Below are 141988 nucleotides of genomic sequence, written 5' to 3' on the forward strand. Positions count from 1 at the left end.
GTGCAGGGGTTTGCAGATGGACACGTAGCGGTCGTAGCACATCACGGTCAGGAGGGAAAGCTCTGCTGAAATAAAAAAAACAAAGAAAAAGAGCTGAGCAGCACATCCAGTGTAGGAGATGTTGCTGGTGTCCCAGAGGGAATTGTGCATGGCTTTGGGGACAGTGGTGCAGATGAATCCCAGGTCAGTGAGGGCCAGGTTGAGCAGGAAGAAGAACATGGGCGTGTGCAGGCGGTGGCCGCAGGCTACGGCGCTGATGATGAGGCCGTTGCCCAGGAGGGCAGCCAGGGAGATGCCCAGCAAGAGGCAGAAGTGCAGGAGCTGCAGCTGCCGCGTGTCTGCCAATGCCAGCAGGAGGAAGTGCCTGATGGAGCTGCTGTTGGACATTTGCTGGGGCTGCACATGGGCACCTGTTCATGGAGAAAGGACAGTGACAAGTCAGGAGAGGCTGCTTGGAGTCAAACCTGGGCCATTCCCTGTAGACTGTCCCTACATTTGGGACACACCGCCCTTCTAGCTTCTGTGGGAAAGCCTTTGGCTGCAATCAGAGCCCAATCACACTCCCCGGGTACCCTGGGATAAACCAGGCCCTGCCCAGAGCAGAGGGATCCCTAAAGGTCTCACCCTCTCTCAAGGTCTCTGGGCAAGGTCTCAGCACCCCCTTGTGCCAAGGACACTCACGGCTCCCTGGGCAAACCCAGCAGCATTTCCTCAGCTGTGGCAGCTCTGCCCTTCCCCGTGGGACATTCAGGGAACTCCCAGAGGCTCTGGCACAGATTTGCACCCTGGAGGGCAGCTCAGAGCCTGGCAGGGCACAGCCAGGAGATCCCTGGCTGTGCCCATGATGGGATCTCAGGGAGGGGGCTCAGCTCATTCCCCTTTCCCATGGACTGCTTTGCCCACAGCCCCACAGGTGCCAGGGAAGCTTGGACACCCCATTCCCATTGACAGCCCTGCCTGGCAGGAATGCCAAGGGCAGTGCCTGACTCAGCTGCTGCAGATGCCAGAGCCTCCCTGAGAGCAGCAGGTAACAGTGCCAATGTCAGGGCAGTGCAGAACCAAGAGCAGATGTTGTGGTGCTGTGCCTGAGAGGGCAGGGCAGAGACAGCCGGGCACTCAGGACAGTGTTCCCGTGCCCAGCCGTGCCCGGCACCTCCCACACACCAACAGTGCCCTCCTGCCCCAGCCCTGCTCTCTTCAGCCCCCTCTCCTTCCCTGAGCATCTCCCTGGGCCTGGACATTCCCTCCTGAGAGGAGCCTTGTCCCTGCCAGCGCTCACAGAGCCCATGCCAGCCTGTGTGCCCTGGCTGGGGCCCTACAGAGACCTGCCTGTGTGCAGGGCCCTGGCTGGGGCAGGCTCTGTGTGCAGCTGGGCAAGGGCAGCTCAGGAGAGCCCTGCTGGGCCCTGCAAAGGTGATGCTGCTGCTGTGCAGGGCTGAGGAGTGGCTGAGGGCCCTTTGGGAGGCTCCCAGCAGAGACACTGACCACCCAAAGTTACAGTTCTGGACTCTCTGTAAATGTTCAGACATTCCTTTGATGATCCTGTCTGTCCCTTTAAACTCAGAATATTCTGTATCTGATTACAATTCGTGTTCTGCTTCTCTCATCCCCTTGTTGTCTATAATCAAACGAGAAAAAAATAAAAACCCTTGCAACAGTGTTAGAACAGTAAAGTAAAAACCAGACATAAAATGGAAGCTGTCAGGTGTCCCAGTGGGGATGGGGCACACCCAGCCCCTGATTTCAGCAATTTATCAAGGTTGATTAATTAGGATATTGAACAGGAACATCCAATAGGAGATTCACTTACCCCAGTTACACATCCCTGGCTCAAACCTTTGGAGTAGGTGCAAGGGCTTCTTTGCCTTCACTTTTTGTTGTGACTGCTCACATTCTGGTCAATAAAAAAGATGTTTTTGTAGGTTCTCTTCCTGATAATAGGACTATTTGATAATAAGACTGATAATAAGACAGTATTTCAGGAATGTATTTAGACAGTCAGCTTATTTTTCTAAAATCTAAGAGAAAGGTTAGGAAACGTACTAGTGTTAATTAAGGACTATAATTATATAAGTATATAATAGTAGTTTAATATAGTTAATTAACAATTTAGTAGTGTTAAGTAAGGATAGTAGATTTATAACTATATAATACTGATTTACAAAGCTATGAATTATATCAAAAATGTATAAAAAGCAATAATCTTTTTCCCATCACCCCAACTTTCCCATCCTTCTCCAAGTAGGAAATTGAAAACACTCTCAGGAAAGCTCATGATCTTTCCAGCAATCCCAGGCTTACCTTCTTTGGGAAGTGCCCTCCGGAGCTGTGCCCAGGCTGGTCTGGAGCTGGGAGCAGCCCTGCCCCACCCAGCCCCTCTCAGCAGCAGCCCCTGCCCTGCTCAGGGCGGCTCCTTCCCCCCAGAGCTTCTGCCCAGTGCTGGGAGCAGCTGCCAGGGCTGGCTGAGAGCTGTCCCTGGCAGGCAGCAGAGTCCCTGCCCCAGCACAGCGCCCTGGGCTGCAGGACCCTGCTCTGCAGGACAGCCCTGGGCACCCCTGGCTGCTCTGCACAAGAGACAAGCAGAGAATGGACTCACAGGCTCTGCAGGCATTGGCATGTTCCAGCTTGAGGAGATGGCTCCAGGAGCTGCAGCTGCATTGTCCTGCAGCCAGAGGTTCCTGTGCCAAGGGCTGGCAGTGATTGTGCCCCAGGCACTTCTCAACCCCTTCCCAGCCCTGACTGATTGAAGCTCTCTGTGCCTCTGGGCTGTGCCCACGCTGGCTGCAGGCAGTGCCCCAGCCCTGCTGGGCTGGCACAAGAGCTGCTCATCCAGAGAAATGTGCTTTTGAAGCTCTTCTTGGTCACCAGGAGCTGCCTCTGTGCCAGGAGCCCAGCCCAGCTCAGCAGCACAGACACAGCACAAGGACTTTAATCAGCCTCTGGGCCTTTGTGCTCAGGCCCTGAACATCAGTCCCTGAGAGGGAGCTGAAGAAACCTCTCCAGAACTCCAAGGCAGAATCCAACTCCAAAGTTTCTTGGACTTTTAATGGGTCCCAGTGAGGGACACGACTGAGCAAGTGTCCCCAGGCCCCAGGCAGAGCAGAGAACTGCAGGCAGTGATGACAGGTGGGGACAAAGAGAAGCCAAGTCTTGGTGCCCTGGGGCACAGCAGGGTCTGTGCCAGCAAGGGCTGGGAGGAGACACCTTGTCCTGAGGCCCTGGGGCCTCCTGGCACAGCCCCAGCCAGGCTGGGCACTGTCAGCCCCTTGTGCTGCCCTCAGCATCCCCCCCTAGCCCACATCCCAGTGGCCTCAAGGATCTGCTGCAAGGAGTCCCTGGGGAGCCTTGCTCAGCAATGGCCCTGGGGGCTCCTTCATGCTCCCTGCAGGGACTGCAGGTTTTTCAAAGGACTTTGGCTTTGGCTTTTGCCTTGCAGTCTCTGAGAGGTTTGTGCAATCATGGCCTCCAATTATCTGCTGTAATTAATCCCTGGAGAGGCTTTGTCAGTAACAACACTCAGTGGGGCTCATTAATACTTCAGGGTACTTCAGTTATTTGAAGGTACTTGGTGTTTCCCTTTTGATACAGACTCTGTGAGAGGTTTGTGCAATCATGGCCCCAATTATCTGCATTAATGAGTCCCTGGAGAGCTTTGTACTGACACTCAGTGGGGCTCTTTAATGCCTTGAGATACTCAAGGTTTTTCAGGTACTTTATGGATTTAAGAATACTTTTAGGTACTTTTAACGATTTTCCTTCCCACACTGAGTCTCTGAGAGGTTCTTGTGCCATCCTGGCCTCCAATTCTCTCCTCCAAGGAGTCCATGAGGAGCCTGTGTTGGGTATCTTCCCCCTTTCTGTTTTACAACAAAGATGGAACTGAAAGAATTTTGTAAGACTTTCTAAAAGCATCCAAACAAACATGGGACAATTAACAGTCCAACAACAACCACTTAGAGATTTAATAGTCCTGTTTTAGGTAGACATCATCAAACCCTTTAGTCCCTTGGATTAGAAGAGTTTATTGACCCAGTCTTTGTTTTCCACTTGAAGCTTCTTGAACCCTTCCTTCAGTACCTGAATGCTCTTGTGGATTGACTCGCTGTGGCTGGAGAGGTTCATGCAGCACATGCCCTCAGAGTCTACACAGCCATGCCCATGTGCCCAGAGTAAAAACTCTATCACTGTTCTGCAAGGTGGCGTGTCTGATGGTCTCTGTGTCTGAGAGCAGCCACTCAATGTGAGGGAGGCAGCATTGGTTTGCTTACTTAACAGGCACCCAGGATGTTCTGATTGTCCTAAAGCTTTGGCTGCAGCAACCCAAGGCAGTCCAAATTGGGGGTGCTACCATCCAATACCTGGACTAAAGCTTTCAATGCAATTTCTTTGATATCATCCAATACTTCTCTGGGGATACCTGCTGCTTGATCATCTGGTAGGCTGTGTTGTCCTTCTCCAGCTAGATGGTTGGTTGTCAATTCTGCCCTTGCCTCATTATTAGCATAGTCTGCTATTAATTGATTTAGTAAACACTTCCATCCCCCTTCTCACAGGGTGTATTCTGTTGGTAACAACAATGTGGTCATAATATATTTTAAATCATAGGGGGTTAAGACATGTGCTGTAAACATGGCCCTCATTAGGCCATTAAAACAAGGTAAGTCCTTCCTGTGGTCTTTATCTGCCCTGCACAGGTCCTTGATTTCCCCATAAACCAATGGCCAATAGCTGGGATTCTGCCCCCTTCTTTTATAACAAATGGGGGCAATGAGGAGTTTCAAGACTATTTGCCAGTCTCCTTCCTTAACTGCTTCCTTCCAGATCCTTTCCTAGGGATCTTCTGGGGTTGAGGGGCGAGGTGGCTCTGGGGAGTCCAAACTTTCTTCCTGGGAAGAAGAATAACTTGGAGCAAAAACATTCAGATTAGAAATAGTGTGACAGTTGGGCTTAGTATCTTTGATCATGGGGGTTATGTTGTTGCTGGAGGGTGAGGCAAAGGGCACTGCCATTTTGTCAGGTGTTGGGGTGGAAGGGCCTTGATTTAGGATGGCGGACTTCTGGGGTGGAGCTCTGGAGGCATGGCCCAGGGTGGAGGTGGAATGATTGACAGTGGGGGTGTGACCCACAGTTGTGTGGGGGTGGAGTCTGGAGGTTCGTTCAGGGCGGAAGAGAAGGCTGTGGTAGCAGGAAGTGGAGGAGCCAAGATGGAGGGAGGATGCTCCGGCTCCCGATCCACATTCAGGCTCCTTCTGTCTTGAGTCTCCAGGGCATCATGCTCCAAAACAGCGTGGCCATTGCCATCTTGGACCATTGTGGAAGGTCTGAGAAAGGCAGGTTTGAGGGGAGGTCCCAAGTTAGGAGTGACCAATGGATTGAGTTTTCAAGACACTGCTTGCTGGTGAAGGGTGGTGTGGAAGATGGGGAGCATGCGGGGTGCAATGGGGTCCCTTTGATGGAAAGTTTTACAGTTGAACTCTCATGAGTCCCAAAATTCTGTGGTATGGATTTCATCAGGAAAGGCCTCTGGAAAATTTTTAATGATCCACCTCATGATTGATTTTAATTTCTTCTTTGAAAATATTTTGCCGTTATCAGTGGGAATTACTTAAATCATCCATATATGCTTCTTTCTACTTTGGACATCTGGCTGCCCATTTTTCTCTTTCTCTGCCTTATGGGTAAGAGCCACCGGAACACCCCAAATCAGTTATGGGATGTGGGTGCATATCCCATAAAACACAGTGGCAAAATGGGCAATAAATGTCTTGCGTTTCCCCAAACCCACCTGCAATCCTACGCAGGTGAAACTGTCACTGTCCCTGTGGATCCTGGCCAAGGTCCCTCGAAGCAATGATGAATCTGCCGCCCCAGCACAATCCAAAATCCCGGGGAGCGCGGGCCTATCCATCAGCTAACCCCAGCTGACGTGACTGAATGTCAGGGCCCCTGTTCGGGCGCCAAAGGTCACAATGAGGGTGGCTGTGAAAAACCTTTCTGGTTCCCTGACTTCAGGGCAAGGGTGGTGAAAATGAAAAGGAGCAGATGCTGGGGAAGATGAAACAGGAAAGCCTTATAAATATGATTGCCTGGCAAAAATATTTGAGAATATGGAAACTATAAATGAGATTGAAATGAAAGCATGCTTTGAGATACCAAGCCTTAGTTACTGAACAACTGGAAAACAATGGTATGGTCAGCTTAAGGTAATCTTCTTTTGATGAAACAATACCCTCTGCTTGCAGACAGGTCCAAGGGGAAGAGCAGACCCTACTAGCTTGGCAGAAGGGGTCCAAAGAGGAGTTTTTAGGGTTTAAAATGTAACACAGTATGGTAATGTAATGATTCTTATAGGCTGTATGTAAATGCTATAAGATTTGTATCTTGTACTAGATTGGTTAGTGAAAATTAGAATATGCAGCACAGAAGATTTATTGTACTGTAATGGGAACTCCCCTCCTCTTTCGGGCATCCATTTTGGGCGCCTCTTTTGAGCTCCTCTCTCGGGCCTGCTCCGAGCTGTGGCTGGCAGCTCCAAACAAGGCCCCTGCACCCACACCCTTTGCAATAAACCACAAGTTCCAAGACCTGGCTTCAGAGATCTCTCGTCTCCGTCCATCCCAACTGTCCTACCCCCCGACACTCCTACAAGCAGGATCAATGGAGTTGCCCAAAAAGAACTTTAGTAACAGGGTGAAAAACAATAAACATGGAGAAGTCGAGCACAGTATGAGGGGTAGGATTCAAAGACCTGAGATAAAGGCGAAGCAACAACATCGACACTTGAGGGTAGAACACTGTAGAACAATAAACCTGTAGGGGAAACAAGTAACCAATAGGGGAGGAGAACTGGGACAAGTTAGCATAACAACACTAAAGGCTTATGGGGGAACTCTCAAACTCACCCTAAGTTAAACAAATGATTCCCAGGGCTTGAAACTCACGCCCAGTTCTTCGAGGGTAAAATCTGTCTGACTCTGAGTTACAGCTGGGCTAACTCCCACACCGCTGCTTTGCTCTGGCCCCTTGGGACCATGCGGCCCAACAGAGCCACAATGATGTCCTTGGTTCCACGAGGCCCCACAGTGTCACAATGGTCCCTTGGATCCATGGTGCTCTGCAGTGTCACAGTGGCCCCTTCATTTCACAAGGCTCCCAAGTGTCACATTGGTCTCCATAGGAAGGAAACCACGGAGCCCTCGTGTTTCAGGAGCTGATGAACAGCAACCACCAGAGGCCAAGGCAAGCCTGACCTGTCTGTCCTGGCAGGTTTGCTTGGAGCAACACTTGGATATTTGTAATTAAGAATGCAGAGTCCTAATTTCAAACATTTGTGCCTGGGATGTTTGGGTTTTTTTCATAAAAGGAAAGGCACAGAGCCCTCTCCAGTGTTTGGAAAACAGATGAGTGCTGCTCCTCAGGAGTCAAAGACCCATCAGACTTGTCTGTCCTGGCAACTTTTGTCTGGGAGCAATCCTTGGATACACAGAAATTTGGAGATGGAATCCTAATTTTGGCCATGGATGCCTGGAAAAAATGGACAGTTCTTTTCCATAAAAAGAAGAGCCCAGAGCCCCAGTGTTTCAGGGGCAGATGGGAGTGGCCTTCCACATTCCAAGGTCAGCCAGACCTGTCAGGTGACCCCTGGGAGGCCAAGGCAGCCACATCTGTTTCATGTTCCCTTGGTTCCACATGGCCCTGCAGTGTCACAATGGCTCCTTGCTTCCATGAGGCCCTCAGGTGTCATAATGGCCCCTTGATTACACAAGTCCTTAAGGATCCTAATGGTCTCCATGGTTCCACAAGGCTCCACAGTGTCACAATGGTCTATTGGTTCCATGAAGCCTGGCTGTGTCCAATGGCCCCTTGGTTCCATTGGGGCCCAGTAGTGCAACAATGATTCCCTTGGTTCCACAAGTTCCCATAGCGTCACAATGGCCCCTTCCTTCCATGAGGCCCTGCAGGGTCACAAGGGTCTCCATTATTCCATGGGGCCTTGCAACGCCCCAATGCTCTCCATGGATCCACAGTGCCCTGCAGGATCACAACGGCCCTTTGGCTCCATGAGGCCCTGAAATGCAGCAATGGCCTCTTGGTTCCACAAAGCCCTGCTGCTTCACACTGGCCCCTTGGGACCATGCGGCCCAGCAGAGCCACAAAGATGTCCTTGGTTCCACGAGGCCCCACAGTGTCACAGTGGCCCCTTGGATCCATGGTACCCTGCAGGGTCACAATGTTCCCCTTGGTTCCACAAGTTCCTACAGTGTCACAGGTTCCACAAGGGCCTGCAGTGTCACCATGGCCCATTGGTTCCACAATGCTCCACAGTGTCACAATGGTCTCCATAGGAAGGAAACAAGTGAGCCCCAGTGGTTCAAGGTCAGATGAGAGGCAGCCACCAGAGGCCAAGGCTGGCCAGACTTGACTGTACGGGCAGATTTTGTCTGGGAGTAACCCTTGGATATAGGGAATTTTACACAGAATCCCAGTTTCAGCCATGGGTGCCTAGACAAGAAAGACACTTCCCATAGGAATAAAAGCACAGAGCCCCAGTGCTTCACAGTCAGATGGGAAGTGGCCCCTGACATGTCAAATTCAGTGGGACCTGTCAGACAGCCCCCAGAAGGCAAAACCAGGCAGACCTGTTCCATGTTCCGTTGATTTCATGGGTGCCCACACTGTCACAATGGTCTCCTTGATTCCATGAGGTCTGGCAATGTCACAATGGCTTCTTGGTTTCATGAGCCCCAACAGAGTCACAAGGGTCCATTGGCCCCACGCAGCCCCGCTGTGAAACAATGGCTCCTTGTTTCTATTTTAAATCAATCACAATCAAACCACAGTTTGATCATTGATCCTTGCTTCCATAGGGCCCATGATTTGCACAATGGTCTCCTTGATTCCATGATTCCGGGATTCCACAGTCTCACCATCATTTCCTTGGATCTCCATTGTCACAACTGAGCCATGGCTCCATGAGGTTCTGTAGTGTCACCGTGGTCGCTGTCAGAGGCTGGATGAGATCCATGTCCCGAGACACCTTGGGATGCTCGGAATGCCCGTGTGGGGCCAGGGCTGGGTCAGGCCTTGGTTTGTGGTGGGACAGAGCCCCGCCCCCAGCCCTGGCCTAGCAGAGCTGTCAACCACACAGCAGGGGCAGTGCTAACCCAGCTCTGATTGGCTGAGCTGTCAATCAATCAATCACACACCAGCACCTGGTGCTACCCTGCCTGTGATTGGACAAGCAACTGGCAGTCCCACCCCAGGGGCGGGGCCATGGAGGCCCAGGGGGTTAAAAGCCCGAGCACGAGGCCAGCCCAGGGTGTGGATCCTGCCTTCTGCTGGGGTTCCTCTGTTGGTGATGCTGGAACCTGAGCAGTTGGTGCCCATGTGCGTGTCCTTCTATGGATCTTCTGTCTTTCTGTTGTTCTCTATTTCTTCTCCTTCTAATCCTACTTACCTGGAACATTTTTAGGTAACTTCACATGTTTCTGGGAACTCCCACATGTGTGGGAATCCAAGGCACAGGGAATATTTCTCTGTCTGCTCTGAGGGATCCTGAGCCCCAGAGAAACACTGCATTTAACCTTCACCCATGCAGTGGACTTCCAGGACTTTGAGACAGATTAGAATTTACCAAAGTGTGAAATAGATCAGAGGGTGGTATTGTATTTCACTAGGGTGAGAAATTTAGGTTTTGGAATTTTTAGTATGGTGTAGATAGGAAGCAAGATGGAGGAATTGGGGTGTAGTCCCTGTCTTCTTCTTTATCTGCTCCATTTCCTGTACTGTTGGTGGCACAGCGTGGTTGGTCAAGGAAAGCACAGTGCAGAGGTTATGTGGATAGTTAAGGGACAAGTTATTGGTAAATAAGTAGAAATAATGTACGTTTTAAGACTTAATTGGATGAGACAACTTTCAAAGACCTTGAAACTGTACATTGTGGGGCCATTTTGTGGTGTTTTCCCTGCTTGCTGAGCCTGGTGTGCACAGCATGCAAAACTTTAGAAAACATAACAATAAACAAGAAGCTGAAGACTGAAAAAGTCCCATGCATTTCCATTCACCTGGCACAGAACTGCTATAGGAGGGTTACCCCATCCAGGGTGCCCCCAGAAAGGCCCAACATTAAACAAGCATGAATAACTGCTGCCCCAAAAATGTCTGTAATAAGTTGGCTCTTTTCCATAAAGTTGTTTACTGAAGGGTGTTGTCTTAATTGGCCAATCATGTGAAATGTGCTGGATAAATGACCAGTGAGATCCACCTGTAGCAAACCAAGGCCTAAAAGAAGAGGATTAAAAAAACAGGTGGCTTTCTGCCCTTAGCCTTCTGATCTGAGTCTGTGTCATCTCTGACTCAATGGTGACATTTGGGGATCTGTGGGGGCTGTTGGGAATCCTTTCTGTGTTTTGACCCAACAGGAGCTACTCTAATATTAAACTTTGCCTGAAGCTCCCACTGTGCCCATGACAGGAACCCCTGTGAGTGTCTGGGCCATCCCGGCTCTTTGGCAGCCTGGGGACTCCTGGGATGTCACCGTGGAGCCCCCGTGAGTGCCTGCGACAGAACTGTCCCCCCGTCCAGAGGCTCCCGTACAAAATAGCAATTCCTCCTCCAAATTTCCATATGTGCAGAGATTGTTCCCAGATGAAATCTGCCAAGAGAGACAGCTCTGGCTGCCTTGGCCACCCAGGGGACTCCTCTCATCTGCCTTTGAAACACTTGGATGCCTTTGCAGCCCAAGGTCCCCCGGGGTGTCACCATGGAATGGCTGTGACTGCCTCTGACCACGGGGCTCTTTACCATCCCAGCAAGCCCTGGGAGGTCTCCATGGAGCCCCTGTCTCTGCCTGTGACATTGCAACTCTGGAACAGCCTGGAGACTCTTGGAACGTCCCCATGGAACCCCTCTGAGGGCCTGTGACAAATCTGATCCTTAGCAGGCAACCATCCCCAGCCCCCTGTTGCTATGGTCCGTTTCCATGGCAACCATCCCCAGCCCCCTGTTGCTATGGTCCATTTCCATGGCAACCATCACCAGCCCCCTGTTGCTATGGTCAGTTTCCATGGCAACCGTCACCAGCCCCCTGTTGCTATGGTCCATTTCCATGGCAACCATCCCCCGCCCCCTCTTGCTATGGTCAGTTTCCATGGCAACCATCCCCAGCCCCCTGTTGCTATGCTCAGTCCCTTGGCAGCTCCATGGAGACCCCATGCCAGGGGTGGTTGCCATGGACACCAGCTCAGGCCTGCAGCCAGAGCCCGTTGCCATGGCAACCATTGGCAGCCCCATCCCCAGGCTCGTGGGATCCCAGAAGCACAGAATTGGCTGAGCTGGGAGGGACCCATCAGGATCCTCCAGTCCAACTGCTGGCCCTGCACAGGACACCCCAACAATGCCAGCCTGGGCCTGGCAGCGCTGGCCAAACGCTGCTGCAGCTCAGAGAGCCCTGGAGCTGGGACCCTGCCCTGGGGAGCCTGGCCAGGGCCCCAGCAGCCTCTGGCCAAAAACCTTTTCCTGACATCCAACCTGAGCCTGCCCCGACTCAGCTGCAGCCGCTCCCTCCACTCCTGTCCCTGGACACCAGAGGGAAGAGGTTCCCATGGCCCCAGCCAGGGACCCGCTCCCAAGGCTGCTGCCATGGCCACCAGGGCTGCCACCAGCTGGGATGCTCGGTTTCCATGGGCCGGGCTTCAGGAATGGGATTCCCCAATTTCCTGCTCCTGCTAAAACTGCGCTGCCCTCGCTGCCCCCCTGCCTCCCATGGAAAGCACAAAAGGCAAAGATCCCGGGCTGAGAGAAGAACAATTTATTGGGAACAGCAATGAGATAAGGAAACAAATAGGAGCAGAAACGATATTGATAACACAAGGGATAAATATAACTGTTTACAGGGAAAATAAAAACACAGATCACTGGTTCTGCCTGGCCACAATTTCCCCTGCCTGGAAAGGACACCCTTCTCCTCAGGGAGAGAGAAAGAGAGAGACTCCCTTCCTTGCCCCTGGCAATTACCTGAGGTGGGAGTGAATGTAATGACAGGGCCATGGCCACACCCTCATGTTCTTCCATCCCACATCATGTCATTGGCAGGGGCAGGAAAAGGGACAGGTGTCTTCCCAGCATGGATCATGGGGAACATGGATCACCAGGGGTCTTCCCAATGTGGCTTCTCCCATGGGGGATGAAACTGGAGTGGTGCATGAAGCTGTTCCTGCAATCGAGGCATTTGCAGGGCTTCCCTTACTGGTGCCTCCGTTGGTGTTTTGTCAAATGAGAGCTTCTGGTGAAGCTCTTCCCACACTGGGGACACTCGTAGGGCCTCTACCCAGTGTGGATGCGCCGGTGGGTGACGAGGGTGGAGTTGTGCTTGAAGCCCTTCCCACAGTCGGGGCAGAGGAAGGGGCTCTCATCTGAGTGAATTCGCTCATGCAGGTGGAGACTGGAGCTGGTCTGAAACCTCTTCTGACACTGGGGACACTCGTAGGGCCTCTCCCCAGTGTGGATGCGCTGGTGCCTGATGAGGGCAGAGCTGCAGCTGAAGCCCTTCCCACACTCCCCACACTCGTAGGGCCATTCCCCAGTGTGGATCATCTGGTGGCTGATCAGGGTGCTGCTCGGCCTGAAGCTCTTCCCACACTCCAAGCACTTGTGGGGCTTCTCCCCATCATGAAGCTGCCCATGGACCACCAGCTCTGAGCTGTGGCTGAAGCTCTGTCCACCTTCCTGGCCCATTGTGGGTCTTTCCTCCTCAGAGCACACTGGGCTGGGTTTGCAGCCCCTCCTTCTGTGGGATCGCTGGGGATTTTCCTCCACGTTGGAATTCTGCACCGTGGAGCCATTTATAATGGCCTCTTCCACGTGGTTTGGCTGTGGGGATTTGGCCTCCCTGGTCTCCATCCTCAGCTTCTTCCCTGGGGGAGGAAGGACAAGGAGGGGATGGAATTTGCCTCCGTGCCAGAGGGAAGGGGAAGGAGATCCCCCCAGTGCATCCCCGGCAGGACGGGGTTGGCAGCAGGGTTGTCCTGCAGCTGGGGGCTGTGCTGGGCTGGGAGATGGAGCAGGAGAGAGGGGCAAAGGGGCACTGACTTCCTCCTCACCTGCCTGGGGCTCCTGGGGCACCTTCTTCTTCCTCACAGCCTCCTCCTCCATCCAGCAAAAGTTTGGGAATGGGAAATCCTGTTTTGGGGACCAAACAAAGGGTGCGCACATTGTCTTTTGGACTGGTTTCAAGCCAAACCTGGGGGAGAGTCTAAACCAGAATTACAATTTCATAAGAAAATGAAGATCAAGGCAATGGTACAGAAACACTGCCTTAAACTGACAGAGTCAGGATATAACCTGACACCCTGTTGGTCAGGGTGGTGGCTGCAGTCCCATTAAATGGTGGCTGCAGTCCTGTTGGAGGGATGAGCATGATTCTGTCCAAACAGTGATCCTGTAAAAGGGTCTGGTCTTCCTCTGGAGGTCCAGGGGTGGTTCTGGAGCTCTTGTCCTCTGGGAATCCAGTAGGCAAGCTGCTCCTGGTGTTGCAAGGCTCAGCTTATATGCAGGTAGGAATGCTTGGATCCTCCCCCTGGGCGGAGCATCCCACAATGGGAGGATGGAATTTGATCAGTCCTGCAGTGACACTCAATGGCCCATTCCCAGAAGATATCTCCCCTGGAGGGCGTTATCAGGGCTGAGTCATGGAAGAGATCAAGAACACTGCCCCGCCTGTTTATAGCAGTTGATGAAGATGGGGATTGAAAACATGGATTTGGTTCCATCTTACATTGCAGCCTGAAACAGTGGGGGAATCCCTGCTCAGGGGGTGAACACCACCCCCCTTACCCAAACTGGCTCAGGTGTAAAACCCCCACCCTGGGAAGGCCACACACACAGGGGACAATGTCACACTTGCCCTCCCCCAGGGGAGGTCTCTGTCCCTGTCACTCCCTTGCTGTGCCCCCTTTTCTCTTTCTTTCCATCTCTCTCTACCTCACATTTACCGTTCAATAAAATCCACCTTGGATTTGGTCTTGTTAGCACCTGAATTGAGGCAGAGGCATCTCTCTGGAAATTTTCTTATCCAGATTGCGAGACTATTTTTGCACAGTGAGTTTAGGCCACTCTTCTCTGACCCCAGGTGCCTTTGACAACAGCATGGTTCCCTCTGAGGAGGTTGTGGTTTTTTCTGGAGGAACTCTTGGAAACTTGGACACAGTCCCTCCTTCCTCCTGTGGAACTTATGGGAGAAATGATGAAGAAAATGGCTGTTGTTTGTGGCCAGCGAAAAAGAAAATATTTTGTTGTCCTTCCTTGAAAAGTTCGTTAAAATCACTGGAGGAAAGGGAGCAAATGATACCAGTGTGACTGATAATGTTCATTTACTCAGGGCTGTGGAACACAAGGCTGCTGCAAATCCTACAAGAAGCCCAGCTCAGGTAGCTCAATTCCCAAATAACTCCAGCCAGGGGTGTCCGGGAGGATTTTTTTGGAGCGTATTCGGAGCCGGCAGATCCCGGACTCGAGCCCCGGGTATCTCCGGGCTCCCTAAGAGGAGCTTTTTCGGGGGCAGAGGAGCCGCGATCGCCCCTCAGGAGGGTCCCGGGGGTCCACGTGGGGATGGCCCGGTACCGACGGGGCGGGACATTGGTTTTGGGGATCCCCGTGAGAGCCGGGGCTGTGGAACGGGGGACCCCCGGGGCGGGGAGAGGGGAAGGGGCGATACCGGAGCTGGGGCACCCCCGGCAGCCCGGAGATGAGGCGGGGACGGGACCCCCTGACCCTGACAGGGGCGCGTCCTTCGGTGACTTCATGATGCTCGTGCCCCATCGGTCCATTTAGCCCAGAAATGAGTTCTGCACCTTTAAGGCTGGTTCTGAGAGCCAAGGGGAGGAGGAAGAAGCTGCAGTTTGTTTTCAGGCACTGCACTCACTCCTCCACATTCTGGCTCCTGGATGGACAGAGGACAGGACTGAGCTCTCCTTTGCTTTTAGTTAGTTTTTAGCTCTCTGAGGCAGAGAAGTTCCCTGGACTGTGGTTTTTCTTTTTCTTTGGAGCTGTTTAAGCCTGCTCTGGACTGAACACGCAGAACACCACTGGCAGCTCCCACCTGTGGCCCACCTGGCCAGGCCTGGGCCACTGGAAGTGGCATTTCCAGCGCTGGAGGGACTGATAAGAGACTGATAAGACACCAAGTGAGCCGAGGTAGAGCCCAAGGAAGGACTATTTTGGAGCAGCTGGAGGTTTATTACCTAATATTGTTCAATTTTTGTGCTGGTGAATGCTTTGCCTGTTAATTAAAGCGGTTTTTTCCAGTTTTCTCCAAGGAAATATTTTCCTGAACTGGCTGAGAGTGGGGCTGCTGAATCTGCATTCTAGAGGAAACTCCTTTTGGAGGTTTTCAACCAAATTTGCCCTAAACCAGGACAGGGTGGTGGGAAGAGGGGGGAACCCCAAGTGGCTGGATTGAGGGGAGCCTGGAGAGGGAGACCCTGGGACCCCAAAACCCCCCAGCATCCCCAAGCAGGACCCTGTAGACGGGGGGATCCCCAGGACCCATGGGATCCCCAACAGCCCAGAGACAGGGGACCACCAGAACCCCAGAGGGATGAGACTGGAAATGGGGCACTCCTGGTGGCTTTTTTTTATTCACTCTTGGTTTTTGGAGGTTTTTATGGACATCAGGTGACTTCTAGAGATGGACTTGGGCAAGAGGAATCCCCAACCCAAGGCATTCACACCTTGTTTTTCCCCAATCCAGGATTTTCCCCAAACCTTCCAACAGTGACATCCCCTCCTGTCCTGCTCCGGGTGAGCTCAGACCCAAACCTGACCATGATCCTGGTCTCAATCTCACTCTACACTCACAGTTCTGTATTTATTCTCATCCCAGTCCCAGACTCATCTAGCCCCAGACCCAATCCCAACCCCAGCCCTAAAGCCAATCCCATGTCTAGCCTTAACCCCAATCCCAGCTCTAATCCAAATCTCAGCCCCAACTCTAAACCCAGCCCCAATTCCAGCCCTTTCCTAAATCCTCAGCCCCAAACCAAATCCCAGGCTCAGCCCTTCTGGGGCTTTGGGGGTGTCTCTGTCCCTGTGACCCCGATGATGTTTGGGTGGGGTCCCAGCAGGGCTGAGAGGGACAGAGACCCCCCCCGGCCTCCCCAGGGGTGAGAAGGTGGCAGAGCCCCCCCAGCCCCGAGCAGCCTCAGCGGTGAGAGGGACACAGAGCCCCTGGTGCCCAGCCCTGCACAGGCATTGCCTGAGGCCAGAGGGATGGAGACCCCCCGAGCATCCCCCAGGGCCAGGGGACAGAGAGCCCCGAGCATCCCCTGGGCTGAGAGGGACAGAGACTGCCCCGAGCACCCCCTGGCACAGGGGAGAGAGGGAGGGAGACCCCCCAGGCATTCCCTGGGTGAGAATGATGGAGACCCCTGGGGAATGGCCTGGGGTGACAGGGACAGGGACACCCTCTGGGGAATGGCCTGGGATGAGAGGGACAGGGACAACCCCCCCAAGCCCCTCTCAAGCATCCCCCAGGGTGAAGGCACAGAGACCCTTCAAGCATGCCCTGGACACTGCAGAAAATAAACTTGGCAGAAATCAAACTAAACTCTGCATAAAATACTTTGAAGAATATTTGATTTTCCCACAACTGACTTGTGATGAAAGCACAAACAAATCCCAAATATGAATAAACTGACAATCTAAGCAGTGATGTGGCAATTCCAAGTTTCATCAGTTCCTGCACTCCTCCAGCTCAGCTGCTGGCAGGTTCCAACAAAAGAAAAGTGCAAATTTGGCCCCATACAGATATTATTAAAAGGAAGGGAAAGCTCTGTGTAGCTGTCACAAAAGTGACAGGTATGAAGAGAAAAATTATTCTCAGATTTGACAAAGCCCCCAAGCCTGTGAATTTGGGATTTAATTGGGAAATTAGCTACTTGAGCTGGGCTTCCTGTGGGACTTTTTAGCAGCCTTGTGTTCCTCACCATGGGGTGAATGAACCTTGTCAGAGTCGCTGTAACATTTGCTCCCTTTCCTCCAGTGTTTTTAACAAACTTTTCAAGCAAGGACAACAAAATATTTTCTTTACACCCTGGACCCACAACAGCCATTTTCCTCATCAGTTCTCCCATAGGTTGCTCAGAGGAATCTGCGTCCAAGTTTCCAAGAGTTCCTCCAGAGAGAACCACAACCTCCTCAGAGGAGGGAACCATGCTGTTGTCAAAGGGCCTTGGGGTAAGAGAACAGTGCCTAAACCAACTCTGTCAAAATGATGTCACAATCTGGTTAAGAAAATCGTAAGAGAGATGCCTCTGCCCCAATTAAGGTGCTAATGAGACCAAATCCAAAGCAGGTTTTATTGAACAGTAAATGTGAGGTAGAGAGAGAGATGGAAAGAAAGAGAAAAAAGGGGAGAGCAAGGCAGTGACAGGGACAGAGACCTCCCCTGGGGCAGGGCAAGTGTGACATTGTCCCCTGTGTGTGTGGCCTTCCCGGGGTGGGGGTTTTACACCTGAGCCAGTTTGGGTAAGGGGGGTGGTGTTCACCCCCTGAGCAGGGATTCCCCCACTGTTTCAGGCTGCAGTGTAAGATGGAACCAAATGCATGTTTTCAATGCCCATCCCCATCAACTGCTATAAGCAGGTGGGGCAGTGTTCTTGATCTCTTCCATGACTCAGCCCTGATAACGCCCTCCAGGGGAGATATCTTCTGGGAATGGGCCACTGAGTGTCACTACAGGACTGATAAAATTCCATCATCCCATTGTGGGATGCTCCGCCCAGGGGGAGGATCCAAGCATTCCTGCCTGGATATAAGCTGAGCCTTGCAACACCAGGAGCAGCTTGCCTACTGGATTCCCAGAGGACAAGAGCTCCAGAACCACCCCTGGACCTCCAGAGGAAGACCAGACCCTTCTACAGGATCACTGTTTGGACAGAATCACGTTCATCCCTCCAACAGGACTGCAGCCACCATTTAATGGGACTGCAGCCACCAGCCTGACCAGCAGGGTGTCAGGTTATATCCTGACTCTGTCAGTTTAGGGCAGTGTTTCTGTATGATTGCCTTGATCTTCATTTTCTTATTAAATTGTAATTCTGGATAAGACTCTCCCCCAAGTTTCCCTTTAATCCTCTATAAAAGACAAGGCGTGCACTCTTTGTTTGGTCTCCGAGAGAGGATTTCCCAATCCCAAACCTTGACTCAATGGAGGAGGAGGCTGTGAGGAAGAGGAAGGAGCCCTGGGATACCCAGGCAGGTGAGGAGGCAGTCAGTGCCCCTTTGCCCCTCTCTCCTGCTCCATCTCCCAGCCCAGCACAGCCCCCGGCTCCAGGACAACCCTGCTGCCAACCCCGTCCTGCTGGGGATGCACTGGGGGGATCTCCTTCCCCTTCCCTCTGGCACGGAGGCAAATCCCATCCTCTCCTTGTCCTTCCTCCCCCAGGGAAGAAGCTGAGGATGGAGACCATGGAGGACAAATCCCTACAGCAGAACATCATGGAAGAGGCCATTTTGAGTGGCTTCACAGTGCAGAATTCCAACGTGGAGGACAAGTCCCAGAGATCCCACAGAAGGAGGGGCTCCAAACCCAGCCCAGGGTGCTGTGAGGAGGAAAGACCCACAATGGGCCAGGAAGGTGGACAGAGCTTCAGCCAGAGCTCAGAGCTGGTGGCCCATGGGCAGCTTCATGATGAGAAAAAGCCCCACAAGTGCTTGGAGTGTGGGAAGAGCTTCAGCAAGAGTAACCACCTGATCAGCCACCAGATGATCCACACTGGGGAATGGCCCTATGAGTGTGGGGAGTGTGGGAAGGGCTTCAGCTGCAGCTCCACCCTCATCATCCACCAACGCATCCACACTGGGGAGAGGCCCTACGAGTGTCCCCAGTGTGGGAAGAGCTTCACCAGCAGCTCTCACTTGACAAGACACCAACGGAGCCACCAGTAAATGAAGCCCTGCAAATGCCTCGATTGCAGGAACAGCTTCATGCACCACTCCAGCATCATCCCCCATGGGAGAACACACATTGGAAAGAGCCCTGGTGATCCATGTTCCCTGTGATCCATGCTGGGAAGTCACCTGTTTCTTTTCCTGCCCCTGCCAATGACCTGATGTGGGATGGAAGAACATGAGGGTCTGTCCATGGCCCTGTCATTACAGTCACTCCCACCTCAGGTCATTGCCAGGGGCAGGAAAGGGTCTCTCTCTCTCTCTCTCTCTCCCTGAGGAAAAGGGTGTCCTTTCCAGACAGGGAAAATTGTGGCTGGGAAGAGACAGTCAGTTGTGTTGTAGTTGTCCCTGTCAAAGTTTTATTTATCCCTTCTGTTATCAATATTGTTTCTGTCCCCTTTGTTCCTTATCTCGTTGCTGTTCCCAATAAATTGTTCTTATCCCAGCCCGGGATCTTTGCCTTTTGTGCTTTCCATGGGAGGCAGGAGGGCAGCGAGGGCAGCGCGGTTTTAGCGGGAGCAGGAAATTGGGGAATCCCATTCCTGTAGCCCGGCCCGTGGAAACTGAGCATCCCAGCTGATGGCAGCCCTGGTGGCCATGGCAGCAGCCTTGGGAGCGGGTCCCTGGCTGGGGCTGTGGGAACCTCTTCCCTCTGGTGCCCAGGGACAGGAGTGGAGGGAGCGGCTGCAGCTGAGTCGGGGCAGGCTCAGGTTGGATGTCAGGAAAAGGTTTTTGGCCAGAGGCTGCTGGGGCCCTGGCCAGGCTCCCCAGGGAAGGGTCCCAGCTCCAGGGCTCTCTGAGCTGCAGCAGCATTTGGCCAGTGCTGCCAGGCCCAGGCTGGCATTGTTGGGGTGTCCTGTGCAGGGCCAGCAGTTGGACTGGAGGATCCTGATGGGTCCCTCCCAGCTCAGCCAATTCTGTGCTTCTGGGATCCCATCAGCCTGGGGATGGGGCTGCCAATGGTTGCCATGGCAACGGGCTCTGGCTGCAGGCCTGAGCTGGTGTCCATGGCAACCACCCCTGGCATGGGGTCTCCATGGAGCTGCCAAGGGACTGAGCATAGCAACAGGGGGCTGGGGATGGTTGCCATGGAAACTGACCATAGCAACAGGGGCCTGGTGATGGTTGCTATGGAAACTGACCATAGCAACAGGGAGTTGGTGATGGTTGCCTGCTAAGGATCAGATTTATCACAGGCCTAAGAGGGGACTTTCCCTCATGGGGACTTTCCAAGAGTCTCCAGGCTGTTCCAGAGCTGGAATGTCACAGGCAGGGACAGGGGCTCCATGGAGACCTCCCAGGGCTTTCTGGGGATGGTAAAGAGCCCTGTGGTCAGAGGCAGTCACAGCCATTCCATGGTGACATCCCAGGGCACCTTGGGCTGCAAAGGCACCCATCTGTCACAGGCACTCACGGGGGCTCCACGGTGACATCCCAGGAGTTCCCAGGCTGCCAAAGAGCCGGGATGGCCCAGACACTCACAGGGGTTCCTGTCATGGGCACAGTGGGAGCTTCAGGCAGCGTTTATTAGAGAAGCTCCTGTTGGGTCACGAGGTATAGAAAGGAGCCCCAGTTACCCCCCATAGATCCCCAAATGTCACCATTGAGTCAGAGATGACACAGACTCAGATCAGAAGGCTAAGGGCTGAAAGCCACCTGTTTTTTCAATCCTCTTCTTTTAGGCCTTGGTTTGCTACAGGTGGACCTTACTGGTCCTTTAATCAACACATTTCACATGATTGGCCAATTAAGACAACACCCTTCAGTAAACAACTTTACGGAAAAAAGCCAACTTATTACAAACATTGTCAGGGCACCAGTTATTGATGTTTGTTTTATTTAGGGCCTTTCTGGAGGCTCCCTGAATGGAGGAAACCCTCCTATAGCAGTTCTGTGCCAGGTAAAAGGAGATGCATGGGACTTTTTCAGTCTTCAGCTTCTTGTTTATTGTTATCTTATATAAAGTTTTGCATGCTGTGCACAGCAGGCTCAGCCTGCTGGAGAAAGACCGCAAAATGGCTCTGAAAGGTACAGTTTCAAGGTCTTTGAAAGTTGTCTCATCCAATTAACTTTTAAAACCTACATTATTTCTACTTATCTACCAATAACTCATCCCTTGACTGTCCACATGACCTCTGCACTGTGCTTTCCTTGACCAATGACCCTGTGCCACCAACACTGCAGAAAATGGAGTAGATGAAGAAGAAGACAAGGACTGCACCCAAATTCCTCCGACTTGCTTCTTATCTGCACCATACTAAAAATCCTAAAACCTAAATTTCTCACCCAAGTGACATGCTGTACTACCCTCTAATCTATTTCACACTTTGGTAAATTCTAATCTGTCTCAAAGTCCTGAAAGTCCTCTCCATTGGCGAAGGTTAAAGGCAGTGTTTCTCTGGGGGTCAGGACTCCTCAGAGAAGACAGAGAAATATTCCCTGTGCCCTGGATTCCCACACATTTAACGTAAAATCCTTTAACCCTTAACATGTGAAATTACCCAAAAATGTTCCATGTAAGTAGAATTAGAAGGAGAAGAAATAGAGAACAACAGAAAGACAGAAGATCCAGAGAAAGACACGCACATGGGTACCAACTGCTGGGGTTCCAGCATCACCAACAGAGGAACCCCAGCAGAAGGCAGGATCCAGACCCTGGGCTGGCCTCGTGCTCCGGCTTTTAACCCCCTGGGCCTTCATGGCCCCGCCCCTGGAGTGGGACTGCCAGTTGCTTGTCCAATCAGAGCCAGGGTAGCACCAGCTGCTGCTGTGTGATTGATTGATTGACAGCTGGGCCAATCAGAGCTGGGTTAGCACCGCCCCTGCTGTGTGATTGACAGCTCTGCCAGGCCTGGGCTGGGGGTGGGGCTCTGTCCCACCACAAACCAAGGCCTGACCCAGCCCTGGCCCCACACGGGCATTCCGAGCATCCCAAGGTGTCTCGGGACATGGATCTCATCCAGCCTCTGACAGCGACCACGGTGACACTACAGAACCTCATGGAGCCATGGCTCAGTTGTGACAATGGAGATCCAAGGAAACTATGGTGAGACTGTGCAATCCAGGAATCATGGAATCAAGGAGACCATTGTGCAAATCATGGCCCCTATGGAAGCAAGGATCAATGATAAACTGTGGTTTGATTGTGATTGATTTAAAATAGAAACAAGGAGCCATTGTTTCACAGCGGGGCTGCGTGGGGCCAATGGACCCTTGTGACTCTGTTGGGGCTCATGAAACCAAGAAGCCATTGTGACATTGCCAGACCTCATGGAATCAAGGAGACCATTGTGACAGTGTTAGGACCCATGAAATCCATGGAACAGGTCTGCCTGGTTTGGCCTCCTGGGGGCTGTCTGACAGGTCCCACTGAATTTGACATGTCAGGGGCCACTTCCCATCTGACCGTGAAGCACTGGTGCTCTTTTCTTTTATTCCTATGGGAAAGAACTGTCTTTCTTGTCTAGGCACCCATGGCCAAAATTGGGATTCTGTGTAAAATTCCCTATATCCAAGGGTTATTCCCAGAAAGAATCTGCCCATACAGTCAAGTCTGGCCAACCTTGGCCTCTGGTGTCTGCCTCTCATCTGCCCCTGCACCACTGGGGCTCACTTGTTTCCTTCCTATGGAGACCATTGTGACACTGCGGGGCATTGTGGAACCAATGGGCCATGGTGACACTGCAGGCCCTTGTGGAACCGATTACACTGTAGGAACTTGTGGAACCAAGGGGAACATTGTGACCCTGCAGGGTACCATGGATCCAAGGGGCCACTGTGACACTGTGGGGCCTCATGGAACCAAGGACATCTTTGTGGCTCTGTTGGGCCGCATGGTCCCAAGGGGCCAGTGTGAAGCAGCAGGGCTTTGTGGAACCAAGAGGCCATTGCTGCATTTCAGGGTCTCATGGAGCCAAAGGGCTGTTGTGATCCTGCAGGGCACCGTGGATCCATGGAGAGCATTGTGGCATTGTAAGGCCCCATGGAATAATGGAGACCCTTGTGACACTGTGGGGCCTCATGGAAGGAAGGGGCCATTGTGACGCTATGGGAAGTTGTGGAAACAAGGGGATCATTGTTGCACTACTGGACCCAGTGGAACCAAGGGGCCATTGGACACAGCGAGGCTTCATGGAACCCAAAGACCATTAGGACACAGTGAGGCCTTGTGGAACAAGGGAGACCATTAAGATCCTTAAGGACTTGTGTAATCAAGGGGCCATTATGACACCTGAGGGCATCATGGAAGCAAGGAGCCATTGTGACACTGCAGGGCCCTGTGGAACCAAGGGAGCATGAAATAGGTGTGGCTGCCTTGGCCTCCCAGGGGTCACCTGGCAGGCCTTGGGTGACCTTGGAATGTGGAAGGCCACTCCCATCTGCCCCTGAAACACTGGGGGCTCTGGGCTCTTCTTTTTATGGAAAAGAACTGTCCATTTTTTCCAGGCATCCATGGCCAAATTTAGGATTCCACCTCCAAATTTCTGTGTATCCAAGGTTTACTGCAGGACAAAAGCTGCAAAGACAGACAGGTCTGTCTTGTCTTTAACTCCTGAGTGCCAGAACTCACCTGTTTTCCAAACACTGGAAAGGGCTCTCTGCTTTTCTTTGTATGGAAAAATCATCCTTCTCCAGGCACAAATGTCTGATATTAGGATTCCACATTCATAATTTTGAATATCCAAGGGCTGCTCCAAGCAAACCTGCCAGGACAGACAGGTCAGGCTTGCCTTGGCCTCTGGTGGTTGCTGTTCATCAGCTCCTGAAACACGAGGGCTCTGTGGTTTCCTTCCTGTGGAGACCAATGTGACACTTGGGAGCCTTGTGAAATGAAGGGGCCATTGTGACACTGCAGAGCACCATGGATCCAAGGGACCATTGTGACACTGTGGGGCCTCGTGGAACCCAGGACATCCCTGTGGCTCTATTGGGCTGCATGGTCCCAAGGGGCCAGAGCAAAGCAGCAGTGTGGCAGTTAGCCCAGCTGTAACTCAGAGTCAGACAGATTTTACCCCAAAAGAATTGGGCGTGAGTTTCAAGCCCTGGGAATCATTTGTTTAAATTAAGGTGAGCTTGAAAGTTCTCCCATTAGCCTTTAGTGTTGCTATGCTAAGTTGTCCAAGTTCTCCTCCCCTATTGGTTACTTGTTTCCCCTATAGGGTTATTGTTCTAGAGTGTTCTACCCCCAGGTGTACATGTTGTTGCTTCCCCTTTGTCTCGGGTCTTTGGATCCTGCTCCTCATACTGTGCTCGCCTTCTCCATGTTTATTGTTTTTCACCCTGTTATTAAAGTTCCTTTTAAACAACTCCATTGATCCTTCTCCTTTTCATTTTTGCCATCCTCGCCCTGAAGTCAAAGAACCAGAGAGGTTTGTCACAGCCACCCTCATTGTTACCTTTGGCGCCCGAACAGGGACCAGGACACTCAGGGCTCCCTGTGTCAGTCACGTCAGCTGGGGTTAGCTGATGGATAGGCCAGGGCTCCCTGGGATTTTGGATTGTGCCAGGTCCAGTGGATTCATCGCTGCTTCAAGGGACCTTGCCCAGGATTGGCAGGGACCAGAACGGTTTCACCTGTGTAGGATTACAGATGGGTTTGGGGAAATGCAAGACATTTATTGCCCATTTTGCCACTGTGTTTGTACAATAAGCACCCATGTCCCATAATTGATTTGGGGTGTTCTGATGGCTCTTCCCCATGAGGCAGAGAAAGAGAAAAATGGGCAGCCAGATGTCCAAAGTAGAAAGAAGCATATATGGATGCTTTAAGTAATTCTCACTGATCATGACCAAATATTTTCAAAGAAGAAATTAAAATCAATTATGAGGTGGATCATTAAAAATTTTCCAGAGGCCTTTCCTGATGAAATCCATACCACAGAATTTTGGGACTCATGAGAGTTAACTGTACAACTTTCAATCAAAAGGGACCCCATTTCAGCCCCCATGCTCCCCATCTACCACACCACCCTTCACCAGAAAGCAGTGGGTTGAAAACTCAATCCGTTGGTCACTCCTAACCTGGGACCTCCCCTCAAACCTGCCTTTCTCAGACCTTCCACGATGGTCCAAGATGGCAATGGCCACGCTGTCTTGGAGCAACATGCCCTGGAGACTCAAGATGGAAGGAGCCTGAATGTGGCTCAGGAGCCCGACCATCCTCCCTCCATCTTGGCTCCTCCACTTCCTGCTACACAACCTTCTCTTCCGCCCTGAACGAACCTCCAGACTCCACCCCCACAACTGCGGGTCACGCCCCCACTGTCAATCATTCCACCTCCACCCTGAGCCATGCTCCAGAAGACCAGCCTGGAAGTCTGCCATCCTAAATCAAGGCCCTTTCTCCCCAACACCTGACAAAATGGCAGCGCCCTTTGCCTCACCCTCTGGCAACAATATAACCCCATGGTCAACAATACTAAGCCCAACTGTCACACTATTTCTAATCTGAATGTTTTTGCTCCAAGTTATTCTTCCTCCCCAGAAGACAGTTTGGATTCCCCAGAGCCACCTCGCCCCTCAATCCCAGAATATCCCTGTGAAAGGAAGAAGACCTGCAAATAGTCTCGAAATTACTTATTGCCCCCGTATGTTATGAAAGAATGAGGCAGAATCCCAGGTATCAACCATTGGTTTACGGGGAAAACAAGGATCTGTGTAGGGCAGCTAAAGATCATAGGAAGGACTTACCTTGTTTTAATGGCCTAATGAGGGCCATGTTTACAGCACATGTCTTAACCCCCTATGATTTAAAATATATTATGACCATGTTGTTGTCACCTACAGAATACACCCTGTGGGAAGGGGGATGGAAGTGTTTACTAAATCAATTAATAGCAGACTATGCTAATAATGAGGCAACGGCGGAATTGACAATCAACCATCCAGCTGGAGAAGGACAACACAGCCTACCAGATGATCAAGCAGCAGGTATCCCCAGAGAAGTATTGGATGATATCAAAGAGATGGCTTTGAAAACTTTAATCCAGGTGTCAGATGGTAGCACCCCCAATTTGGACTACCTTGGGTGGCTGCAGCTAAAGCTTTAGGACAATCAGACCATCCTGGGTGCCTGTTGAGTAAGCAAACCAATGCTGCCTCCCTCACATTGAGTGGCTGCTCTCAGACACAGAGACCATCAGACACGCCACCTTGCAGAACAGTGATAGAGTTTTTACTCTGGGCACATGGGCTGTGTAGACTCTGAGGGCATGTGCTGCATGAACCTCTCAAGCCACAGCGAGTCAATCCACAAGAGCATTCAGGTACTGAAGGAAGGGTTCAAGAAGCTTCAAGTGGAAAACAAAGACTGGTTCAATGAACTCTTCCAATCCAAGGGACTAAAGGGTTGGATGATGTCGAGCTGAAACAGAACTTATAATTCTCTTATTGGTTGTTGTTGTATTGTTAATTGTCCCATGTTTGTTTGGATGCTTTTAGAAAGTCTTACAAAATACTTTCAGTTCCATCTTTGTGTTAAAACAGAAAGGGGGAAGATACCCAACACTGGCTCCTCATGGACTCCTTGGAGGAGAGAACTGGAGGCCAGGATGGCCCAAAAACCTCCCAGAGACTCAGTGTGGGAAGGAAAATCCTTTAAAGTACCTAAAAGTATTCTTAAATCCATAAAGTACCTGAAAAACCTTGAGTATCTCAAGGCATTAATGAGCCCCACTGAGTGTCAGTACAAAGCTCTCCAGGGATTCGTTAAAGCAGATAATTGGGGCCATGATTGCACAAACCTCTCACAGAGTCTGTATCAAAAGGGCAACACAAAGTACCTTAAAATAACTGGAGTACCCTGAAGCATTAATGATCCCCACTGAGTGTTGTTACTGACAAAGCCTCTCCAGGGACTAATTACAGCAGATAATTGGAGGCCATTATTGCACAAACCTCTCAGAGATTCCAAGGCAAAAGCCAAAGCCAAAGTCCTTTGAAAAACCTGCAGTCCCTGCAGGGAGCATGAAGGAGCCCCCAGGGCCATTGCTGAGCAAGGCTCCCCAGGGACTCCTTGCAGCAGATCCTTGAGGCCACTGGGATGTGGGCTAGGGGGGGATGCTGAGGGCAGCACAAGGGGCTGACAGTGCCCAGCCTGGCTGGGGCTGGGCCAGGAGGCCCCAGGGCCTCAGGACAAGGTGTCTCCTCCCAGCCCTTGCTGGCACAGACCCTGCTGTGCCCCAGGGCACCAAGACTTGGCTTCTCTTTGTCCCCACCTGTCATCACTGCCTGCAGTTCTCTGCTCTGCCTGGGGCCTGGGGACACTTGCTCAGTCGTGTCCCTCACTGGGACCCATTAAAAGTCCAAGAAAGTTTGGAGTTGGATTCTGCCTTGGAGTTCTGGAGAGGTTTCTTCAGCTCCCTCTCAGGGACTGATGCTCAGGGCCTGAGCACAAAGGCCCAGAGGCTGATTAAAGTCCTTGTGCTGTGTCTGTGCTGCTGAGCTGGGCTGGGCTCCTGGCCCAGAGGCAGCTCCTGGTCACCAAGAACAGCTTCAAAAGCACATTTCTGTGGATGAGCAGCTCTTGTGCCAGCCCAGCAGGGCTGGGGCACTGCCTGCAGCCAGCCCGGGCACAGCACAGAGGAACAGAGAGCTTCAATCAGTCAAGGCCGGGAAGGGGCTGAGAAGTGCCTGGGGCACAATCACTGCCAGCCCTTGGCACAGGAACCTCTGGCTGCAGGACAATGCAGCTGCAGCTCCTGGAGCCATCTCCTCAAGCTGGAACATGCCAATGCCTGCAGAGCCTGTGAGTACATTCTCTGCTTGTCTCTTGTGCAGAGCAGCCAGGGGTGCCCAGGGCTGTCCTGCAGAGCAGGGTCCTGCAGCCCAGGGCGCTGTGCTGGGGCAGGGACTCTGCTGCCTGCCAGGGACAGCTCTCAGCCAGCCCTGGCAGCTGCTGCCAGCACTGGGGGACAAGATCTGGCTGGGAGGAGACAGCTGGTGAGGCTTGGAAGTGTTCTCCTTGTGTGGGGAGGATGCTGCATTGTTCAGGACTGCTCCCAGCATGGCATTTAACTGCAGAACATTTTCAAGTAGATTAAACAGGGAGCATAGCAAGGCAGGGGCTGCATGAAAGGGGAAATCCTGTTTTCTTAATCTACTGCTCTGGGTTGCCTGCTGGATGGGATATTGCACATAGATATTCATCTCTCAGATCATGTTGAGAAAAATAAAAATATTTTCTCTCAGATGTTAGTAAACCAGGCACTTAAGGAAATCACCACAGGACCCCTTAGAGCCAGCATCAGTGTCACTTTTCCAGCCTCCTCAGTGTTGCCCTGACGTTGCCATCAGAGCCTGCAGAGCCAGAGCTGCCCCTGGGCAGTGCCTGAGCTGGGAGGGCTCTGCAGGGCAGAGCTGAGCCCCCAGGGCTGGGCTGGGCTCTGGCAGCACTGGCAGGGCCTAGCCCTGGGCACAGGGAAGCAGCTGCTGGCAGGGACAGCTCCAGGCAGCAGAGCCCTGGGCAGGCAGTGGGGGGAAAGTGCCCCCAGGCTGTGCTGGGATATTTCAAGTCCTCTCCAAACCCAACTATTCCATGATTACTTTTCTTACAGATCCCTATTCCAAGGCACAGCAAATGTCCAACAGCAGCTCCATCAGGCACTTTCTGCTGCTGGCATTGGCAGACACGCGGCAGCAGCAGCTCCTGCACTTCTGCCTCTTGCTGGGCATCTCCCTGGCTGCCCTCCTGGGCAACGGCCTCATCATCAGCGCCGTAGCCTGCGGCCACCACCTGCACACGCCCATGTTCTTCTTCCTGCTCAACCTGGCCCTCACTGACCTGGGCTCCATCTGCACCACTGTCCCCAAAGCCATGCACAATTCCCTCTGGGACACCAGCAACATCTCCTACACTGCATGTGCTGCACAGGTCTTTTTCTTTGTTTTCTGTGCTCTAACAGAGTTTTATCTCCTGACCGTGATGTGCTATGACCGCTACGTGTCCATCTGCAAACCCCTGCACTACGGGACCCTCCTGGGCAGCAGAGCTTGTGCCCACATGGCAGCAGCTGCCTGGGCCAGTGGCTTCCTAAATGCTCTCATGCTCACAGCCAATACATTTTCCCTGCCCCTTTGCAAGGGCAATGCCCTGGGCCAGTTCTTCTGTGAAATCCCTCAGATCCTCAAGCTCTCCTGCTCACACTCAAACCTCAGGGAACTGGGGCTCACTGTGGTTACTAGCAGTTTTTCATTGTGTTGTTTTGTGTTCATTGTTTTCTCCTATGTGCAGATCTTCAGGGCTGTGCTGAGGATCCCCTCTGAGCAGGGACGGCACAAAGCCTTTTCCACCTGCCTCCCTCACCTGGCTGTGGTCACCCTGTTTATTAGCACTGGGACATTTGCCTACTTGAAGCCCCCCTCCATGTCCTCCCCATCCCTGGATCTGGCCCTGTCAGTTCTGTACTCGGTGGTGCCTCCAGCCCTGAACCCCCTCATCTACAGCCTGAAGAACCAGGAGCTCAAGGCTGCAGTGTGGAGACTGATGACTGGATGGTTTCAGGAACATTAAACTGCTGGCCAATTTCTGCAAACCACTTGTAATAAAACTCATCTTTGATAGTACACGTTGGCTGCAGTTTGGAGGTTCTGTGTCTTTTATTTTAGGTTTTTAATCTTGTCCACAAAGAAATGTCAATCTTTGTGCCATTTCTCATTTTGTTTCCCTCCACCTACCTGTGGCCACAGACTGTGTCAATGAGGGGCTGTGCTCTCGGTGGCTTTAAAGGAGCTAAAGGATCTCCCCTGGCAAAGTTTTCTGTAGAGGTGCCCTTTTGTTGCCTTCTCTGGAGCTGCAGCAGCAATGTCTGTGTGCAGAGCTGGGGCAGATCAGTGCTGGCCCAGCAGCTGTGCCCAGCAGCAGCAGCAGCAGCACTTGGTGTTGCCAGTGCTGCTGCCGTGGCCCTGCCCCGCTGCCCTGGTGGCCCTGGTGTTGCTGCAGGGCCTGAGTGCTCTCGGGGCCGGGCACAGCCCTGGGGGTGGCAGTGCCGGGGCTGCAGCAGGGACAGGCCATGGGCACTGCTGGGGCAGCGCTGACGCCTCAGGCCAGGCCCTGGGGGCTCCAGGCTCCTTGCCCAGGCTCTCTCAAGAACACGGCCAGGCCAATGCTCAGCACAGAAACCCCCGTCAGCAGCCCCAGGCTGGCTGTGGGCAGGCTGGGGGCAAACAGCATGGCTGGGGCTCTGCAAGGGCCCTGGGGCAGACGGGAAGGAGCAGCAGAGCAGGGGCTGATCCATGCCCAGTGCCCTGCACAGCCCAGGGCAGCGTCCCAGAGCGTCCTCATGCAGCTGCCAACAACATCCCCCCTCTGCAGCCCTGGCCTCTCCCCCAGCTCACACAGGTGCCCCATCCTTGCAGGCACAGACACGGCAGCACTGCCTCAGCAGCCCCTGTTTGCATTGCACACAGCAGGGCCAGCACCCCCATGCTGTTGCTGTGGGGACATGAACCTGAGGGAGCACAAATGCCATCAGCCCCTGGGGCCAGCAAGGCCTGGGGGAAACCAGGGAAACCACTCAGCTTTGTCCTGGCCTCTGCACTCAGCCAGAAAGTTTGTTCCCATCAGCTGGGAGTTTCCTGTGCCACTGCAGACGCTGTTGCTCAGAGCCAGGGCTGCCAGGCAGCCACCCCCAAACTACCCTGAGCATTTCCTTGGCTTCTCCTTTGCTTTCTCCACTCTTCCTGCTTCAAATTTCTACCCACTGCCCAGCCCGGTTCCCTCCCCTGCAAACAGCCCATCCCTGCTTGCCCTTTCCTCTCTGGCCCCACTCCCCATTGCAGTTCCTTACTTGGCACCATGGGAATGTCCCTTGGGCAGCAGGATCATCCTACAAGTGCTGCAGGAATTGTCTGCAGGCTCCTGCAGTGCCTGCTGCTGCTCCCTTGCCAGAGGCACCCCAGGCCAGCGGGGCACATCTGGGCTGCTGTGTCTGGCTCTGGGGCTCCCTGTTCTGGGCAATGAGGAGGAGCTGCAGAGGCTCTGCAGGACTGACAGGATGGGCTTTGGGACTGCCAGGGGAAGCTGAGGGACCTGGGCTGCTGGAGCTTCTGAAGAGGAGGCCCAGGGCTCATCCTGCAACTGCTCCAAGGGTGCTTTCAGAGAATCCAGAATCAGCAAGGCTCAGAAATACCTTGGAGATCATCAAGTCCAACCTGTGCCCTGACATTACCTTGTCTCCCCTGGTCCTCCTCTTCTCCAGAATAAACAACCCCAGCTCCCTCAGCCTCTCCTCACAGGACTTGTGTTCCACACCCCTCCCCAGCCTTGTTGCCCTTCTCTGGACATGATCCAGCCCCTCCAAGTCCTTCCTAAATTGGGGTGCCCAGAACTGCAAACAGCACTCGAGGTGCTGCCCAACCAGTGCCCAGCGCAGGGGAAGAATCCCTGCCCTGCTCCTGCTGGCCACACCATTCCTGAGCCAGGCCAGGAGCCATTGGCCTTCTTGCCCACCTGGGCACACTGCTGCCTCATGTCCAGCCTGCTGTCCATCAGTCCCTGCAGGTCCCTTTCTGCCTGGCTGCTCTCCAGCCACTCTGTCCCCAGCCTGTAGTGCTGCAGGGGTTGTTGTGGCCAAAGTGCAGGACCCGGCACTGGGACTTGTTAAACCTCACCTTGTTGGATTTGGGCCCTGGATCCAGCCTGTCCAGGGCCCTGTGCAGAGCCCTCCTACCCTCCAGCAGATCCACACTCACACCCAGCTTGGTTTCATCTGCAAATTTGCTGATGCTGGAATCAATCCCCTCATCCAGATCATCAGTGCAGATATTGAAATCCACTCTGGCTGGCTCTGATCCCTGGGCCATCCTGTGGGTGCCCTGGGATGGCACTCAAGGTGATCTGTTCCATAACCTTGCCAGGCACCCAGGTCAGGCTGACAGGCCTGGAGTTCCCCAGCTCCTCCTTCCAGCCCTTCCTGTGCATGGGCTCACACTGGAACCTCCAGTGCTCTGGGCCCTCCCTGCTGAGCCAGGACTGATGGTAAATGATGGAGAGCAGCTTGGGGAGCTCATCCACCAGCTCCCTCATCCCCCTGGGATGGATCCCATCTGATCCCATACACCTGTGAGCATCTGAGTGGCTCAGCAGGTCAGCAGCTGCTTCCTCCTGGATTCCAGGGGGCTGTTCTGCTCCCTGTGCCCATCCACCAGCTCAGGAGAACACTTGTCCTGAGGACAACCTGTCCTAATATTGAAAATTGAGACAAACAAGGTGTTAAGTAGCTAAGCTTTTTCCTTATCTTTAGTTACTGTATTCCCCACTGCACTCGAAAAAAGAGTAGAGGTTCTCCTTGTGCCACGTTTTGCTATTAATTTATTTATAGTCATATTTTCTATTATTTTTCACAGAAGTGGCCAGGTTATGCTCTAATTGAGCAGTCACATCTCAACTTTTCTTTCTGCATAACCTAACATCATCCTTAAAAACTTCCTATGTTGCCTGGTCTTCTGTCAAAAGTCCATGCATCCTTTTCTTTCCCGAGTTCCCACAAAAGCACCATGTGGAGCCAGGCCAGTCCTTTTCCTCACCAGCTCATCTTTTGCCACACTGGGACAGGCTGCTCCTTCCCCCTTAAATTACTTTCTTGAAATGTGTGTCCTTCCTGGACCCCTTTGTTTTTAAGGGATGTTTCCCTTAAAATAAATCAGGACCTGATTTGATACTCCCCAAATCAGCATTCTCAATTGGCCAAAGTCTGCCCTTCCTAATTCCAGTGCAGAAGTTTTGTTGCTGCCCCTCCTTCTTTCACAGAACATTGAAAACTTGATTATTTCATGGTCACTGTGCCCCAGGCAGCCTCTGAGCCCCACATCTGCCCCCAGCCCTTCTCTGTCTGTGAACAGCAGAAGACAGAGCTTTCCTTGGCAGTGGGAATGTTACCAGAAATTCAGTAAAACAGAAAACTCCTTAACCCCACTGTAGCATTAAGAAGCAGCATTCTTTATTCAGCTGGATGCACAGGGGATAGCTCCTCTCAAAGCCCTGCAGGCTTAGTACAGGAAAGTTTCTGTTTATTTTCTGTATTTTGCACACACATTCATTGATTGTCCTGGACTAAACATACATATGATAATAATTTCCCCAAAATCATTAGCATATTTCCCCTTCCCTTTACCCATGTGTTCTTCTGTCCTGGGGGGCCTCTCTGGTGGTCCCTGGTGGTCGTGGACCCCAATATTCCAGTGGGCCTGGCTGAGCTGGCAGGACCCTGGGGCTGCTGAACTTCCAGTTCCCCTTCTCACACAATGGGCCTTGTGTGGTTTCCATAGGCCTGGGGTTTTGGAGAAGTAGCTCCAGGTGTCAGCTCACCTGGTGTAGGCAATTGATCATCTGGTAACATGAGGTGACAGAGTGGGCTATGACATCACAGAGTGGGGGATGTGAGGTCATGGAGAAGCAATGATATCATAGGCCATATCTGTGACACCACACGGCAGAATTCTGACATCATAGAGCAGATGATGACATCAGAGATTTGGCTGTGACATCAGAAACCAGCTCTGTGACATTAGAGAATGGGCTGTGACATCACAGAGCAGGCTGTGACATCCCAGAGGGGCTGTGTGACATCCCAGAGGGCTGTGTGCCATCCCAGCAGGGCTGTGTCAGGTCACTGGGTTGGTCACTCGGCCCCAGCTCCCCCTCACAGTTTCTCCCAACAAGTCCAATGCTGTCCATGCCCAGCGGGGTCCCTGTCCCCCGGGATCCCCCCGGCCCACCTGGAGCCACAGCCTCCACCAAAGGATGTTCCACAGGATCCACCCCAGAGCCTGACATGGGGACAAGGGGCCAGGGCTGTGTGACCAGGACATCAAGGACGGGGATTCTCCAGGTCACTGTGGCCTGGGTTGGGTTGCCCAGGGCAGGAAAGATGTCTGGCAGCTGGAGCAGGGTCTGGGAAGGGCCTCCAAGGTGGGGCTGGAGCCCTTGGGCTGTGAGCAGAGGCTGAGGGAGCTGGGCTTGTCCAGCCCAGAGCAGGGAAGGCTGAGGGGCTCCTCATCCCAGCCTGGCAGTGCCAGCGAGGAGGGGATGGAGAACACAGAGCCAGGCTCTTCACCGGGGGCCTGGTGGGAGACAAAAGCCACTGGGTGGAAGGGGAAAGAGGGGAGATCAGCCAGGACAGGAGGAGAGGAAATGAGTCAGGCTGGTTTCAGCATTTCCTCAGCACCAAGAGCAGCCTGACCTCCCTTCTCCACCCACCACTGACAGCTTTGCAAATCAGGAATTGTTGGAGCTGTTTTGCTCCCACTCCAGGACGAGCATCCTGATACAAGAACTTAATTGTTTTTACATCTAATACAGGATCACGTTTGTCTAAAATTAATTTTAGTATGGAAATCACTTCTGAATGGTGCACTCATCAGGCACTGCTGGGACGTTACACTTAGCTCAGGGAAGAGCATGAGTGTTATTAAATTGTGTCCTGTTCAGCCATGGTCTGTTGGCCATGAAGAGAAACTTTCTGTGCCTCTGAGTCTCACCAGTTCCTTACTCCCAGACGACACAAGCCTGATGAGTTGTGGCTCCCACTCCAGTGGCTGCACTTGGACCTCCCTCCATCCCCAGAGCAGAGCTCCCTTGTCCCAGGGAGTCCCTGGCAATGCAGGGATGAAGGAAACAGGACAGGCTGTGGGGATCAGGGGCAGGGCACAGCCAGGGAGAAGAATGACTTTGGCATTTGATGGAGCTGTGCCTTCCCTTGGCTTTGCTGGCTGACAAGAAATGAACATCCCTCTGTGTCTCGGGCAGCTCCTTCTGCAAGGAAAGCAGGTAAAGCAGGTGGGAGTTGGAGCCAAGGAGCTGAAAGCTGCAGGTGCAGCCTGGGCTGGAGGGAGCTCAGATTTGCACAAGGCTGCTCTGAGTGCCAGGGCTTGGATGGGGGAAATGGTGGGCTGGGGGTAGGGACAGAGTCTGATTGATTGTCAGCCATGAGGGGTCTTGATTTTTCATATCTATTCAAACTGCATTAGGAGGCACTTGGATTCAATGTCAATTGGAGATTGCACAGAGTGATTTATGAACAGGAAAAAATCCTAAACCGGACCTAAAAAATGTTTTCTCACTGTCTTTTTAAATATAATGCCTTCACTTTGAAGACACTACTGAAGTCTATCAAATTAACCACAAAAGATTTGAACACTTAAATCAAATGATTCCCAGAGGCTTGGCTTGTTCAGGTGTTCTGAATGTTCATGAGCCCTGGGACACTGAATTCCTGCACTGAAGAGCTGAAGGCTGAACAAGCCTCTGGAGCAGTGAAATTCAGCAGCAGCCTCCAAGTTGCTGAGGATGTCAGCAGCCCCCAGTGAGGCCATCCCTGCCCAGAGACCGTGGGGGAATGGGCAGACAAGGAGAGCGTCCCTGGGGCTGGGGCAGCACAACTCAGAGGCACCAGCGGCTCCAGCTGGGCAATGGAGTGTGGGATGTGGCTGGGAAGCCCTGCCTGGGCTGGGCCAAGCAGGACACACAAGCCCTGACCCCCATCCACTAAAAAACTCTCTCAAGAAGACATTTAAGAGGAATTACAATTGTTTCTGTACCCTAAGTTGGACACACTGGAGAAATACTGACAGGAAATCCTCAAGAGCTCAAAACAACCAAACAGCCTTTACTGGCAACTTTAGAAAATCAAAGAAATTTTCGCAAAAGTTTTAATGGGATATTCAGTCAACAAAAAACACTTCTCAAAACATTAATTTGGCCCATTCAACTTCACAAACTCTAAGCCTGTTCAATTTCATGTTAATCAAAATTTGCAAGAGGACAAAAATAGAAGAAGCATTTTTCTTCCTCTTTCTCAGAGCGAGAGAAAAAAGAATAAGATTGAGAGAAGCACACACAGAGCTTGCAACTCCTGGATTCCAGCAGTGTTCAGATGGAAATTCCAAGAGGATCCAGGGTCAAGATGTGTGCTTGCCTTGTGGTCAGCCTTCAATACCCCTTGGTCTCCCTGGGCCCTTCCCCCAGGTGGGGCTTGGGCTCATTTGGTCCCTCAGGAGCTGGGCTGGGGCTGCAGAGGTGGCTGTGGAGCATTGCCTGTGCTGTGCCAGGGACTGGCAGCCACTGCTGGGCTGGGATAGAGGCTCTGGGGGGATTGGGGTTCCAGGGCAGGGCAGGGCTGGGCTTCCAGGGCAGGGCAAGGCTGGACCTGCCCCTTCCTCCTCCACACATGAAATGTTTTGATCCAACAATCTCCTCCAGTCTCTCACAACAGGCAATGTTGGAGGTGGAAATCCCAATTCTGGCCATGGGCACCTGGCTGAGCAGGACAGTTCGTTTCCACAGGAAGTAAACCATGGAGCCCCAGTGTTTGGAAGGCAGATGAGAGCCTCACTAGGCCAAGGCCATCCAGACTTGTCAGAAATGACATATTTTGTCTGGGAGCTATCTTTGGATTTAGGGAATTTTGGAGGTGGAAGCCCAATCGCGGCCATGGATGCCTGGAGAAGTAGGACAGTTCTTTTCTATAGAAAGGAATGTACGGATTCTTCCCAGTGTTTTGGAGACAGATGTGAAGTGACCCTTGTGAAACCATTAACAGCCAGACTTGTCCTGGCAATACTCCTATGGGAACAATCCCTGGATATAAGGAAATTTGGAGGCGAAATCCCAATTCTGGCCATGGGTGCCTGGAGGAGAAGGACAGTTTTTTTCCATTGGGAATGAAAGCACAGAGCCCCCGTGTTTCAGCAGCTGATAAGAAGAGCCCCCCAACATGCCAAGGTCAGTTGGACCAGTCAGGCAGTCCATGGGAGGCCAAACAAGCCAGACCTGTTCCATATTCTGTTGGTTTTATGACGCCCTGCATTATCACCATGGTCCCCTTGATTCCATGGGGTCCCACAGTGTCACAATTGACCCTTGGTTCAATGGGGTCCCAGAGTGTCACAATGGCACCTAGGTTCCAGAAGGCCTTCAAGTATCACAATGGTCTCTCTGGTTCCCCAGGACCTACAATGTCACGGGACTCCTCTGTTCCATGAGCCCTGCAATGTCACAATGGGCCTTTGGACCCTGGGGGTTTGCAGTGTCACAATGGTCTCCTTTGCCTCCACAATGTCACAATGGACCATTGGTGAGTGGAGGCCCCTCTGTGTCACCCTTTGGTTCCATGCAGCCCTGCAGTGTCACAATGAACCCTTGGTTCAATGGGGTTCCACAATGTTACCATGGCCCCTTGGTTCCATGAAGCCCTGCGGTGTCACAATGGTCTCCTTTGGCTCCACAGTGTCACAATGGACCACTGATGATATCAGGCCCTGAAATGTCACCCTGGACCTTTGGTTCCATGCAGCCCTGCAGTGTCACAAAGGCCTCTCTTGGTTTCATGAAGCCCCTCAGTATCACAATGGTCCTCTTGGTTCTGTGGGGACCCCCAGGGTCACAGTCGTCTCACTGGTTCCATGAGACCTCACAGTGTCACAATGCTTTGCTTATTCCAGGGGCCTCATAGTGTCAAAATGGTCTCCATGATCCCATGAGTCCCCTCAGGGTCACAGTGGCCCCTTAGTTCCATGAGGCTGTGAAGTGTCTTAATGGTGTCTTCATTATTCCATGAGGCCTTGCAACATCACAATGAACCTTTGGCTCCATGGGGTCTCGCAGTGTCACAATGGCCCCTTGGTTCCATGCACCCCAAAGTGTCACAATGGTCTCCACAGTTCAATGAGGCCCCACGGTGTCACAATGGACCCTTGGTTTCATTGGGCCTCTCAGTGTCACAATGATCCCTACACTCCATGGAGTCACACAGCGTCAGTACAGTCCCCTTGGTTCCATGAGGCCCAGCAATGTCACAGTGGTCTCCATGATTCCATGAGGCCCCACAGTGTCACAATGGTCCCTTGGTGTCACAGGGCCCCACAGAGTCACAATGGTCCCTTGGTGTCACAGGGCCCCACAGTGTCACAATGGTCCCTTGGTTCCATGGGCCCTGTGCTGCTGCATTCCCCCCTCCCCTTCTCAGGCCGCCCTGCCAGATGAGAAATGCTCCTTGGGGCTCGGCCTTGGCCAACAGCCCCTGGGCTCAGCTCCTCTGCAGCTCATCACAAACACGGTCTGCTCCAGGCACTGCTGCTGCCCAACCAGCTCCTGCTTTCTGGAGGAGCAGCCCTGGGAACTGCTTTTGTTCCCTCAGTGGCACAACATCCCTGTTCTCACACTGCCAAAGAAAGCTGTGGATGCCAAGTGCATCCAGGATGACTTAACCTTACCTCCATTGCCTGTAGGTAAGGTTAAGTCACAAGGTCTAAGTGAAGTTAAACACTGAAAAGAGTTGTTTTTTTCCTAAATTGTTATGTTTAATATAAGTTATAAGCTGAGTTAAATACTGTTAAATGTTAATCCTCTGTTAGCTTGCAAAGTCATAGGTTATAAATTAGATTAAATCCTGCTAAATGCTGTTCTTTTGCTCAAATTTGAAATTGAAGGTATCAGTTTAGGTTAAGGTCTAAGTTAAGTCCTGTTAAGTTTGAGCTCTGTTAAGCTTTCGGGCCGTATTCCTTTCATCCTTGCTCTCACTGTCCTTGTGTCACAGACACACACAGGGACAGTTTTCAGTTCATTTCTGGTTTGATTGCCTGGATTTTGTTTGGTTTTGTTGTTGCTTTGTTTCCTTGGTGTGCCTGAAGTGTCCAGTCAGGAGCAGAGTGATTCTTGCTAAGGAACTTTGTGCTGCTGTCCCTTAATAGTCAATCTGGTTTTTGCTGATCCCTTGCTGGGGATTTTTTCAGCGCTCTCAAGGCCTCGTTGGTACCAGGGTGAAGGAGCCCTGGCCCAGGCTCTGGCCCTGGGGGACACGGGGACGCTGCCGGGGGGTCCCTGTCCCCCTGTGCCACCCCCAGGGCCCCGGCCCCCCGTCCCCGTGTCAGGCTCTGGGGTCGATCTCGTGGAACATCCTCTGGGGGAGGCTGCGGCGCCGGGGGCGGGGGGACCTGGGGGGACAGGGGACCCCGCTGTGCACGAGCAGGGTTGGACTGCTCTGGGGGGAACTGTGAGGGGGGCCGGGGCAGAGTGACCTCCCCAGTGACCTCACACAGCCCCTGTGATGTCACACAGCCCCTGTGATGTCACACAGCCCCTCTGATGTCACACAGTCCCCTGTGTTGTTGCACAGCTGCTCTGTGATGTCACAGAAAACTGCAATGTCAGCCGTTGTTCTTTGATCTCACAGCTGCTCAATGGTGTTACACAGCCACCCGGTGATGTCACAACCCACTTTCTGATGTCACAGAGACACCCTCTATGATGGCAGGATCTGCTCTATGGCCTCACACTATGATGTCACAAACAGCTGGGTGATGTCACAACCCCCTCAGTGATGCCACAAAACCCTCTCTGTGATGTCATACTGGCACTTGGTAATGTCACAGCACACACTTTGACCTCACAGCAAGCTCTATGATGTCATACAGCCATGCCATGATGTCACAACCTGCTCTGTAATGTCACACAGTTCCTTCTATGATGCTCAGTCACCTCAATGACCTCACACAAGGAACTCTGTGGTGTCATAGCCCAATCTGTGACCTCACACAGCCCACTCTGTGCTGTCACACAGCCCCTTGCTGACATCACAGCTGCTCTGTGCCTCCATGACACAGCCACAGAGGAGCTGCTGGGACACAGCCCCCTCTGGGACATGCCACAGCCCCTGCCAGTGCTGAGCCCCCGGGAGCTCTGTGCCCTGCTGGTGTCCCTGAGGGGCCCTGGCAGTGCCCCAGCCCTGCTGGGCTGTGCACAGGAGCTGCTCCTGGCCAGAGCTGTCTCTCTGCAGCTCTGCTGCCCTTGCCAGGAGCTGCCTCTGGGCCAGGAGCCCGGCCCAGCTCAGCAGCACAGACACAGCACAAGGGCTTTAATGACCCTCTGGGGCTTTGGTGCTCTTTGCATCAGACTCAGAACCTCACTGTGTGCTCAAAGAACTTCTCAGGGACTCAAAAAGAGGGTGAAACACTGAAGTTTCTCATACTTTAAACTTTAAATAGAACCTTCTGAGGGACAGGACTGAGAAAGTGTCCCCAGGTTCCAGGTAGAGCAGAACACTGGTGGCAGTGATGACAGCTGGGGACAAGCAAGGCAAAAGTGTCTCTGGTGCTGAGCAAACCTGCGCCTCTGTCCCTGCAGGCTGTGGGCATCCCCCGGCTGCCCCACCTGGCTGGGCCCTTCCTTTGCTGACAGCTCTGCCTCCTGCCTGCCTCTGCCTTCCCACACAAAGCCTGGGGCTGCTCCAGGCTCCTGCTGGGGGATGTGCTGCACCACAGCCCTGCCCTGGCAGGGAAATTCCATTCTCCTGGTGTTCACTCTGGGCCTCCCCAGCTGCCCTTGGTGCTATTATGTTTTCTTCAGGCTCATTCCCACTAGGAAGAAAAGCTCCAGCCCCTCTGAAACCACCCTTCCATCCCTCCCAGGCTATTCCTCTTCTGTCCTCAGTGTCCAAACCACTGACCCCAGAGCCCTCAGCCTCTCTCTCCTGCTTTTGAGATAAGGCCTCCAAATCCCATTTTGGGAGATTTTTGTGTCCTCTCCAAGGTCTGTGAAAATGGAAAAATAGTGATCAAAGTTATTTTCTCCCAAATCTTGCCATGACAGAAAAATGGTCAATATCTCTAAACTGAATGAGGGTGGATTTACATTAGTTAGAAGGAGGAAATATTTTAGAATGATGACAGTGGCACAAAACTGCAGCTGTTTTTTTCAGAGAAGTGGATTCCCCATCCCAGGAATTGTCCAAGATCAGGAGCTTTGTGCAGCCTGACTCAGTGAAACCCTCTCATCCCCAGTGACAGAATTCCTGCAGTGTGGGTTCTCTGCTCTGCTGGGTGCCCTCACAACGCTTCTGGCCAGAATGTCTGCTGAGGGCAGCCCCCCCTCACTGCAGGGGCAGTGCCCTCACAGCCATCACCATGGCAGCCCTGTCCCCTGGGCCTGGCTCTGCCCTTTCCTCTGCCCCTGCCTTGGCTCTGCTGGCATGAAGAGTTTTGTCATTGATATCTTGTCCCCAGGGTGCTGGGGCAAATGACTTCCCAGTCAGGCTCCTGGAGCACAAGTGGCTTTTCAGAGGCCAGCCAGGAATGAGCCCTGAGGCAGCAGCTCTGCAGTGGTGGCCACCAGGCCGGGCTGCCAAGGGAGGCTTCTGGCCATGGCCTGCAAGCAGCTGCTGCTGCCAAGGTGCCTTTGGTGCCTCAGGCTCTCCCTGGCACAGCTCCCAGCATGGCACTCTGCCCTTGTGCCCAGGCCTTCCCTGTGCTGGGGCTGGCCTGGGGCTTTTCCTGCAGTGGGACCTGCCCTGCTGATGGCACAGGAAAGGCAGTTCCTGCTGGAGCAGGAGGCTCTGCCTGCAATGGCCTCCAACAACTCCAGCAAGGCCCTGTTGACTTCAAAATTGCTGCCTACAGTACTATATTCTAATAATTGTTATAGCTTCTGTACTGTGGAGTAAATGACTCTGGTTAAGATCTTTCTGTCTGATCATGATCAGAATCAATCAGAGCTGTATTTATATAAATTTATCGATCATTAGTCCTGTGGGAAAATTGGGTTAAAGTTCAATTCCACCTGTCTAATCGTTTACACATAAACCTTTGACAAATTCCGGAGCTGGGACTGCAATAGCCGTTCCCAGTCTCTGCTCTTAGGAGGAATTTAGAAATCGAGGGGCCCTGCAGGAGTTTGAGGATCCATGGTGGGTGTTGGGTGTCATTCCTCCATCTCACATCTCAGCATGAGTTTCTCCAATAAAGAAACAAAGCTTTTGCCTGAAGCTCCCACTGTGCCCATGACAGGAACCCCTGTGAGTGTCTGGGACATCCCGGCTCTTTGGCAGCCTGGGGACTCCTGGGATGTCACCGTGGAGCCCCCGTGAGTGCCTGTGACAGATGGGTGCCTTTGCAGCCCAAGGTGCCCTGGGATGTCACCATGGAATGGCTGTGACTGCCTCTGACCACAGGGCTCTTTACCATCCCAGAAAGCCCTGGGAGGTCTCCATGGAGCCCCTGTCCCTGCCTGTGACATTCCAGCTCTGGAACAGCCTGGAGACTCTTGGAAATCCCCATGAGGGAAAGTACCCTCTTAGGCCTGTGACAAATCTGATCCTTAGCAGGAAACCATCACAAGCTCACTGTTGCTATGGTCAGTTTCCATGGCAACCATCACCAGCCCCCTGTTGCTATGCTCAGTCCCTTGGCAGCTCCATGGAGACCCCATGCCAGGGGTGGTTGCCATGGACACCAGCTCAGGCCTGCAGCCAGAGCCCGTTGCCATGGCAACCATTGGCAGCCCCATCCCCAGGCTCGTGGGATCCCAGAAGCACAGAATTGGCTGAGCTGGGAGGGACCCATCAGGATCCTCCAGTCCAACTGCTGGCCCTGCACAGGACACCCCAACAATGCCAGCCTGGGCCTGGCAGCGCTGGCCAAATGCTGCTGCAGCTCAGAGAGCCCTGGAGCTGGGACCCTGCCCTGGGGAGCCTGGCCAGGGCCCCAGCAGCCTCTGGGCAAAAACCTTTTCCTGACATCCAACCTGAGCCTGCCCCGACTCAGCTGCAGCCACTCCCTCCACTCCTGTCCCTGGACACCAGAGGGAAGAGGTTCCCACAGCCCCAGCCAGGGACCCGCTCCCAAGGCTGCTGCCATGGCCACCAGGGCTGCCACCAGCTGGGATGCTCAGTTTCCACGGGCCGGGCTTCAGCAATGGGATTCCCCAATTTCCTGCTCCCGCTAAAACCGCGCTGCCCTCGCTGCCCTCCCGCCTCCCATGGAAAGAACAAAAGGCAAAGATCCCGGACTGGGTTAAGAACAATTTAATGGGAACAGCAACGAGATAAAGAACAAACAGGAACAGAAACAATATTGATAACAGAAGGGATAAATAAAACTGTTTACAGGGAAAACTACAACACACCTCACAGGGTCTGCCTGGCTACAATATTTCTTGCCTGGAAAGGACACCCTTCTCCTCAGGGAGAGAGAGAGAGTCCCTTTCCTGTTCCTAGCAATGATCTGAGGAGGGACTGAATGTAATGACAGGGCCATGGCCAGACCCTCATGTTTTTCAATGCCACATCAGGTCATTGGCAAAGGGCAGGAAAAGGTACAGGTGTCTTCCCAGCCTGGATCACAGGGAACATGGATCACCAGGGCTCTTTCCAATCTGGCTTCTCCCATGGGGGATGAAGCTGGAGTGGTGCATGAAGCTGTTCCTGCAATCGAGGCACTTGCAGGGCTTCATTTACTGGTGGCTCCGTTGGTGTCTTGTCAAATGAGAGCTGCTGGTGAAGCTCTTCCCACACTGGGGACACTCGTAGGGCCTCTCCCCAGTGTGGATGCGCTGGTGCCTGATGAGGGTGGAATTGTGCTTGAAGCTCTTCCCACAGTCAGGGCAGTAGAAGGGCCTCTCATCCGTGTGAATCCGCTCATGCAGGAGGAGATTTGAGCTGGTCCGAAACCTCTTCCCACACGTGCGGCACTCGTAGGGTCTCTCCCCAGTGTGGATGAGCTGGTGCCTGATGAGGTGGGAGTTGCGCTTGAAGCCCTTCCTGCAATCAGGGCAGCAGAAGGGCCTTTCGTCTGTGTGAATCTGCTGGTGCCTGGAGAGATCAGGGCTGGTGTGAAACCTCTTCTGGCACTCAGGACACTCATAGGGCCTCTCCCCAGTGTGGATGTGTTGGTGGATGATGAGGGCAGAGCTGCAGCTGAAGCCCTTCCCACACTCCCCACACTTGTAGGGCCATTCCCCAGTGTGGATCATCTGGTGGCTGATCAGGGTGCTGCTCTGCCTGAAGCTCTTCCCACACTCCAAGCACTTGTGGGGCTTTTTCCCATCATGAAGCTGCTCATGGGCCACCAACTCCGAGCTCTGGCTGAAGCTCTGTCCACCTTCCTGGCTCAGGGTGGGTCTTTCCTCCTCAGAGCACCCTGGGCTGGGTTTGGAGCCCCTTCTCCTGTGGGATCTCTGGGACTTGTCCTCCACGTTGGAATTCTGCACTGTGGAGCCACTCAAAATGGCCTCTTCCATGATGTTCTGCTGTAGGGATTTGCCCTCCCTGGTCTCCATCCTCAGCTCCTTTTCTGGGGGAGGAAGGCCAAGGAGAGGATGGGATTTGCCTCCGTGCCAGAGGGAAGGGGAAGGAGATCCCCCCAGTGCATCCCCAGCAGGATGGGGTTGGCAGCAGGGTTGTCCTGCAGCCGGGGGCTGTGCTGGGCTGGGAGATGGAGCAGGAGAGAGGGGGAAAGGGGCACTGACTTCCTCCTCACCTGCCTGGGGCTCCTGGGGCACCTTCTTCTTCCTCACAGCCTCCTCCTCCATCTGGCCATGTTTATGGGATGGAAAATCCTGTTTTGAGAAGAAAACAAGGGATAAGTACATTGAATTTTGTACTTGTTTGAAGGCAAACCTGGGGAGGGTCTAAACCAGGATTACAATTTAATAAGAAAATGAAGATCAAGGCAATGATGCAGAAACGCTGCCCTAAACTGACAGAGTCAGGATATAACCTGACACCCTGTTGCTGGTCAGGCTGGTGGCAGCAGTCCCATTAAATGGTGGCTGCAGTCCTGTTGGAGTGATGAACGTGATTCTGTCCAAGCAGTGATCCTGTAGAAGGGTCTGGTCTTCCTCTGGAGGTCCAGTGGTGGTTCTGGAGCTCTTGTCCTCTGGGAATCCAGTAGGCAAGCTGCTCCTGGTGTTGCAAGGCTCAGCTTATGTCCAGGTAGGAATGCTTGGATCCTCCCCCTGGGCAGAGCATGCCACAATGGGATGATGGATTTTTATCAGTCCTGCAGTGACACTCAATGGCCCATTCCCAGAAGATATCTCCCCTGGAGGGCGTTATCAGGGCTGAGTCATGGAAGAGATCAAGAACACTGCCCCGCCTGTTTATAGCAGTTGATGAAGATGGGGATTGAAAACATGCATTTGGTTCCATCTTACACTGCAGCCTGAAACAGTGGGGGAATCCCTGCTCAGGGGGTGAACACCACCCCCCTTACCCAAATTGGCTCAGGTGTAAAACCCCCACCCTGGGAAGGCCACACACACAGGGGACAATGTCACACTTGCCCTGCCCCAGGGGAGGTCTCTGTCCCTGTCACTCTGTGGCTGTCCCCCCTTTTCTATTTCACAGGCCGGGGGCTTTTCGAAATCTAAGAATAAGTTTTTTCTTTGTCCCTGTCACCTTTGTGACATCTACACAGAGCTTCCCTTCCTTTTCATACTCTTTTCAGAAAAGAGGTATCACAATGTTTTGGGCCAAATTTCCACTTTTCTTATATTGGAACCTGCCAGCAGCTGAGCTGGAGCTGTGCAGGACCAATGGATTTTGGAATTGCCACAAAATTGCTTCTACTGTCAGTTTATTAAATTTTGGGATTTGTTTGCGTGTTCACCACAAGTGACTTGTGGGAATAGCAAATTCAAGGCATTTTCTGTTAAGAAACAACTTTACTTTGTCCAGTGCCCAGGGGATGCTCAAGGGGTCTCTGAGCCTCTCACACTGGGGGATGCTTGGGAGGGGTTTGGGGGGTTGTCCCTGTCCCTGTCACCCCAGGCCATTCCCCAGGGGTGTCCCTGTCCCTGTCACCCCAGGCCATTCCCCAGGGGTGTCCCTGTCCCTGTCACCCCAGGCCATTCCCCAGGGGTGTCCCTGTCCCTGTCACCCCAGGCCATTCCCCAGGGGTGTCCATCATTCTCACCCAGGGAATGCCTGGGGGGTCTCCCTCCCTCTCTCCCCTGTGCCAGGGGGTGCTCGGGGCAGTCTCTGTCCCTCTCAGCCCAGGGGATGCTCGGGGCTCTCTGTCCCCTGGCCCTGGGGGATGCTCGGGGGGGTCTCCATCCCTCTGGCCTCAGGCAATGCCTGTGCAGGGCTGGGCACCAGGGGCTCTGTGTCCCTCTCACCGCTGAGGCTGCTCGGGGCTGGGGGGGCTCTGCCACCTTCTCACCCCTGGGGAGGCCGGGGGGGTCTCTGTCCCTCTCAGCCCTGCTGGGACCCCACCCAAACATCATCGGGGGCACAGGGACAGAGACACCCCCAAAGCCCCAGAAGGGCTGAGCCTGGGGTTTGGTTTGGGGCTGAGGATTTAGGAAAGGGCTGGAATTGGGGCTGGGATTAGAGTTGGAGCTGAGATTTGGATTAGAGCTGGGATTGGGGTTAAGGCTAGACATGGGATTGGCTTTAGGGCTGGGGTTGGGATTGGGTCTGGGGCTGGAATTGGGGCTGGGATTGGAGTTGGGGCTGAGATTTGGATTAGAGCTGGGATTGGGGTTAAGGCTAGACATGGGATTGGCTTTAGGGCAGGGGTTGGGATTGGGTCTGGGGCTAGACGAGTCTGGGACCAGGATGTGATTTAATACAGAACTGTGAGTGTGTCTAAACATGGAGTGAGATTGAGACCAGGATCAGGGTCAGGTTTGGGACTGAGCTCACCCAGAGCAGGACAGGAGGGGATGTCAGTGTGGGAAGGTTTGGGGAAAATCCTGATTTGGGGAGAAACAAGGTGTGAATGCCTTGGGTTGGGGATTCCTCTTGCCCAAGTCCATCTCTAGAAGTCACCTGATGTCCATAAAAACCTCCAAAAATCAATAGTGAATAAAAAAAAAGCCACCAGGAGTGTCCCATTTCCAGTCTCATCCCTCTGGGGTTCTGGTGGTCCCCTGTCTCTGGGCTGTTGGGGATCACATGGGTCCTGGGGATCCCCCCTCTCCAGGGTCCTGCTAAGGGATGCAGGCAGATTTTGGGGTCCCAGGGTCCCTCTCTCCAGCCTCCCCTCAATCCAGCCACTTGGGCTTCCCCCCTCTTCCCACCACCCTGTCCTGCTTTAGGGCAATTTTGGGAGAAAACTCCCGAAAGGGGTTTCCTCTAGAATGCAGATTCAGCAGCCCCACCCTCAGCCAGTTCGGGAAAATATTTCCTTGGAGAAAAGTGAAAAAACCACTTTATTTAACAGGCAAAGCATTCACCAGCACAAAAATTGAACAATATTAAGCAATAAAACTTCCTGCTGCTGGAAAATAGGTGACAAACTCCAAAAATCCTTCCTTGGGCTGGGGCTTGGCTCACTCAGTCTCTTATCAGTCTCTTATCAGTCTCTTATCAGTCTCTTATCAGTCCCACCTGTATTGGAAATGCCACGGCCCAGGCTCAGCCCGGTGGGCCACAGGTGGGAGCTGCCGGTGGTGTTCTGGGTGTTCAGTCCAGAGCAGGTTTAAACAGCTCCAAAGAAATAGAAAAACCACAGTCCAGGGAACTTCTCTGCCTCAGAGAGGTAAAGCAAAGGAGAGCTCTGTCCCGCCCTCTGTCCATCCAGGAGCCGGAATGTGGAGGAGTGAGAGCAGTGTCTGAAAACAAACTGCAGCTTCTTCCTCCTCCCCTTGGCTCTCAGAACCAGCCTTAAAGGTGCAGAACTCATTTCTGGGCTAAACGGACCGATGGGGCACGAGCATCATGAAGTCACCCCAGGACGCGCCCCTGTCAGGGTCAGGGGGTCCCGTCCCCGCCTCATCTCCGGGCTGCCGGGGGTGCCCCAGCTCCGGTATCGCCCCTTCCCCTCTCCCCGCCCCGGGGGTCCCCCGTTCCACAGCCCCGGCTCTCACGGGGATCCCCAAAACCAATGTCCCGCCCCGTCGGTACCGGGCCATCCCCACGTGGACCCCCGGGACCCTCCCGAGGGGCGATCGCGGCTCCTCTGCCCCCGAAAAAGCTCCTCTTAGGGAGCCCAGAGATACCCGGGGCTCGAGTCCGGGATCTGCCGGCTCCGAACACGCTCCAAAAAAATCCTCCCGGACACCCCTGGCTGGAGTTATTTGGGAATTGAGCTACTAGAGCTGGGCTTCTTGTGGGACTTTCAGCAGCCTTGTGTTCCTCACCCTGGAGTAAATGAACCTTGTCAGTCTCGCTGTATCATTTGCTCACTCTCCTCCAGTGATTTTAAGAAACTTTTCAAGGAAGGACAACAAAATATTTTCTTTTTCACTGGCCACCAACAACAGCCATTTTCCTCATCAGTTCTCCCATAAGTTCCCCGGGAGGAAGGAGGGACTGTTTCCAAGTTTCCAAGAGTTCCTCCAGAGAGAACCACAACCTCCTCAGAGTAGGGAACCGTGCTGTTTTCAAAGGCACTTGGGGTCAGACAGCAGTGCCTAAACTCACAATGCCCGAAAAATGTTGCCATCTGGTTAAGAAAATTGTTACAGAGATGCCTCTGCCCCAATTAAAGTGCCAACGAAATCAAATCCATCGTGGATTTTATTGAACAGTAAATGTGAGGTAGAGAGAGAGTTGGAAAGAATGAGAAGAGGGCGGCGGGCAAGGGAGTGACAGGGACAGAGACCTCCCCTGGGGCAGGGCAAGTGTGACATTGTCCCCTGTGTGTGTGTGGCCTTCCCAGGGTGGGGGTTTTACACCTGAGCCAGTTTGGGTAAGGGGGGTGGTGTTCACCCCCTGAGCAGGGATTCCCCCACTGTTTCAGGCTGCAATGGAAGATGGAACCAAATGCATGTTTTCAATCCCCATCTTCATCAACTGCTATAAACAGGTGGGGCAGTGTTCTTGATCTCTTCCATGACTCAGCCCTGATAACGCCCTCCAGGGGAGATATCTTCTGGGAATGGGCCATTGAGTGTCACTGCAGGACTGATAAAATTCCATCATCCCATTGTGGCATGCTCTGCCCAGGGGGAGGATCCAAGCATTCCTACCTGGACATAAGCTGAGCCTTGCAACACCAGGAGCAGCTTGCCTACTGGATTCCCAGAGGACAAGAGCTCCAGAGCCACCACTGGACCTCCAGAGGAAGACCAGACGCTTCTACAGGATCACTGCTTGGACAGAATCACGCGCATCACTCCAACAGGACTGCAGCCACCATTTAATGGGACTGCAGCCACCACCCTGACCAGCAGGGTGTCAGGTTATATCCTGACTCTGTCAGTTTAAGGCAGTGTTTCTGTATCATTGCCTTGATCTAAATTTTCTTATTGAATTGCAATTCTAGCTTAGACTCTCTCCCTGTTTTGCCTTCAAACCAGTACAAAAGACGACAATGTGCGCACCCTTTGTTTTCTTCCCAGAACAGGATTTCCCATTCCCAAACCTTGATTGGATGGAGGAGGAGGCTGCGAGGAAGAGGAAGGAGCCCTGGGATACCCAGGCAGGTGAGGAGGAAGTCAGTGCCCCTTTCCCCCTCTCTCCTGCTCCATCTCCCAGCCCAGCACGGTCCCCGGCCTCAGGACAACCCTGCTGCCAACCCCGTCCTGCTGGGGATGCACTGGGGGGATCTCCTTCCCCTTCCCTCTGGCACAGAGGCCAATCCCATCCTCTCCTTGGCCTTCCTACCCCAGGGAAGAAACTGAGGATGGAGACCGGGGAGGAAAAATTTCCGTGGCAGAACGTCATGGAAGAGGCTGTTTTGATTGGCTCCACACTGCAGAAGTCCAATGGAGAGGAAAATCCACAGAGATCCTGCAGGAGGGGAAGCTGTAAACCCAGCCCAGGGTGCTCTGAGGAGGAAAGACCCACCCTGAGCCAGGAAGGTGGACAGAGCTTCAGCCAGAGCTCAGAGCTGGTGGTCCATGAGCAGCTTCATGATGGGGAGAAGCCCCCCAAGTGCTTGGAGTGTGGGAAGAGCTTCAGGCAGAGCAGCACCCTGATCAGCCACCAGATGATCCACACTGGGGAATGGCCCTACAAGTGTGGGGAGTGTGGGAAGGGCTTCAGCTGCAGCTCTGCTGTCATAAGGCACCAATTCATCCACACCAGGGAGAGGCCCTTCGAGTGTCCCCAGTGTCAGAAGAGGTTTCGGACCAGCTCTGATCTCTGCAAGCACCGCCGGATTCACACCGAGGAAAGGCCCCTTTGCTGCCCTGACTGTGGGAAGTGCTTCAAGCGCAACTCCCACCTCATCACCCACCGCCGCATCCACCCTGGGGAGAGGCCCTACGAGTGCCCCACCTGTGGGAAGAAGTTTCAGACCAGCTCCAATCTCCGCCTGCATGAGCACATTCACACCGAGGAGAGGCCCTTCCGCTGCCCTGATTGTGGGAGGGGCTTCAAGAAAAAGTTCTCCCTTATCAGGCACCGGCCCATCCATACTGGGGAGAGGCCTGATGACTTCTCCACATTATGGCAAGAGCTTCTCCATGAGCTCGGGCTTGATCAGACACCAATGGAGTCACCAGCAACGGAAGTTTTGCAGGTGCCTAAACTGCAGGAAGAACTTCATACGCCACTCCAGCTTCTTTCCCCATTGGAGGTCCCATGTTGGGAAGAGCCCTGGGGATCCATTTTCCCTGTGATCCATGCTGGGAAGACACCTGTCCCTTTTGCTGCCCCTCCCAATGACCTGATGTGGGATGGAAGAACATGAGGGCCTGGCCATGGCCCTGTGATTACATTCACTCCCACCTCAGGTCATTGCCAGGGGCAGGAAAGGGACTCTCTCTCCCTCTCCCTGAGGAGAAGGGTGTCCTTTCCAAGTAGCGGGAATTTGTGCCCGGGAAGAGACAGTCAGTTGTGTTGTAGTTTTCCCTTTTTCTTATCACATCTATTATCAGTATTGTTCCTGTTCCTGTTTGTTCCTTATCTCATTGCTGTTCCCAATAAATTGTTCTTATCCCAGCCCGGGATCTTTGCCTTTTGTTCTTTCCATGGGAGGCGGGAGGGCAGCGAGGGCAGCGCCGTTTTAGCGGCAGCAGGAAATTGGAGAATCCCATTCCTGAAGCCCGGCCCGTGGAAACCGAGCATCCCAGCTGGTGCCAGCCCTGGTGTCCGAGGCAACCACCCCTGGCATGGGGTCTCCATGGAACTGCCAAGGGACTGAGCATAGCAACAGGGGGCTGGTGATGGTTGCCATGGAAACTGACCCTAGCAACATGGGGCTGGGGATGGTTGCCTGCTAAGGATCACATTTGTCACAGGCCCTCAGAGGGGTTCCATGGGTACTTTCTAAAGAGTCCCCAGGCTCTTCCAGAGCTGGAATGTCACAGGCATGGACAGGGGTTCCATGGAGACCTCCCAAGGCTTTCTGGGATGGTAAAGAGCCCTGTGGTCAGAGGCAGTCACAGCCATTCCATGCTGACATCCCAGGGCACCTTGGGCAGCAAAGGCACCCATCTGTCACAGGCACTCACGGGGGCTCCACGGTGACATCCCAGAGGTCCCCAGGCTGCCAAAGAGCCAGGATGTCCCAGGCACTCACAGGGGTTCCTGTCATGGGCACAAGTGGGAGCTTCAGGCAAAAGCTTTATTTCTTTTTTGGAGAAACTCCTGCTGAGACATCAGGTGGAGAAATGACACCTAACAGCCACCATGGATCCTCAAAGCCTTGCAGCACCCCTAGACTTCTAAAATTCCTTCTACGAGGGGAGACTGTGAGCGGCTGGATCCAATCCCAGCCCCAGAATTTGTCAAAGGTCTAAAGGATTGGACAGTTGGAATAGAACTTTAACCCAATTTGTCCCACAGGATTAACAATGAAATGCCAGATAAATTAGTATAAATACAGCTCTGATTGATTCTGATCATGATCAGACAGAAAAATCTTAACCAGAGGGATTTAATGCACACGTCAGGAGCTATAACAATTATTAGAATATAGTGCTCTAGGCAGCAATATTGAAGTCAGCAGGGCCTTGCTGGAGTTGTTGGAGGCCATTGCAGGCAGAGCCTCCTGCTCCAGCAGGAACTGCCTTTCCTGTGCCATCAGCAGGGCAGGTCCCGCTGCAGGAAAAGCCCCAGGCCAGCCTCAGCACAGGGAAGGCCTCAGGCACAAGGGCAGAGTGCCGTGCTGGGAGCTGTGCCAGGGAGAGCCTGAGGCACCAAAGGCTCCTTGGCAGCAGCAGCTGCTTGCAGCCCATGGCCAGAAGCCTCCCTTGGCAGCCCGGCCTGGTGGCCACCACTGCAGAGCTGCTGCCTCAGGGCTCATTCCTGGCTGGCCTCTGAAAAGCCACTTGTGCTCCAGGAGCCTGACTGGGAAGCCATTGGCCCCAGCACCTTGGGGACAAGATATCAATGACAAAACTCTTCATGCCAGCAGAGCCAAGACAGGGGCAGAGGAAAGGGCAGAGCCAGGCCCAGGGGACAGGACTGCCATGGTGATGGCTGTGAGGGCACTGCCCCTGCAGCAGCCTGGCTGCCCTCAGCAGACATTCTGGCCAGAAGCATTGTGAGGGCACCCAGCACATCAGAGAACCCACACTACAGGAATTCTGACCTTGGGCAATTCCTGGAATGGGGAATCCACTTCTCTGGAAAAACAGCTGTAGTTTCATGCCACTCTCATAATTGCAAAATATTTCCTCTTCTAACAAATGTAAATCTGCCCTCATTCAGTTTAATTGTATTGACTCTTTTTTTGTCACTGCAAGATTTGGGAGAAAATAACTTTGATCTCTATTTTTCCATTTTCACAGTCCTTGGAGAGGACTCAAAAATCTCCCAAGATGGGATTTGGAGGTCTCATCACAAAACCAGCAGGGAGAATCTACAGGCTCTGGGGTCAGTGGTGTGGAGCCTGAGGACAGAACAGGAGTAGCCTTGGAGGGATTGATGGGTGGTTTCAGAGGGGCTGGAGCTTTTCTTCATAGTGGGAATGAGCCTGAAGAAGACATAATAGCACCAAGGGCAGCTGGGGAGGCACAGAGTGCACACCAGGAGAAAGGAATTTCCCTGCCAGGGCAGGGCTGTGGTGCAGCACGTCCCCCAGCAGGAGCCTGGAGCAGCCCCAGGCTTTGTGTGGGCAGGCAGAGGCAGGCAGGAGGCAGAGCTGTCAGCAAAGGAAGGGGCCAGCCAGGTGGGGCAGCCGGGGGATGCCCACAGCCTGCAGGGACAGAGGTGCAGGTTTGCTCAGCACCAGAGACACCTTTGCCTTGCTTGTCCCCAAGTGTCATCACTGCCACCAGTGTTCTGCTCTACCTGGAACCTGGTAGAGGTTGACATGGTGACATCACCGGGTGGCTGTGTAACATAATAGAGCAGGCTGTGACATCACAGAGGACACATTCTCAGTCCTTTCCCTCAGAAGGTTCTATTTAAAGTTTAAAGTATGAGAAACTTCAGTGTTTCTCTTTTTGAGTCTCTGAGAAGTTCTTTGAGCATACTCTGAGGGACTGAGTCTGATGCAAAGAGCACCAAAGCCCCGGAGGGTCATTACAGTCCTTGTGCTGTGTCTGTGCTGCTGAGCTGGGCCAGGCTCCTGGCCCAGAGGCAGCTCCTGGCAAGGGCAGCAGAGCTGCAGAGAGACAGCTCTGGCCAGGAGCAGCTCCTGTGCACAGCCCAGCAGGGCTGGGGCACTGCCAGGGCCCCTCAGGGACACCAGCAGGGCACAGACAGAGCTCTCAGGGGCTCAGCACTGGCAGGGGCTGTGGCATGTCCCAGAGGGGGCTGTGTCACAGCAGCTCCTCTGTGGCTGTGTCATGGAGGCACAGAGCAGCTGTGATGTCAGCAAGGGGCTGTGTGACAGCACAGAATGGGCTGTGTGAGGTCACAGATTGGGCTATGACAAGACAGAGTTTGTTGTGTGAGGTCACTGAGCAGCTAGAGCATCATAGAGGGAACTGTATGACATCATAGAGGGGTTCTGTGACATCACAGAGCAGGCTGTGACATCATGGCATGGCTGTATGGCATCATAGAGCTGGCTGTGAGGTCAGAGTGTACACTGTGACCTTACAAAGTGGCAATATGACATCACAGAGAGGGTTTTGTGATATCATTGAGGGGTTTGTGACATCACACATCTGTCTGTGACATCACAGAGTACGGTGTGAGGCCATAGAGCAGATCCTGAATTCATAGAGGGTGGCTCTGTGACATCAGAGAGAGCATTGTGACATCACTGGCCAGCTGTGTAACATCATAGAGCAGGCTATGACATCACAGTACAGATTGTGACATCACAGGGTGACTTTCTGACATCACAGAGTCTTCTGCGACATCACAGTGCAGCTGCATGACATTCCAGGGTGACATCCCAGATTTGGCTCTGTGACATCACAGGGGCTGTGTGAGGTCCCTGGGGAGGTCACTCTGTCCCGGCCCCCCTCACAGTTCCCCCCAGAGCAGTCCAACCCTGCTCGTGCACAGCGGGGTCCCCTGTCCCCCCGGGTCCCCCCGCCCCCGGCGCCGCAGCCTCCCCCAGAGGATGTTCCACGAGATCGACCCCAGAGCCTGACACGGGGACGGGGGGCCGGGGCCCTGGGGGTGGCACAGGGGGACAGGGACCCCCCAGCAGCATCCCCGTGTCCCCCAGGGCCAGAGCCTGGGCCAGGACTCCTTCACCCTGGTATGAATGAGGCCTTGAGAGCGCTGAAAAAATCCCCAGCAAGGGATCAGCAAAAACCAGATTGAATATTAAGGGACAGCAGCACAAAGTTCCTTGGCAAGAGTCACTCTGCTCCTGACTGGACACTTTAGGCACACCAAGGAAACAAAGCAACAACAACAACCAAAAAAATCCAGACAATCAAACCAGAAATAAACCAAGAACGGTCCCTGTGTGTGTGTGACACAAGGACAGTGACAGCAAGGATGAAAGAAAAATGGCCCAAAAGCTTATCAGAGCTCGATCTTAACAGGATTTAACTTATACCTTAACCTAAACTGATACCTTCAGTTTCACATTTTAGCAAAAAAGAGCTTTTAGCAGGATTAATCTAACTTGTAACCTATGATTTTGCAATTCAACAGCGGAGAAACATTTAATAAGCTGTATTTAACTCAGCTTATAACTTATATTAAACATAACTACTTAGGAAAACAATAACTCTTAGCAGTGTTTAACTTCACTTAGACCTTGTGACTTACCCTTACCTACAGGCAATGTAAGTAAGGTTAAGGCATCCTGGCCACACTTGGCATCAACAGCTTTCTTTGGCAGGGTGAGAACAGGGATGTTGTGCCACTGAGGGAACAAAACCAGTTCCCAGGGCTGCTCCTCCAGAAAGCAGGAGCTGGTTGGGCAGCAGCAGTGCCTGGAGCAGACAGTGTTTGTGATGAGCTGCAGAGGAGCTGAGCCCAGGGGCTGTTGGCCAAGGCCGAGCCCCAAGGAGCATTTCTCAGCTGGCAGGGCAGGCTGAGAAGGGGAGGGGGGAATGCAGCAGCACAGGGCCCATGGAACCAAGGGACCATTGTGACACTGTGGGGCCTTGTGAGACCAAGGGACCATTGTGACACTGTGGGGCCTCATGGAATCTTGGAGAGCACTGTGACATTGCTGGGCCTCATGGAACCAAGGGGACCGTACTGACACTGTGTGACTTCATGAAAATGTAGGGACTGTAGTGTCACTGAGAGACCCCATCAAACCAAGCGTCCATTGTGACACCGCAGGGCCTCATGGAACTGTGGAGACCATTGTGAGGCTTTGAGGTGCCATGGAACCAAGGGACCATTGTGACACTGTGAGACTCAGTGGAGCCAAAGCTCCATTTTGATATTGCAGGGGCTCATGTAACAATGGAGGCACCATTAAGAGTTGGCAGCCTCATGGAACCAAGGGGCCATTGTGACACTGTGGGGCACCATGGAACCAAGGAGACCATTGTGACACTGAAGGGACTCATGGAATCATGGAGACCATTGTGACACTATGAGGATCCATGGAATAAGCAAAGCATTGTGACACTGTGAGGCCTCATGCAACCAGTGAGACCATTGTGACCCTGAGGGTGCCCATAAATCCAAGAGGACCATTGTGATACTGTGGGGCCTCATGAAACCAAGAGGCCTTTGTGACACTGCAGGGCTGCATGGAACCAAAGGTCCAGGGTGACACAGAGGGGCCTTGTGTCATCAGTGGTCCATTGTGACACTGTGGAGCCAAAGGAGACCATTGGATCACCAAAAACCCCCAGGGTCCAAAGATCCATTGTGACATCACAGGGCTCATGGAACAGAGGAGTCCCGTGACACTGTGGGGCCTGGGGAATCACGGAGACCATTGTGACACTGCAAGGCCTAGTGGAATTGTTGGGACCATGATAACATTGAGGGGTGCCATGAAATTGTTGGGGCCATTGTGAAAATATTGGGCCCCATAAAAGCAAGGGAACACAGAACAGCTCTGGCTGGTTTGGCTTCCCAGGGGCCACCTGACTGGTCCAGCTGAGCTTGGCATGTTGAGGGTCTCTTCTCATCTGCTACTGAAACACTGGGGCTCTGTGCTTTCCTTCATATGGAAAAGAATTGTCCTTCTCCTCCAGGCATGCATGGCCACAACTGGAGTTTCACCTCCAAATTTCCTTATATCCAAGGATTGTTCCCATAGGAATATTGCCAGGACAAGACTGGCTGGCAGTGGTTTCATAAGGGTCAGCTCCCATCTGTCCCCAAAGCACTGGGGAAGGCTCCGTGTTTTCCTCTCTATAGGAAAGAACTGTCCTGCTTCTCCAGGTTCCCATGGCCGAGATTGGGTTTCCACCTCCAAATCCGCTATATCCAAAGATTGCTCCAGACAAAATCTGCCATTCCTGGCAAGTCTGGCTGGCCTTGGCTTTGTGAGGCTCTCACCTGCCTTCCAAACACTGGAGCTCTGTGCTTTCCTTCCTATGGAAAAGAACTGTCCTTCTCATCCAAGTGTCCATGGCCAGGAATGGCGTTCCACATCCAGCATTCCCTGTTGTGACAGCCTGGAGGAGATTGTTGGCTGGAAATACTTTGTGTGTGGGGGAGAGGTGGGGGCAGGTCCAGCCCTGCTCTGCCCTGGAATCCCAGCCCTGCCCTTCCCTGGAACCCCAATCCCCCCAGAGCCTGCCCCCCAATCCCAGCCCAGCAGTGGCTGCCAGTCCCTGGCACAGCACAGGCAATGCTCCACAGCCACCTCTGCAGCCCCAGCCCAGCTCCTGAGGGACCAAATGAGCCCAAGCCCCACCTGGGGGAAGGGCCCAGGGAGACCAAGGGGTATTGAAGGCTGACCACAAGGCAAGCACACATCTTGCCCCTACCTCCTTTTGGAATTTCCATCTGAACATTGCTGGAATCCAGGAGTTGGTAGCTGTGTGTGTGCTTCTCTGTATCACATTTTTCTCTCTTCCCGTGTCTTCTATTTTTGTCCTCTTGCAAATTTTGATTAACTTAAAATTGAACAAGCTATGAGTTTGTGAAGTTGAATGGGCCAAGTCAATGCTTTGAGAAGTGTTTTGTGTTGATTGAATGTTGTATTAAACCTTTTGCCAAAGTTTCTCTGATTTTCTAAATTTGCCAGTAAAGTCTGTTTTGTTGCTTGGAGCTCCTGACAATCCCTTGTTGGTATTTCTCCAGCACATCCAACTCAGAGGACACAAACAACTGTAAATTCCTTTTAAGTGTCTCATTGAGAGAGTTGTTTCCAGGATAGGAGTCAGGGCTTGTCTGTGCTGCTTGGCCCAGCCCAGGCAGGGCTTTCCCAGCCACATTCCACACTCCATTGCCCAGCTGGAGCCGCTGCTGCCTCTGAGTTGTGCTGCCCCAGCCCCAGGGACGCTCTCCTTGTCTGCCCATTCCCCCACGGTCTCTGGGCAGGGATGGCCTCACTGGGGACTGCTGACATCCTCAGCAACTTGGAGGCTGCTGCTGAATTTCCCTGCTCCAGAGGCTTGTTCAGCATTCAGCTCTTCAGTGCAGGAATTCAGTGTCCCAGGGCTCATGAACATTCAGAACACCTGAACAAGCCAAGCCTCTGGGAATAATTTGATTTAATTGTCCAAATAATTTGTTCAGCTTTCAGCTCCCCAGTTCAGGAATTCAGTGTCCCAGGGCTCATTAACATTCAGAACACCTGAACAAGCCAAGCCTCTGGGAATCATTTGATTTTAATTTTCAAATCCTTTGTGGTTAAGTAGATCTCAGTAGTGCATTGAAACTGAATACATGATATTTAAAAAGACAGCGAGAAAAGATTTTTTAGGTCCTGTTTAGTTTTTTTTTCCTGTTAATTCATTGATATGTGCAATCTCCAATTGACACTGAATCCAAGTACCTCCTCATGAAGTTTGAATAGATATGGAAATAAAGACCCTTCATGGCTGACAGTCAATCAGACTCTGTCCCTACCCCCACACCACCATTTCCCCCATCCAAGCCCTGGCACTCAGAGCAGCCTTGTGCAAATCTGAGCTCCCTCCAGCCCAGGCTGCACCTGCAGCTTTCAGCTCCTTGGCTCCCACTCCCACCTGCTTTCCCTGGAAAAGGAGCTGCCCGAGACACAGAGGGATGTTCATTTCTTGTCAGCCAACAAAGCCAAGGGAAGGCACAACTCCATCAAATGCAAAAGTCATTCTTCTCCCTGGCTGTGCCCTGCCCCTGATCCCCACAGCCTGTCCTGTTTCCTTCATCCCTGCATTGCCAGGGATGTTCTGGGACAAGGGAGTTCTACTCTTGGGATGGAGGGAGGTGCAAGTGCTGCCTCTGGATTGGGAACCACAACTCATCAGGTTTGTGTCCTTTGGGGGTCAGGAACTGGTGAGACTCAGAGGCACAGAAAGTTTCTCTTCATGGCCAACAGACCACAGTTGAACAGGACACAATTTAATAACAATCTCACTCTTCCCTGAGCTATGCACAATATCCCAGCAGTGTCTGATGAGTCCATCACCCACAAGTGATTTCCATCCTAGAAGTAATTTCAGACAAAACGTGGTTCTGTGATCGATATAAACACAATTAAGTTCTTCTATCAGGATGCTCATCCTGGAGTGGGGGCAAAACAGCTCCAACAATTCCTGATTTGCAAAGCTGTCAGTGGTGGGTGGAGAAGGGAGGTCAGGCTGCTTTTGGTGTTGAGGAAATGCTGAAACCAGCCTGACTCATTTCATCTCCTCCTGTCCTGGCTGATCTCCCCTCTTTCCCCTTCCACCCATTGGCTTTTGTCTCCCACCAGGCCCCCGGTGAAGAGCCTGGCTCTGTGTTCTCCATCCCCTCCTCGCTGGCACTGCCAGGCTGGGATGAGGAGCACCTCAGCCTTCCCTGCTCTGGGCTGGACAAGCCCAGCTCCCTCAGCCTCTGCTCACAGCCCAAGGGCTCCAGCCCCACCTTGGAGGCCCTTCCCAGACCCTGCTCCAGCTGCCAGACATCTTTCCTGCCCTGGGCAACCCAACCCAGGCCACAGTGACCTGGAGAATCCCCGTCCTTGATGTCCTGGCCACACAGCCCTGGCCCCTTGTGCCCATGTCAGGCACTGGGGTGGATCCTGTGGAACATCCTTTGGTGGAGGCTGTGGCTCCAGGTGGGCCGGGGGGATCCCGGGGGACAGGGACCCCGCTGGGCATGGACAGCATTGGACTTGTTGGGAGAAACTGTGAGGGGGAGCTGGGGCCGAGTGACCAACCCAGTGACCTGACACAGCCCCGCTAGGATGGCACACAGCCCCTCTGGGATGTCACACAGCCCCTCTGGGATGTCACAGCCTCCTTTGTGAGCTCACAGCCCATTCTCTAATATCACACAGCTGGTCTCTGATGTCAGAGCCAATTCTGTGATGTCATAGTCTGCTCTGGGATGTTAGACCTCTGCCCTGTGATGTCACAGAGGCAGTCTATGATGTCATAGCTGCTCGATGACCTCACATTACTCACTCTGTGATGTCATAGCCCCCACTCTGTCACCTCATGTTACCAGATGATCAATTGCCTACACAAGGTGAGCTCACACCTGGAGTTTGTTCTCCACATCCCCAGTCCTATGGAAACCACACAGTGCCCATTGTGTGAGAAGGGGAACTGGAAGTTCAGCAGCCTCAGGGTCCTGCCAGCTCAGCCAGGCCCACTGGAACATTGGGGTCCACGACCACCAGTGACCACCAGAGAGACCCCCAGGAGAGAAGAACACATGGGTAAAGGGAAGGGGAAATATGTCAATGATTTTGGGAAATGATTATCATATGTATGTTTAGTCCAGGACAATCAATGAATATGTGTGCAAAATACAGAAAATAAACAGAAACTTTCCTGTACTCAGCCTGCATGGCTTTGGGAGGAGCTCTCCCCCATGCATCCAGCTGAATAAAGAATGCTGCTTCTTAATGCTACACTGGGGTTAAGGAGTTTTCTATTTTACTGAATTTTTGGTAACACTCCCACTGCCAAGGAAAGCTCTGTCTGCTGCTGTTCACAAGCAGAGAAGGGCTGGGGGCAGATGTGGGGCTCAGAGGCTGCCTGGGGCACAGTGACCATGAAATAAATCAAGTTTTCAATGTTCTGTGAAAGAAGGAGGGGCAACAACAAAACTTCCACACTGGAATTAGGAAGGGCAGACTTTGGCCTTTTGAGGATGCTGATTTGCGGAGAATCAAATCAGGTCCTGATTTGTTTTAAGGGAAACATCCCTTAAAAACAAAGGGGTCCAGGAAGGACGCACATTTCAAGAAGGTAGGTTAAGGGGGAAGGAGCAGCCTGTCCCAGTGTGGCAAAAGATGAGCTGGTAAGGAAAATGACTGGCCTGGTTGCCCATGGAGCTTTTGTGGAAACTCAGGAGATAAAAGGACTGGCAACTCAAGAAGCATTTAAGGATTTCAATGGGTTTTTCAGAAAGAAAAGTTGAGATGTGAAAGCTCAATTAGAACTTAACCTGGCGGCATCTGAACAAAAGGGTTTTTTTTTTTTAAATTATAGCAAAAGTAGGGGGAAGAAGAACCTCTACTATTTTTGGATGCAGTAGAGAATACAGTAACTAAAAATAAGGAAAAGGCTGAGCTACTTAACACCTTGTTTCCCTCAATTTTCAATATTAGGATAGGCTGTCCTCAGGACAAGTGTTCTCCTGAGCTGGTGGATGGGCACAGGGAGCAGAACAGCCCCCTGGAATCCAGGAGGAAGCAGCTGCTGACCTGATGAGCCACTCAGATGCTCACAGGTGTATGGGATCAGATGGGATCCATCCCAGGGGGATGAGGGAGCTGTGGATGAGCTCCCCAAGCTGCTCTCCATCATTTACCATCAGTCCTGGCTCAGCAGGGAGGTCCCAGAGCACTGGAGGGGCCAGTGTGAGCCCATCCCCAGGAAGGGCTGGAAGGAGGAGCTGGGGAACTCCAGGCCTGTCAGCCTGACCTGGGTGCCTGGCAAGGTTATGGAACAGATCACCTTGAGTGCCATCACAGGGCACCCACAGGATGGCCCAGGGATCAGAGCCAGCCAGCTCAGTGGATTTAGGGGTGGCAGGTCCTGCCTGACCAACCTGGTCTCCTTTTATGCCCAGGTGACCCACCTGTGGATGTGGGAAAGGCTGTGGATGTTGTGTGCCTGGACTCCAGCAGAGCCTTTGACTCTGTCTCTGACAGCATTCCCTGGAAAAGCTGCAGCCCACGGCTTGGGCAGGTTCCCTCCTGGCTGGGAGATTTAAGAGCTGGCTGGAGGCTGGGCCCAGAGAGTGGTGGGGATGGTGCTGCACCCAGCTGGTGTCCAGGCACTGGTGCTGTCCCCAGGGATCTGTGCTGGGCCCAGTCCTGTTTAATATCTTCACTGATGATCTGGGTGAGGGGATCGAGTGCAGCATTCACAAATTTCAGATGGCACCAAGCTGGTGTGAGTGTGGATCTGCTGGAGGGCAGGACAAGAAGACCCAGCCTTAAGCTGCACCAGGGGAGGCTCAGGCTGGACAATAGGAAGGAGTTCTTCACAGAAAGGGTGAGTGGGAACTGGAATGGGCTGGCCTGGGGAGAGGTGGCAGAGTCACTGTCCCTCTCCAGTGGCACTCAGTGGCATGGTCTGGGGGACAAGGCAGTATTGGGGCATTGGTTGGACTTGATGATCCCAAAGGTCTTTTCCAGCCTATTTGATTCTGTCATTCTCTGATGATTGGGACACTCTGGGGCCATTGTGACACTGCAGGGCCTTGTGGAACTTAGAGGACCATGGTGACACCATGCAGCCCCACAGAACCAGGGGTCCATTGTGGTGCTCTGGGGCCAAATGAACTCAGGGAGTGCCCCGTGACTCTCTGGGTCCTCGTGGAACCACAGAGGCCATTGTGACACTGCAGGGCCTCGTGTAACCAAGGGGTTTCACCATTTTGACACTGCAAAACCAAGGGGACCATTGGGAGACTGCAGGGCCCAGTGGAACCAAGGGGCCGTTCTGACACTGTGGGGCCTCATGGCACCCAGGGGACATTGTGACACTGCAGGATCCTATGTAACCAAGGGGCCACTGTGACACGATGGGGCCTCAAGGGATCTGGAATAATGCTGTGACACTGTGTGGCCTCGTGGAAACAAGGAGTCCATTGTGACACTGAGGGGACTTGTGGAACCCCAGAGACCATGGTGACAGTGTGGGACCTCATGTGACCATGGGGCCATTGTGACACCCTGGGGCCCCATGGAACCAAGGGGCCACTGTGGAGCTGCAGCACCAACGAGAACATTGTGATGCTGTAAAGCCTCACAGAAGCAAGAAGTCCCTTGTCACATTTTGAGGCCCCATGGAACCAAAGAGACCAGTGTGACAGTGCAGGGCCTGGTGTAATCAAAGGGCCATTGTGACACTGAGGGGCCCCATGGAACCAAGGACATCTTTGCAGATGACACCACGCTGGGTGGGAGTGTGAATCTACTGGAGGGTAGGAGGGCTCTGCAAAGGGACCTGGACAGGCTGGATCCAGGGCCCAAATCCAACAAGGTGAGGTTTGATAAATCCAAGTGCCAGGCCCTGATATTTGGCCTCAGTGCTACAGGCTGGGGACAGAGTGTCTGGAGAGCAGCAAGGCAGAAAGGGACCTGCAGGGACTGATGGACAGCAGGCTGCACATGAGGCAGCAGTGTTCCCATGTGGCCAAGAAGGCCAATGGCTCCTGGCCTGGATCAGGAATGGTGTGGCCAGCAGGAGCAGAGCTGCTGTGCCAGCAGTGATGTCCCCCCAGCTCTGCACACAGACATTGCTGCTGCAGCTCCAGAGAAGGGATCACAAGGGCATCTCTGCAGAAAACTTTGCTGGAAGATCCTTTAGTTCATTTAAAGGCTCCAAGAGTGCAGCCCCTCATTGACACAGTCTGTGGCCACAGGGAAGGTGGAGAGAAACAAAATGAGAAGTGGCACAAACAATGACATTTATTTGTAGTCAAGATTAAAAAAAAGTAAAAAAAGGGGGAAAAAACCACACAACCAAACCAATAAGAAGTATCAAAGTTGACTTTTATTACAAGTGATTGGCAGAAATTGGACAGCAGTTTAACATTTCTGAAACCATCCAGTCATCGTTCTCCACACTGCAGCCTTGAGCTCCTGGTTCCTCAGGCTGTAGATGAGGGGGTTCAGGGTTGGAGGCACCACAGAGAAAAGAACTGACAGGGCCAGATCCAGGGATGGGCTGGAGAGGGAGGGGGGCTTAAGGTACAGAGAAGTACCAGTGCTGAAGAACAGGGATAGCACAGCCAGGTGAGGGAGGCAGGTGGAAAAGGCTTTGTGCCGTCCCTGCTCAGAGGGGATCCTCAGCACAGCCCTGAAGATCTGAACATAGGAGAAAACTATGAACACAAAACAGCCAAAACAGAAGCAGGCTCTAACAACAATGAGCCCAAGTTCCCTGAGGTAGGATTTGGCACAGGAGAGCTTGAGGATCTGTGGAATTTCACAGAAGAACTGGCCCAGGGCATTGCCATGGCACAGGGGCAGGGAAAATGTATTGGCCGTGTGCATGAGAGCATTGAGAAAGGCACTGGCCCAGGCAACTGCTGCCATGTGGGCACAAGCTCTGCTGCCCAGGAGGGTCCCGTAGTACAGGGGTTTGCAGATGGACACGTAGCGGTCGTAGCACATCACGGTCAGGAGGCAAAACTCTGCTCCAATGAAGAACATAAAGAAAAAGAGCTGAGCAGCACATGCTGTGTAGGAGATGTTGCTGGTGTCCTAGAGGGAATTGTGCATGGCTTTGGGGACAGTGGTGCAGATGGAGCCCAGGTCAGCGAGGGCCAGGTTGAGCAGGAAGAAGAACATGGGCGTGTGCAGGTGGTGGCCGCAGGCTACGGCGCTGATGATGAGGCCGTTGCCCAGGAGGGCAGCCAGGGAGATGCCCAGCAAGAGGCAGAAGTGCAGGAGCTGCAGCTGCCGCGTGTCTGCCAATGCCAGCAGCAGGAAGTGCCTGATGGAGCTGCTGTTCGACATTTGCTGTGATGCCTTGGCATGGGGATCTGTAAAAAAAATAATCATGGAATAGTTGGGTTTGGAGAGGACTTGAAATATCCCAGCACAGCCTGGAGGCACTTTCCCCTCACTGCCTGCCCAGGGCTCTGCTGCCTGGAGCTGTCCCTGCCAGCAGCTGCTTCCCTGTGCCCAGGGCTGTGGCTTCCCTGCCAGTGCTGCCAGAGCCCAGCCCAGCCCTGGGGGCTCAGCTCTGCCCTGCAGAGCCCTCCCAGCTCAGGCACTGCCCAGGGGCAGCTCTGGCTCTGCAGGCTCTGATGGAAACATGGTAAAAACCTTGAGGAGCTGTTGGAAAAGCGACACTGATGCTGCCCCTAAGGGCTGATTTCTTTCACTGCCTGGTTTTCTAAGATCTCAGAAAAAAAAAAAATTTCTACCTGAACTGAGGGATGAATATCTGTGTGCAATTTGCCATCCATACAACCTAGAGAAGTAGATTAATAAAGCAGGATTTTCCCATTTATTCAGGTCCTGCCTTGCTGTGCTCCCTGAATAATCTACTTGGAAATGTTCTGCAGTTCAATGCCATGCTGGGAGCAGTCCTGAACAATGCAGCATCCTCCCCACACAAGGAGAACACTTCCAAGCCTCACCAGCTGTCTCCTCCCAGCCAGATCTTGTCCCCCAGTGCTGGGAGCAGCTGCCAGGGCTGGCTGAGAGCTGTCCCTGGCAGGCAGCAGAGTCCCTGCCCCAGCACAGCGCCCTGGGCTGCAGGACCCTGCTCTGCAGGACAGCCCTGGGCACCCCTGGCTGCTCTGCACAAGAGACAAGCAGAGAATGTACTCACAGGCTCTGCAGGCATTGGCATGTTCCAGCTTGAGGAGATGGCTCCAGGAGCTGCAGCTGCATTGTCCTGCAGCCAGAGGTTCCTGTGCCAAGGGCTGGCAGTGATTGTGCCCCAGGCACTTCTCAGCCCCTTCCCAGCCCTGACTGATTGAAGCTCTCTGTGCCTCTGGGCTGTGCCCAGGCTGGCTGCAGGCAGTGCCCCAGCCCTGCTGGGCTGGCACAAGAGCTGCTCATCCAGAGAAATGTGCTTTTGAAGCTCTTCTTGGTGACCAGGAGCTGCCTCTGGGCCAGGAGCCCAGCCCAGCTCAGCAGCACAGACACAGCACAAGGACTTTAATCAGCCTCTGGGGCTTTGTGCTCAGGCCCTGAACATCAGTCCCTGAGAGGGAGCTGAAGAAACCTCTCCAGAACTCCAAGGCAGAATCCAACTCCAAACTTTCTTGGACTTTTAATGGGTCCCAGAGAGGGACATGACTGAGAAAGTGTCCCCAGGCCCCAGGCAGAGCAGAGAACTGCAGGCAGTGATGACAGGTGGGGACAAAGAGAAGCCAAGTCTTGGTGCCCTGGGGCACAGCAGGGTCTGTGCCAGCAAGGGCTGGGAGGAGACACCTTGTGCTGAGGCCCTGGGGCCTCCTGGCACAGCCCCAGCCAGGCTGGGCACTGTCAGCCTCTTGTGCTGCCCTCAGCATCCCCCCCTAGCCCACATCCCAGTGGCCTCAAGGATCTGCTGCAAGGAGTCCCTGGGGAGCCTTGCTCAGCAATGGCCCTGGGGGCTCCTTCATGCTCCCTGAAGGGACTGCAGGTTTTTCAAAGAACTTTGGCTTTGGCTTTTGCCTTGGAGTCTCTGAGAGGTTTGTGCAATCATGGCCTCCAATTATCTGCTGTAATTAGTCCCTGCAGAGGCTTTGTCAGGAACAACACTCAGTGTGGCTCATCAATGCTTCAGGGTACTTCAGATATTTGAAGGTACTTGGTGTTTCCCTTTTGATACAGACTCTGTGAGAGGTTTGTGCAGTCATGGCCCCAATTATCTGCTTTAATGAGTCCCTGGAGAGCTTTGTACTGACACTCAGTGGGGCTCATTAATGCCTTGAAATACTCAAGATTTTTAAGGTACTTTGGATTCTCCTTTCTACACTCTGAATCTTGAAGAGGTTCTTTTGCCATCCTGGCCTCCAATTCTCTCCTCCAAGGAGTCCATGAGGAGCCTGTGTTGGGGATGGACCTCAGTGGGTCCTATTAATGCCTCGAGACACTTTGGGGTTTTCTTCTGACTTTGACTCCTGGAAAGGTTTGTGCAATCTCCTCTCAGGCCCTGAGGTTCCAGGGCTCAGCTCCAAATGCTCCACAGGCCTCATTAGGATCAAGCAAGTCCTGTCAAACCATGGCTCTGCCTTGATTTCCCTCTGCTCTGGAGCAGTTCATTAGGAAGATTTCCTTTTACGTTTATGGAGAAATATTTCAAAGAGCTTCTAAGAAAAATGTAATCCTATTTTAAACAGTGTATTTTATTACTGTTCTCTTTAGAAAAGAGCTGATTGCAGCATTCTGTGCTTGGTATTGATCCAGGGTCTCTCCTAAGGAGTTCTGGCCATGTCAGTGAAGTTTTACCTTGAGAACTGACCCAGAGTGGACAACCTTGCCCCACATTATTGAACCCCATGTGAGAAACGATTTTCACTTTCAAAAATGTAAATGCTTTATTGAGACCATATCAAAATAAAACAGAAGACTGAAGAAAGAAAAGGATACAGCAGCAGGAGCAAAGGATTCAGTGTGCTCAGGATTCAGGATTGTGTGCTCATCTACAAAATGGATGTTCTGTCTTTTATACCTCCATCCCCTCCCAAAGTCTTGTCAATCGACTCCTTCTTCACTGTCCAGTGGTGGAGATCACTGTCTCACACCTTGATTGGAGGTCAGGTGCTGCCATAGTCACAAGCCAACCCTCCCAAATGCCCCAACTACTGAGGCCATCCTGTGATAACAATGCAAGGGGAAGGGGAAGGATAACTATACATCTACAAAACTTCTCTTAACATAGATTTAATATTCACCCCTTAATTGTGAGAGTCAACCGTAGGATTACTCATCCATAACAAGCCCCCCTTTTTCTTTTTCTAAAAGTCACTTGTTTGAAAAATTAAGTAAAAAAACTTTCTCTCTCTCTCTAATGTCATGCCAGCATCTGTTGATGTTGGCAAGGACAGTGGGAACAGGAGAAAAAGTCTCAGGTTTTCCTTAGACACACTCATTAGGAATGGGCAAAAGGGCATCCCAGAGGTCCCGTAGGGCTTTGACTCCCATGTACCGTGCCTGTGTGGCTGCTACCCATAGTTGGTGCATCTTAGGGGTGAGCACAGAGGCCAACTCAGTCCTGCCCTCCAGTCCCTGTTGAATTAAAAGACAACTGAGGAATTACAGAGGTCTGGTCTGGCCTTTTGTCCCAACCTTACCATGCATATGGTGTTGCTACCCACAGCAGGGCTATGGAGCCTTCTTGGTAGCAAACAAAGGGGCCAACCCGGCCTTGCCCTCCTTCCTTTGTCTTATTTTCTTGAAGAAGCTGCCCCATTACCTTTTACAGTCCCTTGTGTACTTCTCCTCAACAGATGCTGATAATTCTCACCCATGAAAACAGCAAGACAGTTCTCGAGCTGGTTGGTGGAAGCTTGACTCTACTTTTTGAGCATCTTGGTGTTTTTCTGGTTGTCTCAGTCTCTGCTTGAGAGTCAATCTTGTTTCACCCAGCCGGGATGTTATAGTCCACTCTTTGGGTTCTTCTCCTGGGCCTTTGTCTCTGTTGCCATGAGTCCATCCCCGCTCTGCAGCTCACACGGCCGATTCGGTGGTGAGCAGTGCCTGAAAGGGACCTTCCCACTGAGGAGTTAGAGGCTGATCTCTCCATGGCTTAATCATCACCCAATCCCCGGGATTAATATTATGGATTCTGAAATCCAGGGTGGTAGTTTGAGGAATTGCCCCTTTATGTCTTAGCCCTCCTAAGGTTTGTGCTATAGACATCACTTATTTCTTGGCATTGGCTTCCCCTTCCTCATAGGTGGCAGCCTTCTGGGGTGAGGTCAGGAAGGGAAACCCAAACATCATTTCATAGGGTGACAGCCCCAGATCTGACCGGGGCTGGGTTCTAATTCTTAATAAGGCCAAAGGGAGACATTTTATCCATGACATTCAGGTTTCAATCATTATCTTAACTAGAGCTGTTTTAAGAGATTGATTCATTCTCTCAACCCAACGGGAACTCTGTGGATGCCATGAAGTGTGTAATTCCCATTTTACTCACAGGGCCTGAACCCCTTTCTGCAATATCTTTAATGTGAAGTGAGTTCCCCAGTCTAAATCAATCCTGTTGGCCATCTCATATCGGGGAATGATTGATTCTAGAAGCGTTTTACTCACAACATTGGCATTGGCTTTCACAGTGGGCACCATCTCTACCCAATGAGTCACATGATCTACTATCACTGGCAAAAACTTCCACAATTGTACCTGGGGAAGCTCAGTAAAGTCTACTTGGATGTTTTGAAAAGGCTGTAAGGTTACTTCTCACCCTCCTCTGGGTGTTTTCCTCATGATCTTCTTATTCACTTGTTGACATATAACACACTGTTCAGTCACCTGCTTAGCTATCCCAAAAATTCCTATGCATCCCAAATCCCTCAGAAATTGATCACTTAGTACTTGTGTACCCCAATGTGTTGTCCCATGTATGCCTTCTAGCATTTTCTTGGCAAGGGGTTTATTCAACATTTGCCTCCCATCTGCTGATCTCCACTTCCCTTTGTTATCTTTCTTGACTTCTATTTTAAGGAGTTCTTCCTCTTCTGTCCCACTGAATGCAGGGACTTTTTGCATTTCTCTCATGGGTGTTAATACTATTATTAGTTTTTCTGTCTCTGATTCAGTTGCAGTTTTAGCCTCTAAATCAGCTAAATTGTTCCCTTGTGCCCCTTTTTGATGTCCTTCAACATATACCACCACTACTTCCTCTGGTAATTGTAAGGTTTCTAACTCTTCTAAAAGAAAGTTTTTGTGAATCAGTCACTTTCCTTTTGAATTGAATAGCCCCCTCTCTTCCCAAATTTTTCCAAAGGCATGCACTACTCCAAAAGCATATTTTCAGTCTGTATATGTTGTTCCCCTTTTCTGTGCTAATATTTCCAGAGCTCACTTTAGGGCATACAACTCACACCTTGGGCTGACCAGTTGGAAGATAACTTTCTCTTTTCTATGGCCACCATCCCTTCATGCACTATAGCGTACCCCGATACCCTGTGCCCCTTTATTACCTGTGAAGATCCATCGATGTTCAGTCATTTTCCACCTTGGAGTGGTTGATCTGTTAGGTCCTCTCTTCCTTTAGTTTGATAGTTTATAACCTCTAGGCAATTATGTATTAGTTCCTCATGTGGTTCTCCATATAAAAACTGGGCAGGGTTGAGTTGGTTACTCAGAATTAGCTCTAAATCATTAGCTATTAAGATCGCTTCATAATTTAACATACAGGAATCAGTGAGCCATTTCTCAGCCTTTTAGCTTAGGATACTTCTAACTGAGTGTGGGGTATATATTTTCAATTTTCCCGTAAAAGTTAATGTCTTGGTTTGAAAAGACAAGTGTCCACTAAGGAAGGCAGGAGCTTCCCTTGAAATGGAAAATGTAAACCCCCTCCCTCTGAATTATTATAATTTTGAAATTAAGAGGCTCTCAGGCAAAGATATTGGCATAGGAATAACAGTTCTTCACTAGGAAAACTAAAAATACAAATGTAATAGTACAAACAAAAAAATAACAACCTACTGACAGAGTCAGAATACGTGTTGGTCGGGTGTTGGCAGCAGTCCCATTCAATGGTGGCTGCAGTGCTCCTGCAGTGACAGGTGTGGTTCTGTTGGAGCAGGGATCCTGCAGAAGGGTGGAGTTTTCCTCTGAAGGTCCAGTGGTGGTGTAGATGAGCCTGATCTTCCTCTGGGAATCCAGTGGGGAAGAAAGCTGCTCCTCTGGGCATCCAGTGGGGCTGAAAGCTGCTCCTCTGGGAATCCAGTGGGGAAAAGGCTGTACTGGTGTCCCAAAATCTCAGATTATATCCAGGTAGGAATGCTTGGCTCCTCCCTCTGGGTGGAGCATCTCACAATGTGATGATGTAATTTTTATCAGTCATGCAGTGACACTCAATGGCCCATTGACAGAAGATACCTCCCCAGAGGGAGGATTGGTTGAGGGAAAGATAAAGAAAAACTGCCCAATTAACAGAAGATAACTGCCTCACCTCTTACAGACAGGAATTGAATACAACCCCAGCTACGTCTTTCAACTTAAGACATTTACAAAAGTTGCCATTTTAAGTTCTAACTGAGTTTGGCCTCCCTATTTTTTTTTCCTACATGCTCTAGCCACCCCCTTAAATACTTCCTGAGAGACCTGACCCTCCTTCCAAAGCTGATACATCCTCTTTTTATTCTTAAGTTCCTCCAAAACCTCCTTGCCCATCCAGGCTGGGCATTTGCCTCATCGACTTGTCTTTCAGCACACAGGGACAGTCTGTTCCTGTATCCTCAAGGTCTCTGTTTTGAAGCACACCCACCCTTCCTGAACTCCTTTGTTTTTAAGGAACTCTCTGAATAAGTCTCCTAAACAGGCCAAAGTCTGTCCTCTGGAAATCCAATGTAAAAGCCTTATTGATGTTCCTCCTGACTTCACTGAATATTGAGAACTATAATTTCACGATCACTGTTCCCCAAGTGGCCTCCAACCACCACATCTCCCACCAGCCCATCTCTACTTGCAAACAACAGATCTAACACAGTCCCTCCCCTGATGGGCTTACCCATCTGCTGCCACAAAAAGTTGTCCTCCACAAACTCTAAAAATTTCCTGGACTGCCTTTTTTCAGCTGTTTTAACTTCCCAGCAAATGTCTGGCAGGTTGAAATCACCAACAAGAACAAGAGCTGATGATCCAGAAACATTCTCTAGCTGTTTATAGAATGAGTTGTCCATCTCTTCTTCTTGGTTGGGTGGACAATAACAGACTCCCAGTAGGATGTCAGCCTTGTTGGCCTTCCCCCTAATTCTCACCCACAGGCATTCAACTTCATCATCATTAGTTTCAATACCTATGGTGTCCAAAGCCTCCCTAATATAAAGGGCCACCCCTCCACCTCTTCTCCCTTTCCTGTCTCTCCTGAAGAGCTTGTAGCCATCCAGTGCAGCGCTACAGCCATGTGAGTCATCCCACCACGTTTCCCTGATGCCAATTACATCACAGCTTTGCTGCTGCACCATGGCCTCCAGCTCTTCTTGTTTGTTACCCATGCTGTGTGCACTGGTATACATGCACCTCAGCTGATTTCAGCCCTAACTCAAGCTTGCCACCCTTGGGCCTGCTTCCAGACAGCCAGATGCATCCCCTTCCCCCTTCAAACCTAATTTAAAGCCCTCTCAACGAGTTCTGCCAGTTCATGAGCAAAAAATCTTCTGCCCTTAACAGAGAGATGGATCCCATCTGGTTCCAGTAGAGCAGGTGCTGTAAAAGTTGCCCCGTGATCAATGAATCCAAAATTCTGCTGATGACACCAACCATTGAGCCACTTGTTAATAATGTGAGCTCTCCTATTCCTTTCACCGTTTTTCTCAGCCACCAAAGGGCCTGAGGAAAAGACTACCTGTGTCCCTGTCCTATCAACCACTTGTCCCAGTGCCCTAAAGTCCCTTTTAACTGTCCTGACATTCCCCTTTTCAATCTCATCACTGCCAGCCTGGAGTATCAGTAGTGGGTAATAATCAGAGGGCTGAATCACCCCAGGCAGTCTCTCAGTAATATCCCATAACCAGGCCCCAGGGAGGCAGCAGACCTCTCTGTGGGGTGGGTCTGGTCGACACATGGGGCCCTCTGTTCCCCTCAGAAGGGAGTCACCCACCATGATTACCCTTCTTTCCTTTTGGATGTTAGAGGTGGCAATCCCTCTCACAGATCAATCATAATTGGGATGCTCACTAGGCAGATAATTTTCTTCTAAATAATTTGGCTGATGCTCCAGATCCAGGGGTTCATACCTATTCTGAAGTGGACCTGGCTAGGGAATGGGGGTTGGGAGGAGTTTTTATAAATACTTATTGATAAAAGGAGTTTTTTGTTAATACTATAATTATTAAGGGCCCCTTTCCTCAAGCAGGGACCCAGTTCCAGTCCCCTTCATCTACCAAGAGTTCTTCTGTTGCCTGACAGTGGAAGGCAGAGGAGTCCTCTGACCCTTGGTGGGCTTCCCTCAAGGATGGAAGGGCAATCCACTGATCTATTTCCCTTTCACTTTCCCTGATACTCCTTATTCTTTCAACTTCCTCTCTAAGGTCAGCCACCAATGTGAGAAGATCATCCACCTACTCACACCTCGGGCAAGTTCTGTCCTCAGCCCCCCTGAAACCACAGAGAAGCTCAAACACTCCGCACAGGAATGAGTCTGTGCAGACACATCCTTTTTGGAGGGTTCCATTTGGTTACACAGATTTGCACTAACTAGGGGTTTTGATCATGTGAGGACCATTACTAACAGAAACCCTGGAACCAAACAACAAAAACACCAACAGCAACACACAGCAAACCTTTTGAACAGGGGACTCCTGGAAACCTGCAACCCTGCCGGTGTAACTGCTGCACAAACTACCACGCCATGCCCTCAGAGCCATGCCAGGCCCCTGTTTCCCCACAAACTGCCCTGCCACACCCCTGTTTGCCCACTCCAGGTCATTCTGCTCCCCAGAGGCCTCTATTAAAGCCCCCACCTCATGCCACAGCTGAGAAAAACCCCTCTAAGCACCTGTGTGGACTAACAAGCACAACACAACCCACCTGCTAAGTGACACTATGGGGGTGCAGCCCCATCCTGCTCCCAGGGAGGGGGGTTTAGGAGCTTAGAAATGCTCCTTGGGCCTCAGCATTGCAGGTAAATTAAGGCAAACCCATTCTCTCTTCACATGGCAAAGAGGAAAACGGTTCCTGGATACCCACAGCATGGACCAGAGAAAGATGTTAACCCCAGGTGAATGACCTTGTTTCCCCACCTCCACAAGAACCACCGGGACCCCATTGCAGAGAAGCACAGGGTCACCAAGGACAGATGGGACACTGCTGGAGCCAAGAGTCTTGTACTGTCCTCTGTTTGGTCTCTTTCCCACCCCAGTCCTGATCTTCCCCACACCCGTGCACCCCTACTCTTTCCTTCCCCACCCCGTCCTCCATCTTCCCCCTTTTTCCTTCTCACTCTCCTGTTTCCTATCCCTTTCTATCTGTCTACTGCCCATTTATTCTTCAGTAAATTCCCTGTTGTTGACTTTTTACATGATCTCCTGGATTGCTCATCGTTCTCAAAGGAGAACCCAAAATACACATCGACACAGCTTGACCCACATGCTAAAGATCCTCACTTCTTTATTTATGCAATTGATAAGCATAAATCATAATAAACAGAACTTTAGTTAAATTCTAAACCATGCACCACATGTCTTCCTCAGATGTGGTTGCAATCTGCTGTAATAGCAATTAAAAGGGAAGGAAATGAGGGCACCCAGACCAGTGATAAACTAAAGGTAATTTGGGATTATCACACTCTCTTTGAAAGGGTTTCCAATCTTGGTGACATCTTGTTAATGACACTTATTGTCCCATTGATGGTAAAGCCACAGCTTTTCTTTTACAATACTCTATGCCTTATACCCAAATATTTTGCTGATTGAATCCCAATGGAACTGTCCTCTATCTGTTAGAACATACAAGTGTGAGCCCCAAATGGGAGCAAATGGCCAGCTGTGGATGTTGATGCCTGATGGACAGGAACAGCAAGGATTTATTTGTGAAAATAATACTATTAACAACTAAGACATTTGCCTTGATTTTTAAGAAAATGCCAATATCATGTTGAAACCCCAGCAACTGTACTTGCATATGCTGGAAATGGATGTATCTGTATGAGAACTCAGTGTGATTCTATGTTTACAGAAAACACCACCTGAGAGACATCTGATCGCTCTAATAGCGGTATCTGTAGTTTTAGCAAAATGATGGGATACAGCTTGAACAATTCAGCTCCCTCACAACTCACCAGTTGCTACAATCCAAGTGCACACTGTGTAAAGTTTCATTGCCTGTCACTGCTGGAGTGAATCTGGCATTGGCAAGAAACTGTTGCAATGTGATGATCTGAGTCCATGCTGAAATGGACAAGAGCACAAGAGACAAAGAACCCGCATTACCACCCATCATCAGGCAGAGAAGATGCACCATGTCCTGGAAAGAGGGAAGAAAGAATAGCTGCTGGTGGGAAACTATTTTTGGATGGCCACCTAGACCAACTGGAATTTTGAATTTAATGTTGCATCCAATTGTAGTTTTGTTAGTTTTGGCTTTATTGTGTGCACTGCTCATAATCATCCTGTATGCCCTGACAAAAGATAAACCAAATTATATCCATGAAACATGTAAACCACCTACAACAAACTCAGTGCATTAAATGTTATATAATTTCACTATTTCTGACCCATTAATAAGAAAACCTATCAATCAATTGTACCCTTACCTCTAATCTGCAATAGGCCATATAGTTATGACAAAGACACAAGAGTTTCTTACCACTCAAGGAGATGGTAATGTTTATTAAATGTAGGCGCAGGGTAAAGAGACTCAAAGCTGGGCACAGGATATGAGGTGTGACCTCACCACTGCCCAGCACAGAGGGACAATCAGAGCCCTGGTCCTGCTGGCCACACTATGGCTGACACAGAATACCAGGATGCCCCTGGCATATGCCTGACCATAATTCCACCCTTCCCCACCCACCCTATGAAATAATGGACATTTTCCTTGGCCCTCCTTTGTTATTAGTATTTTTTTTAAAAACACACTTTCTATAGCCTTTCACAGTAGCCATCTTTTGAGTTCAAATGGAGCTTTTGATGATCTATGAGAGGTCAGGGCTGAGGGCTGGGACCCAGGGTGGGCTGGGTGGGAAAAGCCCTTTGGCACTTTGGCTCAGGGCTTCCTTGGGGATGTTTAGGAGAGGAACACAAGGTGGAACAAGAGAGAGCTGCAGAACATTGAGAGAGGAACAAGAGCAGGCAAAGTTGTGGGGCAAAGGCATTAAAAAGGCCTTTGTGCCCAGGGGCATCAGCATGGAAACCACCAGGTCTCTGGGAGAAAGGGCGGCCATGCCCACCAGGCCTTTGTGACCCGCAGTGACATCGGGCCCAGAGGCCATTGTGACCCGGGTGCATGTCATGGGCCTTGGGGCTGCCAATCCCTGCAGCGGCCACTCCCAGGAGAGCAGCTCTCTGAGGAGGCAGCAGCTTCTCTGGAGGCAGCAGCTCCCCTGGGCAGTTGTGGCCAGTGTTCACCACAATGTGGAAGAAGGAGGAGGTGAATGCCCATGGCCAGCCCCGTGAGGGGCAGCCACTGCTGTACCGGCGGCGACAGGTGAGGGACAGGGATGGAGGGAGAGTCTGCAGTGGGACCTGGGGGAAGCCCTGGGGCAGAGACAGCCAGGCCTGGCACCAGGCCATGCTCTGCGGAGGGGACAGCGCTGGGATGGCCCAGGCACAGCAATGCCCAGAGGCAGCGAGCCCAGCTGGGAACCCGGCCCGGCCTGGCTGCTGTGGCCAGCACCTGCCTTGGGGCCAGGCCTGGGCTTGATGAAGGACACCGTGCCCACACAGCCAGCTCCATCCTGTGCCTCCTCCTGCTTCCCACAGGTGACCCACAGGCAGCCACAGGCGGCACCTCAGGTCACCTGGACGACCATCACGCCCATCCCTGGGGACAGGCCCACTCTGTTCCCCAAACCCATCCGGTCACGGAGCCCCACCTGGTCCTGCACATGCAGGGGCAGCCAGGAGGGCAGGCGCTCAGTGCCCCACAGCCGTGTCACAGGGCCACAGAGATTGTCCGTGTTGGACTTGCCACCTCTCCACGGCCCTAAGGTGACACTGGCACCTCCAGGCCAGCTCAGTGGTCAAATGTCCAGCGTGTCCACTGGCAGTGCCAAGCTGCCCCCTCTGCCAGCAGCACCTGCAGCAGCAGCCTCTGGATCCTCTCCCAGAGGCACAGCCCATGCTGTGGGCCCCATGGCCTGGGGCCAGCCAGAGCGTGTGCCACCTTCTCCATGGGGCACTCTGGCTGCAGGCAGAGCCCAGGGAACGCCTTCCCTGGGGAGCAGAACGGAAGGGCTCTGGCAGGGGTCAGGGGCAAGGCAGGGCCACCGCCTGCCCCCCGTGACACCTGCACGTGGCGCGCCGCTCCGCACTGGGGCCCGGCCGGCCTGGAAGCACCTGGGGCGCTCTGGGAAAGAGGAGGGCATTGAGGTGCAGGAAGGGCATGGTGGCCACATCTACAAAGACTTTTTTGGAGGCCTCAGCCCACACCCATCAGAAGACAGGTCCATTGTGTCCACCTGCAGTCACAAACAGTCAAGCGCCCACCAAGAGGTGGATGCAGAGCCCCAGGAGCTGCCCAGTGCTTCCAGCTCAACCAAAGGCTCCACAGAAGAGGCAGCAAAGTGCTCTGAGCTCCCTTCCTCTGCCCAGTTGGCAGAGCAGAGTTCTGTCTCTGGAAACTCACAGCCCTGGGACACTCCTGTCAAGGGGCTGGAGGAAAAGCGAGAGGAGGAAGAGCTCCCAGAAGCACAGGCAGCAGGACAGTGGGACAGCGACCTGCAGAGTTTGTGGCTGGCCCTGTTCTTGAAGGAGAATGAGGTAGAGGCAGAAGCTTCTGCCCTGGCTGGAGATCCCTGGGACGGGGGCCACAGCAAGCTCCTCCTCACATCAGAGCCTGAGGAAAGCTCAGGCTTCTCAGCTTCTCTTTTCTCTGGAGGCTCCTGTGAGCACAGGGCAACTCGTCAGCCAGCCAAGCATGCTGCACTTCGCAAGCAGCTGTGCATGGGGCCTGAGGATTTGCTACAACTTAGGAGCAAAAAGAGAGAGGAGCTGGAGAAGCAGGAGGAAGAGAAAATGCATGCAGAGCTCTTTGGAGACATCTCCTCCTCCATGAGCAATGAAGAAAGCCCCATGACATCCAGCTACAGCCTCAGGGATCCATCAGGTGCCACCTTGGAACCAGTTGCAGACTCCTTGGTGCCACTCAGCTCTTGCTGTGTGACCAGAGATGTCACAGCAGAGACACAAAACTGCTCAGAGCCTGTGTCTCCTGAGCTGTTTGCAGACTTGGGCTCTGACTCTGAGGACTCACCGTGCCTGGAAACTCTGCTGAAAGAGCTCCTGGAGAAGAGGGAGCAAGAAGTGGCAAGACAGAGGGCCAGAGAGGTAGAGAGCCCGTTGTCACTCCCACCGCGAGACCGAGAGTTAGAGCCAGTGCCTACATCTCCAGACAGTGACCTCAGCGACCAGGGGCACGGCGAGCCTCTCCGCAGGGCTTTGCTCAAAGACCCGAATGTGTCTGTGGGTTGTGCCCTGCCTGCTGACCCTGCGGAGGAGGCAGAAGAAGCAGGCATGGAGGCCGGCCGTGCCCAGGCCGCCCCTGCCCAGGCAAAGCCCTGCGGGCAGGAGCCGCCGGCAGGAGCTTGCCCGGAGCCTGCCCAGCCCCTGGCACGCAGCGTTCCTGCCCGCCCCGCTGGCAGCGCAGCCGCCCCGCAGCCCCCGGCCCCGCGGCCACGGCGCTCCATGGCCAGGACGGCCCGGCGGGCCCTGCGCCGCCTTTTCTCCTTCAGCTGCCTCAGGGGGCAGCCAGAGCAGTGAGCCCGGGGCCCGCACCAGGACGATGCCCAGAGACGCCGGCTCCCCTGAGCACGCCCAGCTCCCGGGGGCAGCGGCCGGTCCCAGAGCCGCCGGCAGCAGGGACAGACCAACCCTGGGCACACGCCCATGGATGGGTGGGTGGTGGCCAAGGCAAACACTTGCCAAAGGTAGGTCCTGCTGCCGGCCCCAGCCCCTCAGCCCAAGCCAACAGCAAGGCAGCCTGGTCAGGCAGAGCCGGCTGAGGAAGGGTGACAGCGCTGCCTCGTGCACTCCACACAAGCTGACTTTAGGCCTGGGCTGCAGTGTGGGGGTGCATCCCCACCCTGCCCCCAGGGAGGGGGTTTGGGAGCTGAGAAATGCTCCTTGGGCCTCAGCATTGCAGGTAAATGAAGGCAAACCCATTCTCCTTTCACAGGGCAACTAGGAAAGTGCCTCCCTGGATGCCCTTAAAATAGAGTGGAGAAAGGTGTAAACCCTGGATGGATGGCCTGGGGTCCTCACCTCCACAAGAACCACCGGGACCCCAGTGCAGAGAAGCACAGGGCGAGGAGGGACTGATGGGACACTGCTGGAGACAAGTCTTGTACTGTCCACTGTTTGATCTCTTCCCCAATCCACCCCACCCTCACTTTTCCCTCTCTTTCCTTCTCACTCTCCTGTTTCCAATCTGCTTCAATTTCTCTACCTAACATTTATTGTTAAATAAAATCCCTGGGTTTGACTTTGGTAGATGATCTCCTTGGCACCTTAATTCAATCAGAGCCGTCTCTCCATAAGAACATATTCAATGCTGGTGCAGAGTGGAAGAGTCTGGACTTTAGGCTGAACCTGGAATGCAGTCTGATCCAGTGTGTGTGGATTTATATTTTGTGCTGCGTGTCATGACAGATTTTAGTTCCTTAGGGAAACGCCCCTACCTAAAATATTCCCTCTTGGAGCTTTGTTCAAAGCCATTTGGAAGACAGCTGGAGATAGAATTGTCTTTAGAGGTCATGTGGCAATCCCCAAATGTAAGAGGATCTGCTCTTCCTGTGCTCCACTCTCCTCATTAGGCAGTTTCTCCTGGAGGTGCACAGCTGCATTTTTGGTGTCCGTGACTCCTGCCAATTCTCCTCCAGAAGATGGCAGGAGGCTGGATTTGCTCTGCAATGTCTTTTGGCACTGACAGCAAGCTGGGCATGTTATTTACAGAGGTTTATTGTGGCATTGCAAGGAGGGCTGAGGGACATTTGCCTGTGAATAGCAGCAAAATTTAAGACTCTGCTGTGTTTTATTTATGGCGTGTTTCCAGATGCTGGGCACAGAAATAATTTGCTTAATAAATAATACAAATAAACAGACATCCAACGCCTCGTGCTTGCAGCCCAGACAGCCACACACAGAGGCACAGCCTGCCAGGGAGCTGGAGGCTTTGCAGCAGTTCTGCTTTCATGGAACCCTTCAGGTTGGAAAAGACCTTCAAGATCATTGGGTCCAATTTTTGAATGAATCCCACCACATCCACCAACCCAAGTGCAATGCCTACTCATTTTTGAGCACTTGAGGGATGATATCTCCACCATTTCCCTGGGCAGTCCATTCCAATGCCTAACCATGCTTTCAGTGAAGAAATTTTTCATAAGATCCAGCCTGGACCTGCTATGTCACAGCTTGAGGCCCTTTCTCCATGTGCTTTTCTTTCCTGGGAGAAGAAACCAACCCTGACCTCACTCACCTCCTTTCAGTGGCTGTAGAGAGCAATAAGGTCTCCCCTGAGCCTCATTTTCTCCTTTTTAAGGTCTTCCTCAAGCCATTACTGTAATGAGTGACCAAGGGCTGGACAATTCCTTTTCCAGCTGTTTTCCTCTCTTACCAGAGCCCCATCAAGTATCCCAGGGCACAGTGAACAGCTCGTGACCCCCAGTGCTGGATGATGTGATTTCAGTATCTTTAGGTATCAGAATTAACCTTGGGAAAATTATTCCAGGCACTAAAATCTGGGAATTTTAATTTACATTATCAGGCATTGGAACAGGCTTCCCAGAGTAGTGGTGGAGTCACCATCCCTGGAAGTGTTCAAAGGGGATGTGGATGAGGACAGGGTTTAATGGTGTTGACAGTTGGACTGGATGAACTTGGAGCCCTTTTCCAACCTTTGCAATTCTGCAATTCCATGATTTGGGTGATCTCCCAGGTCCCTCTGCCCCGGCTGCAGAAGTGATGTGTGGAGTCACCACTTTGGCCTGGTCTTTGGTTCCTGGAGCTATTTTAGGTGTCCCAAAGTGTCCAATGGGCTGTAGGAGGGAATGGGGCTCCTCTTGGCTCCCTGTCCTGTTGACCAGCAATATGTAAATGCATAGATTGGTTGACTAAAGTTTCAATAAATTCAGTGCCAAGGCAGCTGGATCACACTCAGGCTGTAGAGAACTGGATGATCTTGAAGGGTTTTTCCAACCCAACCCATTCTGTGATTTACTTCACCCTAAACCAGACGTGCACTTTGTTAGGTGATTCACACTCTAAACTCTATTCAGTTTGTTGATTAGATTGTCTTTAATTGATGATAATTAAATCAAGATGAATAAATTACAGACACCCCAAATTATGCAGATGAATCCCACTCTTCTCCTGTGCCTTCTCCACAGGAAGAATTTAATTAATTTTTATCTTGTAAGGCTAAATAAAAATATCACCATATTCAACAGTAGAGAAAATGAGGTCAATATTCCTCTCTTATGTCTTCATGGATTGAAATGACTGGTTGGGAGAAGACACCAGGCCTGGCTAAGATTGGACAGATAAAAAACATATTGAAGGCATTTTTTCCTCCTCATAGGCACATTCTGGCTGGAGTTCCAGAGCAGTTTTTATTCCCTCCTATCCCTTGGAGAGAGCACATTTTCTCCATCCATAAGGATGAAGAAAGAATCGTGTCAAGAGCAGAGTGACAGTGGTAAATGGATAATAAATATTTTTACATGAACTGTTCCAGCTATGGCTGGGGTGAAATCATTCCAGGAGACAGCAGGAACAGCACAAAGTAATCTGGAATCTTCAAGAGTGCATGTCCTGGGATACCCAAACCCAAAACACATGTTACACCAGGACAGGAAACTTCAAATGCTGCTGTTTAAAGTTTAAAGGCGTGTTGGATAGAAAAAGGAGACAGAGGGTGCTGAGAAATTCCTAGGAAAATGAAGAATAGTAGAGAGAAAGTATGGAGACTGGAGAAACAAAGAAAAAGAGAATAATTCCTTTTTTAAACATTTGGTGTCTATTCTGGAGCCTTTCTTCTTCTATTTGAGGTAAATATTTAAAAAGATCTAAAAAATGGAGGAATATTCAGCATTGCCACGGGCTGGCACAGGAAGGGAGATTTCCCCTGGAGAGAGGCTCCTATTGCAGGCAGCTGCAGATCCCTCAGCTTTGGCTGCCCAGCAGCTGGAAATGCAAGTCCAGGAGCTCTGTCCATGGCCAGCCCCAGCAGGTGACAGCAAGGACAGGGCCCTGGCAGCTCCAGGACATTTGCAGGGAGTGCCTTCAGCAAGTGCTGGGGGCTGGGACTGGGTGCAGAAAACGCCCTGGGGGTCTCTGCAGCCAGGCTAAAGGAACAAAGTTTTGTTATGAATAAGAAGCTTGACTAGGCCAATATTCAAGCAGCAATCAATTTATTATTTAATATGGTAAAGTATGAGCAATACAGCGCTGGGTACAGTGGGGGAAGTTTTCCCTCCAACTGCACACCAATAATTGAAGGTTACAGGTATTTATAGGGGTACTCATTGTTACAAGTTGTGGTGAGGAACCAACCACCGACAAGTGAGTCCAAATAAAATGTAATTTATTAATTGATAGAGCAAGCGATAATAGGCAAATTACAGCACTGGGTGCAGCCAACAAAAGGCTTGCACCCACCCGGGAGTCACCGCTCCACCATCGGCCCACGCCACTCGGCAGTTCAGTCCTCCTTTTTATCTGTTGTTGTTGGGTGTCCTTCTGGCATTCTCTGCGTCTGCACCAGGAGTTGCTAGGGGGTCTTATTCTGCCTTCTGGTGGTCGTCTGGATGAAGGCTCCAGTCCTCTTCCTCGAGGTCTTACAATAGCCTTTACCATATATAGGCACATAGCTACATATAGTTACATATTTGCTTAGTTAGCCTTTCAACATATTAGCTTCTGACAGTTTGTGGTTTAAGCCTTATGACAGTTATTTTGCAATATATTAGCCCGTTATATTCATCTTGCAACATATTAGCTGGTTATGTCTATCCTTGCGGTTTTTTCTATTACTGGCTTTTCCCCCTCTTAGAGTCTTTTTAGACACTTGATGAACAAACTAAGACATTAACTCATTACACTCGTCAGCTTTTTCAGCAGTTTCTATTTCCAGTTTTTTTACTCATCAGCAATTTTTATTCCAAATTATTACATCACAGTTCTGTACACTATTGTGATTTGAATTTCTCAGGATGTATTTTCAAAGGAGTATCCCCAGATGGTGGCGGTCCAGTTTCCAAAAGAAGAAAGATGAATTCCATCTGGTGGAGTCCAGCTCCCCAGATGTGGGTCCACCTTTTAATTGCAGAGACTATAAATCTAACAACAGTGATGTCCAGCTTCCCTTTGGTCGAAACCATAAATCCTTGAGGTGATGGTCATCTTCCTTTCTCAAACTGTTTTTCTCTGCTTCAATAAGGTGTGAGATAAGCATATTTCCTATATATATATTCCAAAGCTATAGTTTCAAGGATACAAGTAATATTCTAAAATTCTACTTCAAAAGGTTATTATTGCAGAACTTTTTTATGGATTAAATGCAAGCAAAAAGCAACATCCTTAACACCTTAATTTCAATGCTCCTAAATCAACCAGGGTTAATTGCAAACAAAAGATAGGTTCAAAGGCCTTTTTCCATGCTTTATTTTCCTCAGTTATTATTAGAATTCACAGCTCTCCCATTGTTGGGGTCCACGCATTTTGCATTCACAAATACACACGTCGCCTGTTTGTACCTGACACGAAACACAGCTTTGCATCTCACAATGGTAGCAGCCAAAGAGGATCCACTCTGCTGGGCTGCACTCCAGTGTTCCTATGGGACATGGGTGCAGCTCATCAGGCCCATGCTGCTCCCTCCCTCCCAGCCAGCTCCCGTTGCACAAGAGCCAGCCCCTGCCCAGCCAAAAAGCAACTTGGCTGCAGCTGGCTGAGAAGGATTCCCCCTCCTTCCTTCCCTCCCTTTTGCCCCTCTGCCAGCCAAAAGGGGAACCTCTGCTGCCTGTCTGGGCACCAGCTTCGGGCTCACCTGACATCTGGGTGTAGAACGTGTCCTGGAGGATCGTGCCGCAGCTGAAGTCAATGAGCTTCGCCTTGCCCATGGCCAGGTCGACGAGGACATTCTCGGCCTTGATGTGACTGTGCAGGACACTGAGGCTGCTGCAGGGCCGCACGGCCTCCAGCACCTGGTGGAACAGCCCCCGTGCCACGGGCTCCGTCAGGAACCGCCGCTCGTGCAGGAAGTACCAGAGGTCCTGACAGCGCTGCGGACGCTCCGTGACGTCCTCGGGCACGAAGCACGAAGCCCTTGGGCACCTCGAACCAGTCCAGGAGCCACACGCCGCCGTGGAAGCCAGGCTGTGACACCATCCATAGCAGCACCAGCTCCAGGGGCACAAGGGCGCCCTTGCGCTGCAGGGGGACCGCGATGCCGTCAGTGGGGCCGATGTTGCGCCATGCCTCGGGCAGCCCCTGCCCTGCTGCGGCTCGCCATGGCCCGGCCCGGGGCGCTGCGCGGCCTCCACTCACTCCACGCTTGCTCCCCTCACTGCGTTCCAGCTGCTGCCCTGCCGGGCCTTGCCTCAGCCCTGCCCGGAACGCCCCGCCGGCTCCTCCCGCTGGCCCCGCTCACTCACCAGCCGCGCCCACTCCGAGATGCACTCCTGGGACACTCGCTTGCTGGCTGCCACCCTCTGACCTGGCCCTGTCTCTTACTGGGGCGCCGTCAGCGAGCTGGGTCCCGGAGTAAACGCTGCTGCAGCCACCACTGCCCAGCAGCGGGCCCTGCCGGTAGAGCTGCTCTAGGGGAGGCCTCTCCGCCCGTGCGGGCGGCACCGCGATCCCGCTCTTCTGCCCGGGGCACCCGCCCGCCCGGCGCGCTGCTGCTTGCCGAGCCGCCCCAGGCTGCGGCGGCTCGGGGCCGGCGGCCGAGCTGGTGAGCGGCGGAGCTCGGAGCGGGGCAGCTGCCGGCCACGCTGTTGGCCACAGGGCGGGAGCCGGGCGGCAGCAGGGCGGCTGCGGGTGGCACCGCGGCAGGGGCTTCGTTTGGAGCCGGGGCCTTGGCTGGGGCTGGGCCAGAGCCCGTGCCAGGCGCAGCCAAAAGACCGCGCTGCTCCGCTAGCACCAGAGCAAGTGGCTCTTCCAGCGGCGCCACAGCCAGGACGGAGAGACCCCGGCCGAGGCGGAACAACAGTGGGCCGGGCGGGGGCGGGCACGGGGTGGCCCCACCGAGGGGCGCCTTGCGGGACGCAGCATCAGCCGGGCTGGGAGAGGCGGAACACGGACGGCACAGGATGGGACGGGACAGCACGAGATGGGAGTAGAGTGAGTGTGAGAGGGAGAAGGGGATGAGGAGCGAGTGAAAAGTCGAGGGGGAAATCGATCGAGAGAAGCGCTGCTAATGCTGCTGCTGCCACTGCTGCTGCTGCTGCCGCTGCCGCTGCTGAGCCGCCGGAGCTCGCGGCCGTTCCTCCGTTGCCCCCACGAACCCGACGGAGGAGCCACCGCGCGCCCCAAGGAAGGAGAGAGAGAAACAAACAAATCACACCCCAAAGTAATTCCTATTAGAAAGGTAACCAAATAAAACAATGTAGCAATAAAGAAGAGTGTTGGCTTGTGGCTTCTTTCTTCTTTGTGTGAGACGAAGCATTTCATGGGGAAGAATTTCCTCTTCTGACAATTTTGCCAGAGTGGACAGGAGCAGAGCATTTAATTTTCAAGTAGAAAAGGGAAATTGTGTCAGTAACGTCATCTCTTTTCATCCTCTGTTGACACAGTTGCAGGCTGCCAAAAGACATGGTCTGCAGTGTGGAACTTGGGGCCAAGTTTCTTTTTCTGCCCGAGGATGAGGAGGGGAAGAATCCCAGAATCATGGAGTTGTGGCATGGTTTGGCTTGGAAGCGATCTGAAAAATCCCATGGCTGCAACCCCCCTGCTGTGGGCTGGGGACCCCTTGCACTAGACCGACTTCTCTAGAGCTCCATGCAGCCTGGCCTTGAACACTGTCAGGGATGGGACACGCACACCATCTCTGAGCAACCTGTTCCAGGAGAGTATTTTTTTGGAATCCCTTACCTAAACCGACTCTCTCCATTTGAGTCCATTCTCCCTTGTCCTGTCCTTGCCTGCCCTCATACTAAGTCCCTGTCCAACTTTCTTGTGTGTTGCCCTCAGGTACTGGAAGGCCGCAGCTGGATCAAGGCTGGGTCTCTTTCCCAGGCTGAAGAAGCCGAGCTGTGTCAGCCTTTCCTTGCAGGAGAGGAGCTGCAGCCCTGGCACCATCTGGGTGTCCCTGCTGGGCCCCTGCTGCAGCGTGTCCACGTCCTTGCCGTCTGTGCCGGGGAGCCCGGCAGAGCCGGAGGCAGCGCTGCAGGTGCAGGGTCAGCGGCGGGGAGGACACCCGGCCCTGGCAGCGGCTCCGGGAGCAGCGATCGGCGCTGGGCCGCCCGCACTGCAGAGAGCCGGGGCCCTTGTGCCTGCCCTTGTGCCCAGGGCGCCTTTCCCCACCGCTCGCCCGCCTGCCCGCTCGGGGGAAATGCCCCCTGTGCCGCCCCTCAGGGCCGCCCCTCGCCGAGGGGCTCCCGGCGCCGGCTGGAGGGGCCCAGGCCTCGGCCTCACCCTGCTCAGCCCAAGGCCTGGAAAAGCAGATTCAAACACCCACCCAGAAAGTGCCCCAGGATGCCAAGGTCAATCTTTTCTCTACAGCACGGGTTTGCTATCAGAGTCTGCATGGGATTATAAAATCATCAGGAGGAAAGAGCATGAACAAGTTCTGTTTTGGCAGTACCTCAAGGCTTTGAGGGAGAGGGTTTGTGGTGCTTACTCGCTCACAGGGACTCACAGAAAATATGAAATGGTAAAAATAGTCCAAACCCCTTAGAACTTGGAAGGAAAACCTGAGGCACTGGCAGCTAGCACCTCAGAAACACCTGGTTTTGCTCCTCTCTTGCACCTGAGATCTTCCTGGGCAGGGGCAATTCTTCCAATTGCATCAGCGTGGCCATGGCTAGAAAGGGCAGGGAGCAGATGGATTTAGCTTCTCCTGCCAGCCCTGAAATGCCAGTTGTCATTTGTGTGCACTGAGGATTCCGTTTCAGACTCTGAACTGGCGCAGCTGCTCCTTGGGCGCTGCTCGCACACAGGCGCAGCAGTGCTGCAGCAGCTGTCCCGCACTGTTGCAGGGTGATGCCATTTCCTGTTTCACCTATCCCAACCCCTCAGGTGTGCCAACCTTTCCTTTCCCCTTTGCCCTCCTGCTAAGAGCTGTCCATCAATCTTAACATTCCAGCAAGGGCGTCGCGTGGTTGGCAAAAGTTCAAAAGATGCCACTCAGGTCTGGGCTCATTGGCCTGTCCAAGTGTCTTTATCCCTTGAGCCTTCCCCTCCTCCCACCTGGTTGGCCCTCACCTGTCCCTTCCCCTCCCCCTGTCCCCGGGGCTTAAAAGGACACGAGACCATGCGGTCGGGATTCTATTGGGAGCTGTTACAAGATTCAGAGGTCTACCATCCTGGAATAAAACTCTGGATTAAAACTCTACGATAGAATCCTCTCCTTTCTCTTCACCAACACCTGAACCTTTTCCACCAAAGGTAAACTGAGTTCCTACTATGCCTGGATTTGTTCCAAGTGCCTAGCTGCAGCACCCAGCCGGCCAAAGGTATCTCTGAGGTGAAACACCACAGCTGCTGCCTTTGGTCCAGCAGCAAGGGTCAGACGAGGCCAGGCACCCCACACCCGGAAATATTTGGATTAATATTCCATACCGCACACAGAGAGGGCTCTGGAGCCTCCCCGGGGCCACCAAGGAGCGCAGGAGGGAATGTGCCCGGGATCTGGTGCAGAACCGTGGGGTTGGGGGGATCCTTCGGTCTCTTTGATGGGGGTGGGAGCGGGGCAGATGGAATCAAGATGAGACAGGGATCAGACAGCCCCACACCAGGCAGCGTTTTCTCCTCTGACAGCTCCTCTGAGCTGAGCGAGCTGGTGAAGCCTGTGCAGCAAATGAGACCCAGGAGTGAGGGAAAGGCTGGCTGGGAAGGAATAAGATAAAGCCTGTGTAGGCATTTCTCTTTCCTAGGGGCTCCTGGGGAGACAAAGGAGACAAGAAGGATGTCCCATCCCACGACATTTCCTGGGATATGCTTTGGTGGTGACCTTGGCAGTGTTAGTGGTCTCAGGTTATTGGGAGGACTCTATGATCTTGAAGGTCTTTTCCAGTGGAAATAGTTCTGCAATTCTAAACTTCCATTCCTGCTTTTGAAGGATGCACTCCCAAATAGACCCACATTTGTGTTTTTAAGGAATTTAGCATCTACCTTTCCTTGAAAGTAATAGGAATCAGGCTTTAAATGCTCTTGAAACACTTGAATTCCTTGATCTTAAGCTGTGTGTTTGAATTGAGGTGCTTTTGTACAGAAAGCTCTGACCATGGGATAAATGCAGGCAATTCAGCCACAATGGCACTTGTTTCATCTGCTTTTCTTCTTCCTTTCCCCATGGGTCGCCGATTTGGGAGTATTTGTCTTGTACTTTGAGTTCCTGCTCAGACTTGCTCCTGCATGTGCTGTAAAGTCTTCTCTACCCCTTTCTGCTGAAACATGCTTGCAGACTGGTGGGAATTGCTAGAGACAAAGTATTGGAATATTATCCCTATATTACCAGGTGGAATGTGCCTGGGCTCGTCTGACCCTGGCTGCTGGGCCAAAGGCAGCAGCTGTGGTGTTTCACCTTTGGCTGGCTGCAAGTTGCAGTCAGGCACTTGGAACAAGTCCAGGCATGGTAAAACTCAGTTTACCTCTGATGGAAAGGCTCCGGGCTAGTTGAAGAGGAAAAGGAGATGGATTCTGCAGAGGTTTTAATCCAGAGTTTTATTCCAGGGTCACAGATGTCTGAATCTTGGTAACAGCTCCACAGAATCCCAACCGCATGGTCCCGTCTCTTTTTAAGCCTGGGGAAAGGGGGAGGGGAAGGGGTAGGTGAGCCACCAACCAGGTGGGAGGGGGGGAAGGCTCAGGGGACAATGACACTTGGACGAGCCAATGACCCAGGGCTGAGGGGCATCTTTTGAACTGCACCAACCAGACCTTGCTGGAATGTTAAGATCGACTGACAGCACTTAGCAAGGAGGCAAGGGGGAGGGGAAGGGAGAAGGTATTGCCACACCTGGGAGCTGAAACAGGAAATGGCATCACACTGCAACAACAAAGCTTACAAACCAGGCCCCAGTATGATTAGCCCAGTGTCCCTGCCTAAATCCAGGTATGCTTGTATTAAAAAGGAGCAAACTATTCTAACTCACTTGCCTCCTCACTTGCGCTGCCACGGGGGAGCAAAGGGGGTGAGGGGCTCTTTGCAGATGAGGATCTCCTCCATGTGCTCCTCTTTTTTTTTTTTTTTTTTTTTTTTTGTAGCTCATGGGGAATCCTGTGTGCCGTTCCAACTCTTTGTTATCAAATGTGTGAAGGCATGGTGCTGCTGTAGCAGCAGCCTGAGTTCAGTGGGAACATGTCCAAAGCACTGGGTCCCACAGCAGTGGGAACAGTGAGAGACTTGCCTCTGCTGCCATGGCCATCCAGCCTGGGGAGAGCAGCTGCTGGGGCTTCCCCCATTCTGCCAACAGCAGTCTGCCTCCAGCATGTGGCCTGTATGGCCATGATTTTGCCATAATGTGGAAAATGCATTGTTTGAATGTGTTTTGATGGTGTCTGACATCACCTGACTGGAGCAGTTTGGTGGGCAGGACGCCCTGTGGGCAGGGCCATGGGAGGGATGGGTGGCTGGCACTGGCACTGGCACTGGCACTGGCAGTGTCATTTTTCCCAGGCAGGCTCCTGGTACAGCTGTGGGGGAGGGCACCAGCAGCTGTATCAGCCCAGCGAGCAGCAGCACATGGAGGAGACCCTCATCTGCAAAGAGCTCCTCACCCCCTTTGCTCCCCCATGGCAGCACAAGATGATTCCCCGCAGGGGAAGGGCTGCTGCAGGCTGGAGACTTCTGCAGCCAGGCCTTGTTGCAATCTCCTTGCTGCAGCTGTGCCTGGAGGATGTTGGCCTGCAGCAGCTCTGCTGATGCCCGGGAATGCTGCTGGGCTCAGAGAGGCAGAGTGTGTACAAAAGCTGCATTCAAAGCGCTGATGGCGAGACCCCGGAGCCGCTGGCAAGGGCAGCAGCTCTTCTTCATTCCATGCAGGTGAGAGCCCAGCCTTGGAGCCTGTCCCTGGGGACAGGGAAACGCTCTGAGGGTAGGTTTGAATTTTCAGGGACAGTCCAAATGAGAATTGTTTTGAGGCAGGTGTTGTAATGTTGGTTTTGGGTCTGTCTGCAGGAAAGAAAGCAGGAAGAAACCCCTTGAGCAACAAAGGAGAACTCTGCATGGCAAATTTACACCCTACAGATACACTGATCATATCAGCCCACTGAATACTGGGGGCATCTAATGCAGAGAGCAAAGCTTCTTTGAATAGATAGGAGAGATAAGACTTGAAGAAATGATTTTGCAGATGCAGAAAAGGGGATCAGACCCACGGGTCCCATGGCTCAGGCTTAGTTCTGCCAAATCAAGCATGATTAGTTTTATCTTTTCTGTTGGAGTGTATTTCAGAATGACCTGCCTATTGTGATATTACTGCTAAGAAATTTGGAATTGTCAGGAACCGCCAAGATCAGAAATATTTTGAAGCAGATCATGTCTATGTTGGGCTTGGGTTTCTCTGCAATAAAGAAAGCAGGGAATAAAGCCATGGAAAAATGAAGCAGAGCAAAAGTGGAACGTTTGGATGGTCAATTTGTTCCCTACAGCTATTGGCCAGCTGAATTACGGGGTCATCTACTGGGAAGTGCAAAGCTTCTTTAACTTCCACCTCCTGGTGCCATTGTTTGTGTCCCAGCACTTGGTTTGATGTGAAGACAAATAAACAAAATCCCACACCAACAAGCTGCAACCCAGAACTGAGTGGGAATTACAGAAATAAAGGCCTTGAAAAGTAGCTTTGGAAAGGGTCTATATCCTAGACAGTGTGAAAGCCTCAGGCCTGGCCAGGCTGGGCTTAGGGCTGGCTGCCCTTGGCAAGGGAATGGAAGGGGATGGAGTTGGGCTGGGGTTTTGCAGCCATGGAAATGAGAGAACCATGGTGAGCGTGTCACAAAGGGGCAGCCCCAGGCTGGGCTGGTGCAGGTTGTGTTGACACAGCCCCAGCGGCAGCAGACGCATCCGGCTCTGCCTCTCTGTGCCAAGCGCTGGCGATTGGAGCCACCTGGCCTTGTTCAAAGGCTGGGCCCAAGCTCCCGGCGCTGACTGCTCTGAGAGCGTTCCCAAATTCCAACCCAAGCACTTCTGCCAGGCAGAGGCACGGGTTCAAACATGGATTTCACTGGAAAAGGAAAGACCCCTGAAGGAAAAGGTGAGGATAGAAAGGAGCTGAAAGGCTGAAGCCAAATGGAAAACAAATCCCACCAGATTTCAGAGAAAACTGGTCGGTGGTGGTCAGTGCTGTCTCTGTGTCAGAGTAGGTGGCTGACAGCTACAGATGATCCTGCAAGGATGCCCTGAGGCATCACAACATTCTGTCATTAGTTTACTCTTCTTTCTCCTTTTTGACAGTGGCCAAATCACTCATACTGTCAGCCAGGACAGGGACTGTGGCCACAGCTGACCACAGATTGGACAAGGTCATGAGATGCAAGTCCTGTTGCTTTCTTTGCCATCAACGTTAGGTCTCACTACAGATAAATTTCCCATTCTTCCTCTGCTTGCTGGTTGGGCCCAACCCTCAGGATGGTATTACGGTGCACTAGAAACACCAATAATGCCTGCCTGTTGTGGGAAGGTTTTTGTGGTTTGCAGAACTAGCAGTCACAGCTAGTGTGGGTTTTTCCAGTGGATTCACAGGCCAGCCTTAAGAAAGAATCTTTTTTCCCCTCTTATCATTGGAGCCTTCCACCATTACCTTCAGACTTGCTAACTCAATACACTTCAGAAAAATTAAATGCAGGCCAGTTCCATGAGAAATAAAACCAAATAAATTTTTTCAATAATTAGAAATTATTCCCCTTGAGTGCCACACCCATTAGATTTCTTGATGATAAAGGTGGGAGTTCACCTAACTCACTTCTTCCCTTGTGAGCATGGCTCAGCCTCACACAGAGGTGAGGGGGGAGCTGGGCCACTCTCTGTTGGGAGGAAGGGTCTTGTGGCAGCGCAGAGAGGCTGTGCACATTGCCAGGGAACAGCTGTGCCCTGCATGTGCCCCTGCAAGGAGCTGTGCTGCTGCCAGTGCCCCTGGAGCTGCAGGGCTGCTGAGCTGTGGGGCAGGCAGAGGAGCAGGAGGGTGCAGGTGCAGCTGAGCCATTCCTGGAGAGCACAGGGCTCTGGGCTCCCTGCTGTCCCAGGGCAGCCCAGAGGCCAGGCTGTGCCTGTGCTAGCTCTGGGCAAGTGGCTCAGGGTTTTGCCCTGGCCTGCCTCAAGTGTCTGCCAGCAGGAGCATGTTTCCCTGTGCAGCTGTTTAGAAGTTGGCAGGAAATGTGTCCCATGAAATATGGAGCTTCTGATGCTTTAGGTTTGCATGGTGGCCTCTGTTCTATTTTGTGTCTCCACTTTGCAGGCCTGACTGGCTGCCCTCTTGCCAAGAGGTTTTCCCTGGCAAGTCCCTCCATGCTCCTTCCCTCCAAGCCGTTGCCTCCCATCCAGAAGAGCTCTCCTTCTACCAAGCCAGGCCCAACATGCAGCAGAGAGCAGGAGAATGGGGAAAATGGCACCGGCTGGGATGAGTCCTGGGTAAAAAAACAGGAGCTGATTTCAGAGGGAAAAGGATGTAAGGTAAGGAGACCAAGCTAAGTGCAGTGTAGTAAATGTTCAGGTGATGTGCTGTGGGCAGAGCTCTGAGACCTTTTCCCTGACAGGAACTGACCCTCTCACTGAAGTTTGAACAGGTCCTGGTTTGGCTCTTTAGCTGGGCCAGAAATGATGGGATATGAAGGAAGGGTGTGCACCTGCCCCTGCTGCCCCCAGCCCCATTCCTGGCCATGGCATGGGGGCCCTGGAGCAATGTGGGCAGGCAGAGAGCTTGCAGAGAGCAGCAGGGCAGGGAGCTCTGCTGAACTTCCTCAGTGCCAGGGAGCCGGAGATGATGGATGTGTGGGAGCTGGAGAGCAGCCAGCATCCCCAGAGCTCAGCAGCATCTGGGCTCCAAGGCTGCTGGGGAAGTGCAGGAGGGAAGGGCAGCAGCAGGAGAAATGAGGGGCTTGAGAAAAGCAGGTTTTGGCATCCTGCAGAATGGCTTTGTGGGGACGTGGCTGGAGATCAGCAGTGGCTGTGAGACACCTCAGGGGCAGGGAGAGAACAGTGATCTAAAGCCACTGCCATGCCATCCAAAAGGGCAGTGGAGGCAGGGGCACCTCAGAACATCTTGATGTCAAACATGTGAATGCCAGCTGGGAATGCAGCCACACTTGGAGAAACCTGAGCAGAAGGGGAGAGGTGGCAAATGTGTGACATGGGCTGACCCTCACCTCCTCCCTTTACTAGGTCACCCTTCCTCATCCTGGGCCAAGCTGCTTCATCAGTTTGTCTTTTCTGCCAGGTCCCAGTTAAATGCATGGCTAAATGTCTTGAAGCATGAATGGGGGCAAGGCTGGATGCTTGACCTGAGCACTGTGTTCTACTCTTTCCAGACTTCCTTGCTCTATTCCATTGGTGGGGATATGAAGAAGGGGTCACTGGCACCACCTTTGATCCCCCCCATACGCAGGGCAGGCAGTCCCCCTGTGGGCAGCGCTGCAGGGTCTCTGCCAAGCTCTCCCCAGCTGGAATTCCAGGAGTCCCAGGAGATGAGGTGAGCCAAGGTGTCTGCTGCTGCAGTGTGCTGTTCAGCTCTCTCTTCCCATCTCGTGTGGTTATTTTGCCCAGTCAGATATCCCATGTATTTAGGCAAGCCTCTGTGTATTCACCATTATGCCCATCTATGATGATCCAGCACAATGTCAAAGGCAACAGCAATGTCCCAAGAGCAGAGGTGGTGGTGGGGAAGAGGAGGCAGGGCTTCAAAGCACCTCCTGATGGGTCCTCTGCTGGACTTGGCTATTGTTTCACACAGAACTTGGTCAACTCTGTGTGACTCCAGCATCTGAAAGCTTAAGGACAATGAATCAGCTTTGCATCCTGTTGGTTTATGAGTTGCATTTCCTCCTTCATCAGAGTGACCATGCTAAGAAGTTTTGCCTCCTTTCATGGTACACCCATTCCCTCCCTTCTCTTTCTACCTCCTCACATGTTCTTTTGTCCTCCATTTTCTCCAGGCCAAGACCCAGCAGCATAAACAAAGAGAACTTTGAACATGCAGGTGGGTACAGGGCATGTCTGTCCTAAAATGACCATTGTAGTCTTGACTCAGAGGTGATATTTGGAAAGCCTGGTTAAAACCCATTGTTTTAAAAATTTCTTTAAATTCATTTCAATTCCTTGATGGGCTCACTGGACTCTCCCAGAGCCCAGTCCCTGGGGCTGTGCTCCAGTGGTGCAGTGAAAATTCCTCCAGTTTGAAGTGTTGAGTGGCAGGAGCTGGAGTCGTGCCTTGGGGCCCTGGAGATGCAGTGCAGGGCAAGGAAACATTCCTTTCCATCCTGCACATGCCTTTTATCTCCTGCAGCCTTTCTAGTGTCACAATTAGGGTAAAGAAAGCATTTATCATGAAATGAGAGATGTTCCCACTCCTTCCTCCTGCTTTTGAAGAAAAAAACCTTTCCTTGGGGCAGTTTCTGAGCCGAACCCTTTGAGATCTGAAGAGGATTCATGGACATTGTCTGGTTTTGCACTGGCAGAAATCTGGAAATTTCCTATGATAGAAAGTCCTGTTGAATTTTCCAATGAAGGAGAAGGTGGCTTCCAAATGGATGCAGCCTAGGCAGGGTGTGAGTTTGTCATGCTGTGACAGCACAAGCCCACAGCCACCCATGGCAGGTTCACAGTGACAAATCTCTTGCCCAGCTCTCTCTGCCTGTGTCAGTGTTGCAGGCTAAGGCTGGGGCAGGAGATGCCTTCTGCCTTGTCCCTGTCCCTGCCTTGCCTGATCCCTGACAAGTGGAATTGTGCCAGACAAAATGCAGTCCCTGGTGCATCTGGGTCAGGCAATGCTTTCAAGTTGAAAGCCCCAATGACACTGTTGTTGTTCCTGTGTCATCTCTGGGTGTGTAATGATAGGAGAGATGAGACTTGGAGAAATAATTCTGCTGATGCAGAAAAAGGGATCAGATCCCCTGGTTCCTTTGGGGATCAGGGTTAGTTCTGCCAAATCCTGGCTGTGGCCCCTTTGGAATGACTCTTTACTCGCTCATATGCAGCTGGAATGCTTAATGCAGCCAGGGAATAGTATTGCTCACTAAGTAAGGTGACAATTTTTCTGGATTAACTCTGTACTAGAAATTATCTATTTCATTAAACCTTACCTGTTGTGGTTTTAAAAATGATCAGGCCATTCTACAGGGATAAAAAAATACAGATTGGAGAATGGTCTTTTTTTAATGATCTGCCCTTTGTAATCTCCACTAAAATTTTTTTAATTGTTATGAACTGCCATGATCAGAAATGTTTTCAACCAGGTCATGATTATGTGGGGTTTGGGTCTGTGCAGCAAAGAAAGCAGGAAATAAAGCCATGGAGCAATGAAGCTGAGCAAAACCAAAATATTTGAAAGCTAATTTGTTCCCTGCAGATTTGGGTCCTTGAATACTGGGGACTTGAAATGGGTATGCAAAGCTTCTTTTACTTCTGACATGGGGTGCCATTGTTCACGTACCAGCACTTCCTTCCTTGTGAAGAGAAATGGAATGAGTTTTGGAACCAACCAAACCCAACCCAGAACTGAGTGGGAGTTACAGAAACAAAGGCCATGAAAACTAGCTTTGGAAACCAATTATTTCCTAGGTGTAATTGTCAAATTCTGGAGACCACTGTGGGTTGCCAACTGTTTGGAAGGAAAGGGATTTCAAAGTAGTGGATGGGCAATGAGTAACACCTAAGCAAAGCAGTAGAAGCTTTGTCTCTTGGCTTCCCTGCTCCATACAGTTAGAGGAATTCTAGTGATGCTAGTTTCATGAAATAAAAAAACAGAGTGATCTTCTGAATAGTAAAAACACCTTGGATGCCTCATCAATCTTTGGATGGATTGATTGTAAGGGTGGGAGTTCACCTAACTCACTTCTTCCCTTGTGAGCACGGCTGAGCCTCACACCGAGGTGAGGGGGGAGCTGGGCCACTCTCTGTTGGGAGGAAGGGTCTTGTGGCAGCGCAGAGAGGCTGTGCACATTGCCAGGGAACAGCTGTGCCCTGCATGTGCCCCTGCAAGGAGCTGTGCTGCTGCCAGTGCCCCTGGAGCTGCAGGGCTGCTGAGCTGTGGGGCAGGCAGAGGAGCAGGAGGGTGCAGGTGCAGCTGAGCCATTCCTGGAGAGCACAGGGCTCTGGGCTCCCTGCTGTCCCAGGGCAGCCCAGAGGCCAGGCTGTGCCTGTGCTAGCTCTGGGCAAGTGGCTCAGGGTTTTGCCCTGCCTGCCTCAAGTGTCTGCCAGCAGGAGCATGTTTCCCTGTGCAGCTGTTTAGAAGTTTGCAGGAAATGTGTCCCATGAAATATGGAGCTTCAGATGCTTTAGGTTTGCATGGTGGCCGCTGTTCTATTTTGTGTCTCCACTTTGCAGGCCTGACTGGCTGCCCTCTTGCCAAGAGGTTTTCCCTGGCAAGTCCCTCCATGCTCCTTCCCTCCAAGCCGTTGCCTCCCATCCAGAAGAGCTCTCCTTCTACAAAGCCAGGCCCAACATGCAGCGGAGAGCAGGAGAATGGGGAAAATGGCACCAGCTGGGATGGGTCCAGGGTAAAAAAACAGGAGCTGATTTCAGAGGGAAAAGGATGTAAGGTAAGGAGACCAAAGTAAGTGCAGTGTAGTAAATGTTCAGGTGATGTGCTGTGGGCAGAGCTCTGAGACCTTTTCCCTGACAGGAACTGACCCTCTCACTGAAGTTTGAACAGGTCCTGGTTTGGCTCTTTAGCTGGGCCAGAAATGATGGGATATGAAGGAAGGGTGTGCACCTGCCCCTGCTGCCCCCAGCCCCATTCCTGGCCATGGCATGGGGGCCCTGGAGCAATGTGGGCAGGCAGAGAGCTTGCAGAGAGCAGCAGGGCAGGGAGCTCTGCTGAACTTCCTCAGTGCCAGGGAGCCTGAGATGATGGATGTGTGGGAGCTGGAGAGCAGCCAGCATCCCCAGAGCTCAGCAGCATCTGGGCTCCAAGGCTGCTGGGGAAGTGCAGGAGGGAAGGGCAGCAGCAGGAGAAATGAGGGGCTTGAGAAAAGCAGGTTTTGGCATCCTGCAGAATGGCTTTGTGGGGACGTGGCTGGAGATGAGCACTGTCTGTGAGACACCTCAGGGGCAGGGAGAGAACAGTGATCTAAAGCCACTGCCATGCCATCCAAAAGGGCAGTGGAGGCAGGGGCACCTCAGAACATCTTGATGTCAAACATGTGAATGCCAGCTGGGAATGCAGCCACACTTGGAGAAACCTGAGCAGAAGGGGAGAATTGGCAAATGTGTGACATGGGCTGACCCTCACCTCCTCCCTTTACTAGGTCACCCTTCCTCATCCTGGGCCAAGCTGCTTCATCAGTTTGGCTTTTCCTGCCAGGTCCCAGTTAAATGCATGGCTAAATGTCTTGAAGCATGAATGGGGGCAAGTCTGGATGCTTGATCTGAGCAATGTATTCTACTCTTTCCAGGCTTCCTTGCTCTATTCCATTGGTGGGGATATGAAGAAGGGGTCACTGGCACCACCTTTGATCCCCCCCATAGGCAAGGCAATGAGTCCCCCTGTGGGCAGCACTGCAGGGTCTCTGCCAAGCTCTCCCCAGCTGGAATTCCAGGAGTCCCAGGAGATGAGGTGAGCCAAGGTGTCTGCTGCTGCAGTGTGCTGTTCAGCTCTCTCTTCCCATCTCGTGTGGTTATTTTGCCCAGTCAGGTGTCCCATGTATTTAGGTAAGCCTCTGTGTATTCACCATTATGCCCATCTATGATGATCCAGCACAATGTCAAAGGCAACAGCAATGTCCCAAGAGCAGAGGTGGTGGTGGGGAAGAGGAGGCAGGGCTTCAAAGAACCTCCTGATGGGTCCTCTGCTGGACTTGGCTATTGTTTCACACAGAACTTGGTCAACTCTGTGTGACTCCAGCATCTGAAAGCTTAAGGACAATGAATCAGCTTTGCATCCTGTTGGTTTATGAGTTGCATTTCCTCCTTCATCAGAGTGACCATGCTAAGAAGGTTTGCCTCCTTTCATGGTACACCCATTCCCTCCCTTCTCTTTCTACCTCCTCACATGTTCTTTTGTCCTCCATTTTCTCCAGGCCAAGACCCAGCAGCATAAACAAAGAGAACTTTGAACATGCAGGTGGGTACAGGGCATGTCTGTCCTAAAATGACCATTGTAGTCTTGACTCAGAGGTGATATTTGGAAAGCCTGGTTAAAACCCATTGTTTTAAAAATTTCTTTAAATTCATTTCAATTCCTTGATGGGCTCACTGGACTCTCCCAGAGCCCAGTCCCTGGGGCTGTGCTCCAGTGGTGCAGTGAAAATTCCTCCAGTTTGAAGTGTTGAGTGGCAGGTGGAGTGGTGCCTTGGGGCCCTGGAGATGCAGTGCAGGGCAAGGAAACATTCCTTTCCATCCTGCACATGCCTTTTATCTCCTGCAGCCTTTCTAGTGTCACAATTAGGGTAAAGAAGGCATTTATCATGAAATGAGAGATGTTCCCACTCCTTCCTCCTGCTTTTGAAGAAGAAAACCTTTCCTTGGAGCAGTTTCTGAGCCAAACCCTTTGAGATCTGAAGAGGATTCATGGACATTGCCTGGTTTTGCACTGGCAGAAATCTGGAAATTTCCTATGATAGAAAGTCCTGTTGAATTTTCCAATGAAGGAGAAGGTGGCTTCCAAATGGATGCAGCCTAGGCAGGGTGTGAGTTTGTCATGCTGTGACAGCACAAGCCCACAGCCACCCATGGCAGGTTCACAGTGACAAATCTCTTGCCCAGCTCTCTCTGCCTGTGTCAGTGTTGCAGGCTGAGGCTGGGGCAGGAGATGCCTTCTGCCTTGTCCCTGTCCCTGCCTTGCCTGATCCCTGACAAGTGGAATTATGCCAGACAAAATGCAGTCCCTGGTGCATCTGGGTCAGGCAATGCTTTCAAGTTGAAAGCCCCAATGACACTGTTGTTGTTCCTGTGTCATCTCTGGGTGTGTAATGATAGGAGAGATGAGACTTGGAGAAATAATTCTGCTGATGCAGAAAAAGGGATCAGATCCCCTGGTTCCTTTGGGGATCAGGGTTAGTTCTGCCAAATCCTGGCTGTGGTCCCTTTGGAATGACTCCTTACTTGCTGATATGCAGCTGGAATGCTTAATGCTCACTAAGTAAGGTGACATTTTTGCTGGATCAATTCTGGACTAGAAATGACCTATCTCATTAATCCTTACTTGTCTCACTTTTATTACTGACCACAGCAGTGGTCAGGGTGAAGGAATCCAGGTTTAAGACACTCATCCTCCTTGGCTGCCATATGATTTTATTCTCTGTGTAGCCATGTAAAGAACTAGTTCTCTTAATTCTAACTGCTCTGTTGGAGAGTATTTCAAAATGACCTACCCTCTGCTATTTCCATTAGGAATATTTTGAGTTGACAGTATTAGCCAAGATCAGAAATGTTTTGAGGCAGGTCATGTTTATGTTGTGTTTGAGTGTCTCTGCTGAAAAGACAGCAGGGGATAATAAACCCCTGGAACAAGTAAGTAGAGCAAAAATGGAACTTTGGGATGAACACTTTGTTCCCTACAAAGCCAGGCTCACAGAATACTGGGCACATCTAATGGAGAAAGCAAAGCTTCTTTTGCATCTAAAACGTGGTGCCATTGTTTGTGTCCCAGCACTTCTTTTGTTGTAAAGAGTAATATAAAATCCCAGAAATGCAAAACCTGACCTGGAATTCAGTGGGACCTACAGAAACAAAGGCCTTGAAAATTACTTTTGAAAACAATTACTTCCTTGCCAGTGTTAGATTCTAGAGAGCACAGTGAATTTCCAACTGTTTGGAAGGAAAGGGGTCCTGCAGTAGTGGGGAGGCAATGGGCACCACATGAACTAGTAGAGCCCTTCTCTCTTGGCTTGCCAGCTCCATATTGTTCAGAGAACTTAAACTGATGCTCATTTCATGAAAAATAAAAAAAACAAGCAATCTTTTCAGTAACTAAAATATGCTTTGAATTCCTCACCCATTAGATGGGTTGATTGTAAAGGCATGAATTCAATTAACTCACTTCTTCTCTTGTACCTGAATGTCAGCTTCTTCTGAGCCTACAGCAAACACCCAGAGGAAGAAGGGAAAGAGCTCTTGGTGCAAGATAGGAGCTGGGATGGGTCTGTTCCCAAGGGAACTGGCTGACCTGTTGGGCTTGGAGCCTCCTGTGCCGCAGCCCGGCCTTGGGAATGGAGGTTGGGGCTCCGGGGCGGCTCAGGGGCCTGGGCCCAGGAGCCCCGGCAGAGGCCGCGGAGCCGCGCAGGCCCCAGGGGCATTGCCAGGGAGGACAAGGGCAGAGGGGAGGGGGGAGCTGGGCTGCTTGCTGGCAGCAGGAAGGGTCCTGTGGCAGCACAGAGAGGCTGTGCACATTGCCAGGGAACAGCTGTGCCCTGCATGTGCCCCTGCAAGGAGCTGTGCTGCTGCCAGTGCCCCTGGAGCTGCAGGGCTGCTGAGCTGTGGGGCAGGCAGAGGAGCAGGAGGGTGCAGGTGCAGCTGAGCCACTCCTGGAGAGCACAGGGCTCTGGGCTCCCTGCTGTCCCAGGGCAGCCCAGAGGCCAGGCTGTGCCTGTGCTAGCTCTGGGCAAGTGGCTCAGGGTTTTGCCCTGGCCTGCCTCAAGTGTCTGCCAGCAGGAGCATGTTTCCCTGTGCAGCTGTTTAGAAGTTTGCAGGAAATGTGTCCCATGAAATATGGAGCTTCAGATGCTTTAGATTGCATCGTCGCCTCTGTTATATTTTGTGTGTCCATTTTGCTGGCCTGACTGACAGCAGTGGTCCCAAGGAGGTTACCTTGGGATCTGTAGTTTCCCTGCCAATATCCCAAATGCTTTTACCTTCCAAGGCCCTCCTTTTAAAGAGCTGCTATCTAAGTCTCCTTTTTTTTTGTTATGCTGACCATTCTGCAGGGGCAAAAAGTCCTGATTTAAGACAATGCTTTTTTTCTACTGCGTTGCCACTTAATTTATCCTCTGTGAAGCTGTTGTATAGAATTGCAACTAGAAAATTATGACAGTGTTCACAGGGGACTCAGGTTGAGGGAAGAGACGAGGATTTGACTTCATATTTCAGAAGGCTTGATTTGTTATTTCATGATATATATTACATTAAAACTATACTAAAAGAATAGAAGAAAAACTATACTAAAAGAATAGAAGAAACGATTTCCTCAGAAGGATTTCCTCTGTGTCCGAGCCAGCTGACTGTGATTGGCCATTAATTAGAAACAACCAACATGGACCAATCACAGATCCACCTGTTGCATTCCACAGCAGCAGATAACCATTGTTTACATTTTGTTCCTGAGGCCTCTCAGCTTCTCAGGAGGAAAAATCCTAAGGAAAGGCTTTTTCATAAAAGATGTCTGTGACAGAAAATCAGCCTTTAGTCAGGCTGGTCTAAAAGTGGCCCAAGCTCATACAGTTTAGAATGAAATTCCTTGGGGAAAATGAAATATCTAGTGTCAAGAACACAGTTCACATTTGGGTAATATTCCTGCAATGCTCAGATTTTCTTTGAATGTCTTCTAAAATATTCCAACAAAAAGAAGACAATGTTGATCTAAGTGCATCAAGGTATTAGAACCTGGGGCTTCTTTCAGGAACCGGAAAGATGATGTTTACTAAAATCAGCGTGAAAAATGGCAGAAAAGAATCTCTGTCAAGAGCAATCTCTGTCTCTGCCCTTCTCTGTCAGACACAGAGGCTCTCCAGCCTGCAGGGGCTGAGGCCTTCATCATGCAGCAGGTTTCAGTCTGCTGGCCAACAGAGCCATGTCATGTCTGCTGCCAGTAGCCCTTCCCTTGGGAGAGGGTCCAGGCATTGTACCTTGCTGCTCTCAGTCACAATCTCTGTGTCTTGAGAGCTCTGCACTCTGGAACCTGTCTTGCCTGTTGCCCAGCATTGCATTTTTGGGGGCTTGAAGTCTGCTAGAGATTTACACAAAGCTTTGCTTCCATTCCCAGGCCGCCCACTGAGCCAGGCCAAGGAGACAGATCATCCCACCAGTCCTGGTCTAACGAGGGACAGAGAGCTGAGGGATGGCTTTGGAAAGGTAAGGGATAAGGACAGGGGTGAGCAGACTTCCTTTCCAGTGGCTGTTTAGTGCTTGGCCCAAAATGTCACTGAAAATCATCATCTGCCACTCTTGGGGGATGGGGATTTCCTTGGGAATATATTGGACAGCTACAGAACCATTGCTTGGCTATTTCCAGTGGTGCCAAGGTCCCTGGTTTGGAGATGGTGCTAAGGTCATGCCAGAAGCATTCTTTATGTGCAAAGGCTGTTTTAGAGAAGTTCTGAATGGCAGAGCAAGCTACACATCAGTGCACGTGGGCAAAGTGCACCCTCGAAAGCAGAGAAGCAAAGATTCTAATGTTGGGTTTAAGCAAGGCTGCAAAAGAAAATGGGAGAGGTTGATTTTTCCTGGTTACCTTTGTGGCTGTATCTCACAGCCCTCTCATTCTCAAGTTTTCTGCTCATTATCATCAGTGTTTCTGCAACTTGTTTTCACATGAATTCTCCTTTTGGTCTCCTGGTCTGAGAGACCAAGTCCTTCAGAGCCCTTCAGAACTGAGTTGTTCAGAAGCCAGGAAGTGAGAAACAGCTGCAATTCCTGGCCATGAGTGTTAAGCAACAGCTCATTAGCCCTCCTTGGTGGGTATTGCACATGGTTTTTATTCTCCTGCCATGGCCTGTAGGAACTGAACTGCCTGCTCACTGGCCATGTCAGCTCTTCCTCTTGGAGCACTCCTATGACTTTGATGCTTCAAGCAGGGCTTCCTGACATAGGTTGCAGCTGCAGCAGTGGAAGGTTGTGGCACTGAAGTGTTCCCCCTCACTGTGTGTAATTGCCAAGGTGAGGACAGGAGACATTCCTCTGAAACTATTGGAATGTGGATGGAGCTGCATTGAAGCCTATGGCACTGTGTGGACTCTGCTCCTGATGAGATGTTGTGTGTGGTTTGTGTGTCTCTGCTTGCAGTCTATGATGTATTTCCATTGCTGCAGATCCGTGCTGCTTTGTGCATGTTGGCTCAAAAGAACTTGGAGCAGAAGGACGCAGAGCTTTTCGAGAGAGAGATGAAGAATAGGAGACAAAGGAAAACATCCTTGCAGCCTATTCCTGAGACAGTCGAGCCTGGGGATGCAGCTGAAGCAAGTAAGTGGTGGCTACACTTGTGGTGGTCCTTTGCAATCAGTGTTGCAATCAGACTGGGGAGCTGTTCTGCTTGCATCTGAGTGGAAGCTTGCTTGGGATTTAATTCTGTTTCTCAAAGGAAAATACAGAGGCATGAAGTGTCTTGCCCATGGCCTCACTGAGTCAGTAACAGAATATCAGCTTCCTCCCTTGACCTCTGAAGTCTTTTAGAGTAGAGAAAACTGTCTTGCAAAGTACACTGGGGCTTCAGACTCTCTCCTGGAGAGCAGCCTCCAGGGAAGGGGAGTCCAAAAGAATGCTTTTCAACTGGGGTGCAGCCTGGAAGAAACAAAATTCAGCTCCTTGTAATGAAGACACCAGAGTTCCATCTCCTGCCACTCCCTGCTGAGGAGCTGGTGCTGTAGAGCTGTGCTGAAGCCCCAGCCAGGGCTTCTGCTGTAGCCCCAGGAGGCAGCAGCGTTCCCGACTGAATCCCGGCTGAGGGGCTCTGCCTGCAGGGCTGTGAGCGCTGCCCGAGGGCGGCAGCGGGGCCCTGAGGAGGCAGCGCTCAGCCCGAGGCCATCACCCAAGGTTATCTGCACTTTGCTTTGGCAGTTGCCCCTGCCAGCCTCTGCAACAGGAGAACAAAGGCAAAGCAATGCTGGGTTTCCTTGTTTCTTAGGGAAAGCATCACTGCAGTTTGGCTTTAAGCTAGAATAGGGTAGATTTTGATTAGACATAAGGGAGAATTTTTTTTATAATGAAGGGAATGAAAAGCTGGAAGGGTTTTCCCAGAGAAGCTGTTGTTGTCCCATCCTTGAAGGTGTTCAAGGAAAACTTACATGGGGCTCTGAGGAACCAGCTCAGGATGAAGATGTCCCTGCTCACAGGGGTTGGACTAGATAGTGCTTAAAGGTGCCTTCCAACCCAAAATCTTCTAGGACTCTGTGCTCATTGTCCCATGTTAGTGTTATACTTGGTATAAAGTGGTATTTCATTGTTATACTTGAAGTTCTTTGGGATAACAAAGAGATGTTACGCAGCTCCAGCAAGTTTTCTGGCCCTTTCCATCATCGCCCTGTCCAGCACTCTCCCCTTACAAGCTCCTCTTTGGTCCCTGCAGCCTTTAGCCTACCACCTGTTGATGGCACAGCTTCTAGAGTGCAGAGAACACACCCTGGTGGTGCCTTGAAGAAGGAGGTCGTGAGGAAGCAGGACAATGTTCCCTTACTGCCCAATACACCCATCATCCATGGGGATGGCAGCTTCCCGCACAGCTCCTCAGGTAAGCCTGCTCCGTGGCAGCTTTTTCCACACGGGTTTGTCCTTGCACAAGGAGCACAAACTGCCTCCTGCCTCAGCCAGCACTGCTGGGATCTTGGCTCCATAGTCTGTCCTGAGAGTGAACAGCAAATCTACTTTTGAGTTACTCTAGCTTGGAAGTACTGGAGCAGTTGGTTCTTAGAGATCCATTGGAAAGTTGAGCTGAATAAAGTAGTTGTAAAGGCCTAATCTCTGGCTTTTGCCCATCCTGAGAGTCCAAACTACAGCACTGGTGCCAGGAGGCAGCTGGGACTGCAGGGATGAGCTGCAGGGCAGTCTGCCAGGCTGTGCTCACTGTGCTCCTACAAGAACCACCACGATCAGTTGTTCACTCACCGTCTGGGCACCTGTGGCACTTGGGAGCTGGCGCTGCGGGGGCAATTGTCAGCTTCAGCCTGGAGCTGGGCCCAGCTGGGGGAGGCTGGGAGCAAGCAAGGAGCCCCAGGAGCCAGACAGCAGGGAAGCCTCTGAGCCAGCGCCAGTTTGTAGCACACGGAGCCCTGGCTGGGAGATGGGGCTGAGGCCGCTCCATGGCGGGGCCTTGCCCGGGGCTGCAGTGCCCATGGCCGACCCTCTCCTCACAGTGACCTCGCAGACGGCCCCTGGTGCCAAGCGCCGAGAGGAGCCGCTCCGTGGGCGTGGGCAGAAGGACAGAGCCTCTTCAGACCCACAGCAGTCCTTGCAGGAGGCACTCTCCTTGCTGGGCAGCGATGACTGGTAAGAAAGGCCCCGTTCCCTCTGTGTCCCTCTCGGCGTTAAGGTCAGTCAGAAGCGTGTCTTGCTCGTGCCTCGGAGCCCCGAGAGCCCAGAGGGCCAAAGGGCACTGGTGAAACCCCTGCAGAGCAGGGAGAGGATGAAGATTGGAGAGCAGCCTTTTCTTGGCCTTGCTCTGCAGCAGTGCTGCAGCTGCAGCAGGCCCGTGCTGTTTCCTCGCTTTGCCTGCTGCTCCATGGAGCTGCAAAGGAAACCTTGAGGGAAGAGAGAAAGCTCTGGAAGGAGATGATTTGCTGGCTGAAGGCAGAAGCAGGATGGCAGAAGTTTTGAGTGTAGAGATTTGGGTGCCTTGGGCCACTGGCCCAGTGGGACTGAGTAAGATTCCTCTCTGCTCCCACTGCTGACAGCAATGGCAGGTGACAGGGTCTCCCAGTGACCTCCTGCATGGGAGTCCAAGAAGCAGCTCCAGGGAGTTCCTTTTTCTGAGAAATGGACTGAGTTGTGCTTTCAAGTCCCTCAGCCTGCCATTACTCCTGAAGGGCTCATGGCAAAAGAGAAGGAAAAAGAAAGAAAACCCTCTAGGAATCTTGCACTTTTGGAATTCAACTTTTTACCTCTCACTGCTTCATATGGACCTGAGATGTTTTGCCAATACTCCCAATGTGTCCCAAAATTATACACAGGCAGAAGGAGGCCCAGAGGTGATAACCCTACAAATTTTAGCTGATACTGGTTTTCTTTTTGATGTCTTTTTTTATCACTCCCTGGTGGATGCTTCATTCACACAGGGGTAAGGACTCCATTCACACCGGGATAAGCATGAAAAATCTGCCATGATGCATCTCCTTGTGGAATCACCTTTGCTTTGCCCTTTCACTTCTGCTTTCTCTTCCCCATTTCTCTTTGGTGCCCTGTGAGGTGCAGAGAGCTTCTGCAGGTGTGGGGGGTCCAGATGGCACTCAGGGGTGCCTGTGGGATCGGTCACCAGCCCTGGGCTGCAGCCCTGATGCCTCACAGACCTTCCTGTAGCTGAGGGCTTGCACAAAGCAAGTGCTCAGAGACAGAGTTGTTTGCACCTTTTAAATAACTTGTTGCTGTTGTGGGGGTTGTTTTAGGTAGGGGGTTTTGGGAAAAGCCAGAGTTTGCCCAGGGGTGGAATCTCCTGGGTCATCCTGCTGCTTTTTTGGGGAATGTGTGAGGTGGAGTGGAGGGGGTGACAGAGAGGCTGAGATTGTAGAGTGGAAACTCAGCTCCAGAGTGGCAGTGCAGACTCTCCCTGCTGAATGCCTGCTGGGGCTGACAAAGAAGGAAAATACCCCAATAACAGCCCGGTGGCACTGTGCCTCAGGGACAGGTACAGGGAGGTGACAAGAAACAGCAGCATGACCTGGTCTCACAGCTTCTAGGAAGCAGTGACAGAGGGGCCTCATGTGCCAGAGATTTCAGAAAGGCTGTCTTCTTAAATGGCCACTCTGAAACCCCTCTCTTTGCCTCTTGGGTTTGTGAATGCTTTTGACAGCCACAGCATCCTGGGGCAACACGTTCCAGGATTTCAATAAGCACTCCTTGAAAAGCACCTCCCATTGTTCAACTGAGCTGCCAGCCTGGTCATTTCAGAGGGTGCTGCCTTGGTGGAGAGAAAAATCAATCTTCTGCCTTTCAGGGAGCTGAAGGAGAAGGGACTCTTCACCATCAAACACCTGGCTGGGTCCCATTCAGAGGTCCTGCTTTGTAGACTTCGTGAGGTTTGCTTGGCACTTACCAGCGAGGTGAGAACATTGTTCTGAATTGTCCTCCATACTTCATACATGGTGTGTAGAGTAGGTATGTGCTTGCTCATCTCCATGTGTGCTCAAGGTCTGCCTTCATTTCTGGTTTTAGACCTGATATTTCTAATGTCTGTCAGCTATCTGTAGGATCCGTGGGTACATGCAGCTGTATCTACTGGCAGGTCAGGTATCTGACACTCATCTTTGATTGTGGTGCCTTTATAATGCAATGTGCAAAGGCAGAAACTGAGACACTAATAACATTATTTTCCAGAGTCCCAATCTCTGCCCAAACTGTAATTCAACACTGCAAATTATTCTGTAGACCAGAGCCTGTGTTTTCTGTTTCCTGGCTGAGTGCTTCAGCTGCTGGTGTTGCTTTTTTGAACAGGAGCACCTGACTCTTTAATCTTTATGACTTGTGCCTTTATGATCTGAAAGCAGCTCTTGCTTTAATTTTCTAGTAAAAGGGCCTAAAATCAAAGCTGTGGACATTTTAGAAGGGTTAAGTAGAACACTTTGGTCAAATTTTTTTTAGGCCTGCAGTAAGCAGGTCTGAGGCCAGAAATTGGTGCCAGAGTAAGTGCCTTTCTGTGCTTGTGCTCTCCTGCTCTTCTTGTACTTGTATGTTCCTCTGGACACAGTGGGATGTGTTGTCATTTCCTGGGACTTCTGTTGAAGGCAACTGGTTTTCTTTTCAAGGTGATTCTTATACTTCCCCTCATGACTTCCCCAGGTGACCAACCTCCGTTCCAAGGTGTCCTACTCTGCCATTGTCACTCTGGGAGAGCTCTTTGTGACCTTGAAGAAGGACATGGACTCTGAGGTGGATGAGGTTGCTCGGGTCCTTCTCCAGATGGTGTCCAACTCGCCAGAATTTGTTCAGAAAGCAGCCAGTCAGACCCTGGGGATCATGGTGGAGAATGCGACTCCTGCACGAGCAATGGCTGCTCTCATGGACATGGGAGTCAAGTAGGTTCTTCTTCTTTTAGTGATGTTCTTCACCTTCGTGTGTGTGGGAGGGAGAAGGGATGAGACAGAGAATGGGAATGGTGGGAGGGAAGGGTCCTGTATCCTGCATCTTCTGTGGACTCAGTGACTTGATTCTCCGACCACCCTCACTTCTTTCCTCCTGTCACCTATTTCTGCCCTCCTGCAGCCTATTATTAGTTCTCAGAATCACAGAACTGTAGAATATGGGGAGTCGGAAGGGGCCCATCAGGACCATCAAGTCCAGCTCCTGGCCTTGCACAGAACAGCCCAAGGGTCACACCAAGTGCCTGAGATTGTTGTCCAAATGCTTCTTCAACCCTGTCACCACTGTGACCACTGCCCTGGGGAGCCTGTTCCAGTGCCCAGCCACCCTCTGGGTGAAAAACCCTTTTTCCTGATATCCAAACTAAAGCTCCTCTGACTCAGCTTCCTGCTGCTTCCTGGAGTTCTCCCAGTCCGTCAGATTTTCCTAGATATGGTGACTGGTGGGGAAGGGAAAGTGCCTGCAAGGGCCAAGGATAGAGCCTTGTGCTTTTGTGGGAAGAGGGACAATTGCAATTGCAGCTGTGAGCAGTGTTTGGTATTTCACAGCACTAACCACAGAGGCCCTGGGGAAAACCACCTATCCTCATGATGCCATTAACTTGAGAAATGAGGAGGGTCCTTGCTGGGGCATGGAGCACATGGGGGACAATCTGCTGGGTGTGGCACAGCCTGCACAGCAGGGGCAGCTCCTGCCAAAGGAGTCTTGTATGACTGTCCTGGCCTTAGAGCTCTACTTTCTATTCAAACTGATGTTTCGTGTTAGCCTTGAGATGATGAATCACTCTAAAGGCACCTTCACAGGCCGAGTGCCATGGGACAGTTGAAGCAAATGCTGCCTTAAATGTTGGTGATAGTTCCCAAGAGACACTCTCTAGAACAGGACAACCTGGCTAAACTGCCTGCCACCCTTTCCCCAGCTTTGGAATAGGGAAAAACATTCAGATGGATCCATTGCCAAGCCTCACAGAAGAAACAGGCTGTATTGCTGGATATTCTGCAACTTCATGGCCCACAATGTGTTTTCCCTGCATTTGTTGTTTTCCAAAGTTCTGCAGATTTGGGGATAAATGGGTGGAAAGAGCCTCAATCCTGCTGCAGCTCTGTGTACTGGGTGCCCTCTGATGGGTCAGCATCAATTGTCCTTAATTTCTAAATTATTCATATGTCACCTATTTCTTTAATCTTTCTCAGAATAAATACTGAGAAAGAAATTGAGTATCAGACCGTGCAGGGAGGCTGAATTCCTCCCTCTTCCATGCAGGCAGGCCTTGTGTACCATGCTAACTTTGTGTTTACCTGAGGACAGAACCTTCTGCAGGTGTCTGAAGGTGCAGGGAGAGCCCAGGCTCCTTCCCCCAGCACGGGCAGGGAGCAGGCTCTGGCCAAGGCCTGTGCTGCTGCTGCTCCTGGTCCCTGTGACCCAGGGTTTGCTCTCTCCTCCCCAGCAGCCGCCATGCCCCGGTGCGGAAGCGTGCGGCCGAACTCCTCCTGTCCCTGATGGAGAGAATTGGAGCCACCAAGCTCGCAGGCACAGCCAGGGCTGAGAGGCTGGCACACGTGGCAGGGAAGCTTGCTCAGGACTGTCACAAGGACACAAGGTAATGATCTTCATTTCACCTCCTAAAACAGGAAAACCGTTTTGTGTCTGGCTATAAAGGTGAAACCACAAAAGAGTGGAAACTAAAGGGAATATGAAGTTACCTCATGGTGTGAATCATGGAATATGCTGAGTTGGAAGGGACCCATCAGGGTCATGGAGTCCATCCCCTGGCCATGTGCAGTGACCCCAAGAGTCACTCCATGTGCTTGAGAGCATTGTCCAAACACTTCTTGAGCTCTGTCAGCCTTGGCACTGTGACCACTGCTCTGTGTTGCCTGGGCAAATGGCTGTACTGGGAAACCTGAGGTTGGCCAGCAAAAAGGAGCATTGCCAACTTTTTCCTGTGGCTTGAAGGATTCTTTACTGAGATCAAAAGAGCTCAGATCAGCCAGTCCAACAGTTTTGTTTGGCCTTAGGTGCACAACACAAAGCCAAAGTGTTGGCTAATGTTCATCACTGAAGGATCCCAAACATCCATTTCTCATTAACTTCAGACTTTCCTAGAAATATTTCAGAGGTCTTCAGCCAACATATTCAGTCTTTCTAAACCTGTTCTGCAGATTTCTAGAATGCTGTTATCTGTGGCTCAGTGAACTCCACATTTCTTCTTGAAGAAAACTGTGGCAAAATCAACCCAAACCACCAAAATCCCCTTCCTTTGATGATGAAATTCCCATGAATAGCTGCCAAGAACACCAGAGCAACTAGCTGCCCCTGTGCAAACACATAGTATAGAATACTCAATAGGATGCATGAGGTGTTTTGTTCTGGCTTCCCTGCCAGTTAAAGAAAGTCAAATTATTGTGCAATGGCAGCAAGACACTGCTAATAGGCTCTGACAACAAAGCAGATGTGTTTTGCTTGTTCCCTGAGATCCTTTGATGCCACAGAAGCACACCCACAGTTTCAGAGTGAAATGGTATTTTTCTGTTGCCCCACATTTTCCTCTTGCCTCTTGTGTTCAGCTGACAGCACTGTGCAGTGTCAAGTGAGGTAAATCTCCCTCTTTGCTGAGCAGGAAATGCCTTCTTGTGCAAGGATTGCACCTGATGAGTTTAAGGTATCAGCCTTTTCTGTTAACACTCTTCCTGTGTTTGTTCACTTTTCTTTTGTTTCCTTTCTTCCTTCATGCCTTCCTGCCTTCCTTTTTGCCTCCTTCCTTCCTTTCTTCTGTCCTTCCTTCCTTCCTTAGGCATTATGGACAGGAGATGGTGAAGATGTTGCTCAATCATCAACAATTTAAAAAGCTTTTGGAACAATCTCTTTCCACCCGTGACCTGGAAGATATTCTGACAAGAATCAAGAAGGAAGTAAGTGCTTGGCAGGAGAAATGTCTCCTTTGTGCAAGTATTGCCACTGCTAATATGAGATCAAACATACCCAATCTGTCTTTAGCTCATTCCTCTTCTGCTGAATCATTTTGCTCCTGGGAATGAGCTGTTAATCCTCAGCCTGTTCATCTGCAGATCACAAAGGAATTGATATTATTAGGGAAAAAGTGGGGTTTGAATATTTTCAATATCGGTCACAAAGAGGAAAGGGAAAGAGGAGAAAATAGGTTTACATTTAAGCGTAAGCCTCCACCATGCTCTCCCTACTCTGCCCCTGTAAAGGAATTAAGTGAGAATTGTGCTTCTGAACATAACAGAGTCTTTGCAAAGGACACTGGAAATAGTAGTACCAAGAAAATTTGCAAATACACAAAAGATGTCCAAGTCAATCCTAGTTACTTCAATTACTGTCTGTCTTTTGGGAATGCTGCCCTGCTGTCAAGCCCTGTGGAGCTGGAAGAAGCTTGGTGAATTCAGCAGCATCCAGTGGAAAATCCTTTGTTTGCTTGGGGGGGGGGGGGGGGGATTTTATTTTTCTATCAACATTATAGAAGGGAGCCTGCCTTTGTGCAGGCACAGGGAGAATGAGTGTTGAACCAAATCGACTTCCAACACAATGGGCCAACCCCCAAAGAGTCCAGTTTGTTCTGCTGCTTCCTTCACAAACACTCATTGCCTGCCAGTTTGCATTATTCCCATTTATGCTCAAGACTAAGGAATTTGGGATTTTATATTGCTGCTCAGTCTGGTAGCACCCATAACCTGCCTTGGGCTACCTACTGAAAACAAAGAGTTGGCATCACTGAATCTCTGGTCTGTTTCCATCTGTAAGTTAGGAAATGTTTCCCTAAGCCTTGGTAGCAGTGATCCTGGTTCTAATTTGTGTTTTCAACAGGGAATTTCCAATTTTATACTCCAAAGATTGATGGGGTTTCTCTATGTCTTTGTAGGGCATGGCAAACCAGAAGGGTGAAGGCCCATCTGTCAAGGAGCCGGTGAAGGAGAGGAACGGTGGCTCAAAGAAGCCCCAGGCCACGTTGTCTTCTAGCAAATGGTACTGAGCACTTTTGTTAGATGAGACAAAGCACATGACAAGCTTTACATGTCTCTTCCTCAGGAAAAACTTTCTGGCAGAGATGACCAGTGCCACAGATTGTTTCCTTTCCCTACAAATGCTCTAGGATAAAAAATATCTACTTCTGCATTGTGCTGAACACAACTTCTCTGGAGGGGTTTCCACAAAAATGGAGAGACAAAAAGACACCCATTGGTTGCAGCTCAGACGATGCAGTGCAGTGGCAAGGGCAGTGTTGTGGAGGCTGGGAGAGGGCCAAGTTTCTGCTGCCTGACTTGGGACAAGTAAATTCAACCAGGGCTTTTTTTTCATCTGAGTGGAGTCTTTTTCAGATGGGTGTTTTGATGAGAAATCTCAGTCTGGAAGCAAGATGCCATTCCACAAAGATGCAGTTCTCATCCATGTGGTTTGGGCTGGCTGAATCATGGTTTTCTTACACTCAAACAGTATCAAGTTTGAGTAGTAAGGAGCAAGGCAATTCCTGAACAACTTCAGTCAACAGGTGTCTCAATGTGGACTTTTTGTCTTGATATTCCTGTCCTTCATGTAATTTGCTTGATGGACAGCATGTTTGGTTTATTTCCCCCTGTGCTGCAATCAGCATTTAAGACAGGAATTGCTCCTTGCTGTCTCTTTCATGGCAGTTGCAGAGCTGCTTGTACCTCTTCTCCTCTGATAACAGAATTTAGCTCTGTCCTGCTCAGCAGTGGCAGGAAAGTGACCACATGCCTCAGTAGCACAGCTAGCATCTTCCCGTGCTCATGGAAGAGACAGGTTGATCCAGGAGAATTGTTCCCAGTGGGTTTGTTAACCTGTGCATCTAGGCTCTAGGGAAGCAAATGAAATGTGAGTGGAGTGTAGTTCTGGGATGTCTGGCTTCCATTTTTATCTCTCTTACTGATTTTCTGAATCCTTCAAATATAGCCCTGTTTATCTGTTCAGATGCATCTGAGCTACTTTTCCAGATTGTCATGCCTGGTGTAGAGACACTTCTCCAGAGTGATGAGTCTCCTTATTGTAAGACACACACGTCCCTTATGAGGAGGCATTTAGACTTGGAAGCAGTGTCTCTCTTTCTCCACAAAGCAATGTGACCTGTGTGCCCTGGCAGCCATCTGAAGATAGATCAGATGCATCTCATCCTTGGTTTTCCTCAGTGAGCTCTGGCAAGAACATTACTTGCAGATTGTCTCCGGTAATCATTGTCATGAGGTCCACATTGTTCTTCAGACCCTCGTGACTTTCCAGCTTGAAATCACATAATAGGAAAGCTGCTCAAGATGTTTTGCTCACAATTAACTGAAGGTATTGTCTGTGGCTGCAGCTCTCTCCATAGAGAGCAGAAGGCACAACTTTCCCAGGCATTGTCCTGGGGAAGGCTGTGAGAAGATCAGAGAAAAGAATCAGAAACAATTCTTATCTGCCCTTGCTGCGCCTGTTGTTGTGAACATGTGGAATGTGTTATAGAGATTTGTTTACTAAAGGGTAATTTCTAATTGGCTACTGGTGATGGTGTTTTGGATTCAATTGACTAATCTGGTCTGTCTGTGTCTGACTGTCTGTAAGGGTGATGAGTTTCTATATAGTATAGTATAGTATAGTATAGTATAGTATAGTATAGTATAGTATAGTATAGTATAGTGTAATAAAGTGATTGATCAGCCTCAGCTTTCTGGAATCATGGAGTCAATGCTAATTATTTCCTTGACAGGGATGCCATGCTACAATAATTATCACCAACAGGTCCTCATTTGGTTTTATTTTCCAGGGTGAAATCTCCCTCTGATGGACACCTCCTACACTGTGCAAAAGCCCAGGTCATGTCACCTCCAGCTGTGGAAGAAACGGAGCTGCTGCAGAAGCTTTACCATCTCCTGGAAGCCAAGGGGTTTCAGACAAGGATGGAAGGAGTGGAGCTCCTCCAAGACCTGTGCAAAACCAGCCCCCAGCTCATCTCCACCAACATTGTCCAAGTACGTAGGGTATCTTCACTGCTCCTTTCCTTTAGCTCCTTTCCTAAGCCTGTAGCAGCAAAGTTAATTCAGTGTGTCTTGGCACTCTGTCCTGGCTGTTTGGGACATGCTGGTCCCTCTTACCCAGACAAATGTAATTCAGGTCCAGTCTTCAGGAAGTGTTATTTCAGTCCAGCTGTATTTGCCTGGCAGGTGCCTATTGATGCTGTTTATCAGATGATGGCAGAATTTTCTGCTGGTGTAACTGCTGCTGTCTCCTACTCCCAGTTGGGTTAAGTGAAGGGAATCCAGCCCCTGAAAGCATGGCAATTGTTCTCTAGACCAAAAATGGGTTTGCATAGGGAAGAGAAGTATCAGGCTGGGTTGGTTTAAACCCATTTGGTTTTTCAAAAACAACACTTCTATATACTCCATCTTGTCTTGCACAGGCACAACTCTGGCTACTCATTTCCATCCTTGTTCCTATTCCTCTTGGTAAAGACAGTGCTCACCCTTCTTGGGGGGGTCTTTTTTTCTCTTTGGAAAAGGATGGAAACAGCTAAGGACTCATCTCTGCCTTCTCCTCCCAGTAGCTGCTTTTTCCCTTTTTCCAGGAAAAGGTGCCTGATAATGTGGCTGTCAAGGGACTGAACGTGCTCTAATGAGAGCTGTACAGCACATTCCATTTCAGAAGTCCACATGTTACTTAGAGAAATAGTCTGGATCCTGGAAGAGTTGACCAGAGCCCTGCACTTCTCCAGACACTGGCTCTGAGACAAACAAAATAAAACTTAGATCTCCTCCAGCCATAGTTTTGGCAAAATCATAACTGCCCTCAGTACTTGAGGCAACTGTATAGAAAACCAGGCATTGTAAACATCTGCTTCCATTCAAAGCAAAGGTACTCTTTAGCATTAATAAATGGAATTGATTTAATGATTTAGAGATGGAGAGAAATACCATAGGGGCTACTCTGTCCCCAGCCCAATCTCTTAAAAACAGAAGAAAATCTTTCAACCAGCATGAGGTTGCGCCACCATTCCAGTGAGTGGCCCACAGGAAAACAGTGAAATTGTGCAAGCGAGTGCTGACCTGACAGAAAGGATCACTTTCATCTTTGACATTGCTGACTGCTACAGCCACTCTTCAAACAAGGACATTTGAATCCAGCTTTCACGTTGCTTGTTCTCTTCACAGATTTTTGATTATTTTGTCTTGAGGATATCTGACAGCCACAAGAAAGTGAAGCAGAGGGCGCTGGATGTGCTGGCTGAAATCACAGGAGTCCTGAAAGATGCCTTGAACCCAGTGATCATTGGTTTGGTGGAAGGAATAACAAAGAACCTGAACTCAAAGGATCCCAGGGTTCGTGGGGCAGCTGTGAAAGCACTGGAAGAATCCATTGCTCATTTGGGTAAGGCTGAGCCCTGGCAGGGACTCTCCTCAACTTCGTCTCTGTCTCTCCTGCACAAGAGAGCGCTGAGTGCCTTGACAGCTGCTCTTGTCTGTGGAACACTGCAGCTGACACCCACCAGAAGCTGTGCAGCTGCAGTCCTTATGCACCATCCCCAACAGGCTGGAATGTGCAGCAGCATTTCCCAACAGTCCCAGGAGCCCTTGGCTCTGTGCTGCTTGTCTGAAGAGCAAGTCCTGGGCTACAGCTTTGCTACAGTTCAGAGGCAAAGGGGGTTTGGAGTGTGCTTGGGCCCTGTCTGACTTCCCAAATGAACAGCTTTGCTGTTGGCATGAAGGGACACTGGCCCATCAGAGCTTCTGCAGAGCAGCCACCTGGGAGGCTCTACATTAGAGGCATCAGCTGCCTATCTTCCACTTTTCTTCTTTGTCTTCCATGTTCAAAGGGGAACTTATGATTCACCAAGTTCATTTCTTTAGAACAAACAGGTATAAACCCAGCTGTCAATGATGCCTTGTTCCACATGTTGTTTTGCATGGGGCAAGATGGCCACAGCAATTAACTACATAGGCAAGGGCTGCTCTAAATTCCTCTGCCACACAGATTTATGTCAGCTCTGAGAATGCTCACTGGGGGAATATGCCTGAAAAAAGGAGTGTTGAAGAGGCAGGTCTTCAAGAGGAGTTTCCACTTTCTCCTCCCCAGCTGCTCTGTGAACTCAGAAACTGCCTGACTCAGTGCCTTTCTGTGACCCAAGTATGGGCTTCTTCCTTTTTGCTCTGGGATGCAAAACCTTTTCACTGCTTCCATGTGACTGAACTCTTGAGGTCCCTGATGTGAAATGTTTTAACATAGCTCCTGCTACAGCAGACAAGTTTGGATTTACAAATGTGAAAGGAGAGCTTTTCTTTTGGAATTTTAAACCCTGCCAAGCAGGCTGGAAGGAAAGAAGAAAAGGATTCAAAAATCCATAGAAATGTACTTTATTTTATAAAATGGGGTTGGCCCTGCCCTTTCCCTCCTCACTGTCCTTTCTCCTATGACCTGAGAAAAGTGAGCAGAAACACGTGTTTCCCTTGTAGATCAAGTGTCACTGCTGAAAGAGTTCAGCTACCAATGGAATCACCTGAGTGGCCAAGCTCTGCTGGATGTCACTGAGTGTATCACAGGTATGGCCTCCCCTTCTGAGCCAAGAGCTCTGCCCAGGGAGTATTGACAGGGAATGCCTGTGAACAGACAGCAGAGCAGCTCCTCCACATCAGGAGGTGCTGAGCTTGTCCCTGCTGCCCAATAGCCCAGGCAGGTGGATTTGGCAGGATTTCCCTGGCTGCTGCAGAGCTGGGCAGCATCTGAGATGGGGGCAGCGCTCGGCCTCGGGGCTGAGCTCTCACTGGGGCATCTCAGAACCACCTCCAGCAAAGGGAGGGGCTGAAAATACCCCAGCTGGCTCCTCTCTGGGAAGCTCAGGGACATCTGTGATCTTTGAGGGGAAATGGTGACAAATGCTGTTTCAGGGCATCAGTTTGTTCTGTCCTCACAAAATTCTTGTTTTTCTGTTGGAAAGTTTTGAGGCTGAACCATGCAGAGCCTGGGGGTCACAGCTCAGGTCAAAACTCAACAGAGGCATCAGAGGCAGGGGTTTAGTGCAAGGCAGCCTCTGGGGCACAGGGACAGAAGCAGAGGGCTGAGGCTCCCTGCCTGTGCTGTCAAAGTGGCTTGGACTGAGCCTTTCAGGGTGTGCAAACAGTGTCTGCCTGTGCCAGCGCTGTCCAAAATGCTACAAATGCAGCTGATAATTGATTCCTCAGAGGAGCTTGCTATGTCAGCAAGAGCCAAGGAATGGAAAAAGGATAATCTCAATATATAGTAGAGAGGAGAATTGATCATCTTGCTTTACCTGGGGCTAAATCCACTGCTAATTATGCCAACATCTTTGAATGCAAGGTTTAATACACTTTGTGTCTCCATTAGGAATCTCAAAAGGGCATGTTCAGTGACTGGGAATGTCAAAGGCCCTTTAAAGAGCATTTGAATAAAGTAGATCTCCAGCAATAGGGAATTTAGTTTAGCAGTTCTTTTGATCTCTTTTTCAAATAAAGGAATTAACCATAAATTAGGATTACTTTAGAAAGAGCAGATGTTGTCTCTGAGATTTAGTAGGAACAGACAGCTGTTCCTCACGTTCAGTAGTCACCGATTTCTTTAACTGCATTTAAACTCAAATTAATTCCCATTTTAAAATGGGTACCATAACCCTTTCCTGCTTAGCAAAATTGGTTTTGGGTACTTGCAGGAACTCTTTCAATGTTGATGACTGGTGGTGGATTAACAGCATAGAGAAAATGAAGTCTCTTCCACCACAGAATATTAAATGGCTGCTAGACAACATTTTGTCTGATCAGAAAATAAGAATGGTCTCCAGAGCCATTCAGGTTTTGGTCTCAGCCAAATCTGCCATGCAAGAAGCCTGTTGGTAGTAAATTTTTGTCTGTGTTTGATATAGTTCAGTTCAAAAAATGGGCAGAGAGCACATTTCAGAGACAATATGAGAAAACATTCGTGTTTTGGTTGCATTTCAGTCCCCTGTGTAGCATTTTTCTTTCTCTATGCCCCTATTTCAGTGGACATTAAAAGAAAAAATGCCATTAACATTGGGAGGGGAAAGTGGCAATAAAATGTGGAGATGCTCAAATGCCACAGCAATGGGATCTGGGTAATTCTCTAAGACACCCTGAGGTTTGAAACAGCTGTTTCTTGGAAGCCCCAAAAGCATTCTGCCAAAGACACCAGCTGGTCACTGATGTTTCTAATCCAGCTGTCAAGGAGCAGCCATCTCTGGTGGGCTGGAGTTTTGAGGTGTGTTCTAATCCTGCCCTTTGCTGTGTGCCACTGAGCACAGGGAAGAGCCAGATTAGACATTTGGAACTTGACATCAAAGTTACAAAAATGGAATCATCCCTTTATTAGAAATCTCTCCATTTCCTCTCTATGGTGCATTTCCAAATCTTCAGTGTGGATTTAGACAAGTTCTTAATGGAAATAAAAGGCAGTTGGACGTTTCATTCATTGTTTATGCAGAAAGAGATTGTGAAATAATTTAATAAATGTGCAAAGTCTACCACAGGGACAAGGCTCTGGTTGGAGCAATTAGTCCTGGGGGGTTGGTGGTTCTGTTTCCAGGGTGATCAGCTGCTTTGCCCGTTTCTGGATCAAGGGGCTCTGTGTGCCATTTTGCTGATCTTGGCCAGAGAGGCTTGCCAGAAGCAAAAGCAGAGGTAGATCCTTGTTTGCATTGAGGTTGTGGCTAAGGAGCTGTGTCTCTGTCCCGGCAGTGCTTGTGCAGTGGGTCCATGCCAGGAGCCCTGCAGTCGTCCAGCGCGACGCCCTGCCCGTGCTCTGGTCCTTCCTGGAGAACAAGGCGCTGCCCGTGCGGAGCGCCAGTGTCCGCACCGTGGCCACCAAGCTCGCCTCTGCCCTCTACAAGGTGATGGGCACCCAGCTGAAGAAATGTGCTGCCAGCAAGCCTGCACACGTGCGGGAAAACCTCTCCAAAATGCTGGGCTGGTGAGGGCGAGATGTTCTCCAGAAGGCTGAGGAAGCGCTGAGTTGGACACCTCCGGATTTGCCTTTTTAGCTGTGCCAAAAAAGATGAAATCCAAAGGAAGGGTTTGCATCTGCCCCCGCTCTCTCCATTGCCCTTCCTAGTCATGGCATTGGGGGCCTGGAGCAGCTCCAGGTGGAGGACAAGGTGAAGGGAATCATGGCTCAGCCTCACACAGAGGTGAGGGGGGAGCTGGGCCAATCTCTGTTGGGAGGAAGGGTCTTGTGGCAGCGCAGAGAGGCTGTGCACATTGCCAGGGAACAGCTGTGCCCTGCATGTGCCCCTGCAAGGAGCTGTGCTGCTGCCAGTGCCCCTGGAGCTGCAGGGCTGCTGAGCTGTGGGGCAGGCAGAGGAGCAGGAGGGTGCAGGTGCAGCTGAGCCATTCCTGGAGAGCACAGGGCTCTGGGCTCCCTGCTGTCCCAGGGCAGCCCAGAGGCCAGGCTGTGCCTGTGCTAGCTCTGGGCAAGTGGCTCAGGGTTTTGCCCTGGCCTGCCTCAAGTGTCTGCCAGCAGGAGCTTGTTTCCCTGTGCAGCTGTTTAGAAGTTGGCAGGAAATGTGTCCCATGAAATATGGAGCTTCAGATGCTTTAGATTGCATGGTGGCCGCTGTTAAACTTTGTGTCTCCATTTTGCAGATCTGGCTGGTTACAGTCTTACCGAGAAGTTTTCTCCAGACACTTCCGATGTTCCCTCACCCACAAAGTCCTCGCCTCCCGTCCAGAAGAGCTCTCTTTCCTCCAAGCTCAGGAAGAAGCTGCTGCCTGCATGAAGAGTGTTTGAAGAATAGGATTGATGCCTTAGGCTTCATAGTTACAGCTGTACATATGTTCTGATCTTTAGATGTAGTTTTGAATTAATGTGTTTTGATTGTATCTTTAAAATTTTTGACATATTTTTAACTATATATATTTTTGATGATGAAAAAAGTAAATAAACAAATAAAACTTAAATAAACCAAGAGGAGAACGTGATACCAGGACCTGCTAGCCTAGAGATTATGGGAGTGCAGCTCACTCAATGTGCCAGTGTCTCACCACATCCTTTCCTCATTGGGCCTCTCCTCTTCCTCTTTGGCCATGTTTTCTTTGTGTCATTTGTGCTGCTCTTTGTTACTTGGCATTACAACGGGGCCACCATTGACCTGTTTGGGGGACAATGGATCCAAAAGATCCAGTCTAGTCAAAGGTTTTCTACCTAGGTGTGTTCTGTGCTCACCAAAGGCCTGAGCAAAGAAACAAAGAGAAGTGTGCCCAAATCCCAAAGCTTTGCTCCTTTGCAGTCTCCCACAGATCTGGCTCACAGGTGTCTTCAATCACAATTTCATAGGTAAGAAGAGGTCATGTATTTCACTGGGAAATGATGCACTGCTTTAGAAAAGTCACCTGTATGTATATTTACCTGGGACAGCAGTCCAGCTGTGTTGTTTGCACCTTGTTTGCAGAAGGATGAGTGCACTGGGAGGCCAATGACAAGTGACAAGGGTTCCTCCAATCTGTACTGCAGCCTGGGTGCCATTCAGCCCAGAGCTAGGGGATCATTTGTTCCCATGGACCAGTGCTTGCCAGTGTAATGAATTCCTGCACAGCTGGAAGAAGCAATTCTGGATTCAGCTCCAGCTCTTGGTGGGCTGCATGATCATTGACAATGCTGCCCTTCCAGAAATTATTCTGCAGTTTCCTTTCATAATCATTTGAAGTATTAAACTTCACATTTCAATTTGCTTTGTCTTAGGGAAAAACACTTCTGGCCCCAGTGCAAACTGTACTCTTTTGACAGCAAAGTCCTCACGGTTGCCAGCTTCTGATGTCACACAATGTCACCGGGCTGCATGTGTTTGCTTTGCTCTGGGTCTAGTCCTGGCCTAATAAAGCCCAGGCAGGGTGGCACGTTGCAGGGAAAACGGGTCCATGAGCTTATGGGGTTGCCATCAGCAGCAGAGTGAATGTGCCCTTTGGGGATTTCTCTGGAGACAAAATTAGGGACCTACTCCATGCCACAATATTCTCTTAGATCTTTCTGAAATATCCTAGAAAAGGCTGTGAAACTTCACATTTCCTTGCACACCCACTGCTTGAATAGGGGCATTTTTGTCCCTCCTCAAAGCCATTGCTCTTGCACATCAGAAACATGAACATCCACCAACAGGAATGATGCATGGTCCTGCTGCTGCTGCTTCAGAGGACTGGGAAGTGCAGACCTGGGTATTACCAATATGAGCACTTAATTAGCATTTCATGCTCCTTCGAGCTGTCCAGATCTCAGGGCTTTTTGTTTCAAAGCAGCCACTGCACCATCACTAGAGAAGAACAGGAAATGGGAAACAGTGACTGCCAGCCTTGCAGGGGTGTGGGGGAAAACCTGAAGTGTCTGCATCAAAAGATGAATGGGAAGAGTGTAATTGCCAAAGCCATCCTTCATTAGGATAGCAGGACCAGTTCTTTACTGCATGCCTGCATGAAAACCATTTGGGATCTCCTTTGTGTATCTCATGCAGAAAAGGAGCTCTTAATAATACCACGCTACTTAAACCAGATTGGGATGTGGCTCTGTAGTGGTTCACAATGAAGCAGACTGCCTGCTTTGTCACTGCCAGCCCTGGTGAGCCTGTGAGGGACTGTAGTGTATCCCATGCCTGTTTTGCCTCCAAGCAAAGCTTGGTTTTCCTTATTAGTGTGGAGTAAATAGAAGAATAATAAAATGGACAATTAAACTGGCCACTTTGGAGGATATGCTCATGCTTTCGCATGTCAGTCCTGTACCTCATGCTCCCAAGGCTTGTTACTCATCATGAAATATTTTAACAAAAAAACCCCAGCTCTCATGTTACATCTGAATTAAATTGCACAAGATCATCAAGAATTCTGCTGTCAGGAACAAGACAAGAGCCTTCCAACACTCACTTGCAGCTGTCCTGGATTTCTGCAGCCCTTTGTGAAAAGCTGCTGCAGACCGTGTTTGGAGTTGGTTTGGGCCTTTATGAGAGATCTGTGGAGCAGTGTGCAGGGCTCTCCTGGCAGAAAACTGTTTGTCCAAGCCCGGGGACATGGTGCCGGCAGAAGCGGAGCGGCCCCGCTCCCAGCCCGAGAGTCTGTGAGCTGAGCCACGCCGGGGAGGAAAGACAGCGAGGGGCTCCAGCCCAGCTGCTTCCCCTGCCCTGACCGTTCCAGGGAGCTCTGCCACGGGAGAAAGCCGACGCTGGACGAGCCACCGAGCTTCCATCAGCTGCTGGAACTGCTCCGTGACAGCTCCTGTTCTTCCCGAGAGAGAACCCGGCACCTTCTTGGAACACGTGTCATGGGGGGATTCTGTTTGTTAATAAACTGTTGGGGTTTTTCCCACTTTCATCTATTAGTAATAATTTTCTATTGCTGGAAAGGGATTGTTGGAACACTATAGAGGAGACGACTTATTGCACAATATCCTGTTTTAAATTGTTTCAAACTGTGTGAGACAGATGGCTTCACATAGGAGCATCCCCAAGGCTGCTGAGGGAAAGGCACAGAGGAAGACAAACCCAGTATTTCTGAGGGAAACTCCTTGACACCAAACCAACCTGAGCTGTCAAACACCAGACCTGATGTTTCAAGACACGGGCCAAAGGGGAAAACTTTCAGTGTGTTTGGTGCAGGCTGGGTTATGCTCGAGGCAAAGGTGTGTCAGTGTGTTGGATAATACTCTTTTCGGGACCTAGAAATGGGACAACTGAGAGGTGTTTTAAAAACTTGTATTCCATTTTCAGTCTCATGAGAAGGGTGAGACAATACAGATCTTATAATTCACACCATCACAATCAGAAGCTGACTATTTCCTAATTATAATACCTTTTAAGTGTTTCTTGGTCTATCTGCTTTTATTCCACACCATGTTGTAGATGCCTTAAAGCCAATTATTTCAAACTACCCCTTGTGGGTCCCACTACAATGCATCTTTCATAGCTTTATTTTTCCAAAGTCTTATTTGCAAGACCATCTTTAAAAATTTTTTCTAGCTCCATTTCTCTCTCAACAATATCTGTCCTATTCCATGACATTTTTAAGTTAGCATTTCTTGTCTCAAGATTTATATACAGATTCATACTGTGTGGGCCTTCTATTAGGCTCTAAAAACTTTTTACATATCCTTTTTCCACATCAGTGCACTCGGCTCCTTCTCTCCTCATTTGTGCCTGGCAAGCACAGGGGCCCAGAGCTCCTGCAGAAACCATCACAGCACTCAGTGGGAGCAAACTTGTGTCCAGTCCTCACCTGGAGCTGTGGTGCCCAGCATTCCACCACATTGGAATGAGGAACTGTTCCTGCTCTTTCAGAAGGAGCTAAGGAGGTTTGGCCTTCAGATCAGCTCCTTCCCAGCTCTTGATTTGCTGCCCTGGGGGAGCTGCTGCTTGTGGCAGCACTTGTTTCACAGCTGACAGCCCTGCTCTGCTGGCCAGCAGCCATTGCAGGAGCCTTTGCTGGTGACATTGAACGTTTCAGATCTTCTTAAGGAAAGCTCAGGGCAGAACTTGTCAAAAGAGCATTGCCTGGGTGATGCTTTTAACATTGGATCTTTCCTCCACCAGTGTTCATGTCCAGGGGCCTGTGACCCCGAGTGGGTGCTGCCTCCTGAAATCCCGAACAGCGCAGGGTGTCTCCCAGAGGCAACCTGCCACCACCTCCAACTCAGGCTGCCCTGGCAGTGCCAAGCGCCTCCTGCAAACTGACATCAGGAAACTGGATTGGTGAGTTTTGATTCCCATGAAAAGGGTTGGCATTCGTGTCCAGGGACCCGTGGCCCCAACTGCGCTGCCGCCTCCTGAAATTCCGAATGGCGAACAGCATCTCCCAGACCGAAGCTGCCAGCACCTCCAACTTGGGCTTCCCTGGCAGTGCCAAGCTCCTTCTGCAAAATGACATCAGGAAACTGGGGTGGTGAGTTTTGTTTCCCATGGAGAAAGGCCTGCGTTTGGCCCAGGGGCCTGTGGCCCCAGTTGGGCTGCCGCCTCCTGAAATCCCGAACAGCTCAGGATGTCTCCCAGATCCAACCTGCCACCACCTCCAACTCGGGCTGCCCTGGCAGTGCCAAGCGCCTCCTGCAAACTGACATCAGGACACTGGAGTGGTTAGTTTGGTTTCCCATGGCAAAGGGCTGGCATTCGGGTCCAGGGGCCTGTGGTGTAACAACTCCCCCAGGCCCCAGAGTCTCAGACCTCAGGCAGCCACTGGTGACCAACAGGGACAGGAAGGCAACAGGACCGGTCTGGGTTTAGCAAAACCCAGGATCCTTTATTGTGCCAGGGACCAAGACAAGAAACGAGGGGCGGAGGGTCATGGATTTTACATGACAGGGTAGGGGTGGTGTTTAGGGTTGGGGTCCAATAGCAGGAGGAGCAGGGGACTGCAAAGGGGTGGATCAAGGAAAAAACTAAGGAAAAAAAATCAATAGAAAAAACTAAGGCAGGGACATTGCAGTAGAATTTACACTAATGGGAGTACAGGAAAAGAAGAACATTCTGGGGCCATTCCTTATTTGACAAAATGGAGTGGAGTGTTTCTTCCTGGGCTTCCGGGGTCACAGCCCACAGGATGGAGGGGTGGAATCTTCTTTAAATCACACCCCTCGCCTGATGCTCTCTGTCTGGGTAGAATCCCCACCTCCTGGGGTGGGGGAACCCCATACCTCCCCCTTTTTCTTTCTTTTAGAAACAGGGGAAAAATTAAAGTTATAGCCCTTAAATTAGTTAATACTTATGAGGTAACTTATAGATAGATTATGACAACTCATAAAGGGATTCCCAGGGACATAATAATGAACAGTAAAACACTATTAACATGACAATAACAATTATAAAACTGATAATTTTAGCTAAACTTGAGACAATAAACAATCTTAATGGAAAGACTAAACATGAAGGGGGTACACACAAAAAGATTAAAAGGTATAGGTAAGAAAGTAAGTTTAATGTAATAATTAAAGTAACACTTAAGCCTTTTCTTTCATTTCTTTGCTCTCAACTTAATACCCTTATTCTTAGTAAATTAGTCCTTCTTTTTTTTGCTCACTCTCTTACTTTCTCTTTTTCCTTTTTTCCTCTTTCCCCTTTTTCTCTTCCCTTTAAACATCTTTCAAGTATTCTATACTATCACTTCTTGACTTACAATTAAACAGCTTATGCACACCTTCTTTTCACTTGCTTTTCACTCTAATTAAAACTTATGTTATTTTTCTGCTAACAAAAAATTGTCATTTGCAAGATCAAGTACGAAAGTAAAACACATAATTTATAAAAACACAAAATGAAACTCATCATTTGTAAAAAACTTTTTAAACCAGTGAAAAATCAAGCATCAAATTAGACTTACACATTTATCATGAGATAGTGTTTTTCTGCAGGGTTCCTTCCATAAAGGATAATAGGGTATAAAGAGTGTATTCTGGAAACTTGATTTTTCCAATTAATTAAAATAAAGAGATTTAAAAACTTAACATGAGTAATGGGAGTTAGGATTGTTTGTGTCATATTAACTTCTTGTAATATTAGTTGAGAACTATTTACATTTATGTATATATTAAAATGAAAAGAGATAATAATAGTCTGTAAAAACTAAATTAACATTAACAAATGAAATAATAATTCTGGTATTTAATAGCTTACATGAGTTAAATTAGTACTATTAAATCAAGCTACTCCTTTCTAATGAAGACTGGGGGGTTGGAAAAGGTTAATCAAACAAACATATCTTTTGTGATATAAACATGATCTAGAACTCGCTTAAAATTAAAATGATCTAAATACAACTGAAAATATATTTACCAGGAAGGGGGAATAAAAAGGGAAGTGTTAGGGTTTCTACAGAAAACTTGCACAGTTACATTAATTTGCTGTCTGGAGCAGGCTTGGTGATGATTTCTCCTCCTCCACCAGCTGTGCTTGGGAGCTCTGGGTGTCAAACTTTGTTGAGTGCAGTTTGCCATGGCGTGCTGGAGGTGCCTGCTGCTGCAATCCATGGTGGTGGGCACTGGCACAGGCACAATTTGGTGAAACACAAAGTTTCTTTGGGGAGTCCGGATGGCAGTGGCCGCATTCAAAGGAGGCTCTCGATGCTGAAACACAGGTCCCAAACTGTTTGATGGACTGGCCTGGCTTTGGAGGGGCCCTATGGTGCCGGCAGAGGCAATGAAGTGGGAGATCCTCTCAAGAGAAGGCGTGGAAGCCCTGATGTTTGTGCTGGGTCACTGTAGCAAGTTGTCTGGGGCTCTGCTAGGAGGGTTATGGGCATCACCATTTTGGGGGAGTAAACAAAAGAAGGTTTCTGCAGTGGGGTTTCTGGTTCCATCTTCCCTGGAACAGACGTGTCCTGTGATGGAGGGGTCACAGCCTCCAGAGGTGGAGCCAGAGGCAAGATCAGGGCCAGGAAGAGAAGGTGAAGAGCAGGAGAACAGGTTCCAAGTGGTGTGGCCATCACCATCTTGGAAAGGAGGAACCAGGGTGGCATGGCCAACACTACTCTGGAGCAGGGCCTGGGGAGGGTGTGGGAAAATCAGAGGGGAAGAGAATAAGGTGTGGAGGAATGGCTACGTGACAGGGGCCACGTTCTGGACCAAGAATCGGGAGGATGCAGCTAATCTGGGTCTCTGCACCTGCAAAACACTGTGTCCTTGAGCATAGCTGTGGTACAATAACAAGCAGTGAGAGAGACATGAGAAAAGAAAGATGTAATCACTAAGGTATGAGGAAGAGCTGATATTGTAGTATACCAATAGATTGCTTAGCTTGCAGAATATGTATGAGCTTATTACTTGTTGTGGATAAAAGTCTGATGCTCTCTTCAATAAATGAAGCTTGCTAAACACTCCTATTGAGCATCCAAGTTTCCCTCACCGCGACAAATGGCCTCTGAACAGGGACCCTACAGAGGGCTTGAACCTGCGAGCCATGGTCCGGTGCAGTATTCCGTGTTGGTCCCGATACAGCACGGGAGGCAAAAGAGCGGGCTCCGCATCCCTGAGCGACCTTAGAGAAGGGTCTCGGCCGGCGAAAGAGTGGGGTCCGTGTCCCTGAGCGACCTTAGAGAAGGGTCTCGGCCGGCGAAAGAGCGGGCTCCATGCCCCGAGCCACCTTAGAGAAGGGTCTCAGCTGGCAAAAGAGCAGGCTCTGTGCCCCGAGCCACCTTAGAGAAGGGTCTCAGCTGGCAAAAGAGCGGGCTCTGTGCCCTGAGCCACCTTAGAGAAGGGTCTCAGCTGGCAAAAGAGCGGGCTCTGTGCCCCGAGCCACCTTAGAGAAGGGTCTCAGCTGGCAAAAGAGCGGGCTCTGTGCCCCGAGCCACCTTAGAGAAGGGTCTTGGCCGGTGAAAGAGCGGGCTCTGTGCCCCGAGCCACCTTAGAGAAGGGTCTTGGCCGGTGAAAGAGCGGGCTCTGTGCCCCGAGCCACCTTAGAGAAGGGTCTTGGCCGGTGAAAGAGCGGGCTCTGTGCCCCGAGCCACCTTAGAGAAGGGTCTCGGCCGACTAAGTGCCGCCATCTTGCAAGGGCTGAAACAGCGCTGACGACTAAATTAGAAGGTAATGGAGAGACAAGAGGCGTATGACCTTTTAAAATGCTTTTTACAAAAGCAGGGATTACAGGGTATTGACCTGAGAAAAGAACTCCCAGGATTGCTTCCATATGGAGTTGCAAAAGGGTGTTTTACAGATCTCATCTACATCCTCTTGTCCCCTGCCCCCAGCAACTAGGAATGGCTACGTGACAGGGGCCACGTTCTGGACCAAGAATCGGGAGGATGCAGCTAATCTGGGTCCCTGCACCTGCAAAACACTGTGTCCTTGAGCATAGCTGTGGTACAATAACAAGCAGTGAGAGAGACATGAGAAAAGAAAGATGTAATCCCTAAGGTATGAGGAAGAGTTGATATTGTAGTATAGCCAATAGATTGCTTAGCTTGCAAAATATGTATGTGCTTATTGCTTGTTGTGCATAAAAGTTTGATGCTCTCTTCAATAAACGAAGCTTGCTACACACTCATATTGAGCATCCAAGTTTCCCTCAAAGTGTCTCAAGGCATGCATGGGTCCCACTGCGGTCCATCCCCAACACAGGCTCCTCATGGAGTCCTTGGAGGACAGAATTGGAGGCCAGGATGGCTGAAAAACCTCTCAGAGACTCGGTGTGGAAAGAAAAATCCAAAGTACCTTAAAAACCTTGAGTATCTCAAGGCATTAATGAGCCCCACTGAGTGTCAGTACAAAGCTCTCCAGGGACTCATTAAAGCAGATAATTGGGGCCATGATTGCACAAACCTCTCACAGAGTCTGTGTCAAAAGGGAAACACCAAGTACCTTAAAAAACTGAAGTACCTTGAAGTATTAATGAGCCCCACTGAGTGTTGTTACTGACAAAGCCTCTCCAGGGATTAATTACAGCAGATAATTGGAGGCCATGATTGCACAAACCTCTCAGAGACTCCAAGACAAAAGAAAAACCTGAAATCCTTTGAAAAACCTGCAGAGAGGCTCCTGGCACAGAGGCGGCTCCTGGCAAGGGCAGCGCTGCAGAGAGACAGCTCTGGGCAGGAGCAGCTCCTGTGCACAGCCCAGCAGGGCTGGGGCACTGCCTGCAGCCAGCCCGGGCACAGCACAGAGGCACAGAGGGGTTAAACTCAGCCTGGGCTGGGAGCACAGAGCAGAGCTCACTCAGGGCTCACTAGAGCAGAAATCATCCCAGGTTTGAAACAGTCATTCCCTGGCTGTGGGAAGAGAAGCCGCAGTTCCTGCAGGGATCTCCTGGAGCTGGCACAGCCCAGAGCTTTTAGGACCTTTCAGGAGGACTCTCAGAGCTGCTCCAGGGCAGGGCTGTGGCCCTAGGGCAGGGCTGGCTTTCCCTGCTGCCCCAGCCCAGGCACAGCCCAAGGCAGCTCCTGTTGCCACGCTCTGCTGCAGGGCTGAGCAGCCGGGGCTGCAGCCAGGGGTGCCCAGGGCTGTCCTGCAGAGCAGGGTCCTGCAGCCCAGGGCGCTGTGCTGGGGCAGGGACTCTGCTGCCTGCCAGGGACAGCTCTCAGCCAGCCCTGGCAGCTGCTCCCAGCGCTGGGGAGAAGCTCTGGGGGGAAGGAGCAGCCCTGAGCAGGGCAGGGGCTGCTGCTGAGAGGGGCTGGGTGGGGCAGGGCTGCTCCCAGCTCCAGACCAGCTGCAGAGGGCACTTCCCAAAGAAGGTAAGCCTGGGATTGCTGTAAAGATCGGGAGCTTTCCTGAGAGTGTTTTCAATTTCGTTCTTGGAGAAGGATGGGAAAGTTGGGGTGATGGCGAAAAGATTTTTGCATTTTACACATTTTTCATATATTCATAGCTCTGTAACTTAATATTATATAGTTATAAATCTACAATCCTTACTTAACACTACTAAATTCCTAATTAACTATAATAAACTAATATTACATACTTATATAATTATAATAATTAACTCTAGTACATTTCCTAACCTTTCTCTTAGATTTTAGAACAATAAGCTCACTGTCTAAATACCTTCCTGAAATACTGTCTTATTATCAGGAAGAGAACCTTATTATCAGGAACAAAACCATTTTTTTAATTGACCAGAATGTGAGCAGTCATAACAAAAATTTTTGGCAAAGAAGCCTTTGGACCTATTCCAACAGGTTGAGCAGGGGGTGTGTAACACAATGGCCCTGTAACCAGGGCAACTGAATCTCCTATTGGATGTTCCTGTTAAATATCCTAATTAATCAACCTTAATAAATTGTTGAAATCAGGGACCGAGTGTGCCCCATCCCCATTGGGACACCTGGAAGCTTCCAATTATTGTCTGGTTTTTACTTTACTGTTCTAACACTGTTGCAAGGGTTTTTTTTTTCCTTTGGATTATAGACAGCAGGAGGATAAGAGAAGCAGAACAGGAATTGTTATCCCAGAATCCCAAAACATTCTAAATTGAAAGGGACACACAGGATCACCAAAGGAATGTTTGAACTTTTACAGAGAGTCCAGAACTGTAACTCTGGGTGGTCAGTGTCTCTGCTGGGAGCCTCCCAAAGGGCCCTCAGCCACTCCTCAGCCCTGCACAGCAGCAGCATCACCTTTGCAGGGCCCAGCAGGGCTCTCCTGAGCTGCCCTTGCCCAGCTGCACACAGAGCCTGCCCCAGCCAGGGCCCTGCACACAGGCAGGTTTCTGTAGGGCCCCAGCCAGGGCACACAGGCTGGGATGGGCTCTGTGAGCGCTGCCAGGGACAAGGCTCCTCTCAGGAGGGAATGTCCAGGCCCAGGGAGATGCTCAGGGAAGGAGAGGGGGCTGGAGAGAGCAGGGCTGGGGCAGGAGGGCACTGTTGGTGTGTGGGAGGTGCCGGGCACAGCTGGGCATGGGAACACTGTCCTGAGTGCCCGGCTGTCTCTGCCCTGCCCTCTCAGGCACAGCACCACAACATCTGCTCTTGCTTCTGCACTGCCCTGACATTGTCACTGTTATCTGCTGCTCTCAGGGAGGCTCTGGCATCTGCAGCAGCTGAGTCAGGAACTGCCCTTGGCATTCCTGCCAGGCAGGGCGGTCCATGGGAATGGGGTGTCCAAGCTTCCCTGGCACCTGTGGGGCTGTGGGCAAAGCAGTCCATGGGAAAGGGGAATGAGCTGAGCCCCCTCCCTGTGATCCCATCATGGGCACAGCCAGGGATCTCCTTGCTGTGCCCTGCCAGGCTCTGAGCTGCCCTCCTGGGTGCAAATCTGTGCCAGAGCCTCTGGGAGTTCCCTGAATGTCCCACGGGGAAGGGCAGAGCTGCCACAGCTGAGGAAATGCTGCTGGGTTTGCCCAGGGAGCCGTGAGTGTCCTTGGCACAAGGGGGTGCTGAGACCTTGCCCAGAGACCTTGAGAGAGGGTGAGACACTCAGGGATCCCTCTGCTCTGGGCAGGGTCTGGTTTATCCCAGACTGACCTGGGAGTGTGATTGGGCTCTGATTGCAGCCCAAGGTGCAAAGCCAGGGAAGTTGGGAACAAGCCCATCCAGCCCCTCACCTTCCCTGAGCCACGGGGAATCCTTTGCCTCTCCCATCTCTCAGTGGCCAACTCTGAGTGCAGCAGAAATGCTGGCGATTTCTGACCTCAGAGAGCCAGGAATGATGTGTGGGTAGGAAAACAATTTCTAAAACCAACTCGTGCCATCTATTTCCTTTAGAACTAGGAGTGCAGATGCTACCAAGCCTGTCTGCATTAGGAGTGATTCCCCTGACAAATCCTTAACATCTAGTTTTGTCCCTCTGCCACATGGCCACAAACCCAGGGCAGTGGGGCAGGGATGGATCCTTGGGAGCCCCCATGCACAGCCCTGGCTGCTCCTGGCACACTCAGCCAGCACAACTGGAGCTCAGGCAGGGACCTGGGTGAAGGTTTTCCCAGAGCAGGAACAAGGCTGGGTGAGTCCCAGTGGGACAGTCTGCAGGGAATGGCCCAGGTTTGGCTCAAAGCAGCCTCTGCTGACTTGTCATTGTCCTTTCTCCATGAACAGGTGCCCATGTGCAGCCCCAGCAAATGTCCAACAGCAGCTCCATCAGGCACTTCCTCCTGCTGGCATTGGCAGACACGCGGCAGCTGCAGCTCCTGCACTTCTGCCTCTTGCTGGGCATCTCCCTGGCTGCCCTCCTGGGCAACGGCCTCATCATCAGCGCCGTAGCCTGCAGCCACCACCTGCACACGCCCATGTTCTTCTTCCTGCTCAACCTGGCCCTCGCTGACCTGGGCTCCATCTGCACCACTGTCCCCAAAGCCATGCACAATTCCCTCTGAGACACCAGCAACATCTCCTACACTGCATGTGCTGCACAGCTCTTTTTCTTTGTGTTCTTCATCTCAGCAGAGCTTTCCCTCCTGACCATCATGTGCTACGACCGCTACGTGTCCATCTGCAAACCCCTGCACTACGGGACCCTCGTGGGCAGCAGAGCTTGTGCCCACATGGCAGCAGCTGCCTGGGCCAGTGCCTTTCTCTATTCACTGCTGCACACGGCCAATACATTTTCCCTGCCCCTGTGCCATGGCAATGCCCTGGGCCAGTTCTTCTGTGAGGTGCCTCAGATCCTCAAGCTCTCCTGCTCCAAATCCCACCTCAGGGAATTGGGACTCATTGCTGTAAGTTCCTGTTTGGTATTTGGCTGTTTTGTGTTCATGGTTTTCTCCTATGTGCAGATCTTCAAGGCTGTGCTGAGGATCCCCTCTGAGCAGGGACGGCACAAAGCCTTTTCCACCTGCCTCCCTCACCTGGCTGTGCTCTCTCTGTTCCTCAGCACTGCTTCATTTGCCTACCTGAAGCCCTCCTCTTTGTCCTCCCCGTCCCTGGATCTGGCCCTGTCAGTTCTGTACTCGGTGGTGCCTCCAGCCCTGAACCCCCTCATCTACAGCCTGAGGAACCAGGAGCTCAAGGCTGCAGTGAGGAGACTGATGACTGGATGGTTTCAGGACCATTAAACTGCTGGTCAATTTCTGCAAATTACTTGTAATAAAAGTCGTCTTTGATACTTCTTGTTGGTTTCATTTTGGAGATTCTTTTTCTTTGTTTTACTTTTCTAATATTGTCCACAAAGAAGTATACTTGTTTGTGCCATTTCTCTCCATTCCATTTTGGTTCTCTCCAACTTCTCTTTTGCCAGAGACTGTGTCAATGGGGGGTTGTGCTCTTGGTGTATTTACAGGAACTAAAGGATCTCCAAGCAGAGTTTTCTGCAGAGATGCCCTTTTGTTCCCTTCTCTGGAGCTGCAGCAGCAATGTCTGTGTGCAGAGCTGGGGCAGATCAGTGCCGAGCACAGCAGTCCTGCTCCTGCTGGCCACACCATTCCTGATCCAGGCCAGGAGCCATTGGCCTTCTTGCCCACCTGGGCATACTGCTGCCTCATGTCCAGCCTGCTGTCCATCAGTCCCTGCAGGTGCCTTTCTGCCTGGCTGCTGTCCTGGAACTCTCCTGGAACTCTGTCCTAGGCCTGTAGCACTGGGACCAAATATCAGGGCCTGGCACTTGTATTTGTTAAACCTCACCTTGTTGGATTCATCCCCTGGATCCAGCCTGTCAAGTCACTGTGCAGAGCCCTCCGACCCTCCAGCAGATCAACACTCACATCCAGCTTGGTGACATTTGCAAAGATGTCCTTGGTACCATGGGGCCCCTCAGTGTCACAATGGACTCTTGGTTACACCAGGCCCTGCACTGTCACACTGGTCTCCTTGGTTCCATGGGGCCTCAAAATATGACCATGGTTCCCCTTGGTTCCATGGGGCCCCAGGGTGTCACAATGGCCCCATGGCCACATGAGGTCCCACACTGTCACCATGGTCTCTGTGGTTCCACAAGTCCCCTCAGTGTCACAATGGACTCCTTGTTTCCACAAGGCCACACAGTGTCACAGCATTATTCCAGATTCCTTGAGGCCCCATCGTGTCACAGTGGCCCCTTGGTTACACAGGATCCTGCAGTGTCACAATGTCCCCTTGGTGCCATGAGGCCCCGCAGTGTCAGAACGGCCCCTTGGTTCCACTGGGCCCTGCAGTCTCCCAATGGTCCCCTTGGTTTTGCAGTGTCAAAATGGTGAAACCCCTTGGTTACACGAGGCCCTGCAGTGTCACAATGGCCTCTGTGGTTCCACGAGGGCCCAGAGTGTCACAGGGCACTCCCTGGGTCCATTTGGCTCCACAGCACCACCATGGAGCCCTGGTTCTGTGGGGCTGCACGGTGTCACCATGGTCCTCTTAGTTCCACAAGGCCCTGCAGTGTCACAATGGCCCCAGAGTGTCCCAATCATCACAGAATAACAGAATCAAATAGGCTGGAAAAGACCTTTGGGATCATCAAGTCCAACCAATGCCCTAATACTGCCTTGTCACCCAGACCATGCCACTGAGTGCCACTGGAGAGGGACAGTGACTCTGCCACCTCCCCCCTGGCCAGCCCATTCCAGTTCCCACTCACCCTTTCTGTGAGGAACTCCTTCCTATTGTCCAGCCTGAGCCTCCCCTGGTGCAGCTTAAGGCTGGGTCTTCTTGTCCTGCCCTCCAGCAGATCCACACTCACACCCAGCTTGGTGCCATCTGCAATTTGTGAATGCTGGACTCGATCCCCTCACCCAGATCATCAGTGAAGATATTAAACAGGACTGGGCCCAGCACAGATCCCTGGGGACAGCACCAGTGCCTGGACACCAGCTGGGTGCAGCACCATCCCCACCACTCTCTGGGCCCAGCCTCCAGCCAGCTCTTAAATCTCCCAGCCAGGAGGGAACCTGCCCAAGCCGTGGGCTGCAGCTTTTCCAGGGAATGCTGTCAGAGACAGAGTCAAAGGCTCTGCTGGAGTCCAGGCACACAACATCCACAGCCTTTCCCACATGCACAGGTGGGTCACCTGGGCATAAAAGGAGACAAGGTTGGTCAGGCAGGACCTGCCAGCCCTAAATCCACGCTGGCTGGCTCTGATCCCTGGGCCATCCTGTGGGTGCCCTGTGATGGCACTCAAGGTGATCTGTTCCATAACCTTGCCGGGCACCCAGGTCAGGCTGACAGGCCTGGAGTTCCCCAGCTCCTCCTTCCAGCCCTTCCTGGGCATGGGCTCACACTGGCACCTCCAGTGCTCTGGGCCCTCCCTGCTGAGCCAGGACTGATGGTAAATGATGGAGAGCAGCTTGGGGAGCTCATCCACAGCTCCCTCACACCCCTAGGATGGATCCCATCTGATCCCAGAGACACCTGTGAGCATCTGAGTGGCTCAGCAGGTCAGCAGCTGCTTCCTCCTGGATTCCAGGGGGCTGTTGTGCTCCCTGTGCCCATCTACCAGCTCAGGAGAACACTTGTCCTGAGGGAAACCTGTCCTAATACTGAAAATTGAGGGAAACAAGTGTAAAGTAGCTTAGCCTTTTCCTTATCTTTAGGTACTGTATTCCCCACTGCACTCAAAAAAGAGTAGAGGTTATCATTTGATATTAATTTATTTATAGAAATATTTTCTATTGTTTTTCACAGAAGTTTCCAGGTTAAGCTCTAATTGAGCTTTCACATCTCAACTTTTCTTTCTGCATAACCTAACACCATCCTTAAACACTTCCTAAGTTGCCTGACCTTCTGTCAAAAGTTCATGCATCCTTTTCTTTCCCGAGTTCCCACAAAAGCTCCATGTGGAGCAAGGCCAGTCCTTTTCCTCACCAGCTCATCTTTTGCCACACTGGGACAGGCTGCTCTTCCCCCTTAAGATTACTTTGTTGAAATGTGTCCATCCTTCCTTGACCCTTTTGTTTTAAAGGGCTCTTTCTCTTTAAAAAAGTCAGTACCTGATTCGGTACTCCCCAAATCAGCATCCTAAACAGGCCAAAGTCTGCCCTTCCTAATTCCAGTGCAGAAGTTCTGTTGCTACCCCTCCTTCTTTCACAGAACTTTGAAAACTTGATTATTTCATGGTCACTGTGCCCCAGGCAGCCTCTGAGCCCCACATCTGCCCCCAGCCCTTCTCTGTCTGTGAACAGCAGCAGACAGAGCTTTCCCTGGCAGTGGGAGTATTACCAAAAATTCGGTAAAATGAAAACTCCTTAACCCCAGTGTAGCATTAAGAAGCAGCATTCTTTATGCTGCTGGATGCACAGGGGAGAGCTCCTCCCAAAGCCCTGCAGGCTGAGTACAGGAAAATTTCTGTTTATATTCTGTATTTTGCACACATATTCATTGATTGTCCTGGACTAAACATACATATGATAATCATTTCCCCAAAATCATTGACATATTTCCCCTCCCCTTTACCCATGTGTTCTTCTGTCCTGGGGGTCTCTCTGGTTGTCCCAGGTGGTCATGGACCCCACTGTTCCAGTGGGTCTGGCTGAGCTGGCAGGACCCTGAGGCTGCTGAACTTCCAGTTCCCCTTCTGACACAATGGGCCTTGTGTGGTTTCCATAGGCCTGGGGATGTGGAGAACAAGCTCCAGGTGTCAGCTCACCTGGTGTAGACAATTGATCATCTGGTAACATGAGGTCACAGAGTGGGATATGACATCACAGAGTGGGTTATGTGAGGTCATTGATCAACTATGGCATCATAGACTATCTCTGTGACATCACAGAGCCAGCTGTGTGACCTTAGAGAATGGGCTGTGACATCACAGAGCAGGCTGTGACATCCCAGAGGGGCTGTGTGACATCCCAGAGGGGCTGTGTGCCATCCCAGCAGGGCTGTGTCAGGTCACTGGGTTGGTCACTCTGCCCCAGCTCCCCCTCACAGTTTCTCCCAACAAGTCCAATGCTGTCCATGCCCAGCAGGGTCCCTGTCCCCCGGGATCCCCCTGGCCCACCTGGAGCCACAGCCTCCACCAAAGGATGTTCCACAGGATCCACCCCAGAGCCTGACATGGGGACAAGGGGCCAGGGCTGTGTGAGCAGGACATCAAGGACGGGGATTATCCAGGTCACTGTGGCCTGGGTTGGGTTGCCCAGGGCAGGAAAGATGTCTGGCAGCTGGAGCAGGGTCTGGGAAGGGCCTCCAAGGTGGGGCTGGAGCCCTTGGGCTGTGAGCAGAGGCTGAGGGAGCTGGGCTTGTCCAGCCCAGAGCAGGGAAGGCTGAGGGGCTCCTCATCCCAGCCTGGCAGTGCCAGCGAGGAGGGCATGGAGAACACAGAGCCAGGCTCTTCACCGGGGGCCTGGTGGGAGACAAAAGCCAATGGGTGGGAGGGGAAAGAGGGGAGATCAGCCAGGACAGGAGGAGATGAAATGAGTCAGGCTGGTTTCAGCATTTCCTCAGCACCAAAAGCAGCCTGACCTCCCTTCTCCATCCACCACTAACAGCTTTGCAAATCAGGAATTGTTGGAGCTGTTTTGCCCCCACTCCAGGATGAGCATCCTGATACAAGAACTTAATTGTGTTTATATCTATCACAGAACCATATTTATCTGAAATTAATTTTAGTATGGAAATCCCTTGTGGAGGTGGACTCCTCAGATGCTGCTGGGGCATTGCACTTAGCTCAGGGAAGAGTGAGATTGTTATTAAATTGTGTCCTGTTCAACCATGGTCTGTTGGCCATGAAGAGAAACTTTCTGTGCCTCTGAGTCTCACCAGTTCCTGGTCCCCAAAGGACACAAACCTGATGAGTTGTGGTTCCCACTCCAGTGGTGGCACTTGCACCTCCCTCCATCCCCAGAGCAGAGCTCCCTTGTCCCAGAGAGTCCCTGGCAATGCAGGGATGAAGGAAACTGGAAAGGCTGTGGGGATCAGGGGCAGAGCCAGGGAGAAGAATGACTTTGGCATTTGATGGAGCTGTGCCTTCCCTTGGCTTTGTTGGCTGACAAGAAATGAACATCCCTCTGTGTCTCAGGCAGCTCCTTCTCCAAGGAAAGCAGGTGGGAGTTGGAGCCAAGGAGCTGAAAGCTGCAGGTGCAGCCTGGGCTGGAGGGAGCTGAGATTTGCACAAGGCTGCTCTGAGTGCCAGGGCTTGGATGGGGGAAATGGTGGGGTGGGGGTAGGGACAGAGTCTGATTGATTGTCAGCCATGAAGGGTCTTGATTCTCAAATCTATTCAAACTGCATGAGGAAGTACCTGGATTCAGTGTCAATCAGAGATTGCACATATCAATGAATTCACAGGAAAACAAAACTAAACAGGACCTAAAAAATCTTTTCTCGCTGCCTTTTTAAATATCATGTATACAGTTTGAATACAGTACTGAGATCTACTTAACCACAAAGGATTTGAAAATTAAAATCAAATTATTCCCAGAGGCTTGGTTTGTTCAGGTGTTCTGAATGTTCATGAGCCCTGGGACACTGAATTCCTGCACTGAAGAGCTGAAAGCTGAACAAGCCTCTGGAGCAGAGAAATTCAGCAGCAGCCTCCAAGTTGCTGAGGATGTCAGCAGCCCCCACTGAGGCCATCCCTGCCCAGAGACCGTGGGGGAATGGGCAGACAAGGAGAGCGTCCCTGGGGCTGGGGCAGCACAACTCAGAGGCACCAGCGGCTCCAGCTGGGCAATGGAGTGTGGAATGTGGCTGGGAAAGCCCTGCCTGGGCTGGGCCAAGCAGCACAGACAAGCCCTGACCCCCATCCCCCAAACAACTCTCTCAATGAGACATTTAAAAGGAATTTACTGTTGTTTGTGTCCTCTGAGTTTTATGTGCTGGAGAAATACCAACAAGGGATTTTCAGGAGCTCAAAGCAACAAAACAGACTTTACTGGCAAATTTAGAAAATCAGAGAAACTTTGGCAAAAGGTTTAATACAATATTGAATCAACACAAAACACTTCTCAAAGCATTAACTTGGCCCATTCAACTTCACAAACTCGTAGCTTGTTAAATTTTAAGTTAATCAAAATTTGCAAGGGGACAAAAATAGAAGAAGACCCAGGAAGAGAGAAAAATGTGGAAGAATAGACAAGAACCCTAGTGGGAAGAGATGATGGAGTGGCTTTTGCTGGATTCTTTTTGTACAGCCATGGACAGAACCATGTTCCTTGTGACACAGAGACTGCATTCTAGGGGGAGGCAATGCCCACAGATCCAAGAGGGTTTGGTGTTGGTGCCCCTCGGCCCCAGGGGATGAAAAAATATGGGGGGGACAGGTGTCCCAAAGGAGAGATTGTGGGGACAGGTGTCCCAAAGGAGAGACTGTGCCTTTTTTGGATCGGGAGAGAGCATCCTTAAAAAAAGACAACCGTAGAAGCAGCTCTGGTCCATGTTCAGTGGTGAGAGCACTGGACATGAAAGGAAGAGGTCACGATGGCAGATGGACTCCGGGCAGTGCCACGAGTGACACGGAAACTCACGAGGCTTCAGCTGTGTTTCCAGGGGAAGCCCATGGCACAAGAAGGACTCCTCTCCTCTTGATGAACTGAGGATTGATTGTCTAAAAGGTGGTGCTGGACCAAGAGTTGGTGATTTGGGGAATAGATGTATTGTGTTGGAAATTTGGTGGGGGGAGGAGGAAATGGATTTGTAAGGTTTTCATTTTCCTTGTGTGTGTTCCTTTTTATCTGTAGTTGCAGTGTAGTTAATAAAGTTTTATTTTCTTTCTTCCCTAAGTAGGAGCCTGCTTTGCTTATTCCTGGTCACATCTCCCAGCAGAAACCAGGGAGAAGGTATCGTCATGGGGGAACTGGCATTGTGCCAGTTTCAAACCATGACACTGTGTGACATCACAGAGGCTGTGTGACATCACAGGGGACTGTGTGACAACACAGGAAGACTGTGTGATGTCACAGGAGGCTGTGTGATGTCACAGGGGCTGTGTGAGGTCACTGGGGAGGTCACTCTGCCCTGGCCCCCTCACAGTTCCCCCCAGAGCAGTCCAACCCTGCTCGTGCACAGCAGGGTCCCCTGTCCCCCCGGGTCCCCCTGCCCCCGGCGCCGCAGCCTCCCCCAGAGGATGTTCCACGAGATCGACCCCAGAGCCTGACACGGGGACGGGGGCCGGGGCCCTGGGGGTGGCACAGGGGGACAGGGACCCCCCGGCAGCGTCCCCGTGTCCCCCAGGGCCAGAGCCTGGGCCAGGGCTCCTTCACCCTGGTACCAACGAGGCCTTGAGAGCGCTGAAAAAATCCCCAGCAAGGGAACAGCAAAAACCAGATTGAATATTAAGGGACAGCAGCACAAAGTTCCTTGGCAAGAGTCACTCTGCTTCTGACTGGACACTTCAGGCACACCAAGGAAACAAAGCAACAACAAAACAAAAAGAATCCAGACAATCAAACCTGAAATGAGCCAAGAACTGTCCCTGTGTGTGTGTGTGACAAAAGGACAGTGAGGGCAAGGATAAAAGGAATATGGCCCAAAAGCTAAACAGAGCTCAAACCTAATAGGACTTAACTTCTACCTTAATCATAACTTCTGCCTTCAACTTGACAATTTAGCAAAAGAACAGCACTTAACAGTATTTAACCTAACTTACAACCTATGACTTAATGATTTAATAGTGCAATAACCCTTAACAATATTCAACTTAGCTTATAACTTACATTAAGCATACAACTTAGGAAAAAACCCAACTCTTAACAGCATTTAACTTAGCTTACAGCTTGTGACTTAACGTCACTTACGCGCCTGACTGGCTCAGCTATCCAAGGCACTCAAACCCCTCAGAGAGCAGCATTTCTGCCACATTTCCCCAGCACAGGCACTCCTCTGTGCACACAGACACAAAGAGTCAGTGCAAGGCACCTGGGAGAAATTCCCCTGAGGGCAGGAAATGCTCCCTGGGGATCCTTTGGCATCTCCCCAGCGGGTGGAGGGTTGAGCCTGGAGGAGTGGGGGGATCGGCCCAGGCTCCGTCGTTGTTGGGGATCCCCGAGTGCAGCAAACGGGAGAGTTCCCGGCTGGGAGAGGCCCCACTCAGAGGGAGTCGCTGGCCCAGGAGAGCTCCAAGGGCTCCTTTTGGAGCGCTGTTTGCAGGGCCCCAAGAGAGGGGCTTCAGCCCCAGCAATGGTTCATCCTGGCCACAATTGGCACCAACAGCTTTCTTTGGCAGGGTGAGAACAGGGATGTTGTGCCACTGAGGGAACAAAACCAGTTCCCAGGGCTGCTCCTCCAGAAAGCAGGAGCTGGTTGGGCAGCAGCAGTGCCTGGAGCAGACAGTGTTTGGGATGAGCTGCAGAGGAGCTGAGCCCAGGGGCTGTTGGCCAAGGCCGAGGCCCAAGGAGCATTTCTCAGCTGGCAGGGCAGCCTGAGAAGGGGAGGGGGGAATGCAGCAGCACAGGGCCCATGGAACCAGGGGACCATTGTGACACTGTGGGGCCCTGTGACACCAAGGGACCATTGTGACACTGTGGGGCCTCATGGAACCAGTGAGACCATTGTGGCCCTGGGAGTCCCCACAGAACCAAGAGGACCATTGTGATACTGTGGGGCCTCCTGAAACCAAGAGGCCTTTGTGACACTGCAGGGCTGCATGGAACCAAAGGTCCATTGTGACAATGCAGGGCTCATGGAATAGAGGAGTCATGTGACACTGTGGGGCCTGGGGAACAATGGAGACCATTGTGACACTTCAAGGCCCCATGGAATTGTTGGGACCATTGGGACACTGCAGGACTTTCTGGACCTTGGGGCCATTGTGACCCTCTGGGACCCCATGGAAACAAGTCACCATTACGGCACTGTGGGGCCTCATGGATCCAAGGCATCATTGTGACACTATGGGGGTCCCACAAAACCAATGGAGCACAGAACAGGTCTGGCTGGTTTGGCCCCCCAGGGGCCACCTGACGGGTTCAGCTGACCTTGGCATGTTGAGGGTCTCTTCTCATCTGCTGCTGAAACACTGGGGCTCTGTGCTTTCCTTCCTATGGAAAAGAACTGTCCTTCTTGTCCTGGCACCCATGGCCAGAATTGGGATTTCACCTCCAAATTTCCATATATCCAGGGATTGTTCACATAGGAGTATTGCCAGGACAAGTCTGCCTGGAAATGGTTTCACAAGGGTCACCTCTCATCTGTCCCTAAAACACTGGGGAAGACTCCATGCTCCCCTTCCTATGGGAAAGAACTGTCCACCTTCTCCAGGAACCCATGGGTGAGATTGGGTTTCCACCTCCAAATTCCCTATATCCAAAGACTGCTCCCAGACAAAATCTGCCATTCCTGACAAGTCTGAATGGCCTTGGCCTACTGAGGCTCTCACCTGCCTTCCAAACACTGGGGCTCTGTGCTTTCCTTCCTATGGAAAAGAACTGTCCTTCTAGTCCAGGTGCCCATGGCCAGAATTTGGGTTCCACCTCCAACATTGCCTGTTGTGAGAGACTGGAGGAGATTGTTGGCTGGAAACATTTCATGTGTGGGGGAGGAAGGGGCAGGTCCAGCCTTGCCCTGCCCTGGAACCCCAGCCCTGCCCTGGAACCCCAATCCCCCCAGAGCCTCTATCCCAGCCCAGCAGTGGCTGCCAGTCCCTGGCACAGCACAGGCAATGCTCCACAGCCACCTCTGCAGCCCCAGCCCAGCTCCTGAGGGACCAAATGAGCCCAAGCCCCACCTGGGGGAAGGGCCCAGGAACACCAAGGGCTATTGAAGGCTGAGCACAAGGCAAGCACACATCTTGACCCTAACTCCTCTTGGAATTTCCATCGGAACAGTGCTGGAATCCAGGAGTTGGTAGCTGTGTGTATGTCGGGATCGTTAGCTCATCAGAGTGATCCCAAGAAAAGTTTGAAAGTCTCTTTTCCCAGCCTGGTGCTTGAAGAAGGAGTCAGAGCTCTTCATTTCTTGGTCTCAAGGTTGTTTATTTTACCTTATCTATACAAAATTTTCTTCTGCCCTGCCGAGGTCAGATAAGCAGGACAGTCTGAGGCATCATTCTGCCTGCCCCCAGGGTGGTGTTATGTCTTTATACTGAAAACTACGTGTAGAATGTTTACAATTACTTTCCAATTCCTATCACCTATGTTAGACAGTGAGCTTCTACTCGAAACCAATCTCTAAGTGCCAACATCACAGCAGAAGATGGAGGCCAAGAAGAAGAAGGAGAAAATACCCAGTTCCAAGTTCCCTCCATGTTGCCTCCTGGACCCCCATACCAAAAACCCTAAAATCTACTTTTCCGCCCCATGATAACTTCACTAATATTCTACTTAAACTGTTGTGGCTTGCTGATTTTCATACAAGGTTGGTAATTTGCTCCACGGGTCATAATCAAAACCACAGGTGTTTTGGGCTCTGTGCCACGGTCTCTGAGACCCCTGGCAGGGGTCTTGGCTGCTCAGGACAGCCAGAGGGATGTCCTGGGTCCTGACATGTGTGCACTTCTCTAAATTATATTTTCTCTCTTTCTGTGTCTACTTCTATATACGTCCTCTTGGACATTTTGTTTAACTTAAAATTGAACAGGCTTAGAGTTTGTGAAGTGGAATGGGCCAAGATAATGCTTTGATAAGTGTTTTTTGTTGATTGAATGTCATATTAAAACTTTTGCCAAAGCTTCT

At 51.3% G+C, this 141988-nt stretch overlaps 1 protein-coding gene and 2 pseudogenes across 1 annotated transcript; 2 read left to right on the forward strand and 1 right to left on the reverse strand.

Moving 5' to 3' along the window:
- Positions 1-12243: 12243 nt before the first annotated feature.
- Positions 12244-88206, reverse strand: LOC143692710 (uncharacterized; annotated as a pseudogene).
- A 13964-nt stretch (positions 88207-102170) lies between these two features.
- LOC143692711 (TOG array regulator of axonemal microtubules protein 2-like) lies at positions 102171-118878 on the forward strand. The gene is made up of 14 exons (XM_077172953.1): positions 102171-102303; positions 103406-103567; positions 104190-104322; positions 105983-106088; positions 106825-107060; positions 108572-108724; positions 109919-110036; positions 111008-111111; positions 112901-113105; positions 114282-114498; positions 115581-115667; positions 117867-118062; positions 118204-118279; positions 118750-118878. Exons 1-14 carry the CDS (start codon positions 102171-102173, stop codon positions 118876-118878), a joined length of 2055 nt encoding a protein of 684 aa, XP_077029068.1.
- Positions 118879-130597: 11719 nt separating this feature from the next.
- On the forward strand, positions 130598-131530 carry LOC143692712 (olfactory receptor 14J1-like; annotated as a pseudogene).
- Positions 131531-141988: the final 10458 nt, after the last annotated feature.

Source organism: Agelaius phoeniceus (assembly GCF_051311805.1).
Source record: "Agelaius phoeniceus isolate bAgePho1 chromosome W unlocalized genomic scaffold, bAgePho1.hap1 SUPER_W_unloc_2, whole genome shotgun sequence".
In the NCBI taxonomy this organism is placed as follows: domain Eukaryota; kingdom Metazoa; phylum Chordata; class Aves; order Passeriformes; family Icteridae; genus Agelaius; species Agelaius phoeniceus.

What these genes read in the sequence shown, in the direction of transcription:
- LOC143692711 (XM_077172953.1), top strand. Translation starts at nt 102,171, where the DNA reads ATGTTGGCTCAAAAGAACTTGGAGCAGAAGGACGCAGAGCTTTTCGAG. An exon ending in CTTCCCGCACAGCTCCTCAG is followed by an intron (nt 103,568 to 104,189) that starts GTAAGCCTGCTC and finishes CTCTCCTCACAG; the next exon opens with TGACCTCGCAGACGGCCCCT. An exon ending in CTCTCCAAAATGCTGGGCTG is followed by an intron (nt 118,063 to 118,203) that starts GTGAGGGCGAGA and finishes TGCCCTTCCTAG; the next exon opens with TCATGGCATTGGGGGCCTGG.